General features: G+C 35.9%; 4 protein-coding genes across 6 annotated transcripts; 3 read left to right on the forward strand and 1 right to left on the reverse strand.

The window, feature by feature from the left end:
• The first annotated feature begins 1081 nt into the window (after positions 1–1081).
• LOC126830471 (uncharacterized) lies at positions 1082–2326 on the forward strand. The gene has a single exon (XM_050560859.1). The coding sequence runs from the start codon at positions 1082–1084 to the stop codon at positions 2129–2131; it is 1050 nt and encodes a 349-aa protein (XP_050416816.1). The 3' UTR covers positions 2132–2326.
• A 40461-nt stretch (positions 2327–42787) lies between these two features.
• On the reverse strand, positions 42788–55690 carry LOC126829609 (uncharacterized). 2 transcript variants are annotated; one of them, XM_050559557.2, is made up of 5 exons: positions 55542–55690; positions 48742–48918; positions 47732–47992; positions 46477–46724; positions 42788–45991 (listed from the first exon to the last, which is right to left on the reverse strand). In XM_050559557.2, the coding sequence occupies exons 2-5, from the start codon at positions 48840–48842 to the stop codon at positions 45312–45314; spliced, it is 1290 nt and encodes a 429-aa protein (XP_050415514.1). In that variant the 5' UTR covers positions 48843–48918; positions 55542–55690; the 3' UTR covers positions 42788–45311. The 2 variants fall into 2 exon arrangements, with proteins under 2 accessions (XP_050415514.1, XP_055958651.1); XM_056102676.1 differs by lacking the exon at positions 55542–55690 and adding an exon at positions 51923–52185.
• LOC126829608 (protein flp) lies at positions 46882–96854 on the forward strand. Of its 2 annotated transcripts, none has more exons than XM_050559556.2 (5): positions 46882–47063; positions 90900–91079; positions 92747–93004; positions 93624–93877; positions 94090–96854. In XM_050559556.2, the coding sequence occupies exons 3-5, from the start codon at positions 92760–92762 to the stop codon at positions 94809–94811; spliced, it is 1221 nt and encodes a 406-aa protein (XP_050415513.1). In that variant the 5' UTR covers positions 46882–47063; positions 90900–91079; positions 92747–92759; the 3' UTR covers positions 94812–96854. The 2 variants fall into 2 exon arrangements, with proteins under 2 accessions (XP_050415513.1, XP_050415512.1); XM_050559555.2 differs by lacking the exon at positions 46882–47063 and adding an exon at positions 65474–66350.
• A 348-nt stretch (positions 96855–97202) lies between these two features.
• Positions 97203–101581, forward strand: LOC126829611 (uncharacterized). The gene is made up of 4 exons (XM_050559559.2): positions 97203–97394; positions 98184–98353; positions 99758–99981; positions 101324–101581. Exons 1-4 carry the CDS (start codon positions 97304–97306, stop codon positions 101424–101426), a joined length of 588 nt encoding a protein of 195 aa, XP_050415516.1. The 5' UTR covers positions 97203–97303; the 3' UTR covers positions 101427–101581.
• Positions 101582–128215: the final 26634 nt, after the last annotated feature.

Consider the following 128215-nt stretch of genomic DNA (forward strand, 5'->3'; position numbering starts at 1 on the left):
TTTGTATATCCTGTCTCACAGACGGTCACTTGACAGAAATAATCGTCTTTATGTCTCTGCAATAAACCGTGTAAGTGTCTTGGACCCATTAATCTGTGCGTTTTATTAAAAACGTCTACTTTAACAAAAAGGTTTATTCACGAAAGTATTGATCGTAGGAGAGCTACATTCACAGATTTCCAATATGGCTTACATACTTTTACATCTGCACTCTTTCCTTTGATGGAAAAAATAATGACAGTGGATCTAAGTAACATGTAAGGCACCCGTCGCTTGGAGCAATTTGTGCTCTTTTTGTTATCGATTGGTTCCATACTATGGTGGACTTGTTGACGAGTAATGCACACCATATCTGCTTCGTTATCATACCAAAATGTTAACAAAATATATAACCAAGTTTCATTCACATGGATTAAATGAATTCCGGTGCATGGAAAATTAACTTTAACCCAACTACTGAACGGCAAAACATTCAAATCGAATTATCTGTATTCGTTCGTTATTGACTGTTGCATCAAAGAGAGAGAAAAACAATTGTCTTAATGGCTAAAAGAGGTGTATTCATCGTGACAAGGTGATTAAAAGTGCTATTCTGTTGTGTGTTTTGCTTTTATCAAATCATAAAGTGTTTGTTTGCCAGACAAAAATGACAGATATGAATCATCTGACACGTACATCAAAGTTTTAAACCCCCCATAAAAAAACGCAATTATATAAAGGATATTTCCAACGTAAACATCTTGCATTTACCGCGTTTGAAAAACAGATATAATTTGTCAGACAACGCACTTATATACGGTTGAAAACCAAGCTAGCGCTCGCAGCACTTCACTTCGTCAAGGCCTGGCCCAGTCGACTCGCTGCTACTTTGTGCCAAATAATTCCATTATACCTGGAGGGCTCTCAAGACTTCTGATGGCAAGTTATTGACACGTGAATGCTCGACAGATTTGCGGACACCATATAAACTGTTTCCGTCATCGACCGATCAGAGAGATATAAAAACACTGCATGCGTTTAGAAAACAGTCAGTGTTAGGAATGGCTGGAATTTGAGAGGCACGCTTTACATAATGTTGACAATGAATCTAATGACCAATACTTCGGAAATTGTCATTGATAGTTTTGATAGAATACATTTACATTGGATATTTTTGGTATTGGAAATAGTTATAGATGTGATTATAATAATTGGGGATGTTATTTTACTTATGTTATATTTTACTAGAAAGTTATTAGGACAATCTACTAATATACTAGTTTTCTCTGTGGCAGTTGGGGATCTGATATCAGGAATTGCTACCCTGCCATTAGACATCCTTCAAAAAACTTTAGGGGATTTATCACCTTACGTTTGTAAAGGTTTCTTCTACTTTTCAAATGTGGCAAAGACGGCTATATCATATACAATATTTTTACTTACTATGGAACGAATAGTTGCTGTGTTGAATCATAAATTTCGGCTGCTATCTCCAGGAAGATGTTTATTTTTCTGTAGTTTGACTTGGTTTTTTGCTGCGGCTTATAATATATGGGCTGTAGTTATTTATGATACAGCTTATGTGGAGATTAGTGAGCTGCCTAATCAAAAATTAGCCATGTGCTTTGTTGCTGAAAAATTCCTAGATTTATACGCAATATTCCTAGTGCTGGATTTCTTAATTATTTTTTTATTTCCTGTGTGTGCCACGGCAGCGCTTTTCATAGCTTTTGCCTTGACCAAGAACCCAGCTAATCAACCAGGAAGACTGTATAAACCATCGTTATCAATTCTGGTATTCGCGTTTGCTTTATTTATGTGCTTTGTGTGCTGTCACTTGCCTGCGGAAATCGCGGCCTTTTGTATCGACCATCGAACGGGATTATATCAGTTTACGGACCTCAGTGCCTATAAAATCCTTCACATATTCTCTTTCACACGTGGCTTTTGGGATCTTTTTATCTTCGGTACCTTTAGACATTACGTTTGTAAAAAAGAAAAGGTGTTGGCACAGATGAGAGAAGTCAAAGTACAGAATTCATTGGGAATACCAACAGTAGCGCCAGCGTCAACAAGCTTACTAGATAGCGACCAAGAAGTCTCCCAAAGGGCTTCCAGTGGAGAAAAATCGGTGATTATTCACGAGAATTGATGTATATTATTTTCAACTACAGTGATTGATATACATAGTCTATTAACAGTAAAGATTGCAGATGAAATGTTCTTATGATACCGGTACTGACTTTTGTTAAACTAATTCTGATTTTTGGGGTTTTATTTTTCGTTTTCATAAACTAGTTGAAATTTTTATACTGATTTTGGGATAATACACACATACGTATACAGTTATGGTGTGTGCTATTTCTAAACTAAAATATCTTACATATGATGTGAAAGTTTACACAATTTAAAAATTAGGATTGAATTGGTGAAATGAGATCGAAATTATATAATTGACGGGAAACTATTTATTGTTACAGCTAAAGCGAAATTGCATATCCTTGGCGGAATAACTGGTATAATTGATTTATTTTTGTTTTGTAAAATTAATCTTTTTTTCGAATTGCATTCTTAAATATATAGCACTATATCGAATTTGTACAATTGTTGTTGACTCGCATTTTCAAGTAGTTGTCGATACTCCAATTGGAATAATTATTTTACATGCAGATTTCATTATTAAAGGAACAAAATAGCTAATATTTGGGACCTAAAAATTGACACAAATGGGTCGCAACTCGTATAATAATGTAATATGAATGTATATAAACTGATTATTTACATTCAATCGTTTCCGTTTTTACTCTAATTTCAAATCAGTTATGTTCGGCGAAATACATCTGAAGCCGAAATCTAAAAGGCGTCCTAGTATGATATCTTGTAAAATTAAAATGTGCATCATTGTCCGTATAGGCCTATATTTGATTCCGGACAAGATTAGTGTTATTGTAAGAAGATATGATTTTGTCAATTTATATATCTATCTTTTTTTATAATATAGACATAGATAATCAATATTGTTTAATGTGGCGTGGTTGATTAATGATATCTGGTTTTAATGGATTGGACGCTACTTAGCGTTACGCTGCGGGTCTGAAGTCTGTTACTGTCCAACAGTTCCAGGTGTTGGGTAGTGGGGGTTAAAACTCGGGGAACAGAAGATAAATAACAATTAATGGTTTACTACATATTAGTCCCAAACCACCTAGTCCTATTGTTGTACGTGAAGTCGTATTAGTCACTTATTCTGGTATTAAAGACTGTATAGAGTACACGTTACATTGGTGACAATCGTCATAACACTCCTTATTTAATCAAATAAACGATATTTTGTGCATGTTCGACATAACTTATTTGCAAATTTGAGGCCAATTCCGCGAACAAACTAAAGATACAATTACCCAGGTATTCGTTGAAAAAAAATCTTTATTAGAGATGTTCCAAGTAGCTTTTATACAAAGTGTGAGACAAATCTTAACTGCCAAAGTGTAACGAAGGTAGATTTTTGTTAATTAAGAGATTCTATGGTTAATTTAACAAGATATTACAAAGCAGAAAATGTATTTAATTTCTTGGTGAGAGTGATAACGCCTCTTTTTAAAATAATGGGCCTACAAAATAATACCTTGCAAAACACGCTTTTAGAAGTGCTAAGCAAATTTGAGAACGGTATTCCCAGTATAGCCATTACTTAAAACATATTGGATGGTGATCACAACCATATTCTCTCACATTTGAAAGAAATTGGGTCTAATTGCATCATTGATCATGTGAAGATACACGTCCTGTTGAAACACTTGGAAGGGTAGTGATGTTCAATACAGCTAACAACTAAACAGATACACATTCACTGATTTAGTCCTTCGGTTTGACTTTCTGAACACAAAACTGCAAACCTATTAACATTAATAGCTATTGTCAAATTATTTGCTGTACAAAAAGTTAGTTATATCAACACATGTAATTAATAGTAAGTTTAGGAGGACCGCACTACATACAAAACAAAACCGAAAGACAAACTACACAGACATGGCAAGAAATAAACAACTAGTAAATCATGTGCATGGATCAAGCGTCCTAGGTTAGGTTCGTTTATTTATGTAATTAGTCTAATTAAAGTCCAGATGCGCCATTTTAGCGCTATAGGAATCATTTGCAATCTACGGTATTGTGAGAGATGGATTTCTAATCGGACTATCTGTCAAAAAATGGTTCAATCCCGTTCCGTATTTACAAAGATATATGGAATTGAAATTTCATCGATATATACTGCTTCACTATGTAATAAGCCCACCGCCATTTTGTTGTCCGCGACAATTTATTGGTAGGCCTGTGTTAAATCCGATTTAATAGAAAACGGGACATTATCTAGTGTTAGTATTATGATTTTGTTTTCTTAATTAAATATTAAAGAATACAGATCCATACTCTCTAGATACCCTCGTGTTTGTATTTCTGGGTGGCACAGTGAGTAAGACCTGGGGTCCCGTGTTCGATCCCCGTGTTCATATGGATTTTCTGGCGTGGTTACCCCCATGTGAGTGGTGCATAGTGGTTTGAATGGTACAAAAAAAAAACGAGTCTCCGTGTACACATTGGCGTGCACGTAAAACAACCGAGACAGTTGGAATTCGATATAAGAGTAGGTCATAAAGCCGCTATCCGGGCAAGGGCAAACATTTTCCCTGTATGGCGTATGCTCGTCTTCATTAGCCCAACCGGAACAGAACTGTAGGTCGTTAAAACCCCCATTTCATTTCATTTCATCGTACTCCTCCTTTAACGTAGATACCAGATCTATTAAAAATTATAATAATTATTTGGGTGTGTTTCTGATGTATTGGATATTTCTCATATATTTGTTTGTAAGGATAACAGTGATTGTTTTGTATCAGATTGCTTTACAAGTGGGCTAAATTGAGACACATAATCTTGATCCCCCCTCCCCATACCACTACGAGTAAAGATGGCACATAAACATATTACCCGTGTAACATCGAAACAAACGGGAAAAAAGAAACTCAAAAGGTGTTACTTTATTGTCAATGCACGGTTAACAAGATCTATTTACCTGCTGTTGTTATTGACGACCATTGTGTACAGGGCAGGGTCTGTTTGCTACTTGTCTAGGTATTTTGCAAAACATTCCTCTAGAATCCCAGCATTGATTTTGATTACTTGGTACTTATTAGAAAATAAATGAATAGGGAAAAATAACTATTGATGTAATATAATGAACCAAAGGACAGTAGGTACAAGTCTTATTACAAGAAACAAACAAATTAAATAGCATCAGCTATTTCCTGAGTAGTCATTTTATATGATCGAATATAATCATAACATTACATAGACTGTTTAACCTTTGATTACAGGTCGCAGCAAAATGTCATCAAGGCAATGAACAATAGCATAGTAATGAGAAGCGCTTGAATGACATTAATCGCTGTAATGTTTAAGAATTAAAAAGGTTCAGCTATTTTGCGTTAACACCGTAGCTTAATGATAAGTATGACCCAAAGTAATAAGTATTCCTGAATGTTAGCAGGGCGAAACCTAGGGTATGTTGTGTGGGCTAAATAATACTGAAATATCCCTGATCAGCCTTGGGAATACTCCCTTGGGGTGTAATCTGGAGTTATAGCACACATTGACATTTACGAAAATCTATGTGTGATTTAACGATTTGGATGCGTTCTTGTGTATTAAAAAAACCAGAACTTATATTTTTTTTTCTCTGGTAAGAATATTGCTTATCTAAAACGTCTTTTAAGCTGTAGTAATGGACGGAAAAGAATCAGTAATACTGCCTAACCTACATAGAATCTATACAGATTCAGATTGGCAGATAAGATATTGAACAAAAGCCTTTCTCATTCTTAACCATTTACACTATCGATTCAGCATGAAATGTTGTCTAAGATGAATTAACTACAATCGTTCTGTACGAGTAACTGACATCTGTTAGAAACGATTTCAGAAATTTCTTAGGAAAGGAGGCAAAAATTCATTGAGATCCAATCCACGACGAGCCGGGAAAGAGGAAAGGAACACTGACCAAAACCAATCCAAGGTCTATTTTTGGTGGTTCTGAATTTCTTAGTCATACCGGTGGTATTTGTGTACTTGGGTGATAAAGGCATAATATTTTGCTATTAAAAAGCTCTCTTAAAGGAGCTAAATCGCTAATATTTGGGACCTAGAAATTAACACAAATGGGTCACAACGCATATAATAATGTAATCTGAATGTATATAAACTGATTTACATTCAATCATTTCCGTCTTTACTCTAATTTCAAATCAGTTATGTTCGGCGAAATACGCCTGAAGTCTCAATCGAAAGTAAATCTCTAGCGTCTGGTTATTCTAGTCTACATAGCAGGTAAGAATTATGCGTCACCGTCTAGCCTCGTTCTTCAAGCCTGAAACGCATTATGGTACACGATTCGTGTACCAATGGTAATTTTTTTTATTTTGTCTTAAATATTGGATATCAGAAGCCCATCTTTTCCCGGTAATATCACAACATCAATGTTGATTTAAATTGACAAATAATTTGTGTTTTCATTGCCGAAGATTTTGGATGATATGGAGTTAGAGACTTAGATCCTTTAATACCTGGGATTATTTAACGTTGTGTACTATTTTTTTCTGTTTTAGAATTGCTTCGCGCACAAATATTCTAAATAAAACCAAACTATATCTATGATAGGCTGTAAGACAGGCAAATTGAGTGTTGAATGCTTTGGGCGTACCCGATCAATGTTAAGTACGTACAAATATGAACGAACTAATGCTGATTATTTTAATACTGAACACAAACTATACTAAGATTGTTACAGACTGGTCTTCTCATCGGCCAAAGAGTTTTTTGTTTAAATCTTCAAGTACCATTCTAACCACCTGGAAAGATGAAATGAAATACTCAAGTTGCATATTAAGCCCACATTAACTTGAATAAGTTAAGGGTCACAGAGCTGCAGCCACTGTTTGGGTAGTAACGTGGGCGTTCACCTATACAAGGGAAACTGCGGTAAAATCAGTAGTAATCTTGGAGGAAATAGTGTTTTTGAAACCACGCCACTTGTCATACCTTATAATCTAAAGCGCGCGCGTTAGACCACTCAAATACCCCCACCTTAAGGGTCACAGAGCTGCAGCCACTGTTTGGGTAGTAACGTGGGCGTTCACCTATACAAGGGAAACTGCGGTAAAATCAGTAGTAATCTCGGAGGAAATAGTGTTTTTGAAACCACGCCACTTGTCATACCTTATAATCTAAAGCGCGCGCGTTAGACCACTCAAATACCCCCACCTTATTTTTATCGTAATGAGTAAAACACAATTTAACCTGTTTCTGAATATAATATACTGTTCTACAAGATAATATTTAGGCCCTATATCCAGCAACGGGTGACCTTAGTAATGCTTGTTCTTTCGTTTTAATCCATAGTTCTGTTAAGTATTGCAATATTATTTGGTTATTTGAAAATAAATCAACCTGTCAAATCATTGACTAGATAATTAAAATAGATGGGTCTACTGTTCGGAAAAACACGTTGAATAGAGAGTTACTGGTGGCTAATGTGGTGTCTATATAATTTTCGAAGCCATAAATAATTACAAGGTTTTCACTTTGAACACAATCTAAACAAAAAATAATTGCAGCCTAATACGTGTCATAAGTACCCAGTTAACGGCTTTGGTCAGATATCGGCTATTTTGTTTTTCGATCGATTCTGTAGAGCGTTTAAGAAGAGTTTATTGCCTTCAGGGTTATTCTAAAATTACTACTAGCCTGTCTGCTTTTGACTATCAGAACCTAGAGCCAATGTCCAAGAAAATAATATTATTCACCTACACTACCGATCATTTGTCGGTGACTGTCCGGTTGTATATATGAGAACTTGTAGTTTATGGGGCTAACAACTCCAAGGAAACGGTTAATGTTTTATGCGAAGGGAAATTCGTCATCTTCGTTTAACATAATTTCTTAATACAACTGTCTGTGCACAAACACATTGAAATAAAAATATACTATCTCACTCTCTCTCAAGTGAATAGCCCGTGCCTATGGCTGGTGTGTTTTGATTTCTACAAAGACCGGAAGAACAACCTACGCCAAGCACCATCGTTCATAACCAATAGTCAATATGAGATCCAATTAACGAATTAGACAAAATCGAACAACAACTTAAAAAAATTAAAGTAGTGCAAGACTTGTAAAGAAATTTCAGATATACATATCACTTCAAAAATCAAATTGGGCAAAGGAGCGTATTGTACAAGAGCATAAACTTCACAAAACGCGACTTTTAATTATTTTACTTGACGAAAATGTGGTTGTATGTAGTAGTTATTAGCACACTTTCCGAGGTGTATCGGTGAATATCAGGACAGTTTTGGTCGAGGGGCCCAGCCGAGGCGGACAGTTTTGAGGGGCCCAGCCGAGGCGGCTCCCGACCAAAACTGTCCTGATATTCACCGATACACCGAGAAAAGGTGCTAATAAGTTACTTACATCACATTTCTATCGAGTATTGTGAAGCAAAATGTGAAAAATAGTATTTATTATCGAGTCGTTTCAACCGAAAAGTGACAAATACTTTCTGTTCTTTCATTATTTATCCCTTTCTGAGCCTCACGTTACATTTCATGGTAGAATGATTTCGCAGTTGAGAGACGACCTGAGTAGTATTCACACGTGCGTCTTGCTATGATACTCTGAGCATAAAACAATCACGTGTTTGTTTAGACCACATCGTCAAAACAATGTCTATGGCGTCGAGGACTGCGATATTATTAAATGTAGTGTAAAGGAAATGCGAAACGTGGGTCATTCCTGGTGAAAGTATGCATCGGCGGATGGTTCTTCCGTTGAAATTTATTTGTAATAAAGTTTATGACTTTCTAGGCGTTTTTTTTTTCATCCTGCTTATTTTCAATGCCTGTGAAGTGTCCAGCAAGAGAACTGCGCCTTCTATCATCACAATTAATTAAAATAATTATTCAATATTCTAATTTATATATTTTGCATATTAATATAAATCAAACCAAATTATGAAATAGATGCCAATTGGTATGTATAATAATTGATTTTTGTAATATGTTGTTATGTTAATTTAATGTCATTGTATATGTTTTTGAACTGCCATGTAGTTCCCCCCATTTTGTTTTGTTACTATGATTTTGACTAGTTGTTTCATGTACATTGGTTAGAACCTCGTAATCAATTGCGATCTGGGTCGGACTAAACGTCCGCTACTTATTGCTTGATAGATATCTAAAACGGTATAAAAGTATCCGTGTATCAGAAATGATCAGTACTCTTTCTGTACATTTCTGATACACGGATACTTTTAAGCATGTATTGCAAATAAACAGGACAGTTTTATCAAAGGTTGCCAGTGGCAACGAGTAGAAGTGGGATGTAAGGATAATTTGTTTATCAGCGACAACATGTCGTTTATATCTTTCTAATAGGAGTGAGTCCTTACAATCAACGAGTTATTATTGTTGACCTTTTCCAAGTCATGTAGGTCTTCAAAAGACGACAACGCCTTCCTTAAAAAGTAATACGATTATATGAGCCCAGTTCCATGTCTGCCCGCAGCAAGACACTTTCTACGTCTACTAGCAAATACCAATAGAATGACATTATCGTAGTGTTTTCTAATATCTTTAAAATGCCAACATAACAGTAATATCCATTCCATGATTTAAGCATGAATGAAAGTTGAGCAGCAAATCGAATCATAATCCAGGAAATATCGCAGGCTAGCGATGACATCAAGAGTTGATTATGGTCTGGATAAGTTAATTAATAATTAATTTAGATAACATTTCAGGGCTAACGAAAGACCTGCAATGTGCAGATTTAGCTCTTGCATAATGTATGTTTAACAAAAGCTTTTGATCAAATATTTAATGACGTTACAAGAAGACACTCTGATAAATCGTCGTCGGATATACTTACACCTGTTTGTTCACAAAACACTTGCTCTTTTTTGTTCGCGGGTTGAACGGTCAATGCTTTATATGGCAATATAGTTCAGAACTATCCAAATACTGTCGCGACAACTGCGATTATCTGTTCAATGTCACTACTTGTCATGGAGTTCTATATCTTTTAACGGGCGACAGGTTGAACGGCGGTTAAAACCAAATCACCATTCCATGATGCAGAGCCACAGTTATGTCTCGAAAAAAATCCTCTGTCGTGTTCACAAGCTTTTAAGACACGAAATATATCTCTATGCTTTACACCAAATTTGAAAATCAATAGTGCTCATCCTTCGCCTGAAAAACAAGGTACGCTATCACAGTCCTAATGATTCACAAAATCTTTTAAAATCTGTAACCTCTATCATGTGCACAATGTTTTCGGAAAGAGGGGCTGGGGGCATCCTCTCACGAAGCTATGCTTCACACCAAATTGGAATAAAATATTCGTTCAAAACTGTAGCCTCTATCACGTTCAAAAAGTGTCGTGCAATGGGGCTTAACTCTGGGACAGAAAGTCGCGGTACGCTAGATATTGATAGGATCATAACCCAATTCTTCACATGTAAGGCCAAAAAGTGGTTCTGTTTCCTGTAGCGGATGGAAAGTAGGGTCGGTAGGTAGGTTTGTGTTTGTTTTTTTAATTGGTAAATTAGATCTAGTAAATCTACCGTAGCATAGTAATCTGTGCAAAAATCTTCAATGTTTTGTTAGCTGGAGTCGGCGTCGGTATCTGTCGTGGAACAAGAAACACGAATAGATTGTTAGGTGGAGTTCTTGGATAATCTTTTAAAATGTATCAGAGGCTAGATTATGATTTAATTATTCTTTTTGGGGGAAAATGAACTTTTTAATGGTTTTATGTCATAAAAAATCATATGGACCTATCTCACCAATTATTCCTGCCCTGGTTACCCACGAAATAAATTTAAGGACCAAAGTTACTTTTAGTCTTTCTCCCCCCCCCCCAGGAATTTTTATGGCGGTCTTTATTGACTTTTTGGTGTACGAAAGTTAAAAGGTTGGTTAGGATGAAATATAGGGTAGAAAATTGCATGTCTTTTTGTCTCTATTTGAACAAGAGGTTGCCACACGTTGCTCCATGTGTGGTAGAAAGCGTTTTACCCAAAGAAAATTTGGGGAAAAGTTAAGGGTCGGTCTTAGAGACGAGAATTAACATAAAAGTCAATGGGGAAATCATTGGTGATCTGTGGTCATATCGTGCCGTCGTACGAAATAGGTGCGTAATAAATTTAACTTGTTTTAAATACCAATCGAGCAGATCCCATATCCACCTGCTTGAAATATACGTTCGCTTGTTTTGGTCCAACTGCGTGCCGTTATTTATTAGAGCGAAAGTTGTGAGGATTATAGCTTTTCGAAATGTGCAGGGGTAAATCTATACGAAACCTGTAGTCTCGATTTTCAAGTCAGTTAGCAGTCTCGCGTCAACAGTATGGCAGTTTTTAATAATCGTAAATTGTACCCGCCTATTATTCCCATCGGTAAACGCAGACTCAAAGAAAGACGACATTTATAATAATAAATATACTGAGCGCCATGGAAAACGCATCACTTTTTTTCCCAAATATTTTATTACTAGGTGGTTTTGTATGTATATTATGCAATACTATGAACTATTGTTTCACACAATGCTCCCAAACGCAAAAAATATCGGCCCGTGCGCACAAAAAAAAAAATTGCACGAGATGCACATGAAAAACCCAATATTCACGTGCAGCATTGTGTGTGAGCCCTTTAAAAGCATGTTTTCAACTTAATGTGTAGTACATGAACTGTGAACCGTCAATCTGTCGTAATTTGTTGTTGGACGTGTGAAGGAATCGAGCTAGAGATGCCGAGACTTACTGAAAATCAACGGAATGAAGCCATTGGAATGTCCAGGGCTGGCATGTCTGCACGTGCTATTGCCAGACACTTCAAATGTCATCAGTCCACTATTGTAAGGTTGGTGGAATGTGTTGAGTTACTGGATCAACACGTGACCGTCAACGTCCTGGTCCACAACGCGTTACAACCCAGGCTCAAGACCGCTACATCCGGGTCACTCATCTGCGTGACAGATTCCGCCCAGCGACTCGAACAGGTGCAGCTGTCGTCGGAAGACAAGGACCAGTAAGTGCCAACACCGTAAGACGTCTAAGAGAAGTAGGACTCCGTGCACGACGGCCTTATGTTGGAGCTATCCTCAGGGATCATCACCGTCAGCGGCGTTTGATATGGGGTCAAGGACCCCAGACATGGAGAAGAGTAGACTGGCAAAGTGTGCTCTTCAGTGATGAGAGTCGCTTTCATCTTTATCACGCTGATGGCCGTCAACGTGTGTGGAGACGTCTTGCAGACTGCTACGTCTTCGAAACGAATCGATGGGGTGGGGGAAGTGTAATGGTGTGGGGAGGCTTCACATTTCATCACCGGACCGCCCAACACATTTGCAGGGGTCGCGTGATGATGGCCCGTGGAGGACACACGCGCTACTGACATCTGTGTCGTACTTTTGGTTTTGACCCCTTTGACTTTGTACCCTTGATTACAGATTAAACATCTATAAGTGTACAAATTTGTTGTTATTGATGTGTTCCCATTTGAATATTGTTCACAATAAGAAGCAAAATAAATAAAATATGTTTACAGGATCATTTTGTTATACGAAAAACTAAGTGATGCGTTTTCCATGGCGCTCAGTATAATATAGGCATTTTCTCGAATCAGGTAGGCTTAGAGTGTTTTGAACGGTCGGTGAACAAAATTGTTCTTTTTATTTCTCTTGACTCCATAAAAAAAAGTAAGAGTCGGCAGAGTTACCGGAAACAGAACTTTTTTTTGGCCAAATTTGAAAAATATGTCAAGTGGGCGTATTAAGAGTACCCTGTTACGCCATGCAATTGCAATGGAAATTTGATTTTCAGAGTATTGAAATGGTCGGTGGGTTAGAAATTGTCCCATGTGCGAGGATCTAACAGTATATATAGGCTCCATAGCTACATGTATTAACAACAGTGGTATAAATAATCTACAAGTATTGAAGATACATTTCTTTGTTTCCGAACCATAACACAAATCAAAGAGTATCTGCGCCTACCGACGTGTATGTGTATTACCCTTATTATTTGCGGGGTTCGCTGCTAATACTCATTTTATACGGTTGTATTTCTACAGTACATTCCTTAAGTTCAATGAATAATTTAGGATTAACGATTTGAAAAGATATATTAGTTGCATTGATGACCCTTGGCAGGAACATTAATGTTGAAAAATAGTCGAGACCCAAGTATTTTACGGGATCGTTTTTCAAACTGCTTGAAACCACTTAAACATCTGTACTCGAAAATCAAGTTTAAATGTGTGTATCCCAGTGATCTGTCTCATATGTTGCATACTATCTAATTTGAATATCCCAGTTCTAATATCTTTTAAATTAAAGATTACAGATCATTCTTCTAATCCCTTATTCAACCTACTCGTCTCAGAACACAACAAATAGGTGTCTATTCTTCATTAATTGGAATTTAAGCATCATACAAAAAAAATATCCACTCAATCATGGTATCAGTGACGAATTTAGTTGAAGAGATGCCCTAGGCTATTCTTCTTTTGCAGAGACTCCCAATCCCCAACCTTCACGACTAAAAAAAGACGAAAGTGTTCTGAAAACACATTTAGTCACGAGCCTAGAATAAAATGCGTTTAATAAAGGCTTATGACGACAGCAAAATATTATACACTTTGGTCGGATGCCTCCTAGATCGTAAGGCCAAGCGTATAGGTAACACCGGCACTGCATGGTACCGTCTGGTAACCGGGACACCGATCGAATCGACTGGACAGCTTTTCTCCGAGAAATCCTATATCGCAGTCATCCAACGAACCCAAAATAGAAGAACCTATCTATTCCTTGCAAATATGATTATCAGGTTTCAACAACATTAACAACTTATTTTCTCCATATTGATATGGTAGGTACTAAATAATTTGAGACGAGTGGAAGATGTAGTCCTTGCAAGCATAATTTGGTAAATTACTTTATCACATTTGTAACGACCTGGAACGATACAATTGTATAATGAGCCTGTAGAGTACATTAAATGCACTAAAAATTATTAAACACATTTCGTTAACTTGTGTTTTGGCTGTTCAAATTTGAGTGTTTGCTTTTTTATCGATTTAGAGGATAAGGTTAGCGCTCAGAGCCTTGACTTCTAAGATTTACCCGGGCTAGTGTGGCCTGATCAGAAATATTCAGCCATAAAAGTAATAGAAATGATGTTGGAATACAACAATGATAAACTAATTGCACTGGCCGTCACCTAGATGTAAAACCAAGTTAAAGACCTTAGCTGATTTCAAAGTTGATACATTACGTTTAAAGAAAAGATGACACATTAATGGGTGATTTAAGCATTATTCGTGAACGCTGTTCGTGTTGGGCATGTTGCCACAAAGCATCTACCGATGAGTTTGTTTATATCTGCTTAACCTAATCAAAATTTTTCATCATCGATCTCAGTATTCTAAGCATTCTAGCTCAATAAAAGCCTAGTTATTCTGTCACAAAGGGTGTGAGGGATAGACCCATAGATTATATGCCCTCGGGGGACAATAAAATCATCTAAATATTATGCACAATCGACCCACAATAAAACATTATTTAATGCGAATAGAATTGTAGTCTTGATGCTCTTTTTATCACTGAATCATGATTGGAACCAATATAGCAGGACTTGCTCCAAAAGGCTATTCATTAAAATCCTGTCCCAAGCACCCTCAATCATGGGCATCGGATTGCAGTTGTATATCAAGAGAGTACAGCTTTTTCTTCTTGATCATATAAATATCCATGTTGATTTTACTGTGTGCAAGATCTTTTTCTCCACAACCCTACTAGACGAGCATATAATCCACTTGTCATTAAATCTCTTCCACCGAGATATTCTGACTCGATCGGATATGCAAAATTTGATAGGAGACAATAGATAACTTTACGTTCTGGAAATTCAAAGGCTGGTTATTGGTTCAGGTATACCTTAATAGAAAAACGTAGGGTTATTACAAATACCGCTGATGATTCTGTGCTTGCAAATAAATTTAGTAATTATCTTGCTATTCTAGATAAACACTCTTTGGAATCCACATTTCCTACATACGACGGCCAAGTTTTATCCAAATTTATCCCTCCTATGATGAAATCCTTAAGATCAAGATTGACTCTAAGCCGACTTCTTACTTGCCCACTAACTTGCTTCTGACCGCAGACTCACAGTAGTAACATATATAACTGTATGTCCGTCTTCATTGGTCCAGTCGGAGCAGAACAATAGGAGGTTAAACCCCATTTCATTTCATTTCGTGATTTGGGATTACATTGTGTCGCTCATTTAGGGAATACGATCTCTGTCCAGTTGGTGCAGGAAAGTAGTTTAACTGAATTCATTTCATTGGGTAAAAAGTAAAATTTCAATAAAATTGTTGTGTTGATTTGGTTTTTTGAAGTCGGTATATGGTAACATTTAACTGTTAGATCCACACTAAAACCTAACTGGGTTATAAGGCCAAATTCCCCCCCCCCCCCCAAAAAAAACACCCTGTCTTTACGTTTTGGAATTCCTTACGCCTAAAGCTAAAGTCTGCCGAAACATTAACTTCTTTTAAATCAAACCTAAAGACCTATCTTTTTAAACGTTATATTTAAATAGGACATTATCATGTGTGTTTTGTGTTGTAGTGTGTTTGGTGTGGTCAGTGCTTAGAGCATTTCCCTATTGTGATGTTGATTTTAGCGCATCATTTTTATCCTATTTTTTTTTATCGAAATTCGCACCCACGTCATCTAAGATATATGGTCCGGTTTTTATTTATTTAAAATATTTGCATCTTTGGTGTAAATGTTGCGACCATATAACGCCAAACAATTATAATTCTCTCTTCACTTTTAGCGTCAATCACAATACGAATTGTGACATAAAAAAAACGCATGTAAACTTGTACTGGTTGTCACCATTACAACATCGGAGAAACGAGCACACATTTAAGGGATAGGGTACGCAACCTTCAACGAGAATGAAAATGGGCCCTTATTTTAAATAGACACAGCTTTAGATGTGCACAACACCTACATATAAAATTTCCCAATTTATAAAATGAAACTCGATGACATAAGAAAAAGAATGGAAAACCATTTTTTCTAAAAATGAAAATACGTTCCTCAACTTTATAGTCTCTAAGTAACAATGGCCCTTTAAATATATTATTCTACCCCGAGATTATTTTCCGTTTATTGTTCCTAAATTATGCTTATATACAACAGATTAACACACGTATTCTCTGTTAGGTACCCATTTATTATGCAACCACAGACTATCGTTACTATAGACAATTAAAGCCACAGCATTACCATTGTAACGAAGTACTCTATAAACTGCATCAAATTGAACGGTCATTTAGGTGCTTAGAACTTTATGACCTCAGCTGATTTTTGATAATATATGATATTGGCTTTTCAACTCCATGTAATTAATCCCATATGTCATTTACAAACTATTATGATCTGTGCACACGCTCCGCATTACTTCATATATTTACTGATCTCTGTTATCACTAAAATAGTGTTACACCATGTAAATATGTATAAATTGTTATTTGCGGGGGGGGGGGATGATTAGCGCGTGTGCGTTGTATCGTAAGGTCTGTCATTGAGTTAACTGGCGTGGTTTCGATTTCCAGGTTGTACGTGACGAGGAGTAGGATCGCCTGTCCAACTATATGTTTGTTCCGAAATGACCTAATTTGTGTCGGGTGTACGTTAAACCCCATCTCTCCCTCTCTCATAAATTGTTGTATTGTATCCATCTCTGTACAAGGAAAATTATTTCTGACGAGCTCCCCAGATCAGCAAAAGAAGTACTTTAAAATGTTAAAGCAGTTTTGAAATCAGTTTGTGTCCGCATACATTTCATCTTTTCGCTGAAACAAAGAAGTGCAGCTTGACAGTTGTGCGAATAATTTTGGATTCGTATACTCTTCAAAAAAAAGTAGGGGATATTGAAATGCAAATACCTATGCAGGTTGTGATATGATAAATAGTCATGGACACTTGACATCCTTTGAGAGTATGTTTACAGATGAAGAACTTATCGCCCCAACAGGCTAGCTGCCTAGTCGTTCGGATGGGACGAAAAACCGAGGTCCCGTGTACACATTGGCGTGCACGTAAAAGATCCCTTGGCAGTTGGAATTCGATATAAGAGTAGATCGTAGCGGCGCTGCACGGGCAAAATTTCCCTCATAGCACACTGTATGGCGTATGCCCGTCTTCATTAGCCCGGGTTACAAGCAGAACAGTAGGACGTTAAACCCCATTTCATTATTATTATTTATCGCCCCAACAGAACTACTGAGCTGCATATGCGACACGCAATAGCGCCATACACGTGGGAGGGGTTCATTGTCAAATTTGCATAAGATTTACTGTATATCGTATCTTTGCTTTAGTGTGTTACGTTTAATTTGGAATGAGACGTCTTCAACATGATGAACGTCTACGTGCTATTGGCACGTCAACCAACAACACTGCAAGAATTGGCCGTGGTACTGCAAGAGGGGTGGGTCAGATTGCCCCAAATCGTGATTGGACGGTTGATTAGGAGCTTCCATGACGAATTGCTGAATGTCTGAGGATTGGTGGAGCAATTACTCATTATTAAGACAAAAATCAAAAACGTCCATTTTCACTTTTGACAGTGTATCCCTTTGCGAGTGAAATGGGGCCGTCAGATAAGCCGCCCATATGAACTGTTTATGTTCATGTGTAGGCAATTGGCCTGTTATTAACATACACCTGCTACCTCTAATAAAAACAACAGTGCATTTCTGCAGTTTTGTATTGTTTTTGAATATCCTCTACTTTTTTTTGAAGAATATATAGTTATAACATCTGAAGATGTTTGATAAAGAGCAAACAGCTAGCTTATGATTTGATGAATATCAGAATTATAAAAAAAAAATATAGTTTGTCTCATGGAACTTAACAAAAATATCCTTACATTTTAATATTTATTAGTGAAGTAATTAATTGGCCGGGCGTAGCGAGGCTACAAGTTTACAAGTAAATGTCGCATGGTTTAAAGCATGGTTGACACGAAAACTTCGGATCCAATGTAATAGTCTCCTTTATTTCAATCGTTGTAATGGCATGAAATATATTATGGCAGATATACATTTATGTTCAATCGAGGTTAATAAATGATAGAATATGTGATGTTCACGCAAAGGGTTAAAACCATTTTTTTAAAATATATTTGAACAACAGTTATTCGCCAGCTATTGAATTATGATAATAAAGTTCCTTGGTAGTGTATATATTATTGCTGAACAGACAGAGTCTCAATTAGAGTTCTGAGGAATACACCGGGATTGTCTTGAATAATTTTTCGGGAAAGTGACACCGCTTTCCATATTACATTGACATTTTGAATGTTTATTCAGTATTCCTGCTAATGCCACTCGACATAGAACCCATTAGTGTGATAGACGTGTACATTCATAAATGTATAATTAGACCTTCTTTGTCACCAGTCTATGATAGTCTGGGGACTAACCCAATTCAAACATTTTCTACTTTGAAATATACATCATTATGGTAATTCCTGCCAGACTTCCAAGATGCCATTTAAACTCACAAGTTTCCTCGGGGTCACTCGAACCTATAAAGGGCTCTGCGTCCCAGCCCAACAATAAAGATATAAAATGTGTGTGTCGCGAAATGACCTAACAGTGATGAGTGGGCTATTCACACTACTTATACCACTGTTACCTAGAAATTTCCTGGTCGCAGGATCATACACCCGGAAGTCCATATGTATGAAAGTAAAAGAACCCAGAATAGATGAAATTTGAAGAAGAGTAGCATTGCATTAATTACCATAGTAAATATATTATAACCGTATGTTAGTCTTGAATGATCGACGTAGTGTGTGGTGTATACAACTCCATTCTATTCTTTTCTAGAAAAAAAGACATAAGAGTGTTTCAGACGTCCTCTTTAGCTTTAACGTCAATGTCAACAAATGACACCAAGACCAGACAAATTCGGATTCGAACACTGTTATTTATTGCGTCCCCTTGGTTAAAAGAAGCGGCCGAGACATTATTTAGCAAGTAAAGCTCTCCATATTAAATTGCCTAATACCCCCGTCAGACCGGAGCGGCGTCCTTACTGCGCTGCTACGGCGCGTTAAGATCGCCATAAGCGTGGTGGAAACGCCAGATATATTGCATTGGTCTCCATGGTCGCCAATGACCGCCGTTTGTTTTGAGCATGTTCAAAACAAACGCCAAAGTTCTGCGATCTGACCTGGAAAGCTGTGAGAACGTGGGGGGATCGCGAAAGTCGCGAGACAAGCATGGTAATATCTCCATGGACATAGTACACTTGTGGCAAAGACGCTGCGAAAATTTAACACTTGCAACTGGCACTTCATGGCGTCTTCACCACGACCCTCGCGTGTCTGCCACAACCCCACCAAGCGTTCGGGGTCCTTAGGGCGTTGTGATGGCGATGTTACGATTATTTCATCACTGTTGCGCGATTGCACCACGTCCTCATGGCGATCTTGGTTCCTTTCGATATTCGCGCATATCGGACAATAACTTCCTTGATTATGGTTTGTTGACCCTCTAGAGGTCACAACTGTAAATCAATTTTAAAAATCCTTTAAACATATCATCATTACACCCTGAATATGGTTGAATTCTAAATTCGTAAAAATTGGACCGAATTTACCCAATAATTGAACGCAAATAGTGAAACACCAAGGTTGTGAAGCCTCTAGAGGTCACAATTTTTATCCGATTCTGATGAAACTTAAAATTAATGTTTGTATCCCAACTATCGTGGTTGCTTTGAATATTCGCGCACATCAGGCCATAGCTTCGTGGATTATGACCCCTAATTGTATAACAAGCCACAATGTTAGCATGTGGGCCCTCTAGAGGTCAGAATTTTTATCCGATTTTAAAAACCGTTTAAATATATCACCGTTGCATCGTAATGAAGGTTGAGTTTGAATTTCGGGAAAATCAAAACGAAACTGCCGACAAAATGGCCTCTCTTTGTACGCATATAGTGTGAAAGTATGTAATGCGAAGGTTGTGGACCCTTTACAGGCCAAAATATTTGTCCGATTTCGATGGAACTTAAAATGTATGTTTATATCCCAAAGATCTCAGTTCCTGTCGATATTCGCACATTTCAGACCACATTACTTACTGGATTATGACCCCTGATTGTACGAAAAATCATATTTTTTTTGTAGCTTGTTCTTTATCCATCTCTTGCAAAATATGGGCGTATCTTGCATGGCAACCGCTTTTTTTGTACGTTTTTCTCAAAGGCTCGACCATTCATCACATATAGCCAAAAAAAAATGTTCAACAGGCTCGATACCTTCACTTTAACTAGCTTTATTTACGAATTATTTGAGACGGCCCCTTTAATCTATTTAACTTAAATAGCAAACAGGGTTTTCAAAGTTCTATCTAATTACGGCCCAGACTAGTTTAATGAATTTAAGCATTGATTTAATATCACGTTTGCTCGTTGAGTACATATTTTACCACACTGATTGTGAGACCTAACGTCTTCAACAGCAGCTGCAAGAAACATGTAACATTCTTCTTTAAAGAAAATGAGACTATGTCTTGTTGGAGAAACATACATTATTACATACACATGGTTTAATTAACGATGATTAAAATAATTATCTGATGTTCAAGTGTTCTAGCAGCCGAGGAATGCTATGGCAGTTTCTACTTAAGACGCCTTAGCAGCTCACTATTTTCATATGGGGAATTTGAATAGTTAATATCAAGAGGGTTAACAATATTTGTCTCTTCTCGGGAGGTAATGCCATTGACCGATTGCAAAATACAAATTAGGACCTGCAAGACACAATTGTGCAGTCTTTCAAATTGTTGTCTGCTGTTGGCTCATAGTCGACGACCCATCGAGGTTGATAACTATTTCCAAACGCACATCCCGTCTTCATTGGCCCAGTCGGAGCAGAACAGTAGTAAGTTAAATCCCATTTCATTTCCAAACGCACATTTTTATAACGGAAATAGCTTAGTCTCTGATTAAGGTCACCAGATTGTATCGGTGAACACTTAATGCCTGCATACTCTAATAGTAATAGCAGTTGGTGAATTCTACAGCCTATAGATTATCTAGTGCCGGACAGCGGTCTTTTGGAATATTGCGATCTACTCGAATAAGCCGTAATTTTCCAGATGTGCACAGGAGATCATTTTCTCAAAAATGGTTCCGGTTGTATAATCCAACAAGAAAAGAGAATTACTAGAGGGTCCACAAGCTGTGTGGGTGATTTTCGTACAATCAGGGGTAATAGTCCAGGCATTCACCCTCCGATATGTACCAAAATCGAACCAATCCGAGATCTTTGGGATATAGACATTATGTTTTAAGTTTCATAAAAGTCGGGTAACAGGTCCTCCTGCACTTACTATTGAGTGTCTGCAAAAAGGAATATTTACGGACGTCCGACTTTCGGACAGTGGCAACGACATACCACGTCCACGTGACAATGAAGGTGTTTGAAAAGGCTTAATTACTTGGCTTCGGGTGAAACTTATTTTGCTGAAATTTATTTTGTTATATTTCTCAGACGAAATGGTAGAGTAATTGACTATCGTTTGTGTAGACATGCTGGAAGGAAGATTATCTTCCAACGACATTTACTGAAAATAATTTAGAACTTTTAGTTCATGTAGCCAACGCGTAACAACCAATAGTGTAAAGTTTATAGATTATCCCCAACTGGAAATGAACCATACTATTAAATTAAAAGATAATTTAAACTATTATCAGTGAGATTTCATATCAATTTATTCGCCACATCGTTGAATTAGTAATTAAAGAGGATAATCCACGCGTTTGTTATTCATATCATGGAGAAAACAATTTGAATCGACTATATGCGCCCCAGTTCATGAGTATTTACAGAATGTGTTCATGTCGTCATTAACATCACCAGATCTTTAAATATGCCGTTATGAAGGTGTTAACTCATCTTTCCTGATCTATAAAGCGTCTTAAAATCAAAATAGCGGGTGTTTTGCTTCGTTTCGTTTAAGTAATTTATTTTATTTATTGTTTTTTAAAATAAGCACAATAATATAGAACCGGTTATGAAATTCGTGTATACAAGTAACTTCTATTAAACCCCTAACATCAACTGTTTCAAGTTCCCCTTTACACTATTTTAACCGAAAGGAATTCAATCCCGACTCGTGTATAGCAATTTGTGATCCGGTCCATGTTTGCATTATTATAAATGGGTTTTATGTTCATGGGTGGGGGGGGGATTCGTTATGGTGGAGTACATAAAGTCACTTTAGTTCAAGCATTTGGGGATATAACATGGGAATCCTGAATATGATCTTTGGTGAGAAACCGAAAACGGTTTTGCAATACATGTTTGTCATTTGTCCTGTGCATGGTGAGTTAGTTTAAAATATTAACGTGGGCTTACTCCACATGCCTTACAATTTGTATATTCCTTCAAACTCTTTCCCAAATTGGAACTTTCTGTACTGAGATGATGTTGATACATCAATGATATAATGCTTTCAAATTACAAACTAAAACAGTTAACACCCGTGCCTGCGTCTTAACTGACTTATGTTCCCATTAGGACAGGAAATTAGGTTATTGTGGACAGGAACGCAGTAATTTAAACGTAAATCAATTAGTTCGTCTCAGCGTTACTTCCATCTGGGCAACGTCCTGTGTTATTATTTACACTTTAAAACATTGTTAAGTCTAATAATCGTCAAACTTTTCAGGAGTAAACTCTGTTTAACGTGCTAATAATCACACTAGTATAATATTAGTTCTGCGTGGTCTCGCCCTCACATTTATTAGCTAGATTTAAAAGAAGAAAACTGCGCATTGTTGAGGTTGTTAAAGCTTGGTTTGCTCAAACCTAAATGTTGGATTATTCTAGGGAATCAATGATTGTTTTCGAATCAACATGTTTGGTTCGCTTAGATCATTTATCCTATTCAGTATAGTTCCTAATTGAAACTGCCCATTTGTTATGACATTTCTGTCATAATGGTATCAATGATCATGCTTTGATATATATGTTACCAACATCTTATGTGATTCAGGCGATTTCCTAAGAACTAACCACAATCAACGTACTTTGCTCGTCATTTGCATTGATGGTTAGAGTTTCCTAGCCTAGAGCGCTCTAACGAGAACACCACTCTGTTTGCGTACTTATTGAACACAAATCGACATCTTAAAAAAATTCAAAAACTTAAACGGTTGAAGTTCATCTAAATACACAATCGATCTGTAATGCATTATATGATATTTTATTAATAAATATTGTTTAAACCAAATGTTGTGATATATATTACGACATATAATTACAGATTACTTAAGGAATAAGTAACAGTTTTTCACTATTCTCTCACGTCTTTCCGTTATCAGGAAAATAAAATTCATATTATATCAATCATGGGCATTCAAGGAAAAGTGGCGGATTTTATGAGTTATCTAAAAACCTTTTGGCAATTTTAATCATAATGCCAGATTCATAATAGATGGATTTCGTTTGTGTGTAATCTTTCATTTCATGATTGCTTTTAGGTGATAAAAATTTCGATTTCAATTATTTAATTTCTTGAAGCGTCAAGAGTTATTTTGTTGTGGCTCTTCGCAATAGCATTAGTTGTTCGTTCGGACCAGAATAATATCTCTGTTATAATCCATGATCTTACAAATGTTCAAGAAAAAGACTTTAAAACTGTTGAATGTTGGTGTTATCTACGGGTACAGATATTGCCTTTTAAAGCTTGTGAAGGCAGGCAACACGTTATTTTTTTTTGTCTTCTTGTTGGCGCCACGGCTTATAGTTGTTAATGGTTTTAACAGGCCCCACCACAGGAACTAGGTTGCCAAAAGTCGATATCAGCATACAATTATAATACAGTCGATAGCTTTATACAAAAGTCGATCGTATCCCGAAGGGAATAATTCTTTCTCTTTTCATCATCTTTGGCTAAACTGACAGACTGTCCTAATAGTTCTCGTTAAATCAATTCACACATATCTTAGACTTATTAGTGAATATTGTCCGAGAGGGTATTATTAATAATTAGTACTAGATGAGGTAAGACCATGTCACTATCTCCACGTGCATGGCGGAGTAAATCCACGCGAAACCCACAAAAGCCTACTTTGTTTCGGTTTTAAGAAAATTATAAATACCTGTAATCCTGCAGGGTACATTGGTCTTATTTTGTATAGCCTATTAGTTGCTATGTTGTCTCACCTAAAATTGAAAGCGGCATAACTCAATTAAGTGATAAATTAACACTCCCCCAGAAATTTTAGAAAAACAGGCTGCCGGAAATGCAGCCTGGCAGTATTTCAGGCACTGATCGTTGAGATAAAGTGTCAAACGACTGAACCTCGACGAAGTCCACTCACGAGCGCCAAAGTGGGGAATCCTTACGGAGGGTATGGGGACCTCCCCCAGAAAATTTGGAAAAATAGAGTGTCGGAAATGTTGTCTGACAGTATTTAGGCACCGATTGTCGAGATAAATAGAGCTGATCAGATACCGCCTGTCGCCTGATCACTAGTCTATCCGACCCCAGAGAGGAAAGTGTCAAATGAACGGACTTGCGAACCTCAGAGAAGCCCCCGAAAATTTGTAAAGTAGTCTGCCGGAAATGCAGTCTGGCAGTATTTCAGGTACTGATCGTCGAGATAAATGGAGCTTACCAGATACCGCCTGTCGCCAAATCACCAGTTTATCCGACCAGAGAGGAAAGTGTCAAACGGACAGAGTGAGTGAATCAAAGTAAATGAATATTTTCGCCACGATATTTTGTGAAATAGACTGCCGGGAATGCAGCCGGGCAGTATTTCAGTAATAGAGCCAAATCACCAGCTTATCCGAACAGGGAGGGAAATGTCAAACGAACGGAGTGAGTGTATCAAGTGAATGCATATTCTTGCCGCTTTGAACCTATATACCCAAAAACTTTGAGGATCGTAAAAAGCACTTATCAAGTTGTTCACGTGTTATTGTTTACAGTAGGTTTACAGCAGGATGGGCTTGGTAAGAAATCATTCAGACTCTACAACATGCAAGTCTCTGACTGAGTGGGGATGTAGATTTAATCACTGTAGAAGGTATTGAGTACTGAAACGTATCACAAGTATTATTTTCCAAAATTATTGGGGGGGGGGGGCACTGGTGGTCATGTTTTATGGTTCGTCAAATAGTTCTCCTATTTTGCGAAAGTAGTAGCTTATTAATGTCTCAACAATTATAATTATTTTGTGTGTAATGATTTCTTTATGCATTTACGTTCTCAAAGTATAATCCCGAAACTAACACAGTATCAACACAATTCTTAAATTTAAACGTTTGTTGAATAACCATTCACCATCAAAACGCACGACAGTTTAAAATAAATCAAGGAGAACCCAAGGGTAGTTGTCACAATTTGTTATTTTTTTTATGTTATTAATATTTTCTACGAAACAGAATAGGTTCAAATTTCAGACAAGTGGGTTTACTAATGTTGACATATGGAAAAAATGAAATTGGATGTGTTTTGTATACTTTACTCTCATCATTTAGATATCAACACACGATTGTTTTCTCTTTGTCATAGTTTAAGAGGTGAGGGTTTTGCTTAAACCGAAAACACTCCCTGTTTAAATAGAAATTTCAATCGCGTTTCTTGAAAATTATTACCAAAATAGATTCTGAAGAATGAAGTAATGCGAAAGAAAGGAGGTATGTGTGGGCGTTTGTGGTATGATGCAGGTCTTCCAATCAGAACCATAGTCACACTAGACCCTCCATAATTTGATTGATGTACATGTATAGACCAACCTACGGAAATTGGCATTATTAATTAGCGGATAGTCAACGAACGAATCTGTAAAATTATTCATCCGACGGTTCCCCGTCCATGGGCATGATTCGAGCGATATATGAATCAATTGCAAACTACAATAATGTAATAATTGAATCTCTGAAAGAAATATCAGCCAGAAAATAGTTCGATATCGTTCAGTTTTTAAGATAAAGCAAACTTCCGTTGATCTATGCTACATCTCATGTAAATGGTACAATTTACTTTTTCTATTTACCCTTCTAGCTTATTTTTCTTGACCGAATCAGTAGACAGGTATACATTTCTTCCAATTTTACGGTAGGCTGATCGCCATTTATTGTCGGGTGATATTATAACATGCCCGCCGCTATCTTAATTTGTTTGCGAAATCTGATTGATGGGCCTGTTTTTAATTCGATTGAATCTAAGCCGGGGGATAATTCGGAGTTGTTATTTTGATTTTGCTGTCTTTATTATAAAAGCTAACTAATCAATCCGAGTACATATTAGTGTGCTCAAGCCGTGATAAATTTGATACTTTTCGAAAATGCAATTTACACCTCGTTACTTTTAACATGAATGTAACATGATTAAGGATACCGATTTTAGTACAATTGTGTTGAAACGACCAGGCATCAATTTAAAACATGACGAAGAGAGCAAGACGATGTTAACCCCCGGGGGTTTACGCTTTTATCACTGGTGTCTTTGCATAAAGAATATGGCACAATGCCGACTCATTCTCTGCTAGGCATAATTAGCACCAATTCATTGAAGATAATTGCTGGGTGACATTCTACAATTTCCCTATTCTACTTGGATGTGGACGACGGTGGCGTTATCATTAGCCTCCAATATAACATATCTAAATTTACAAACAATGTGCCTATTAAAAATGTTTCTAAAGACCTAGACACACTCGAATGCGATCAGCTGCCGACAAATTCGTGCCCCCGTGTTTTGACATTTTTCATGAAAGCGCAGTGGCATTGCCTAAAATTTTGATATCCATAATACGGGGTAGCTGTGTTCCCAGTTTGAACATCACTGCGCTCTGTGTGCTCTCAGTGAGCTATTGATGCGCCCTAATCGTTTTCTAATTTTAAAGATCTAGGGAAATAATTAAACAAATCTAGCTTTTCCATGGTGTGTACAATTTATTTATACCCCACCCCCCCCCCCCCCCCCCACACACACACACAAAATTGGTCCTTTTAAAGATATAAGATTCAAGAGAAAGAAGAAACTTGTTCAAGTAGCACTTTAGAATGGTAATCACTTTAACAATATTTTATACAGCACATATAGCATGAAATGATTTCTAGATATCTTTATTCACGTTCCAGGACAATTATATTCAAGTACAATATTAGTAATGTTCTCTAGGAATATTAGTGCTTGTGATTCCATCCAAATTTGATGAGTTTATTGGTAATTTCATTCTGTAGACAGGTTAGATATATTGAACAAGAAGTTCTTAACACAATTTCCATCATGTAGCCTTTCGTTATTGGAGCTCTAAGTGACAATTATATCCCCATTTCTGTCTATTCTAAGTAATTTTCAAACACCCTGCCGTAATACGCTAATGGTTGTCTATTAGTAAGAAGTTAATTTAATTTTAAGTGTAAAAGATAGTGAATAATATATGACATATATCTGTTTACCCTCTTGTATGAACTTTTCACATTGAACACTCTTTCGACAATGGAATGGATGTTATACAAGATACGAATATATAAATTGGCACTTAAACATGTTTGTACCATATCTTTCTAAAAATAAATTTCACTAGTTCGATATCGTTCAGTTTTTAAGATAAAGCAAACTTCCGTTGATCTATGCTACATCTCATGTAAATGGTACAATTTACTTTTTCTATTTACTCTTCTAGCTTATTTTTCTTGACCGAATCAGTAGACAGGTATACATTTCTTCCAATTTTACGGTAGGCTGATGGCCTGTTTTTAATTCGATTGAATCTAAGCCGGGGGATAATTCGGAGTTGTTATTTTGATTTTGCTGTCTTTATTATAAAAGCTAACTAATCAATCCGAGTACATATTAGTGTGCTCAAGCCGTGATAAATTTGATACTTTTCGAAAATGCAATTTACACCTCGTTACTTTTAACTTTCCTTCAATAAAACTTTTGTTCTAATTATCAGATCTCTATTTTAATTACCGCCCCCCCCCCCCGTTACTTCCAATAAAACTTTTGTTCTAATTATCAGATGCCTAATACGTTATGTTTAATAACGATAACATCTTACATATATTCTTTGTACAAAGTGATCGGATTACGTAAACGTATATTGGACAAATTGCACTGAATTATGAATATAAATGGTTGATATCAATGGGGCTATCACTGGTAGAGCACGGTTATGGTATAAAGAATGTTAGCTTGCATATAGTGTAAGAATGCGTTATTTTGATTAACGAGACAAAACCTGTTTCTTTATTCGGGAAAGAAACAGAGTTACTATTTCTCTTAAATTTCATATCATCAGTGTTGTCCATTTGTCAAGTAAACTATGTTCTTTATTTAATTGACTTATAAAAACGTTGTCATGAGTGGAAATTTTGCCAGGACCGCGGCGCTACTGCCTACTCTTACTTCGATTTCCAACTGTCGGGGGTTATTTTACGTACACGCAAATATGTACACCTGGTCCAAAGTGCAGTTTTATGTGAATCCACTGCTCAGGCACCCTAACATAGGATATCTTTAGTTCGTTTTAGAAAACATATTTTAAAAAATGTATTTGGGTGACATTCTTTCCTTGAAATCTGCTTTTTTTGAGATTTAATACTGAATAGTGAAAATCTCGTTTTTCGTCATTTGCCAATATCGAAAAACAAGGCGAAAATGTAGTTTTTATTTGAATCCTCATTTATGATTTAATTAGTTCGTTTTAGAAAACTGATTGAATGAAATGTGTTTTGGGAACATTCTGGGTTTTTTTTAAGATTCAAGTTTGAATATCGAATAACGAGCTTCTTGTTTTTCGTCCTTCTTTGATTGTCATTTAGTAATTGAACATATATACACAGGGTACAATTTTATGGATACACAATTACTGGGTTTAATACTAAGTGACGTTTCGTCGAGGATACTCTCGTCTATAACCTGGTCGAAATGTCGCTTAGTATTAAACTCAGTAATTGTGTATCCATAAAATTGTACCCTGTGTTGTTTTTCGTTATTCGCCAATATCCAAAACCTAAGAAAGTGACGTTTTTATGTGAATCCACTGCTTAGACATCCTCATTTTGGGAACATTCTGTAAATATACATCGTTCAAATCTGCTTTTTATACGTCCACATTCATAATGTGAACGTATTATGCCGTCGCCCCTGTCTGTGTGTGTGTGTGTGTGTATGTATGTATGTGTGTGTGTGTGTGTGTGTGTGTGTGTGTGTGTGTGTCTGTGGTTCGCCTACAGGGCGCAATTCTTCATGGATTTTCTTCAAACTTGGTATACTTATTCCTTATACCCCAAGGAAGATCCCTATTGTTTTTGGTGCATGCCCGACCCCCCGGGGCAGAGCCACGCCCATTTCTAGTATTTGTTTGTTTGTCGTCTACAGGCCACATTTCTTAACTAATAATCTTGAAACTTTGCATACACATTCTTTGTACCCTAAGGAACATCCCTATCGTTTGGGGTGCATGCCCAACCCCCAGGGGCAGAGCCACGCCCATTTTCTTTTCGTGTGTCTTTGTGTCGCCTACAGGGCGCAATTCTTACTGGATTTTCTTCAAACTTGGTATACTTATTCCTTATACCCCAAGGAAGATCCCTATTGTTTTTGGTGCATGCCCGACCCCCAGGGGCAGAGCCACGCCCATTTCTAGTATTTGTTTGTTTGTCGTCTACAGGCCACATTTCTTAACTTATAATCTTGCATACACATTCTTTGTACCCTAAGGAACATCCCTATCGTTTGGGGTACATGCCCAACCCCCAGGGGCAGAGCCACGCCCATTTCCCATTTTCTTTTCGTGTGTCTTTGTGTCGCCTACAGGGCGCAATTCTTACTGGATTTTCTTCAAACTTGGTATACTTATTCCTTATACCCCAAGGAAGATCCCTATTGTTTTTGGTGCATGCCCGACCCCCAGGGGCAGAGCCACGCCCATTTCTAGTATTTGTTTGTTTGTCGTCTACAGGCCACATTTCTTAACTTATAATCTTGCATACACATTCTTTGTACCCTAAGGAACATCCCTATCGTTTGGGGTACATGCCCAACCCCCAGGGGCAGAGCCACACTTTATATACTTATTCTTTGTACCCTAAGGAACATTCCTATCATTTGGAACATCCTTATCATTTGGAGTAGGCCCTACATGCCCAACCCCCAGGGGCAGAGCCATGCCAATTTTCTTTTTGTGTGTCGCCTACAGGCCACAATTCTAAATCGATCATCTTGAAACTTAAAATACATATTCCTTATACCCTGAGGTTGGTCCCTTTTCTTTTGGGTGCATGCCCGATTTTGGGGAGATAACTCCATTTAACAATGTCAAACTCCATTTAACAATGTCAAACTGACGTGATATGCTTTAAATAGTTGTCACCCATGTAACATTCGGGTTTTTGTGAGTGGTTTCTGAGAGCCTTTGTTCAACGTTATGTTTATAAATTTGAAATAAGATATTGTTAATATCCTTAAATGACATTTAGAAGTAGAGGTTAATATTCATAACAACACAACTTTATAGATTTACTACTTCTTGGTTTATTACATGTAAAAATATGGCACGCTTCACGATGATCCCTATTGTTGTTTTTGTGTGGTGGCGGGGGGGGGGGGGATTGCCCGACCACCAGGGGAAGTCACATCCATTTTCTTTCTTTGTGTGTCCGTGTATTGCCTATAGGCCACAATTCTTAATGGATCGTCTTGGAACTTGGCATATGTATTCCTTATATCTGTTGATTTTTGTACATACCCCGATCGCCAGGGGCAGAGCCACACCCAATTTTTGTGTTTAGCGCACATAAGGAATATAATTATACCCTTAGGACGACAAGTATTGATTTTGATGCATGCCCCCCCTCCCCCTTCCGCTTTTTGGGCGGTGTCACACCTAAATTTTGTTAATATTTTGTCTGTAAATGATATACAGGTTACAATTATTAACAGATCCATCATAAGGTTGTACCTATTTATATTGGTCCGTGTCCAACCCCAAGGGGCAGATCCACGCCCAGTTTTTGTGTTTTTGTCTACACTCTGGAATTCTGAATGGATCATCTTGGAACTTGGCAAATTTATTACTTATACTGTAAGGGTAGGAACTATTTATTTTGGTGCATGTCCCGACCCCCAGGGGTGTGGTACCACGCCCACTTTTTGTTAATTTTTTTTCTGTAAATACACCACAGGTTGCAATAATTAACAGGTTTGTTCATTTCAATAACAGGGTGGTACCTATTTATATTGTTCCGTATCCAACCCCCAGGGGCAGAGCCACGTCCAATTTTTGTATTCATCGTCTACAGGCTGCAATTCTGAATGGATCATCTTGGAACTTTGGATATTTATTCCTTATACCGTAAAGACGGCTGCAACTATTTAGTCTGTCAATTTGGCAAAACAAACCCAACGCCTAGCCTTCTTTGCCTCTTGTAATATTACAGTCACAGCCATTTCATATTTCATTCTGTTCATTTTAAAAAGTACCATATAAATCAAAGCAGGAATGTGGACGTATATTGCAGCGTTAGTGATGCTCTTGTTTGAGATTCAAATCAATATAACTGATCTTTTGCATTGAAAAGTTATGAAGGTACAATTTGATTCATTGAAATGCAGCGCCACCTACCCCAACAACAGTGTCTTAGCTCTTGAACAGGATCTCATGATCTAAATTGTCAAAGGCGGCGCTCAGGTCAAAGATCAAGAGAGCAGCATGTTGTCTGTCTAGTGCCAAGCCAATATCATTCTCTGTAATGTGTCTGGCCATATAAGCTGATTGTAGTCGATCATGTAGACCAAATTGTATTAAATGGGAGCTAATTTGGTGGGCAATTGGCCTATATTTGTTTTTAAATAACTCCGGATTTCAGGAGTGGGGATACTAGCACACACTTTAGAACACCAGGGACAATACTTGAGGAAATACTGTTCTGTTCCGACTCGGCTAATGAAGACGGGCGTGCGCTAGGAGTGAAATTTTGCCCGGACACCTGTGCTACGGTCTACTCTTATATAGAATTCCAACTGCCAAAGGACATTTTACGTGCATGCCAATGTCTACACGGGATCTCGGTTTTTAGTCCAATCCGAAAGACTATACGCCTCCTTTGTCAGGCCCTCTATCCTGCACTATCGGCCAATGCAGGGATCGAACACGGGACCCCCAGGTCACTGAGACACCGTGCACCCCCCACCCCTTGCCTATGAAAAAGAATATTACTGTGTCAATTACAAGAACTTATGAAATACATGACAGAAATCGACATGTGGTTATTGTCTATATGATACCAGGAACGGACTAGAGGCCGAGGATCCTCGAACTTGGTCTCGCGAGGAGTTCCCACTCTATGGATTTCCGGTGGCGTTCTCTCCTAGAGTATAATCCTAGGGTTTCTAGCCTATGCACATATTTAAAAGCGACGGAAATTTATGACTAAAAGGGGACTCAAACTACGCAAGAACATTGACTAGTTTAGGGACTCCTGATTCTATCATACTCAAAATACTTATATAAGAGATTTTGGCTGCCATTTTGGATTTAGAAAATCTTTTTTTGAGATCTGAACTCAACCAAATGACATCGAAAACCATGTCAAAGACTTGCTACAAGTCATATTCCAACAAGAAAAAATGGCGATTTATTTAGAATGCGTCATTTTGGATTCCATTTTGAATTTATGCAATGTTGGGTTTTCAAAATTCACTTTTAAATTCAGTCATAGAAAATCATATAATGACATAGTAAAAGTCATATCTTACGAGATGTTGCTGGTTATATACGGGGACAATGCCAATTTAGTACCAAATTTGGCCTGTACCATGTGAAAAATACATTTTATGTCAATTGCTTTGGTCAAATTTGTTATTTTCGGAGCATTTCGCCTCTATAGCCACTTATATCTATTTATTGTCCCACCACTGAAACGCACTGGTTACGAGATATCGCTCTTCGAAACTTATTGGATTAGGATTATGTAAATTGTTTTTTTTTTTTGCAATCTGTTTGGGGCCACTCCACTTGCCCAGCCTATAAAAAAATAAGTCCTCCTCAAATTAACTAAAGCGTAATTTAGAACTACCTTGTCCTCATGCGTGTCGAATACAACACAATTGTAAGTGCAGGAGGACCGTACTACACGAAAACAAAACGGGAGCGACTAACCTGCGGACAAGACACAAACTGCACGAAAACCTGAATATCATTTAGGTTCGACCTCTCTTTTGGGCTAAGGGGGAATATCTCCGGAATGAGAGATCACAGAACGCTGGTTATCCATAGGATTCGTCCTCACATGACCCCACTGCTTCAAAGCAAATCTGAAAAATAATATTCTGCTAAATATTATAACCTCTATCGCGTTCACAAGGTTGCGCGCCAAATTCAAATCCATCCAAGATCGCTTGATCCTGAACATAGAAGGATCGTGTGGGGTCTGTTAAGGGTAAAAGACATTGACCATAGCCCAAGAAGTTGCGGTCTGTTGCGCAACCAAACCGAACCTGTCCAAGATCATTTGACCCTAAACATATATTACGTTAAGTTTCATCTAAATCGAACAAAAACATATTTTGCACAAACGTTGTACTTACCTTATATTTTACGCAAAAGGCTGGGACCATAACAAAAGAAGTCTTAGGAGCACCAAACCGAAATCTTACAGTATCGGTTGATCCTTAACATTTGTTAATTCTCTTCTGAATCAGACACAAATTGTCCACAAAAGTTGTATATATGTATTAGAAGAGAGGGACTGTTTTTACGGGAAGTTAAGCCCGGATTTTCACAAAAATCTACGAAGTTACGGTCTAATAGGTGCCATTCGAACCAATTCGAGATCTTTTGGATGTGAACATATCTTTAAAGTTTCATCAAAATCGGATACAAATTGTAGATATCCATATACAAATCTGAATGGACGCCCAGACAGACAGGAACGACGGCATAATACTTCCACATGAAAATGTGGGCGTATAAAAACGGTCAGCGCAACCAAATAAACATATATTCCCAAGAAGACCTTTCTGGCCGATATAGTAGTTAGCTATTTAACCTGGGACTAGGCATATCAATTTAGTTAGACCACTAAGGTAGTTGCGGAGGTCGAAAATCCCCACGCGCCGAGTTAGACGTCGACCCATCCCTAACCGAGAATTCCCGATGGATGAATGTTCCGTATGAAAATAACCCCATCAACCGGCCTGATTTCACCAATCAGTTTAACAACAGACAGTTCCAGCACAATTGTATAAAGACATTCGGGAAACCCAATTTGGACTCAGACTAGCAATTATTTGCCCATTGACTTCAATGTTAAATGACTGTAACACCACAGGCTGCAGCTTTTTGCTCAACATTCCGTTGGTTCCAATCTTTATAGGCACAAAGGGGACCACATTTGACAATCTCCTCATCATAATTTTGCAGGGGGTTGACCGTTTAGATTTTTTGCTACCCCCTATCCCTTCGCTGTAAAATCATCTGCATTACCCAAAACTGCTATGAAATTGCAAATTTGATCCCTTTTCTCCAATTCTAGACCAAAAAGTCAACCCAAAAATGCAGGAAGAGGGGAGAAAAAAATTAAGGGAAAAATTGTCTATTTATAACTCGCACTGTTACTAGTATTAGCCCATTTTATACTTGCTGAGTTATCTCCCACCAACCAACAACAAAATTTAGCCAAAGAATGAATTCTGTTTTAAAGCCATAACGATGATTATATCCTTGTGAACGTGACCATATTCATAATATTTTTAACAGTCACATCACGGGTGCTCGGGGATAAAAGTTGCTTTAAAGATTGTCTATGCGCTTTTAATAGCCAATAGATTAAGATTGACCTCGGTATATAATTTTGTTGATGTCAAAGCTTCGTTATATATGTATAATAATGGCTGATAAATTTCTAGTCTTTCAAAAGAATTAAAAACTAAACAAATCTTTTAATTTCTCGCCGGTATATTGCTGACGTTTCCTCATTAAATAATTTCATATTTGGGGAGTCATTAAGTAGATTTAAGTCTGTATTTCAAAAGCTTTGTGGTCTTCAGCAATTGTAATGTAGTACTGGTTTGAATAATTGTCATTTCTTTGACTATGTTGTAAGGCGGAAGGTGGGATGGTTATACTTTTTTCTGACAACGACGTTACCTAATAAATTCCATCGAATTCCAAATGCTAAGGTATTTTTTTACTGCAAGTGGTGCACAGTCATTTCCATAACATCCGAACGACTAGTACCATTTTCCAAGTCAGTAGCGCAGGCAACGCCCTTGAAATCTAGATGATTAGTTTGATTATTTAATATATACACATAGAAACGGGTATCGCAACAGTCCTATTTGATATGTATGCTATTTTACATTGTCGAAGGTACACTGAAAATAAACCTTGTGAAAACAAATATACACAAACTTGTGTTCTTTTCCAATACATTAACACAAACTTGTGTTCTGTGTATTACATTAACACCAACTTATGTATAATTCTAAAATCTTGTTTTTTGTTTTATATCTAACACATGTAATGTGTATGTTCAACAAATGTTTTGTGTTTTTAAACATAAACGTATCAATATTAGCCACAGTCGGCAAAATTAATTTCATATGGTAGAATGGGCCTAGAGACTTTTGGTGATGAGTAAAGATGTGCAAATGACCTCTAATTATAAATCATCTTTGTCGAGGTAGAAGTCATAGATGAACTAATCATTAACCCATTCTTTAATTACAGTCCACTGTTCGAATTATAATTAATTATAATTTGTATCATATGTCGTGGGCCGTATGAGTAATGGGTATGACCAACAGTTCATAATTAGATTATCGCGTTTTTCTATCTCTATTTCACGAGTACTGCAAGAATTTAGATATCTAAAAGATTATTCTGTTTATTTCCACATTTTGTCTAAGACAATAGATAAATATATTTCACTAATTAGTGTCTGACAAGTGGGTTTAATCTTCTTACTGACACATCAATATCGGCGTGATATCTCCCAAGGTGGATGCGGACATTATCTGTATTATACAACTAGATTACCTTTTTTTGGCTGTGATTTTTCTTTTAAATACCATGTATTTGTAATAATTAATTTAGCTTTTTTTGTATGGAATTTAATATTTCTTTTCGTGTAGACTGCCAACTACTATACAGAGTCCAGGTAAGTTATTAGTAATTGACTATATTATAATTATTATGCATGTACTATAATGTAGAGTGACCTGTTTTAACAGCATGTTGTCACGCGGATCAAAACTTCGTTTATGAGAAAATTGCTCTCACGGGCTCGCTCGTGCACTGTAGGCAGCAAACAGTCGCCCAAAATAGACATTCACGTGACAATATTCATTCACTTATTTATCAACGAAGCCATGTAAAAATAGTATTCTTTAAAAATAAGTAGTTACGAACTAGATTAAAATTTTGACTAAAACTCGGCGATTTAATTTCCAAGTTAGTTGATTGTAACGGGATTGACGTAAATATTGTAACGGTTCTCGGTTCAGAGTTAACTCATGTAGTTTTGCCCTTTTTCTATCTTTTAAATCCACTCTCGCGGCAGCATACCGACACTGCAAGACTGTGAAAGTTACTTTTATTTAACCGTAAAACTCTGTTGTTAGTTGGCGCTTTAGTTAGTTTAGAAGTTACATTGTTGCTAGCTCTAAATACGCAGACAGAATTTGAGACTGGAAATTAATTGAACGAAATTATTTTCCCTAGTCTCGATTAACCAGACGTGTATGATTAAAATAAAATTATGGTACTGGTCACAAGACTCGGATTCTAATCATTTTAGGGCGCTGCGAAATTTAAAATTTAATAGGAGGATGTGCCATTATGGCTATGCCATTATTTGTGTTTAGTATCCTTATGCTTTCGCGAGTAAAAACTGCATTTGCAATTTCTAACATGGTGGTTACAAAACGTTTCAGTTATTATAAATCCAGCAACTACTCATTTTTCTAGAACTGAAATGTAACTAAAAAGACGCGCATTGACGGTTTCATAATTATTAAAAATATGAAAACGCGACACGATGCGTAAATTGTGCGTCTTACTTTCAAGAACAATGGCTATAAAACAGAAATTCCCAGATTGATACATAATACGACACAACCAACCATAAGTGGTAATCTATAATTTATAACACAGTTTAGAGCGCAATGTGTAGGAGTCGCATTTTTGACTTCTAAGTAGATTCTTATACGGAATTCCGGATGCAATGCTAGACATCAGCTCAAGGTAACTGATAAATACAGACAACCCCTCGCTCTCTCTCTCTAACTAAGGGCCGCGCAGGCGTACAAATGTTAAATTCAATCGTTAATTGTACGTATGTAAAAAAAGAATTCCGACTGCGGAAAGTAAGAATTCGTTTTTCAGAGCGAAATTTGAAACTTTGATGTGACCAAGAAACAGAACTCTTTTTGATGAAACGTTACTTGGGCGATCAACTTTTCCACATATTAGAAAGTCCCATTCAAATGGTTAAATCACACAAATATCCAACTTAGCAATTGTTTAATTGGTAATGAATGATGATTTTAATGGTGAGTCTTATCACATTTGTTAAAATAAGCCCCAAATATAGCTCTTTTATAGGATTTTTGTTCTGTGCATGAACAACTCTATATAATGGTTTATTATGAATATCCAAACATTAAAAATAACCGGGCATCCATGGGCTCAAGTTAGTAGGTAAATATTCACACATATTTGGTTCGCCATCTTAGTTTTCTAATACAATATCAAATGACCTAGATAAAAACGTCTGTCTGTTTTGTGTAATACTGAACTTCTTTAGTACATCACGAGCTTAGTATAATTGTGACATTTTCTTCTAAAAAATAAATACACCGTAGTCGAGCAGATATACCTACCAATTCATTTTATTTCAATATTGTAATTTCATATACCTACCAATTCCTCTTATTTCAAATGTATAGTTTCGTAAGTTTTGGCACAAGTGATGTGTTGGTTTTCACACAAGTTTCAGCGCAAACTTGTGTTATTTGGTAAAATTTAACACAATGTCAAGTGTTTGTTTTAATTTGACATTCGACACATGTTTGACTTTGTTTCAGCACAAGTGTTTGTTGTTAAAAAGAGACACCTAACTGGTGTTGAAAATAACACAAGTTGTGTCAACAAAAGTGTTTTTAAATTTTATTCAAACTTGTTCATGAACTGCCTCGTGGGAACACTGAAACAGCAACGAACGAAAATCCTTTTAGTAGAGGATTTAATTTGACTCTGTGGAGTTCATATACAGAGGCGGAAATGGGTGAACCAAGTCCAACAGGTCAATATGAAATCCTACAGTTTCCTGTCTTTGTACCATTTTTAAATTGTCCATAGAGTCGCCAGGACAGTGAGAAAAGCACACCCTTCTGATCTATATTAAAATGTAATTATTGTTGTTTGTGTTCTTTATCCAGATCGTACCTAAATCGCATATTTAATTTTTGTCGATAATTTTCGAAAACCTGTTATTTCAATCATTCACGAATTTATTGTTTGGGTTAATGCCGTTTTGAGTTGACATTGCTTGTTGAAAAGGTTTATTGACGTATCACAAGAAAACAAATGCATGAATTGCAAACGAGGATGAATCGGCCTTTAGTATGATTTGGAGGCATTAAATTCCACCATCGCGATACCCACTATTAAAAGTCTTCCATTTTGGTTGACTTTTGTGTATGTAATCATATAACAGGGTTTGAATTGACATTTTTAGTCAGATTTTGGTAAGTATTCATGGTTTAGAGACGAAGGGATGACAAGAGTTAACAAGTTTACATGTTTATAGTATGTGTATCTCAAAATTCAATGGTCCCTCAAAAGACCTGGCCAGGTGTGCTGTGTCTGTGGCAGAAAGCGTTCACCCCAAGGACAATTTGGGAAACAATGCGAAAATGAAAATTACTAGTGGTCTGTTTCCGTTTAGTCATAAATGAAGTTACTTCCCTTATATGAGAATACACATTATCAGTTAAAGGACAATATTGTTATCAGTTATTATTATTATTGTTCGATTTATATAGCGCTTCATTACCCGTGAAGTGTTTCTAAGCGCATATCACAAACATATACTTCAAACACACAAAAACAATCAAAATCAGGAGAACATAATTAAACACAGCTGCCTGTTAGGCGCTATTATTCAAAGGTTTATATCTAACAAATCAACCGGCTAATCTCTATATTGAACTCAGTCGAGGTATTACCTGATGAACACCTACACCAAGTAGAGTTCAAAAATAAAAACGAAATTTAAAAGAATCAACTTCATTAACAAAAATTAAACAATCAAAAACTAAACTGATAAATCAAATTCAAACGAAACAAAGAAAATGAAAAGAGCAGTTCATTACCATTCTACATTAACAAAATAAAGGAAATCAACTTGTGAAAATTTGTTAAAAAAATAAGAGCAAAGTAACACTAATGTAAATACTTTTTTAACGAACATATCATAAATATAATTAATTTTACCTATAATATCTATTTCAGAAATCAGACTTTATTTTGCAAATAAAATAATCCAAAGAGTTGTGTACGACCATTATATTTAAACAGTATATTATGCTGTTATATATATATGATAAAGTGAAAGTGATGAGAGTTAGAATTAATGTTAACAATTTGATAATTACTATATTTAATTTGTTAAATGGGTAGCAATGCATATGCTAATGTAATAATATGAGTGTATATAATCTGATTAACATTCAATCGTTTCTGTTTATACTCTTGATTTCAAATCAATTATGTTCGGCGAAATATGCCAGAAGTCTCAATCGAATGGCCATCTCTAGGTCTCTAGCATCTGGTTATTCAAGTCTACACCGATAGTATTTATTGTGCATGCTCTCCAGATAAGAATATGAGGTCACCGTTTGACATGACTTGTAGAATATGTCTAGCCTAGTTCTTCGAGTCCCTTGTTACAACTTACAAATGGTGCTAAAACGCATTATGGTACACGAATGGTAAAATGTTTATTTTATCTTAAATATTGGATATCAGAAGCCCATCTTTTCCCTGTAAGATCACAACATCAATGTTGATTTTAACTGAAAAATAATTCGTGTTTTCAATGTCGAAGACTTTGGATGATATTGAGTTAGAGACTTAGCTACTTTAATTTGTATATGACAGGACACATACTGTGAGATAGTCGGAGCTTAAAGTACATGTATATGCCAGGGCAGTGAAAATGACTGAGTTAGTTTTTTTTAATTTGTTTTAGAAATATAGAATGAATCAAATGTAACTTTCACACTATTTCCCTCAAATGACACTCAGATACTTTAACTATTAGGTGTGCTAAAGAATTACTTTTTTCAACATGTAGGCCTATAGGCCTAAGATTATAAATCTGACATGACATGAAGCCTATAGGCCTACATGTTGAAAAAAGTGACTTAGACAACTAAAAAGCTTGATCCTGTATTGGTACATGCATGGTTTAAAGAAAAATGTGAACATCTCAGTAACCCAATTTGAAAGAAGAGTTGAAGATCTGTTGAATAACTCAACACTGACTTGACACTAACTAAATATCAAGTCAGCTTGACACTATGTCTGCTTTGCTCAGCCAATTATCATATTATGTGATAGAACTGGTTAAACATGTTCCAAAGATCATTGTTACGATAGATGCGTTATGAAGATATTAAGAAAGGCAAGTGACGAACGCAAAATGAAAACACGAGTTATCCTTCTATATAACTGACTGAAGTGACGAGTGATAATAGATACATGGAAGAATTTCTGCTCACTAATAATTCTTACGAAGACCAAAAGTTGTTATGTGAGGCCGTGAGAGGATATCTGACCCCCCGAGCGAAGCCGGTCTGTTCGGGGTTGGCGGCTACACTAGGTCTGCCCCGAGTCTGAAATTTGGGGTATAGGGGTAGCACGGACCTGGGAGTAACATAGGCCAGGTGGCGTTAGTCTACCACTTCCGGTTTCGGAGTTATGACCCCCGAGCGAAGCCGGGTATCCTGCTAGTACATCATAAAAGCATGCTAATGCACGTACTTTTTCTATTTTTCTCGTTTTCTCTTACCGAGTGACAGTCAATTATTTTGACTATAAGACATTCTACTGTACTACACAAGACACTCATGACAGGTCTGCTTAATACAATGCTAATACAATGTATTTCTATCCAAATAATAAATTGCATCTTATACATATCGAGGCATGAATACATGTATGAATCTTTAGTCTCTATGAGACATGATACTAACACAAAAATGCAGGAAATGCAATTATGCTATCAGCACCACCGATTGTTTTAATCAAAGACCATTTCACCTTAAGGTGACAGACATTTGCACGTCAGCATAATATATTTTACTAATCGTTGTGTATGTATGATTTTTCGCGTGCGCACTCTCAATTTTTTGAGGGGATTCCGCGTGAAAATTAGAGCTCTCAGGGGGGCCCGCTTATACGGGTGGACTTATTGTTTAATGGGGGCCTGGGAGGACACCGTCCTCCTAAACTCCCTGCCAGCACGCCCCTGTTTGGAATTATTAGTGAGCAGAGATTCGCACGTGTATCTGTTATCACTCGTCACTTGTGTGTAGATTAATGGTCGAATGTGAGACGTTAGGTAATATATTGATATTGCTGGAGTGCGTTAGCACGAGGGCTATATCTAGATATTACACAGTGCCTTGCACGAGACCATTAAACGACACAAAATACAGACATTATCCAACATGTGCACTCCAATGAAATACGTCACGCGGGTTCAGTCTTTCAACTTGTATAAATAATGTACACTTGACACATTGCCCGTACCATGATTTGAAATAATGGTACTCCAACATCAAAGTATGACGTCACATCTGCATTTTAAATATAAGGATAACTCGGGTTTTTCCTTTTGCGTTCGTCACTTCCCTTTCTTGAAATCTTCATAATGCATATATCGTAGCAATGACCTGTTATTTGGAACCTGTTTAACCAGTTCTATCACATATATAATAATGACTGATACCAATATTGTACTTTAAGCCATGGAAGCAAGGACAATGTCACGTGTTATTTCATGTAGCACACATCTAGGCTAATCGCGACATGTAAGTACATCGGTGGTGTCATGAATTGAGCTCGAGTTTATAGTCACGTACCACTGTTTCTTAGACGCCAAGGTTGCGCAAATAAGGCCGAGTCCCGGATGTGATCCAGATGTTTGTCGTGAAAGTTTGCCTGTGTCGGTTTCGAAGGACAGAGGATGTGGCAATGAACATTGTCCAGTCTTTCGGATGGGACAAAAAACAAACCCCCTTGTACATATTGGCTCTTAAGTAAAAGAACCTATCTATCCGGGCTACATTTCCCCCATAACAGACTGCATAGCGTATGTGTGAGCTTCATTAGCCCGGTTGATACAAAACTCTAGGACGTTAAACACCACTTCATTTTTCATGACTTCCTTCCACGAGCTTTCACTTCGGGGTCTACACACTGTATCGTGCATGACAGTATATCTACATCCGACAAGGTCAGGAAGGGCGTTTTCAGAAATTCGAGTTCGGCGTGAGGTATCGGGCATTACCCGAAAAATTTATAAAATCAAAAAGCTGACACAATATTTCTGCTCATTTATAGGTACATATAATAAGATTCGAGTTGAATGGGGCCAATACGGCAACGGTGCTTCGCACATTTGTGCGACGTTATCTCGCCGAATGTAGGACTAGGAGAAGAAACATATGGTGGGAGCCAACAGAGGTGAGGTGGGGATGGAGGGGGGGGGGGCGGTCACGCGTCTGGTTCATCATAGATTTTGCCATTGACATTAATGATAATGTTCGTATCTTTGTCCTGAGGTAACTTTGTCTCATGTTAGCGTTGTGTTGAACGCTTTTTGTGCCAAGACGTAAATCATGAGTAACACTCGTTTTTCGTTGTTCACCAATAACGAATTTTGAGCTAACTTCACACTGCCCATGAGCTTTACCGTGGGAATCTTATGATACACAAACTTTAAGTATAACTAGACAACTATAAGCGTCTAACCTAGCAGAAAATGTGTTTTAAAACATCTTTGAACCTGTTACATATATATGATGTACATTGCCCAGTCACACGGAAGGAAACAAATGATGTGCAACGTCCGTTCATCGTTTTGTTTTTTAAAATGATTTTACAAATGATAACTAATTATTTTTTTCAATACAACTGAGTCGCCAAGTCGGTCATGCACAATCAAAGGCGAGACAGTGTACATTTGAAATATATAAACAGGACACACTTCTTTGTCTCGACTAGAATTCTCTAGTTTTTATCAAGTATTGATACAATTTTAAAAGATAGGTTGTCAGGCAATAAAACATACGCTCACAACAGCTATGTCACCCGTAATGTTCACAAAGGTTGTATATTTATTGTTTGGTAGGTAATGTGGGCATTTAAAAGCCACTTAAAACAAACCAAGAGAAACAACCCATTATGTAATTATCAGAAATAATAATAATTTGATTGGCTTCTAGTTCTTTCGGACGCTAACATTTATTATATAAAACCTGTATCGGTAACGATGATAAATTTAGCTGTTCGAGTTATCTGAAATCATTAAAAAATGATAGTGTGCATCACATTAACACTATTAATTTCAAACTAGTCGGGAAATAACTAGCTGGTCCACATTATCTTTAAAAGTGATCAAGAGTAATAACTCCAAAATTACTTCTACATTTCATAAAAATAAAGGCACTTGAAAACTAAATTTATAAACTTGATCATCTAAAAGATTATTCGAAGTAACCAAGGGCAAACAATCTAGCAGTAATTATCGGAAATTACTGACAATAAATAGACTTCTTCGCCACCTGATCATAAATTTATAGACAAGCAGATGATCAATTTAACCTCTAGACATCCAAAAGATATTCAAAGTGGCCAAGGGCCTTAACTCTGGCGGTAATTATCATAATTCGCTGAAAATCGTCTCATTCGCATGACCATAAACAATGTGTATAAATTTAAAGCCAATTGGATGATTACTTTAACCTCTAGAGCGTCTACAAGCAATTGTTTACGCCGGACAGACGGGGTTGACAATATTATGTATGACCACATTTCAATGTGAACGTATAAAAATCATGAAGCATTATATACATGTAAACAACGAAAACAACAATGCTGAATAATAAATAATAATTGTATTTCATTGTATTTCTAGTTCAATTACTAAATCTGTTGATACAATCTGCAATGAAATGTTGTCAATTGGGTTTGAATATTACTTGAACTATAATATTACTTGCATATATTTTTATATTATGTCATCCAGTATTTGTCATAAGCCATTTTCACTCTTGTGGCAGAGAAAAACGGCAATCTAAAGAAGACAAAATGTTACTATAACAAGAACAGTAACTGGGCATTAAGTTTTAAATGTCCGAACCTACTAGACACACAATGCCAGGGATTCCTAAAATAATCTGAAAAACCCAGACTTATAGGGTGAATGCAAGGGTCAAACTCGAGTATGCCAATAACTCACCGTAACGCAATATAAAACATTGTCGGATTTCAATTTATAACAAACTAAACAATCCCATCAAATCTTTCTATATATATTGGTTACCGGGTATTAATAGATGAGTCTGAATTTCTTATGGGCTGCCATTTTGTACTAACTGCACAATTTCAGGAAGTTTCTTTTTCCAAAATTCGCTATTTTCTTCTATTTATGACAAACGGCTTAATTCCAGAATATTTTACAATTCCGGTGCCTTTCAAAGAAGAAAAATCGTCTGACGTGTTGAGTACTTACAAGGCTCAATAAGACGGACAAAAACTCAATGAAATCTCGATAATCGATTCTGAAATTTGTTCTGGAATGCCGTATCAGTAAAAGAAAATTCAATAGTCAACCTGCAGATATTACGAGGGCGTCTTTAACCATGGGAATATTTCGTAGAGCGCGACGTGCGTGTCTCATAACAAAGAACATTAGTTAATGTAGCATAATATTGAACTATGTCAATGTCGACTGTAGACTAAAATAGTACATTTATTGAGCCAGTTACCCCAGTAGTTTAATTAACGTCAAAAAAATAGAAATGTGGAAGATATTGGAAATTATTTGTAACCATCCTAATTTCATTGACAAACCGTCATCAGTTTTTGTCAAAAACGTTGTAAAACACGACAAAAAGAACTAGAAACACCCACGAAACGTCAGTCAAACTCGATGAAGAATTTATCACCTCGGTTGAAAATCGAATTCTTCGACTGAATTCATATCCTGATATGCTAAATTGTAATGTTACATTTTCAAATAAACCATCTTTAGTCATGGTCGTATTGTCGAAAAACAAACCAACTTGCCCTCCTCTAATTTCATAAAGATATTTTATGACTCCATCTGGACTAATAAAAAACATGTTATCATTTCCCTTCAACATATAGCCCTTAAACTTGTATCCCATACTGCACATTAAAATGTCTTCGTCTTTAAGATATACTATTGTCAATTCTCCTATAATAGGATGCCCATATATACCGGTATATCTTTCCGGATTGAGAATACCATGTCCACTTTTGTCCACCAACACGTCCGTATAATTGTAAGGAAAAGCCATCGGATGTGCACAGGCCGTAGACATATTAGTCGCTGGAGTTTCGTGAAGGGCAAAAACATCTAACATGTAATATGCTATCTGATGCAAAGCGATAATCCCCTCCTCTCCGCCGGGACCATTTGTGTTTCCATATAGAGCAAATTTAATACTTGGCATCAGTACTATCAGGGAACTATACCCATAGATGTCACCATTATGTGTTATTATCTCATATCCTGAAATTGTTAATATAGTATACACATCTATTAGCGCCATAAATATTTATACATGGATTATTTTAACTGATAGCATCATAACAAGCCGATATATAGTGATGCCGATGTACCTGCTTTAATCACCCCTCACCCCCCCCCCCCCTAAAAAAAAATTAGATTACTTGCTTATTTATCTTTGTATAAAGCATCTAACAAGCAATTTTACTTATCACTGATTTACCGAAGTTGAAAATGCTCAATTTCGAACCTATATTGATGTTAGGAAACTATACACCAACGGACATTTGCATAAAGTTTAAACATCATGTTTCAATTAGAAGCATCATTATGTGTTCCAAAAAGGCTGTCAGACAGGTGCTGCTTAACCTACGAAGGCCAAGCCATTCACCCGGTGAACATCTACACTAAGTTTGAACATTATACTTCGAACCAATTTAAAAGGTTCTGCTTTCTTTGAAAAATGCGAATATTATATAAAGTTTTACCTTTATAGTTAGATACGAACCACCCAAGAGCATAACCACAAGCATGATATTTAACTTCTAATTCGGGAGCTTTATATTTCTGGAAAACGTCACCGTAATCAGAAGCCGTTATTACTTTATTGAATGTGGTATGGTGGCAATATTCCGAGTCCGAGGGTTCATCAAATAAGCTTAACAGATGTGACAGCCAAATTTTCATATCTTTTGAGTTGGTAAATATACTGCCTGCTGGATCAGCTGGATACATTCTAAAGAGAATATTCACAGACTTTACATATTGTAAACACAGCATACAGGGTAATGCTAATATTATGTTTAAAATAGGGTTTGCTTACATGTGTGAATTATAAATGTAACTGATAAATGTGGCTGTGTTTAAAGGAATACGCAGCTACTGGAAATGGGACAGACTTTACTATATTTGTTAGCTTTAAAAACTCATTTGTAGCATTAATAATATTTAGTTTGAAACAACATGCAAGTCGCAACATGAGAGCATTTCCAGAAAGGGGTAGGTATTCTGATGTTGAGTTGCCTGTATTGTATCAATTGAAAGGATTCGGCTTGATCTTAGAATAAAAGAACAGGTAAGTGAACTGTTATTGAAATAATAATACACTGAGACGCAATGAAAACCCAACCACTGATTTGAGTAGAAGTGCTGGCGAGGCATAAAACAGCTGAAATGAGATTTTTGGCACGTTTCTTGAAAATCAACATCATAACAACTTTACGTGCTGAAACATAGTAACGGAATCGAATCATAATTGGTCGGCACTGACTAATTCATGTGACCGCCTCACATTAGTTGCAGTACGGGAGGTGGATAGCATGCGGTAATGCGTCGGTCTTTCCGTGGCGTCGTCACACGTTGCCGGACAGACCTTGGCCGATCTCTAATGGAACCTGTCTGATGGAAACGACCGGCTAGTGTGTTGAGATATGAACCTTCAGGGAACGGCTCTGGTACACATGCCCTCTTGTGCCAATCTTGATGTATCGTTGCGTCTTCCACAGAACTGCGGGCGTTGTACTGACCATATTTTATACCCCATGGCTGAACCATAACATCATGATTTTCAACATTTCTATTCTGTTACCCGATCGTGAAAATATTATTCTCACGTCTTAATTTGATGCTGTTACATTCAGAATTGCAAGAGTATCTCTCGAACAAGATTTCCAATCATCCTTTTATAAAAGTGGTGCTTTTTCATTGCAATATGTATATATGAATAAATAAAAAATAACGTACTTTGTTAAATTCTGTACATCATAAAGATTATCTTCATTCGAGTCATATATATAAGGTATCGCTGTATTTTTCGCCATTAACGAATCTTCATAAACTCCCGTAGACACCATATTATACTTGTCAAAAATTCTTGTTTGTATTAGATGCTCCCAAGTGTCATTGCCGATGACTTCAGCTACATGCCCAGCCAGCATATATAATAAATTATTGTAGCTGAACTGGTCCCTAAATAAATGTAACTCTTTAAGATGTTTAAGCTTCCTGAAATACAAAACTATGTATGGTGGTAAAGGTACAACAATTTGTAAGCTATGTGAACTGCACAAAGGTGTAGCATGTCTCGTGCATGATACCGATACATTAACGGGACTGTGATATGTCGCTACAAACCGAACCACAGACAGATATATAGCTAACCCAACACGGGTGTGATCTTAATGTGTTTTAAGAAAATTATATAACCTTTATATACGGTATAATACAACCAATCTGTTTAATACTAATTTGATTTCAATGTCTTAATAAGATGTTTTGGTTTAGTATTGAATTCTTTAATAGATAGCTATGCTTTCTGCAGAGGAGGGGTTGGGCTCAAAACAAACAGTTATTTTTATGGAAATAAAAGCTAAAATCCCGTCTTATGTATGTACTAAACAAAGAAATTCTGCAGATAAAAACAGCATCAGTAATGTAGTGCATATGTTTATACAAAGAACGGAAATGCGTTAATAAGTGCATTTAAGATAACTTTAACAGAATGTTCTATTTATTCAACTATTCGTAGTGCATAAAGGTTCACAATTTTTTTTAAAAAAATCTAAACCGGCTTAACAATGCCAAGGCTGCTTATATCAAGCTATTTCCAAACGAAACTATTTATTTCTTTTAACATGGAACCTTTTTTCAGGTTTTCTGTCCCAGTAACATATATTATTAAAATATAACTAAAGGCGCTATCAAACCTATCTATTATTACATTAATAAATACTTGCATACTTCAAATTACCTACCGACACAGCTGTTCTCGGGTAATGGTCGGATATCCCACATGAATTCCAAAGTCAATAGACTCTAAACCCGAACGATGAGTCAGTATATCTTTTAAAGTCATCTCAGATGTTCTGTAGTCGTCAGCTGATTGGAAATCTTGTAGGATATCTTTTAATTTTAAATCCCAATTACAAGATCTACAATATAAAACATCAATGAATACACAAGCAAAAGGCAAATATCGAGAAAAGTTGTAACAATATTAAATTATATTCGAATTAAACCAGGAATTCCATTCTTAATGGACATTGACTGCGAAATTCTAGCTTCTGGATATCCATCCTAAGACGCAACGATGAAATATAAATTTTAATAAAGTAATAATAAAAACAAGCGGTTGCCCACAATCATGGGCCATAATCCAGGATGTTACGGTCCGACATGCGAGAATATCAATGCGACAACATTTTGCGGATATAAACATATATTTTAAGTTTCATCAAAATCGGGTCCACAAGCTTAAGCGCGATTTTTTGTACAATCAGGGGTCATAATACAGGAAGTTACAGTTCGATATGCGCGATTATCGACGGAACCGATATCTTTGGTATATAAACATATATTTTAAGTTTCATCAAAATCGGGTGGGAATTGTGACCTTGGTTTTATATACTTTTACTATTTGCATAGAAGCGGCCATTTTGTCGGTCCGAATTTCACGAAATTCGAATTGAACCGCCATTAGATTGTAACAGTAATATGTGAACAGTTTTTAAAATCGGATAAAAATTGTGACTTCTAGAGGGTCCACAGGCTAAAAACGTGATTTTCCGTAAAATCAGGGGTAATAATCCAGGAAATTACGGCCCCATATGCGCGAATATCGAACGGAATCGAGATCTTTGGGATATAAACAAATATTTTAAGTTTCCTCAAAAACGGATATACTTTACACTATTTGCGTACAATCGGCTTAAAAAAATTTACCTGTAGAGGGTCCACAAGCTAAAAACGCGATTTTTCGTACAATCAGGGGCCATAATATAGGAAATTACAGTCTGTTATATGCGAGTATCGAAATAACCGATATCTTTGGAATATAAACATATATTTTCAGCTTCATCAAAACCGGATAAAAATTGTGACCTATAGAGGGTCCACAGCCTTGGTATTCCATACATTTACACTATTTGCGTACAAGGCGCGGTCATTTTGTTGGATATTTTGTGCGACCGATTTTCACGAAATTATGGTGCAACGGTGATATAGTCTAGCGGTTTTTTAAAGCCGATCAAAATTTTGACCTCTAGAGGGCCCACAAGCTGAAAACGTTAAGTTATGGGTCGATATGCGCGAATATCGAAAGAAATCGAGATCTTGGGGATATGAACATATATTTAAGTTTCATCACAATCGGATAAAAATTGTGACCTCTAGAATTTCCAAAAGCTAAAAACGCTATACTTCCATTTGTAGATCACGCTGCATCGTAAACACGATTGATGCGAAATTTTGGTAGACTGGGTTTCCAAAACGAAAATATTGATACTCCTTTTGATCACATTGTAGACCATGAGGCGTGCTAGTAGGACTCGATTGTAAATTGAGTAATAGTTTAATTAAAACAAAGTGCTGTGGCTCTGGTCCGAGTTTCAATCAATACCAGGTTTGGCACAGTACCGTACTTTATTTTCGTCAGTAAGGAAATATTTTCAAGTAAAAAATGTTAAGTGGGTATACACTTTATGCAATATGGGCGTGATATATACATCACAACATTTTGGTTTGTCAAAAAATGGAGACGGCATGATAACTAAAGGCTCACCTGTTATAAAATAGGATTCATATGAATTCAGAGAACCAAGGAGATACGTAACTTAGAGCATTTGTACTCGAGCCACGTGCGCAAGAAACCGGGCCTTTCAAATTTTACTTAAAGATGCACTATGTAAGAGCTAGATCTGCCTATTGCAGGACTTTATTTTGGCTTTGAATGTTATGTAAACTATTATTTAGACATTTATTCATATGACAGATCTATAATAAACTCTTTAGATCATCGGATGGGTGGAGATTTAAACGGATTGAGACAAGGTCGCCATTTAATGATTTAAATTTAAAAATGGGGGATCGAGGGTAAATCTCGAATTACAAGTACCGTTGATAATAAACACTCTATGACAGATCTTGTCAAAACTTCAGTAAGTGATGACTTGGCTCAGAATAAAGTAATTTGAATAAAATGTTCCATATATTCATTTTGTACTATATATTTTTGAACTATTATAGCTAGAACGGTCAGCTCTTTGTCTAAATCTTACATAACGCATCTTTAATAAATAACCGACATGTTTCTAATGTTAAAGAATGGGAAAGCCTGTTACTTATTAGTTTATGTTCTCATTAAATACAAAAAAAGAACTATTATTAATGATAGATGCACTACTACTTCATTAAATTTGCAAAACGGTTTAGAAGGTATTTATCAACATGTAAAATGTGTATGTTCGAAGACCCCCCCCCCCCCAATATCTTAATCTCATCAAATTTTTTCTGTATTTATTAGCCAAGTCGATGCGGAAAAGTGTGTCGTTAAATCGCATTTCATTTTATTTCATCCACATATTGGCCGAGTGTGGCCACAGCCACACGAGATTTGGAAATAAGAAGGGAGGAGATTCAGATATTTAGATATATGAGAGTAACAGTTAGAAAAACACATAACTAAATAGATATAATAGGAAATATATTTTGCCTAAACCTTTTGGCGATCAATGTTCGGCGTATTATCCTGGATCATTGGCACCATTTAGGTCTGTTGTTAGAATTGGTCTAACGTCGCCACTATTCTATCATCTGTTATGTAATTGATAGGCCTACTATTTAGTCAGTATTTACGTTGTACACCATTGCAGAGTCAGCAATAATGTAAGTAAACATTTGATTGTCCGCGTGCATGCACTTTTTCTAAAACCAGACATTAGTTTAATGTCATAAAACCAATTTAAATTTAGTAACGCAACTAACGTTACCATAGCAACATTATATTTACTTTGTAAAGTAATATCACTTTACTGTTCACGATATGGCTTTGAGCATGAAAGGCGGGTCATATATTAATTTCATAAGGAGAACTTGAATTACTTTTAATAAATTACATTCTTAAAAGCTGTTAAATTTATAATTTATATAATACGATACCCTATGTTGAGAGTTTTATCCACTAAAAGATCCGCTAACAATGCTGTAGTAAACGATTTTGTTAATGAACCAATACAGAACAATGTTTCATCATCAACCTTCCGACCCGTCTTCACATCGGATAATCCATATCCTTGAGACAATTCGGTTTTATCTAAAACAACGGTCAGTGTTAATCCAGGAACCTTCCGACATTCCATAACAGTTTTGATAAATTCTTCCATTTCAGGACTTAATCTTTTATGGCTATCAACATAGCTTAATATATTGATAGCCAAAATACAAAAACTTAACGTTCTAAGATAATATCCTCCTCGTCCATCCGCCATTTTGAAATACAAATGTAAAGCGCCTTTTATAATCTGCCAAAGATATTCTGGAAACACACTTCACAGTACAAGCCATACCAGACAGAACTACTTATGTCAGTACAGTGTAAATCTTTTTTTGAAATAAACCATATGCCCCATTTCAATCAACGGCTTTTTTGTTATTAATAGAAACCGCCCAAGGAAGGTACATTTACTTATTTTGAGAGAGTTCTTTGGAAATGGTAACGGTCCAAGCGTAAGTGAATTAAATCTATACTTAGACATCTTTACGGTTACACAGTAATAAAGAAAATAGCTGCACTCAACACTTTACTTATTGGATTAAATAAAAATAAAACACAAATATTTGATGGATTCCTTAAATAGATAAAACAATACGATAAGTATTGCTTTTTGGGATTTATTTATCAGTGTTCGGTTTGGACATTTAAAATTTTATTATCGTCTGTGGTTTCTAGAATAGTCACAAAGTGAAATCAGACAAAATCTAGAAAATATATTTCTTAAGTAGGACTATAACTCTATTTTCTATAATCATATTTGATATCAAGAACAAATTCAAGTGTTATCACACAATTGAATTAACGTAAGCACAGGGCATTTCTTATGAATACAGATGTAGTCAGTGTGAAGACGTGTTGGATATATCAACATAATAATAATATCAATATTACAGATTTCAAGTCTAATATATACATGTCATTGAGTCAACTGGCGTGGTTTCGATTTCCCGGTTGTACGTGACAAAGAGTAGGGTCGCCTGTCCAACCTCGTGGGTTTTCTCCGGGTCCTCCTGTTTCCTCCCACTGCTAAAGACCCCTACGCGCAAGCGAATTATTGAAATAAAATTTAATCATATGTTAGTCCCGAAATTACCTAGTTTGTGTCCAGTGGACGTTACCCCCCCCCCCCCCTCATCGTCAATAATCAACATTAGACAGTATAAGACATGTAATAGTAGTAGTAGTAGTAATAGTTTCACGTGAAGCGTTTTTCTTTGCAATTTTACATGTAACTGTATTTGGTCGTTCTCTTTTTGGACGTCTTCAGATTATACTAACGACTAAATTATTACTAGCAAGTGAAATAAATGTGGCGTCACTGGTGATCCATAACAGTAAATATAAAATTCGGACTGGCAAAATCCCGATTTAATTTTTTTTTTATCGGCCCACCTATATTATCTTTAATTTAAAACCAGGGTGTGCTACGAAACGTTTTGTGTGCAACGAGATTATCTAGGCAAGATGGGGATCACGTGGCTAAGTGGGTAAGACGCTGGCTCGCTAGCCTGGAGGTCGGGTGTTCGATCCCTACATCGGCCGAGAAAGTTCATCCAGATTTTCCAGCGTGGTTTCCCCTTGACAGTGATGCAGGACGGAGGGCCTGACAAGGGCAGCTGTCTAGTCGTTCTGGTGGGATGAAAAACCGAGGTCCCGTGTACACATTGCCGTGCACGTAAAAGATAACTTGGCAGTTGGAATTCGATATAAGAGTAGGCCGTAGTGCCGCTGCCCGGGCAAAATTTCCCTCATAGCACACTGTATGGCGTATGCCCGTCTTCATTAGCCCGGTTTAGGAGCAGAACAGTAGGGCGTTAAACTCCATTTCATTTCATTTTATTTCTAGGCAAGATAATAAAACACTTCCGCGTGTAAGACACGGAGATCTAAAACAAGATACCATGTTTGTTTTAACATACGATGGAATCAGCTCTTGCTTAAAAGATATATTGATAGAAACCTGTATAATTCTGATTCTGAGTTAACGAATCAGTCTTAATTCAATAGGATAAAATGAACAAATTTACTCATGTCATAAACAAACTAAGACTTGTTTGTTACCAAGTTTGTCTGTTCTTAAAAACTAATTTTCGTTTTGCAGTTTCAAATATATTCAACAAGTATCGCTGTCTTGATCTAACTTTCATATTTTTATTCTAACAAGTGAATTAAACCAAGACGTTGAAGTTGTTGGTTTCCAACGATTGGCATACTTTTCCTCCAGGGGTGGAATGTTATCAATTTGATTGTCGGAGTTAATAGTGTTAACAGATGTTTCTGCAAGATGAAGTAGAATACAACATTGCTTCCAGTGTTACAAGAGATACGTACTTGTACATCTGCTGAAATACCTATATTATATGATTTAGAATATAATGTAAAAGAATAGAAAAGTACAACCAAAAAGTAGTCCTTTGTTTAGTTTTTATATTTCGGTAACATATAAATTACGGAATATCTGAACTAAATCTGTTCAAGGTGCAAGTTAAGATGACCCATTATATCCCAATAGTCAAAGATTCCTTGTTCGGTGTCAGTGCGGGGGTCTGGTGCATTTGATTCACACAATGACTTCTAGTCAATGGCTCACTACCTACCATGGGTATGTCTCTGGGCTACGCCGATTCGTCAGTTTCTATTCAGGATTTGGGTGTTTTGTTGTTTTTTTCTTTTAAAATGAAAGATAAATTATAAAACCAGAATTTAATCTTTTGCCAAGCATGTGTTTGTTTAGTAAATAATGAATAAGTCTATAGAGATAAAAGTGTTAATTATTTTTAAAACACGCCCCCCCCCCCCCAAAAAAAAACACAAAAAAAAAACAACAAACCCCCCCAGTTTTTCTCGGCATTTTGTGAACACGTTTTTATCAGTATTATAATCGGAAGATTGACCGTCTTTATATTAGACTTACGGAACCCTGTATGTTGGCTGTGACAGTCATCCAGAGTACTGTCAATTTCTTACTTATTTTGTATCTTTTCAGGTAACACTTCGATACCTCAAGTCATTGCCTATTGTTAATTTTTCATTCCTTCGAAGAATCACATTTTGTTCATTTGAAGACTGATTAAGGATTATACAAAATTAAACGTGAATCACCTTAGCGTAAGTTTGCCAGTTTCGCAAAGAATTGCCTCCACGTTCGTGTTCATCTGCCAGCGACCCCCTAATCATCCATAAAATTTGCCAGAGGAAAATTGAGGAAGCCAAGAAAACAGCACACGACTGCCAAACGTCTGTTTACAGTTTCTGTCAAGTAATTTGAATCTGTATTAATTGAAAATGCTTCGGCATTCAAAAGGTCGTCTATAGAATGGAGTCAAACCAAGGTAGCCTCGTGACTGCAAACGAATCTCTGCGTGACGGTTGTTTTCAAGAAGAACATTTTAGGAAATTACGGGCTATATTTTGTTAGATCCGATATTTAACCGTACAGCTGTCAAAAACCTAATACTGATGTTGAGATAGTTCTAATAGAAAAAGAGAATAATAAATACCCACCTCGCTCACGCCGTTTTTCAGATATGCAAATGAAATGCCAGTTTGAAAGATTTAACATTTTTCGGTTACATTCGCGACTATTCACATTGGAAGAGCAGCTTCCTTTTCGCCATACCTTGCCACCTGTCAGAATTGGCACTGTCCACAGTTTATCAGCTAGCTCCGAGAAGTAGTTAAAACTATTGAGATATACTGATGTGGTTTTTTTGTTTAGCTACGATTGGATGGCTTTAGTTTCATCTGACAAACTTGATGCATGTACCATCTTTATAATAAGATTATTTTATACTATTTGGACTAATTAAACATACAAGGCCCAATGTAGTTGTTGTTTATTACAAATTTAACGTTCAATAATAAATGATATTATGGACAGGTTGATCCAATTAAAATTATTTTCATATGAAGGAGTAATAAAATAAAGGGTAAAAACACAAAAAAGTTCTCGTAAATAAAGTCACTATGAAAGTTAATTAAAGCAGGAGGTCAAGCTCATTGACGTTTGGTATTGTCAATCCGGCTCAATGTTGGGACAAAACTTACTTTTAACTGTCAATATTGACAGTTATGTTAATGAAGCGGTGTTTTTAATTGACTTGGAACGTCAATTCCCCTACTTACGATGTTCTCTTAGTCTAAGTCGCGCATTTTGATTGGCTGTTGTTTACGTCATGTATTTGCCCCGCCTTTATGTCGTGCGTAGCAAAAGCTTTTAACGCTTCTATTTAAAAGAGATGATTTGTACCCGTATCAGGCAGGATTATATGCTTAATTGTAGTTCGGTACGACAGGAATGTAATAAATAACAATCAATCGTTGTTTTGCTTTGTGAAATTCCGATGTGGATCACATCGGTATCTTCCAGAAATACCTATAAAGTAGCACATTTTAGCAAGAATAGCATTTGATGTTTCTACGAGATATAAAATCTTATAAACCACTTAAAGATACCTTCCCGCGTACAAACTGGATGAGTTGATGATATATTTGGACTAAAACACATTCAAACTAATTAATCTATCAAAATTTTGCTTCAAATCCTTCTCAAATCATTGTGGCATTGGAATGCACGTAAAAGATCCCTTGGCAGTTGGAATACGATATAAGAGTAGGCGATAGTCCCGCTCCCCGGGCAAAATTTCCCTCATAGCACACTTTATGGCGTATGCCCGTCTTCATTAGCCCAGTATAGGAGCAAAACAGTTGGAAGTTAAACCCCATTTCATTTCATTTCATTTCAAAACATTGTATTCGCGAGGGTATACCGCTGTTATAAAAACTATATTAAAAGAGGTCATGTTTGTGTCACGTGACTTGGCTGACACGGTACCTAGCAACGGGTGCGAAGCCGCGAGAGAATTCATTGCATACACCAGATGATGTTGTCTTTAATCACTGTCCATTTATCATAATTAAATATCGAAGCCTAATTAAATTCTCGGATTATCCACGGTCCACGTCTTTTTTTATCCCAGAAACTTGTGTACGCTTAAGCTCGCCATCAAGTTTATCAACTAGACATCCCTAATCGTCGGGTTGCCGGTTAAGGATACCCTTACAGTTTGTCTGGTATGCGCTCCGTGGGTAACGCTAAATATCGATTGGTTTATCCCCCACACCCCACGATCGCAATGCTTCCTAGCCTTCACCCCTCCCTCCCGGCCGATCACAATGCTTCCTAGCAAATTAAAGAAAGAAACCTGTTAAACAATTCCTATAGACATGAATTGATGGGATGTGTTGAATTTTCTCGCCTCGTAGACACTGTCACATCTGCCATGCGAACTTATTTTGAAATAATTGTCTTATAGAGTGATTCATCAACTATTCTGGGATTGATAAGATTCATGAATCGTAACCCATTCATATGGATAAATGTAATCCAGCAGTCTTTGAAAAAATAGGTCGTTACGCCGCTCTCCTGGCAAAATTTCCCTCATAGCACACTGTATGCCGTATGCTCGCCTACATTAGTCGGATGGATACAGAAAAGTAGAATGCTAAACCCCATTCCATTTACATTATATGCATATTAAATTAGCCACCTTTTGTTACAAATATGTATACGGGATTACACTATATTCGCCATATAGCTTGAAATCATGTTGTGCAAAATAGCCCTACATTATACATTCATAAACGTATATTATTTGATTAATAATAAATAATTGAATCATAGGCTGTCCATCTTATTAGTAGGTATCGACCATAGCTGTCAATGCATGTCTCTTATAATATAAAGACTGATAACATTGATTGTTTTATTTCAGAATGCTAAACTCCGATTTCCCTTCTCTTATCTGTCTTCAATCAGAAAAGCGTCTCGGCACATTCCGAATCTAACACAACGTTTAAAGCGACAATATAAAGTACTAGGACCTAAGGTTCCATAAAGCGGGTCTTGGGCGCACTGGAGGAAGAGGACATAGGGTTTAATTAACTGTGTACCCAAATGTTCACCGCCACCGAATCGCCATGTGTAATAAGACGTGGTTTAATTAATGTAAGATTGATTGGTTTCTGTATTTTTAGAATTCTTGTACAATGTAACTGCAATTTTCTAGGGGTGGGGGTTAATGATTCTATCAGCACACTTTTTAGGGCTCAGAATTATCTCAAACACGCCATATTTTTATTTTCCACAAGCGACATCTTTTTAAGCCATGATGGAGTATCAAACCGACATAACTCTATTCTAGTGTTTGGTGAGATCTGTCTATATTGGCTAGACAGCTGCAGTGGGCAGTCCTACCAAATAGTCACATCGGCCCGCTTAACGTACACAAATTATACTCTTTTTAAGTTGGACCGAAAACACCCCCACTCAAACCGCATCAACGTCGATTCAACCTTGATCTGCGCTCCGATGGGCCTTCACCTACGGTTAGATGTTATACATTAATACTGAGTTCATTGTTCGCCTTTAAAGCCTTTGGCATTAAGATAAGCAGCTGGTTGATATTAAAATTTCATGATCAACATGTTATAGAGTCGTATCATAATAACAATCTCTAGACTTCACAACATTTCCTATATGTTAATATTATAGTAACAGCTAACCTTGGACGATCTAAGATGTCCACTTATTGCAGCAACATAATATCCAATATCACTGAGACGAAGAACATTCAATTTTGCATCCACTTCTATAATTTTAAAAATAAATATATTTCACACCTTCATTTATAAATTCGTAGTGGTTTCACTTTTTTTCTGTTTAAAATAAGTTTTATTGCGTATACTACAAGGATTAAATAATAAATTCACTTTAGTACCGGGGAGCACAACACATTCTTTAGTTACATAGTTGGAAATTCCTACCTTTAACGCTTCATGATTGTTTGTAAATATAAATATTTTCGATTTGAATTATCTGACATGCAGTAACTAGCTTGGATATACACATTGCTGTCCAATCTTCTTTGAATATTTGAACTTCGGTCAACTTCAAGTAAATGTCGAGTGGCACAGTAAAAGGACACAGCAGGTGCTTGAACCAGTAGACGTTACGAATACTCTTTACTTGCGAATCTGTTGACTAGCTGGCTGCATCACAAGTGTAACGAAATAGGTCGAATATGGAAGCCTATCCTGTTGACTGGCATATCAAATCCGAAGTATAATACTATCCCTGCCACCGTCAATCGCCTAGGTACGACCAGCGTGCATACTGTTACAGCTCTCAAATCCTGGACTTATCATGAAGTTCCAACCCTAAAGTCCAATAGTTCTCAATTGTATTTTAAATAAAAATGGGTTTGATATGTAATCAAACGCAAAAATGTGACAACATATTATAATCAAACGCAAAAATGTGACAACATATTATAATCAAACGCAAAAATGTGACAACATATTATAATGGCCTATTTATAGGGTGCCTCACACAGCCAAAGCCCTAATAAATGTTCACAGTCAAATGCGAATCTCTAAAGTGATTGCGTGCATAGGTCTATGAAAATCGAAGCATATTTATCAAATGATAAAGCAATACAAATATCTAATTTTATCTAATCTGAATCACAGTCATAGTTAGATTGTCAGTAATCGAAATTACGTTCGATTATATTGCAATTTCCAATTTTGTGAATTGTATGCTCAGGAGCGGCATATTTTGGTTTAGTATAATTAGATTGTTGTTTATATGTGCATAAAGTTTCGTATAAAAATAGTATTGATAATCCAGTTCCGCAAATCAGCCGCGAGAAGGGCACGCAAGTCCAATAGCATTGAAAACCCCCGGGCACTATGCCGCCCGCCATGAACGAAAGCAGTCCATTTTAAAGGACAATGTTAGCTTCAGCCCATTTTAAAGGACAATGTTAGCTTCAGCCAATATTATATGTGATAGATCTGGCTAAATTTAACACTTCCCAAATATAATTCTAACACACAGATCTTTGCTACGGTTGATCCGTAACAAAGATATCAAGAATTAGAAAGTGACGCAAAAAAAAAAAAAAAAAAAAAAATGGAAAACATAAGTTAAAACAGATATACATTCAATTTTCAGCTCACTGATAAGTCCGTTGAAACTGAAAAGTTGTTATTGAGATACTGAGGGGGATATCTGTTCGAGACGAACTATATATTGCTTAATGGAGTTAGATAACTAATTTAAGGTATTTCATTGTTCAGTTGTATGATTCATTATAAAGTCATACTAAGTAAACTATGTTCGAATGTACAATATACAATATATTTAAGAATCTTCAGGAATTAAAAATGTATACTTATAAATGGAAATTTTTTATAATATTCTATAAATAAAATTGGTAAAAATTTGTCTAATCGTGATGCGACTAATGCTTGTGAAACAGTTAAAATTTTCAATGATTTTACTTATATATTTGTTTTTTTTAAAATAACAAGATGTGCAAGTATCACTTATTTTATGTTACGGGCTAAAGAGTGGGGATTATGACATGCTCACTAATACACTTTTGAATTTTATATTTGCCACAGTCATAAACAGCATACCATGTTTCGCATTAAGTTTGGGCAATGTGATATGCCGAACAAAATCGAACCTAAAGGTGAGACCTGGGTCACATCGAAGCTCAGATATTTTTTGAAAGGTTGTTGTTTGTTCATAATAGCATATTGGGAGAGCTATGTTACGTTAGATTTAGGTGGTTCAAGAGCTGAACCTGTTACACCAAATTAGGTTGGATACCTATAGTTCTTCATTTGTTTTGGAGGAAGCGACGGGTTTCTAATGAGAATTTTATGATGTTACAAGCAGTCAAGAGTAGTACCGGAAGTTGATCTTTTATTATCTGTGTTAGCGATGGTTCCATATATTTAATGATACGAGAGATTTTATCCTGGGACAATGTTTCAATTCGGTCCAGTACTCGAAATGTCAAGTCTCATGATCATGAATGAAATAATTGTTAGTAAAATTTTACAAAAAAAGAATTTTACTTTCAAAATATTGAAGGCGGGTAATATTTTGATCGCTATTCCCGCGGAAAATATATAGATGGGGTTATCAAGGCACTTATTGTATAGCATGGAAATTCGGGGGAACAGCAAATTCTCATTTAATTAACCAGTTTCATTCACTAAATATATTTGAGATTACTCGTTTAAGGTTGTATAGTTAAACTTACAGGATTATTTCTTTAAATTCTTCAAAACACGTTATTAACCGTGTTCTTCTTATCGATAGAGACCGGGTTTTTTATGTATATTTTTCCACGACCCAATTTTTAGGAGCATATTGGTATCAGTAAATTACATTAACCATAGTTCTAACATTTTTATAACCGAAAATCTGGCGAAATCATCTCACAACATATGCTTTAAACATTAGGCCATCATGTATTTCTAGTTCCAGTCTAGTAAATGGCTGTTTGCATCCATGAATCTTGATACACTTACTATAAACAAGTCATTAACGTGAAAAATAAAGATGTTTTATTACTATTTTAGATTCTAAATTTAAACAAATAAATCAAACGAAACAAAACATTTTTAATTAGGAATGGTATCGCGTATCTATCTTACTCAATAAAAACATAATAACAATTCATTAAAAACTGTCTTAGTTCTTAAAGTAGCACACACTTACTTTAAAGTATGCGTAGATGTATTTACGGATCTCATACAATCGATTCACGCAAAAATACATCCCACTACAAATATTTTCTCTGTGTAAACATGTCAGTCAAATACATCTGAGGCCCAAAGTCTGAAAACTGACTGTAAATGGTGCTTTCTAGTGAATAATGTCCTCTTGTTTCTAGCTGATGCACAAATATAGCGCATGGCAATATTACCAATTTATCCAAAGAAAATTAAATTAAAGACTAAAATGGCCCCACAAACTTACCCACCTACCCAAAGTAATCTAGGATATTAAATTATTTAGGGTCCCGAACATACAGTACTCGCAGGTTCCTTCTCAGAACATCCCTGGCGGAGAGATTATGTATAATCTGCCTAGTGCAAGAAACCACCACTAGTTATAATTAAAAACAGGTCACAATTCTAAGGAATACAATTACTGCTTATTACTGAGCAACGTTTCGACTAGGCTTCTCTATTCATTGTCAAGCAATGATAAATATGAAAATATAACAAGACAATATATAATCTAATTTTGTAATGTTTTCAATAATCATTTTTTAAAAAATCATAATTTATAATTGGCTATTATTTTGCTTTTCAGGGCTGCTGTTATTGAAATACAATGCACTTAATAGTTCAAATCCTGCTTTTCTAAATCACTATAGCATCCAGTGTAAATACTACTCACTAATTTAAATAGTCGGCCTTCAGGGGGCCATTGATGATTTATGCAGTCTCTGTTCTGTTGTTGTTTTTGTTTTTTATTACAGATATAACGTCCAATACAATGAATATGATATTATGGAAGTGTCTGGTCTAAGGGCTTTTCGTATTTAAGTGGAAGCACTTACACCAAAATGCACATATCAACATTTTGGGTTTATAATATCAATCAAATTTCATCTTTTTAATTTTTAGGGTGTTGTGATTGTTAAAATCTAATCAAATAATTGTAAATACTCCACAACAAGCAATCCATTAATGATTTGTGTTAATTCCAGGTAAAGTGGTCGCTGTAATCATTAATCAAATTCATTTTTCTTTCAGGGTGTGATTTGATCAAATCATTGTATATACTCCCGAACAAGTTATCCATTAAGCAATTTGTGTTAATTTCAGGTAATGCAGTATTGAATGTTGTTACTAGCATTAAACTTTTATAACCCCTAAGTTAGGTCTTCTTTAATTAATTAAAATGGTATCCATGGTTGGTCAGCGTTAACTAAGTATTTTTGTTTACATGTATATATTGCCTTGTTATAGTTTCATATTTTATCACTGCTTGATAATGTCTAGAGAAACCTAGTCGAAACGTCGCTCAGTAATAAGCAGTAATTGTATTCCATGACAAGTGAGCTGTTTATTCCAGTTCAATTACTAAACGCCATTGAAACAATTTATCTATAGTTAAGTGGAGCGATATATGAAGTAATGGCGACTATTTAACCTTCCTCGGTATCCCGAGTGGCATTGTCCTGTACCGTTCTACTCGTATAGAACGGAACGATACCACCGGGGACACCATTTGAGACGCGCCACAAATTGTTTTATTATAAATACTAACAAACTTGTTGGCTATAATGAATTGTTAAACAAATAAGTGTATCAGATGTCCAGCCCCGTAGTCAGCCGTAGCAATAAAACGCTTGTAGAGGTGTAGCTCATCCCAAACACCATTTACCGGCTACAATTACACCTATCCTGGTGATCATTACTCATAAATATCGATTACACCTTTGCAACCCACTAAACGCTGTAAAATTAACACTGTTCTAAGATTTATTGCAGTATAACACTGGTAGTGGTGTAGCGACACCATCATGGTGTATATCTCTTCCAAAGATCGATCTAGATCTTACAAAAAACAAAAAGAAAGTTACTAGTTCCACGGTGTTTCGGTATCTCTTTGTACGTTTAAGGTCTAAATATGGTGATTATGCTCCAATTTATACAGATGGTTCCAAAGATGGGGATCGGGTAGCTTCGGCTACTGTCACACCATCTGAGACCATTTCTGTTAAGACTTCCTCCTGCTGCTTCCATATTTACTGCTGAACTCAAGGCCATCTTTCAGGCTTTGGAGTTCATTAAATCCTCTTAATCTTTACAACACGTTATATTTACTGATTCTTTGTCCTCTTTACAAGCAATAAACAATAAACAGCTAGTACACGCGTTAGTAGCAGACATTTATCGTCTGTTACTATCACACGAGTTTAACGGTAAGGACATTGTCCTTTGCTGGCCCCACAGTCATGTTGATATTAAAGAGAATGATCAAGCAGACTTAGCTGCTTTAGATCTTCCCATATCACGATTGCTTTTACCTTTCACCGATTTTAAATTGTCCATTAACTTTTTTTATATATGAACGCTGGCAACGGTCTTGGGATCTTGCAGGCACAAACAAACTTCGTCACATTAAACCTCACTTAGGAGACTAGCCAAGCTCCTATAGAACCAACAGGAGAGATGAAGTTGTTTTGTGTATTGGTCATTCGTTTTTAACTCATATTTTCATCTTAAAGCGAGAGCCTCAACCAGAATGTGTTCACGGCCATATTCCTTTGACAGTTAAGCACAGTTTGATTGGGTGCAATCATCTCAAGTCCATAAGATTAAAATATTACCGTTGCCAGGTAGTACGTCAGTTATATTCCCAACCCGAGATATATAGTAAAGTTCTGACATTTTTAAAAAATACAAATTTTTATTCAAAATTTAAATTGTATATAGTCTATCATATATTATGTTTTAAATATTTATATATGTGAAGGATGTGATATATTTGTTTTTAATTATACTTTCTGTGACATTTGTTTTTAATTATACTTTCTGTGATGATGTTTTAATTTATCTCGTTAAATTCACCATGTTTCGCGCAATATATCTCTGTTGGAGCTGACGTGCCATAAAACTCTATTTCATTCATTTATTATCCAAAACACCCCACAATTACACCTATTCCGGTGTTCAGTAGTCTTGAATATCGGTTGCACTTGTTAGGAGTAGCTCTTTTAGTTGGTTACCCTTGCAGGAGTATTACATTTTACAAACGCTAGTTGTGGTGTAAAGTTTACACTTAATTAACACTGCTTATTGTTTTTAATAACAGCCATTTTAACAGTGTAAAAGGAAACCTCGATTTAAAACATTTTGTTACAAGAAATAGAGAGAACGGTTGTCGACTGTTAAAGGAGCTAAATCGCTAATATTTTGGACCTAGAAATTGGCACAAATGAGTAGCAACACATATAATAATGTAATATGAATTTATATAAACTGTTTTACATTCAATCGTGTTCGTTTTGCTGTGAATTGTCATCAGTTATGTTCGGCGAAATACGCCAGAAGTCTCAACCGCAGGTCAGTTTCTAGCGTCTGGTTATTCCAGTCAACACCGATATTATTTATTGCGCATGCACTCCAAATAAGAATATGATATCACCGTTTGACATGACTTGTGGAATATGTCTAGCCTCATTCTTTGAGCACCTTGTTATAAATGGCGCTGAAACGCATTATGGTCTTGTTATAAATGGCGCTGAAACGCATTATGGTACACGATTCGTGTACCAATGGTAAAATGTTTATTTTGTCTTAAATTGCAAAAAAAATCGTGTTTTCAATGTCGAAGATTTTGGATGATATTGAGTTACGGACGGACTTAGCTACTTTAAATGTTCACAACATAAATCAACTATGGAAAAGGGATGTGTATTGTTTTAACAGCAAAAAAAGTTTATATACGGGTTATTTTCAATTTGGTTTTCTTCATGTATTCATTTGTGTAACTGAAAAGAAACCTGGTGTTCTAGGAGCTACCTGGTATGTCAAATTAACTTTATCTATCAACTGTGAAAGCAAATCAAGCATTTGTAAACAAACAGATTCATGTCGATAAACAGATAGTAAGTGCTATAAACGTATACTAGCATTCCAAATGGAAGCGATAAGCAGGTGTGAGGCTTAATCCTTCGTTTACAACCACTTAAATTTATTTTCATTATCAACCACAACATCAATATAAGAAAGCCTTCTGGAAAAATAAAAGCGTTTTAAATAGTAAGAATAACACAACCGACACACTTGAAATATGTCACGTGGAATAGCAGTCGACTTATCGTGAATTTGATCAATATGGTCCAGAGGAATTGTCGTCTATTAACTAACGTCTGCACTCAAACTATTGTTTCGGATCGTAAAGGAACTTCACTGAACATTTTTTCTTTCGAAAATGGTTATTTGGACGTAATATGTATACTGGAAGACGCGTGTGAAATTCATTCCCAGTTATGGAAAAGGTATTGGCTATAATGACCGTGATAATGTTATATAATTTTTACATCTGTTAAATATGAATTTAAATATGTTGATAGCTCCTTCATACTCTGCATTCCACGTTCGGCCCCGAACTATAGTGTTAATAATATTGACAATGTTGCTGTACATAGTTAAAACAACAATGTCGGATTTCACTTATCAACCAAGAAGAGCGCCACCCAATCTACAGAAGTTTGAAAGAACGGTCAAAAATATTCTAAAGTGCCGAAATGTGCCTGCTGCATCAATCGCACTTGTGAGGGATAATATTGTCCTCCTGTCGAAGAATTACGGCTACGCTGATCCCGAAAGACAGATTCCCTCTAACAGGAATACAAAATTCTGTATAGGTTCCTTAACTAAGGCATTTACAGCTGTTATTCTTTCTAAAATTCTCAGTGAACATCCAAAGTAAGTGAATAATTTATCAGTTTTCAGTATTGTTATATTTTACTTGATTTTAAAAGTAAAGGATTTTTATACTAATGACAAATTAATTCATAATCATTTTCAAAGCTCCAGCTGTTACAGAAATATGCATATTTCAATTTTAAAAATATGCATATATCTGCAGGAAATCATTATCATACTGATGTATCCATATAATTTTGGATTTATACATTCCGCTTCACATTTTGATTTATACTTTCTGAAACGATTTAACATAGTTTAAAAACATATCAGCTTAAGCCTGTATCTGACAGACTTATTTACGTATGGCTGACCTTTTGGTATGTGCAGTCGTTCTGTTCTTAATGGTCAGTTGGCGCATTTGCAGAAACAATTATATAGTGGATGTCAGCATACACATGTTTAGGTTGTATATGTGAAATAAAAAAATGTGTGTTCTAGTTCCTGCGAATATTACACAATATGTAGTTGTTACAGGCCATTAACTTCCAAGTCAGAAATTTATATAAGGTTTTCTTGGACAAACTGGAAATGTTAGGATTCTTAGATAAATTAAACATTATATAAACATACAAAGAGAAGCCTCTGTAATATCACTTAAGGGAATGCAGAACTATTCAAAGCACTGTCACTTCTATAGAATGGCTTCTAGGAAAATCAAACACAGCGAAACAGCGATCTGGTAACAATAAATTGTATATAAATGTCACCAAACTTCGAACTCGGTGAACATTATCTTTGGTAATCACTGCAAACGTAGTAGTTATGTGTTATATTATTACAAAGATTTGATCTTAAATAAACAATTGGGTAATATAAGGTGCGTTCACACTGGGGGTTTAATGTGAATTGAATTCAGAATAAAGTCTTATTCCGGAGTTAGGTGTCATAACGAACTGAATGTGAAATAACGAGTCCGGTTATTTTTCCAAATTCAATCTGGAACATTCAGATCAACTGGTTTATCGGACACCGAATAACTTTGCACGCATGTTCACTTCTACTTCTCCCCATGATAAATTTCGTGCCAATAATTTCGAAGACGATATCTCACCTAAAACCTACCGGGATTATACTGTCCGGGTCAATATTCTGTAAATAAATAAATAATAATACAAACACACATCAGTTGGGGTATAGCCTGAATAGCCGTAGCCCCTCCTCACTGAAACATATACTGCGGTAACATAGCCAGTTAAAAATACAAAGATATATGGTGTGTTCAAATCACGGTTGATCATTTAAGGCCTAGACCTAAGGGGCAGGGCAGGCTAGTTCCGTTCCAGGAGTCTTTGTGTCTAGTAGAGTCTAGTCTCTAGCATGTATTGTATGTAGCTGGATGAAAATGACAACAACATGTATTGCTTTGCATTATGCATGTTTAGTGCTGAAAGGTTTTTAATTATGAAATATATCTTCGCCAGTACAGAGTCGAGAGTAAAGTACATGTACATACTTGTTTATGCCTAGCAAATGCGACCAGAAGAGTAATCACCGCTTTCACCTTTGATTCTGGTGCCAACGATGAAATCGTAACCGACACTTAATGGCAGAATGCAGGATCCTGCGTCGCTCAATGGCAAGACGAAAGATTCGGCGTCACTGATGTAGCCTCGGGAAATTTAACATTAGCAACAGAAATAATGACAAATAAGCAGCAGGATCACCATGATCACATAGGAGTCGGCCGTATAGTGCCGCTGTCAGGGCAAAATTTCCCTCATAGCACACTATATGGAATGCCCGTTTTCATTAGCCCAGTTCGGAGCAGTAGGACGTTAAACCTCATTTTATTTCATTTCAGTATAGGCCTACCGTATGTTTGAATGTTTTGACAAGATTTATTTAGCCTAAATTACAATGTTTTGAGAAGGATTTGAAGCAAAATTATGACAAATTAATTAGTTTGTATATGTGTTTAGTCCTATTATAATACCATAAATCACCCAGTTTGTACACAGGAATGTATCTTTAAATAGGCATAGGTACATGTACTATTGGATTGCTATGATAATATTAAACAAAGTCTCGGATACCGTACGTCCAATTAAATGGCATGGGTGCTAAATATTTAAGAAAAGATTTTTATTGACTCATCTTAAACAGGTAAACACAATATCAATATGCATTGCACATCGTCATAACATCACAACAATATTCATAAAATTTAGGTTACCGGTACAATAATTTACATACCTGTAATTAATTAAGAAATAGATAGATATGGTATATCAAGGTTGTGGACCCTCTAGAGACCACAGTTTTTATCCAATTTGGATGAAACTTTAAATATATGTTTTTATCATTAAGATCTTGGTTCCTTTTGATAATTATTAACATTAGTGCTACTTTGCTCTTATTTTTTGAAAAAATTTTCACAAGTTGATTTCCTTTATTTTGTTAATGTAGAATGGTAACGAACTGCTCTTTTCATTTTCTTTGTTTTATTTGTTTCGTTTGAATTTGATTTATCTGTTTAGTTTTTGATTGTTTAATTTTTGTTAGTGAAGTTGATTCTTTTAAACTTCGTTTTTATTTTTGAACTCTACTTGGTGTAGGTGTTCATCAGGTAATACCTCGACTGAGTTCAATATTGAGATTAGCCGGTTGATTTGTTGGATATAAACCTTTGAATAATAGCGCCTAACAGGCAGCTGTGTTTAATTATGTTCTCCTGATTTTGATTGTTTCTGTGTGTTTGAAGTATATGTTTGTGATATGCGCTTAGAAACACTTCACGTGTAATGAAGCGCTATATAAATCGAACAATAATAATAATAATAATCACGAATAGGAACGACGGGCGCATCCATCTTGGATATGAATGACCTTCACCTCTGCGAGGAGGCTATCTGTAGTTATTAGCATTCATTGCATGCGGCTCGGTTCAATTTGAATTCCACCCGAATAAGCCGTAATGTAAACGCACCACTTTTAATCCGAGACAAACCAATCCGAATAGAACATTCGTATCCGAATTGATATCTTTCGCGTCTTTACTGGGTATAGGTCGAAAGAAAATGTCTTTAAGAGACTTGTGAATAACAGCCATTCAGTGTGCTATGACGGAAGTGTTGCGAATTCAAACGTCGAGGGCTATTTTACACCCACCCGAATGACTGGTTCCCCCCACGCTGGAAAGTTCCGGGGCACTTTAGACCAAAAGCATGACCCCCTCCAGGTTACTCACAAAACCACAGTATTTCCCCCTGTGTGAAATAGATATGTATGGAAATTCAAAACAGGGACAGGCCTTCAGTTCATATAATTCATACACTATATTTCACTTATCAACTAAACAATTAGCAAAGTTTCATCATTTATTGATTTTGATAAAAGAAAAATGCAGCCTTTTGCAGTACAACCAAGGTTGAAATCTATTAAGTGGTTGAAGAAAAAGTCGACCAGTTCCAGATTTGCTTCTTTGTTGGAGTTTGTATCATAATAAATGTGAAACAATCGAGATTGCGAAGCGGAACCCAAGCGCATATTTCATGCATTGAGCTATATATGTACATATGTATTTGAAAAATTTCACTATATTGTGGAAAGGGTTGGACCACCTTTTGGGTTATGGACTGACACCTCTTGTGTGGCTACTTAATTGAATGACATCATGGCATAAGATAAAAATGTCGTTTAACCTTATAATATCTCTAAATTTATATTACGGTCGATTAAGAATTTGAAAAAGCCAATTAATCACACCTTCCTTACTTACAAAAGTAATCGTGCCGTCCAGTATCTATCTGTTCATGAAGCAAAGGCGATGAAATGTTTATCATCTGATCTAAATCTATACCAGTTGGTGTATAAAAACCATAAACACATACTGAAAATAGATTGAAGTGATATAAAGCTTTCATCTATTTTAGCTGATTCTAGTCGGTACGTGTTTTCTATTTTGTCTGGTTACAAGATTTGTCACAGTTTTATCTAACGATAATAATACACACCCACACCTGAAGCAGTCCAAGGTTTAAAACCCGATAACCTTCATTTTATTTTCATTCAATTCTGATAAAAATGATGACCGTACGGGGATGTTGGGTCAAGTTATACACTGTTACAGCATTGGGTGAGGTTAGAACAAAAAGTTGTTGCAAGTGCTAGAGTTTGTATTAGTAAAAGAGTTAACCTAGGCCCCCCAATCTGATGTTGGGGTTAGAAAAAAGATTACACGTTGGGGAATAACTTCGTTTTTTAAAATTGAAACTCATAGCCATTTGAAATAATTACTTTGTTACATCTACATTATTAGTGGATAATTATATGATTCCGGTGAGAAAAGCACTTTGTATACGCCCTCATTGTCATGTAGACGTATTATGCCGTCGCCCCTGTCCATTCGTTCACATTTTATGCGTGGACACTCTACAGGTCACAATTGTTATGCCTAAGATGTCGGATCATATCGATATTGGCATGTATAGGACTGTAACTTCGTGGATGTCGTCCCTGATTGTACGAAAAATCACGTTATGTGTGTGGACACAAATTTTTGTCCGATTTTGACGAAACTTTAAATATAGGTTTATATCCGAATGATATCGGATACGTTCGATATTGGCATGTATCGGAACGAACTTCATGGATATCGCGTCCCTGATCGTACGAAAAATCACGTTTTTAGAGTGTGGACACTCTAGAGGTCACAATTTTTATTTGATTTTAAAAACTGTTCAAATATATCACCGGTTACACCATAATTACAGTTGAATTAAACAATGTTTATTTTGATCATTGTTCATTTTCTATGCAATAGCCTTGACCAATAAGGACACTATTTAATTACCGAGCCTTTGTCAGCATGTGTATGACAGACTAAATAAATAATGGTAAATCTTGATTAGTTTTTAACTTTTTTCGGAATTTTTTTTTTTTTTTCAAATTTGATGTGAAGCATTAGAAAAATACGAGGATAAGCCTTATTGATTTTCCCTGTTCTGGCAAAATATGGGCGTATCTTGCATGACAGCCGTTTGTTTAATTCTTTATCTTTAAACTTAAAGGACAATATTGGCGTCAGTCATTGGTTAAACACGATCCAAATATAATTTGAAGAACGGAAGTTACGAAAGCAAAAGGAAAACACGAGTTATTCTTCTATATAACCGACTGAAATAACGAGCAAAAACAGATACACGGGCGAGATTTCACGGGGTTAATTCTTAAGAAATAAGTCAAGAAGTTATCGAAGCAGGATTTGATGCTGTAATTGTCTCCATTTTTGCTGAACAGTTTCTTTGAGTTTAAAAGTTAAAAACACAGTTACACTAGTGTACATTACGTCACAAATACTTACTACAACACTGCTTTTGACCTCACCACTGTATTCCTTACCGTAAATATCCTAAACTTCTCAACTCGTGTCTTGAATTGGGTTAATCAGATATGTTATTTCTATTAGTGATGATACACGATTAGATTTCCGTTCCAAAATATTACGGAATTTCGGGTTGTTTACTAATTTTAATTAAACTGTGAAAGTGAAACACAATGAAAGATACACCCCAACATCAGCTCTACCCGTGTATCCAATTCATAAGAGGCATCCACACATTACATTTTGTTTTATTTTTATTACTTAAATTGAGTCTAATGAAGCGTTCTGATAATTATAATGTTAAGACATGAATTAAAGAAAATATTAATATCCTGTCATTTTTGCATTACGGTGCCTCACACGGATTCGTATAGGGTTCTCTATACTTCACCATAAACATGTGGGGGGTTGGATGGCCGAGTATTTAGCACGCTCGCTGTATCATACGATCTGTCATTGAGTCAACTGGCGGGGTTTCGATTCTCCGGTTGTACGTGGCAAGGAGTAGGGTCGCCTGTCCAACCTCGTGGGTTTTCTCCGGGCCCTCCGGTTTCCTCCCATTGCTAAAGACCCTACGCGCAAGCGAATTATTGAAATAAAATTGAACCATGCGTTAGTCCCGAAATGACCTAGTTTGCGTCGAGTGGACGTTAAACCCCATCTCTCTCTCTCACTCTCTCTCTCTCCATAAACATGTCTAGCTAAATAATATCAGCATGCTGGCGTGTAAGCAGCGTAAACAAACAACCAGAATTGTATTATGTAATATATGTGTATTTTTTCCGTCTAAGTCTTTGTCCTGCTGGCGTTTCAGTTACAGAAATACACATTAAAGTTAAGAATATCATGCATCCAATTCTTATTGCTTAATGGCCGCATTGTAGTGTAATTTAGGCATCCGTGCATTCTGTAGCACGACCTATTACATGTACGTTATATTTTTAAAAATATATATATTTATTACACAAGGAGAGCCTAATAATAATCACTGACTTTTTTATATGGAAGACCTTTCTTGTCACAGTTCGCTTATGGTTATTTTTATCGGTGAAAATTAATGTTCAAATGAGCCCTTATAAATTTCCAACAGTAAAATCATATTTCGGGGTTTGGATTGTCATAGTGTAGGGACCTTTCTTCACATAAGGAAAGCATAACCTAACCCTAATGCCCAGAACCTATTTAGATCCTTTATTTAATATTATAGAAATGTTCAATGTAAATTCGAGTCGGTGCCGGTGCGCGATAGAGTAAACGACAGCAACTCTAATCATGGCCACATGTGAAGGAATGCTTTAAAAGTATGTTTTGTAATCGGAAGAGAATGCATTAAGGTAGACATACGCTCTCGGTGACTTTTGATGTTACTTAATGACCTCTGTGGAAATCAAAGCTAATTAACTTCCGACATTATTTATGTGTTACTGCTGTTGCTTCTAGATGTTTTCGCAGCTTTGTGAACCTAGTCAACTCATTCAGAAAATATAGCTCTTTCATAGTCTACAATATAGAATCGAAACTGCATTGCACAACCTTAGAAGGTTATGTGGATATATGAATAAATTGTATACAAAAATATACATAAAACAAACATATATATATATACATGTACAAAATCATACAGAGATACAAAACTTACAAAGACATGAACGAATGGTATATAATAGCTCCTAAACATATTAAAATTTCTACATTTTTATTTATCGTCAGTATTTTAAGTTGTTGGACATTATTCAATTCGCCAAAATTTGTTCATGAAATAAACTAATTTAAACAGTTCTTTTCTTTTTATACGCCCACATTTTCACGTGGACGTATTATGCCGTCGCCTCTGTCCGTCCGAACGTCCGTCAGTTCGTCCGTCCACAATTGTTTGTGGACTCTCTACAGGTCACAATTCTTATCCGATTTTGACGAAACTTGAAATATAGGGTTATCCACAAAAGATCTCGGCTGCTTTCGATATTGGCATGTATGGGATCGAAAATTCATGGATTATGGCCCCTGATTGTACGAAAAATCACATTTTTAGCTTATGGACCCTATAGAGGTCACAATTTTTATCCGATCTTGTTGAAACTTTAAATGTAAATTTATAACCCAAAGATCTCGGTTCCTTTCGATATTCGCGCATATCGGACCGTAACTTCCTGAATTATGGCCCCTGATTGTACGAAAAATCGCGTTTTTAGCTTGTGGACCCTATAGAAGTCATATTTTTTATCCGATTTGAAAAAACGTATTATTATATCACCGCTACACCCTAAGGGCGACTAAGTTCGAATTTCATGAAAATCGGCCCAAAACTGACAGACAAAATGGCCGCCCTTCGTTCTCAAATAGCGTAAAAATATAGTATATCAAGGTTGTGGACCCTATAGAGGTCACAATTTTTATCCGATTTTGTTGAAACTTGAAATGTAAGTTTATAACCCAAAGATCTCGGTTCCTCCGCCAGTACCAGCCAGGAATAAAATAGCTCTGGAGAAATTGTGCTGTACTTCAAAAATACTAACCAACAAAGTGCCATTCCTTCTTGTAATGTTAAGATAAGATTATTATACATGTTTATTTGGATTTTCGTGAAATTCTGTGGATTACCTTAATTTTAGAATTTTGGATTCAAAAATATAGTGACAATTCTTAAATAGAGCCGTGAATACTTAATACTATATGGATAATAAAATACGGTAAGCTATTGCTTCGTTTATATGGATATTACAATCTGCTAATTTATGTGAATAATATACAAAATATACTTAAAATATACGAAGATGGAAGTAAATTCATTTGAAAACCAATCCTCTCAAGTAAGTTCAAATTGTGAACCAACACCAATTGATGTCAATAACAATGAGTATTTCACACTTAGTGACTACACAGATAAATGCTGCAGTGTTACAGTACAATTTATTCAACACTCATATTTTAACATAATGGAAAAACTGTTGCATTTACACTATTCGAAAGACAGTTTTCCAAAATCTCATCATGGTTTTGTTCTAACTACTGAAATGGGTGGCAAAAAACTCAAGATTTATCTATACCCAACAACGGATATGGTACATATTCAAGGAGGGGCCTGCATAGCATGGATTACATCTGTTTTTCCAAATCTTCTGGATAAATTCGCAGGAGATGTGAACAGTATTGAAAATACCTCAAAGGAAGATATAGTAGATTTATTTGATGTTAATTCTGAATACAGCCATAGTACATCTAGAAATGTAATCATACCACTCCCTGTGGAAAATAGTTCACTTGATTTCATTCCTCCAATTTATTCTACACCTTATCAATCACAAAATGTACATGTAACGAACTCTGACCTAGACTGCCTGTTTGAGAAAATAAGAGATCTTGATAGCCAAGTGTTTCAACTTCAAGAGGCCCTCAACCATAAAATCAGTTGCGTTGACAGTGCAACTCAAACAGACCCGGTAATGCTAACCAGTCAGGAAATCAACACAGACACTATCAAAATCATATCAAATGAGACACCAGCAGTAAATCAACAACAAAATACTAGTGAAGACAAACCGGTTAGTACAAGAGATAATACTTCAGACAACAATGTATCCATTATAAATCTCCATTCCCACGATGATAAGAATGTTACAACAGAAACTACCACCCACACTACCCCATCAACATCAAAGATACGTGCCAGTACAGATACGCCACTAACAACTTGAACCTTAACTGAAGAGAGACAGGATGGACTAAAGGTCATTGACACCAGTAAACCCAAAGAACCACCGATTGTAATTGGAGATAAATTGTCAAATGAAACCCAATCCCAGAAAAACATTCTTCTTATCGGCAGTTCCATTTTACAAAGAGTTAAATTAAATGGGCTAAAATCAAATGTTAAAGTGCTGTCAATTAATGGTGCCAAGATTTTCAACATTGTCAAAAATCTACAGCGCATGGATCTCAGCATGTATGACAAAATTATCATTCAGGCTGGAGGGAATGACGTATCAGAGCTACGGTCCTTATCTGATATTACATATGACCTGAAAAGAACAGTGGACACTATTAGAAAGAAAAGGCCAAATGCACATATTTTCATCTGTGAGGCTACACCAAGACATGACCAGGCAGGACAAAATATCGATCATAACATTCAATTTTATAACAATGTCCTTCGTGAGTTTTGTGTTCAAAAGGCAGTAAATCTAATTCGAGGGTTTGATTCAATAAAATCTGACTACAGACATATTTGGAAAGACAATATTCACTTGTCTGACAGAGGTACATCTGCACTACTACATATTTATGAAGAATATGTAGACATTATCAAGGAAAGACTAGACATTAACAATAGTTTCATTAAACCCTGTTTCTTCTGTGGTATTTCGGGTCATACAAAAGACACGTGTAAAATTGGTACCAAGGTTACATGTTACCGGTGTAATATTGAGGGTCATAAAGCGAATTATTGTAAAGCATTTCATAGGCAATATTGTACAGATAGGTACTAGGATAAAGGCAATGTTTTTGAAGCCGGAAAATCTACGTATGATTCTGATTTAATTGATTATAATAATTTTATGCAATATATGACCAACACCACTAATATTTTTGATTATTCTATTGAACCATTGATTGATAACTTCCACTGTTTCACTAATGTAACTCTTTCAAGTAATAGCACAACTAATGATACTGAAACTTCCTTCGATAATCCTGTTGGTACTGATAATAATAGTCTGATTTTTGAAGATCATAAAAGTAATGATCCAACGATGCATAAAGGCGACCTCAGCAGTCAGTTTATTGACTCTGATGTAACCCTCGATTCATTACAATCCATCAATTATCCCTCTGTTTCCACTTTATTTTCAACCAAACGTAAAGGTTTTAAAATAGGTCATTTAAATATAAATAGACTTTTCGGTAAAATTGATGAAGTAAGGGATTTAATTTTGCAAGATAATGAAAATTTTAATGTCATGGGCTTTTCTGAAACGTTTTTACATTCTGAAATTGACGATAAATTTATTAATATCTTTGGTTATGATCTGATCAGAAAAGATCGACTGAGCAAAAGTGGCGGAGGCCTTATCTTATATGTAAATTCAGATCTAAAATATTCAAGAAAACTTGATTATGAACATCAAAATATCGAATCCATTTGGATTGAACTCCATCCAGAATATGAAAAATCATTTTTATTATGTCTTGTATATAGACCACCTTCTTCGTGTACAGGTTGGTTTGATGATTTTGAAACTAGTTTAAATTCCATAAATACTGGTCAATCTATTTATGTAATAGGAGATTTTAATATAGATTATTCAACTACTGTTCCAAAACGATGGGAAAACATAATCAATATGCAGGGATTACATCAATTAATTACTGCCCCTACACGCTGTTTTAAAAATTCTTCTACTGTCATTGACCATCTATATACAAACACACCGGATAATATTGTTGAAATTAAAGTTCCTCAATATGGTATTAGTGACCATTTTCCGATTATTTTTATCATTGGAAACTGCAAGAGAAAAATCACAAAACACAACCACTTGGAAATTCTATACAGAAATTACAAAAACTTTGTTGATTCTAATTTTATTAATGATCTTGCTAAAATTCCATTTGAACTAGTCGAGTCAATTGATGACCCAAATTCTGCCCTTGATACTTGGTATAACCTTTTTATAGGTGTTTTAGACTGCCATGCTCCGCAAAAGCGAAAAAGAGTAAAAAGATACTATCAACCGAAGTGGTTTAATGAGGAAATAAATAAAGCCCGAAAGTTCAGGGACTTCTTTAAAGCCTCCAAGAGGTGTGACGACTATAGAATATGGAGAAATAAAACCAAAAATCTCATTAATAAAGCCAAAAAAAACTTTATCAAGGACTCTATCGAAAATGAAGAGCAATCTAAAAACATATGGAGATATTTTAGTGACATACAAAATAAACCCAATAATTGCCCTTATCCCAATAGTATTAAATATGGAAAAACAACAGTTAATGATCTAAATGCTATTGCTAATGTGATGAATGATTACTTCACTAATTTAACTGATGACATTAAGCCCCCCTATACACCACTTTCTCAAGAGTGCAAACGAAAGATATCAGATTACGTAAATGATAAGATTCCCCCAAATAACAACTTTTCTATTAATTGTATTACTACCACAGAGGTATTAAAACATTTATTGAGTTTAAATAGTAACAAAGCCATTGGGTGTGATGGTATTGGACCCAAAATTTTAAAATTGTCTGCGTATACAATTTGTAGCAGTTTGACATATATCATTAATCTTTGTATTTCTCAAAACATGTTCCCCAGTGCCCTTAAACTGGCTAAAATTATTCCTATACATAAGAAGGGAGCTAAAGATGATCCGAACAATTATAGGCCAATCTCAATTCTCCCCACAATTTCAAAAAATATTCGAAAGGCACTTGAGCACTCAAATTCAAACTTATTTGGAAACCTTCAATGTTCTTTATGCTTACCAATCTGGATTTAGATCAAATCATTCATGTGCTACTGCACTGATCCGAATGACAGATAATTGGCTTGATGCTATCGATAATGGTGCGATGAGTGGTATAGTGTATCTTGATTTTAGCAAAGCATTTGATCTCATTGATCATAAGCTTATTATTGAAAAACTACATCTTTATCGATTTGATAATAATTCACAAATTTTGATTGAATCATATCTTGACTCACGGAAGCAAAAAGTATGTTTAGGATAAATTACCTCCTCAATTACTACAGTCAAATGCGGGGTTCCACAAGGTTCGATCCTGGGTCCTCTCCTATTCCTAATTTTTATAAATGATCTCCCACTCAATATTGAATCAAGTCAGATAGATTTGTTTGCTGATGACAGTACCCTGCATTGTTCACACAAAGATATTTTATCCATCGCCAAAAATCTCCAAAATGATCTCTATTTGGTTGCTGAATGGTGTGAAAACAATGGGATGGTAATCAATCCTTCGAAAACAAAATCAATGCTGATTTCAACAAAACACAAAAGAAATCAGAAAAACCTAACTTTATCACTCCATGGTGAGAAAATTGAGACGGTTACTACCGCAAAATTACTTGGAATTCAAATTGACCAAGACCTTAATTGGGAAGCACAGATAGCAGATATGTCTAAAAAACTTGCATCAAAAATATTTCTCCTAAATAAGATAAAAGATCATTTACCTTACGAGACAAGAATTTTGTTTTATAACAGTTACATACTACCAATATTTGATTATTGCTCTATTATTTGGGGAAATGCTACCAAAAGTAGATTAGACATTCTTTTAAAATTACAAAAGAGGGCAGCAAGAGCTATTCTTGATGCACCGATTGAAACTCCGTCCACCTCTTTATTTACTAAACTCGGTTGGCTTACCCTTACACAGAGGATTCTTTACAATAAAATTGTCTTATCATTCAAAATTATTACATTTAATACTCCACTTTATCTAAATTTCCATTTTATTGAAAAATCTCTTGTTTCCAAAACGGATATCTTGCTCCGTTCACAGACCAGTAAATCTCTTTTTCTTCAAAAATGCAAAACGGAATCCATGAAACGTACTTTTCATTATTCTGCATGTCTTTTATGGAACAATCTGCCTTTTGATATAAAGATGTGTAAAAATGTTGAAAATTTTAAGATTAAACTGAAAACTCATCTATTTTGCACACTGTAGGAACCATAATATTCAACTGATGACATACTTATTATTTTTAACTTGCAACTGCATTCTATTTTATTTTGTGTGTAATTATAGTGTTCTTCCTATATTCTACTTGTATAATGTATATGTTTTGTAGTTTGGGAGTGACTTATCAAACTTCCCACTTTAAAATGCTATTGCATTTCTAATGATTTTAAATTTATCCTGATATTACATGTATATATGTCTTTGTAGTTTAGGAGGGACCTATGGAAGATTAGTTTTTTGTTTGCAAACTAAATACGTTGCCTCATTAAATAAAGTTTTTATTATTATTATTATTATTATATCGGACTGTAACTTCCTGAATTATGGCCCCTGATTGTACGAAAAATCGCGTTTTGAGGTTTGTGGGCCCTATAGAGGTCATAATTTTTATCCGATTTAAAAAAACTTATGATTATATCACCGTTACACCCTAAGGATGTCCGAGTTCGAATTTCGTGAAAACCAGTCCAAAACTGACAGACAAAATGGCCGCCCTTCGTTCTCAAATAGCGTATATCAAGGTTGTGGACCCTATAGAGGTCACAATTTTAATCCTATTTTGATGAAACATGAAATGTAAGTTAATAACACAAAGATTTCAATTCCTTTCGATATTCACACATATCAGACCGTAACTTCCTGAATTATGGCCCCTGATTGTACGAAAAATCACGTGTTTTGGCTTGTGGACCCTATAGAGGTCATAAATTTATCCGATTTAAAAAAAAAAAAACGTTTTAGAATATCACCGTTACACCCTAAGGACGGCTGACTTCGAATTTCGTGAAAATCGGAACAAAACTGACAGACAAAATGGCCGCCCTTCGTTCTCAAATAGCGTAAAAATATGGTATATATCAAGGTTGTGGACACTATAGAGGTCCCATTTTTTATACGCCCACATTTTCGTGTGGATGTATTATGCCGTCGCCCCTGTCCGTTCGGATGTCCGTCCGTCCGTCCACAATTATTTGTGGACTCTACAGGTCACAATTCTTATCCGATTTTGACGAAACTTGAAATATAGGTTTATCGCCAAAAGATCTCGGCTGCTTTCGATATTGGTATGGCGTATCGGATCGAAACTTCATGGATTATAGCCCCTGATTGTACGAAAAATCACGTTTTTAGCTTGTGGACCTTATAGAGGTCACAATTTTGAACTGATTTTGATGAAACTTGACATGCATGTTTATAACCCAAAGATCTTAGTTCCTGTTGATATTTGCGCCCATCAGAACGTAACTTCCTGAATTATGATCCCTGATTATCCGAAAAATCGCCTTTTTTAGCTTGTGGTTTCTCTGGAGGTCACAATTATTATCCGATTTAAAAAACGTTTGATTATATCACCGTTACACCGTAAGGAAGGTTGGGTTCGAATTTCGTGAAAATCGAACCAAAATTGCCGGACAAAATGGCCGCCGTTTGTATGCAAATAGTGTAAAAAATATGGTATGTCAAGGTTGTGGACCCTATAGAGGTCACAATTTTAATTCGATTTTGATCAAACTTAAAATGCAAGTTTATAACCTAAAGATCTTGGTTCCTTTCGATATTTGCACATATCGGATCGTAACTTCCTGAATTATAGCCCTGATTATACGAAAAAATCGCTTTTTTATACGCCCACATTTTCATGTGGACGTATATTGTCGTCGCCCCTGTCCGTCCGTCCACAATTTGTTTGTGGACCCTCTACAGGTCACAATTCTTGTCCGATTTGGACGAAACTTGAAATATAGGTTTATCTCCAAAAGATCTCGGTTGATTTTGATATTGGCATGTATCGGATCGAAACTTCATGGATTATGGCCCCTGTTTGTACGAAAATCACGTTTTTAGCTTGTGGACCCTATAGAGGTCACAATTTTTATCCGATTTTGTTGAAAATTGACATGTAAGTTTATAACCCAACGATCTCAGTTCCTTTCGATATTCGTGCATATCGGACCGTAACTTCCTGAATTATGGCCCCTGAATGTACGAAAAATCGCGTTTTTAGCTTGTGGACCCTATAGAGGTCATAATTTGTATCTGATTTAAAAAAAACGTATTATTATATCACCGTTACACCCTAAGGGAGGTTGAGTTCGAATTTCGTGAAAATCGGACCAAAATTGCCGGACAAAATGGCCGCCGTTTGTACGCGAATAGTGTAAAAATATGGTAAATCCAGGTTGTGGACCCTGTATGGGTCACAATTTTTAACTCCCTGAATTATGGCCCCTGATTATACGAAAAATCGCGTTTTTAGCTTGTGGACCTTATATAGGTCATAATTTTTATCCGATTTAAAAACCCGTATTATTATATCACCGTTACACCCTAAGGCAGGTTGAGTTCGAATTTGGGAAAAATCGGACCAAAATTGCCGGACAAAATGGCCGCCGTTTGTACACGAATAGTGTAAAAATAGGGTAATCCAAGTAGGCCGCATTCCATGGGCACAAATTGTCGTTGCAAAAATATTTTCGTTCGTACAAATCCGGTCTAGAAGAAATTTTGTCAGTGTATAGTTCATATAGAGATATTCGTTTGTTGTAATGTTTCCCAAAAAATTCCATAGTTCTTCGGTGATATTCTTCGTTGAAATCCGGACTATTTATTGATAGTAAAATTCATAGTGCGCGAGGTCACTGGACAGAATTCAGCGTTGACGCCGCGTCACGTGATCGTTTTTTCCACAATCGACCAATCACGTTATTGTCTACATTCGCGTGTGTTGTTGGTAAACACAAAATGGCGTGCTTCACGAGGAACACATTGCAGTTATACATGTAGAAGCTACACTAAATGGCGACAAAGGCTCAATTAACTTGTATTGTTCACTTAGTGTTAATAAGGGAAGTGCAGAACCCTTTACAAACACAAGGTGGGATAACTGTCGTGAGGTAGCTATAGACTGGTTTCAATTGGATGGAAATGACCAATCCATTGCAGCATTTTTCGATACAAATGCCAATGGATATTTTATTACGAAGGATATTATATTGAAGATTCAGTCGGCAGTGGTTTTGGATTTCATCCAACGTTTTATAGATGTTTTATGAACAAAACAGTTAAATGATGCGAGAAAGAAAGAGAGTGACTCAGTGATAAGGCAGCGTCTACATTCAGTCCAACCGAAACTAAACTGTCACGACATACATACAGACTATTAGTATTACTGTGATGTGGTCATAATATATTTTACCAAACATTATTTAACAACTTACTATTAGTATATTAATCATTCGACAAAAATAGCAATTCACTCATAACATAATATTTTAAACACGGTTTCACCAAACCTTCAACAAGATATGACCACTTCTATTCCAACTAGTAGAAGTAATAAATAAATGTAATAAATAAAGGTGCATCTGATATATAGGCTACAGACCATAAGTCCAGAACAATTTGTGAATGAAAGAATTGAATATAACCATCCAAGTCATCCCAGAACATTGCATGCTGTGATTCAAAGGAAAGAGGGGAATTATACTAATTAATCAAAGTTTTTGATAATCCCTAATTAATGTCCAGTCGACACGGTTCCTTTTTATTTAAATAATTTGCTTGCATGTAAGGGTCTGTAGCAGAGGAAGGAAACTGGGGGACTCGGAGAAAACTCACAAGGTTGAACAAGTGACCCTAGTCCTTGTCACGTACAAGCAGAGAATTGAAATTAAGTCATTGACGCAATGACAGACCTTATGATTTCATGTGTACATGTTAAACCATTCGCCACCCACCCTCCATATTAAATAGATGTCTTTGTAAATTATGTATGTTATAGTTATACAGTGTATTAAGTATTAAATGTCTACAGTGTTTTTAAATTTATGTATTAAAGAAATGTATATGAAAATATTATCTATTAAGAAATATTGGTATTTATATTATGCAATATTTATATTAATAAATATCATTTGATACATAATATATCAAAATTCAAATGTTCTTTTTGGCCATTATGACCCTAATGTTTTGACCGTTATGTAGTTTTGACCAAAATGTTTGACCGTTATGACCAAATACTTGAGCCATTTTGGTTTAGGGCCTTTATGTCCATAACCCCTACTACTAGGCCTAGTACTTCAACAAATTTAAAAACTAAAAGTGTCTCATTCACCCCTACTCCTTCATTAATATCATCAAAGGAATCACATCATGGTGCAGTACTTGTTACTACTTCATCAGAGTTAAAGAAGTCAGTTTTATCAGAGAGCTGTATAATTTGCAAGAAAAAATCCAAGTATGTTCGAGCGGGGGCCATACAAAAGAGGGACAATTTAGTCCAGTGTGAAATAAAAACAGCATTTTTATTATTTTATTTAAAGCACCAATAACACTTTTGCTGTTTTGATAAGTCCAGTGAAACAAGTACCGGTAGCCTTAGTCTAACTACTAAATGAGTTAGTGTCTTACTCTTAGTGTAAATCCTCCATTAAATTGTATTTTATTTATCTTAGGTGATCAAAAATATTTTTCAAATCAAAGGTAATTTGTTTTGGATTTGATCGACTACATGTACAGTATCTGTTATAATTGTTTAAAAAAATCAGAATATTTATTAATCAGAAGCAAGATTCCAACATTGAAAGTGTGTTTGGCACTTTTAGCGATGATTACATGTAAACTATGTCGTAGGTGAGCCCCATATTAATGGGGGGGGGGGCATCTGCAGACAAAACCCATTTTGAATTCATATATCTATTGTAAGCTTATACATTGTAGATGCAAAATTTTATTTTGTCCATATGGGCTTTTCCCTGACAATTCTGAGCTAGTTCAAATTATTTAAGCATTTCTTCTTAATATTTCTGCAACTTTTTAAGTTTTCAACCTTTATTTCAAAATATGTTTTTTCATTCTTAATCTTAACTATACACTAGCCTATCCATGATCATTATCAAGACAGCAGGCTAGACAGGTTTTAAGTATTTTGTTATGTAAAATGAATGATTTTATTAGAATTACACTTATAGAAGCAGTGACCTTGTTGCATTCTCTGTAATCTCCCTTGATATTAAGGCATTTTTCTAGTGAAATAGACCGGTCCAATATCCTTAATCAGTGTCGAAAAAACCTGACTGACTGCCACATTTTATGTCAGTGTGATCAAAATACCTTTTATGGCTCTCATACACCACTTCTCTACACGGATGGGACGTTTTTGGGGTTCATTTGATCTCTGTTCGTCCCAACCGCGAGCGATTTGCAAGGTAAATCGTTCGCATGGCTTTGTTTACAAATGCTATGACCTGGCAGTTGACCCCAGAATTTTTGACCGCAACCCCGCAAGCGAGACCGCTGATTGGCCAAATTTTAAATAGATGCGCAAGATCCAACTCACATCTACGCAAATATGGCTCCGCACTATAAAGAAATAAGTCATCGATTTATAGCCTATTTCGAGCTTGAACTATTAAATTGGCAGATTTTATTAGAGAACTTTGTTGACATATTGATTGCACGATTATTGATAGTCCGATTTGTAGACCGGTTTAGTGGGAGCGAAGGTGACAAGATTTTCACCCCGAGAATACGGCCTAAAGGTTGTGGACCCTGTATGGGTCACAATTTTAATTCGATTTTGATGAAACTTGAAAAGAATGTTTATAACCTAAAGATCTCGGTTCCTTTCGATATTGTCGCATATCGGATCGTAACTTCCTGAATTATGGCTCCTGATTGTACGCAAAATCGCCTTTTTTTTTAGCTTGTGGTCCCTCTGGAGGTCACAATTATTATCCGATTTAAAAAAAAACCGTTTGATTATATCACCGTTACACCGTAATGAAGGTTGACTTCGAATTTCGTGAAAAAAGGACCAAAATTGCCGGACAAAATGGCCGCCGCTTGTATGCGAATAGTGTAAAAATATGGTATATGTCAAGGTTGTGGACCCTGTAGAGGTCGCAATTTTAATTCGATTTTGATGAAACTTGAAATGCATGTTTATAACCTAATGATCTTGGTTCCTTTCGATATTGTCGCATATCGGATCGTAACTTCATGAATATGGCCCCTGATTATACGAAAAATCGCCTCTTTTAGCTTGTGGTCCCTCTGAAGGTCACACTTATTATCTGATTTTAAAAATCGTTTGAATATATCACCGTAACACCATAATAAAGGATGAGTTCAAATTTCCTGAAAATCAAACCAAAACTGCCGGACAAAGTGGCCGCCGCTTGTACGCGAAAGGTGTAAAAATATGGTATATCACGGTTGTGGACCCTGTAAAGGTTACAATTTTAATCCGATTTTGATGAAACTTGAAATGCATGTTTATAACCCAAATCTCTTGGTTTATTTCGATATTTGCGCATATCGAATTGTAACTTCATAAATTATGGCCCTTGATTGTAGGAAAAATCACTTTCTTTTTAGCTTGTTCTCTATCCATCTCTCAAAAATGTGGGCGTATCCTGCCTGGCAGCCGCTGGTTTCGGTGTGTTTTAGCAGTTTGTTATAAAATGAATTTCATCCTCTAGCTCCTGGCATATAATACATATTTGCATATGTTCTTGGCTTATTTAAAGAAGTTTCATCTATGCCTTTATTACTGTTTTTTCTTTTCTTTTGTTTTGGACAATAAATTATTATAGCATATTTTAAGTCTATATTTGATTTTATATATTCGCAATTTTGAATAAAATATGAAAACCAGCTGTGTCTCCCTTCTGCGTGCATATTTTCGTTTTCATTTAACGCAAGTCCTGTTAAGTTTGAAGCAGGTAGTTTTTTTTAATTCTTTCATAGTTCTTTTAGTGCTAATCTTCTAATAAAGCTCTCAATTGGATTGCATCCATTTCTGCGCGTACAGCTATGTTGATACTTTTTCTGTTTGTTTCTAAGGCATTTTAATATTCAAGTTTTCTATAATAATTGTTGAATATACATAGGAAAGATGATGAAAATATTTGTCCTTTAAAATACATCTACTTTTAGCTTTCTGTTGCTTTTCGTCAAATATCCGAATTATATGTAGTGAATTTACAAGATACAGATATGGATTTGTTTTTGATAATTTGTTAATCATAATGCCTTACTTCCTTTCTGTGTTAATTACCTATGGCGGTAAAACAGGAGCCAGAGTCTGATACAACTGTTCTAAGATAATTGCAATCAATGAAGTTTTCTAAATTTTCCATAGTTTTTGTTTTATTTGTATTTATATAGTTTGTCTTCACTTATCAGAATAATTTTCTAAATTGTCTAGACATTTTGGTAGACCGTTTATAGTTTTTGAGATAGCAAACATTATACTGTTGAGTATAACCTAGTATTAATTAGAGCATTAACAAGTTTACTTAGGTGACTAGATATCGCAATAGCTCTATAATTATGTAGCACCATAAGTCTTCTGTCTGTCTGACCGGTCGCCACATCCTACATACGACCCATGCATCTTTTCTTACTACATATTTCTGTAGCCTTGTGATCGTCTAGAATTTGTCTCTAGTTTTCTTTACTTCTGCTTCACGTTGTGTATTTACTTCTTACAGTTTCTTAAGACGTTTGACTTAAATTCTTACTACATATTTCTGTAGCCTTGTGATCGTCTAGAATTTGTCTCTAGCTGTCTTTACTTCTGCTTCACGTTGTGTATTTACTTCTTACAATTTCTTAAGACGTTTGTCTTACCAGGAATAATAATGCATAGTTCGCTTCTACATTTTATATAGCATATAACTGAATACAGGTATACAAGCATAGCACAAATTACAATACTATATAGCTAAAACCACTTCTCCACCCTATCCAGCCTCTCGGCTGTCTAGGAACTCAGATGTACCCTCGATCTCTGGAATCTAATGCAAGTCTGACTTACAGGGTTCCCCGGTTTCTTTTAAAGGTAAATGAATATCATGCACAATAACTCGTGATCATGGCCCTGAACTTGTGTAATTAACAAAATGATTGGTTACTTTAAATCAAATGATGCAATTAGAATAATTCCACTCACGTGTAATTCTGGTGGTAAATGAGTGACATATGTTTTCGATAAAGAGCTCTTTTTTATATGTCAACTGTCAATTACAGACTAAGTTGATTTAGTGCACACTATATATGTGAATATGTTTGAAATTACTAACTTGCCAAAGATATTAATTAATGAAATATAAAGGCATCTTATTTCAAGAGCAAAAATTCTAGCAATATTATTACATTCGTCCCTTCCTTTAAGACTTTTTGCTCGGTATTGGGTAAAAGATCCCTTGAATCCTTTACAATAACCATACCAACATCTGCAGAATTATATAACTATTCATAAATGTAGCAGAAATCTAGAAAATCAACATATATCACCTCCCCCACTTGCAAGATTTATGCTAAATGCACAGGTAGGAGACTCTTAAAAACTTCTATGTGCTAAACCCTATAATTATTCATGCAACAGGCAAATATCAATGATACTATACTATATAACAAAGCTGTGAAAACACAAACACACATATAATCAAAAATCAAAAGTCAAAAGTTGCATGCAAAAGTTCGCCAAAGAGTTCATCACTGTAAAATCCTATGAAAATTCACTAAGCCTAAACACAGAAAACACAAATTGTCTTTTTAAAATCTTCAAGTGTCCTAATTTCAAAACACTATAACACATCACGTAATATTTATAACGTTCAGGTTTCACTTTACATTCTGTCTGAGGAAATCTCAATTTGGTAAACTGGTAAACCATTTCTTCTTCTTGGATGTGTATTGGTCTGTTTCAGCTACCATAGTGTCAAGTTGAAACTTTCTTTTTTTCTTCTAAGTATGATTGGTTTGTACAATTTTATCCGTCAATCAAACATGTCATTGCCATCAGACCAAGAACTAACTACTACTATTTTTTTAAAACTTTATTTTGATATTAATCTAACATTATTATTTCGAAAAAGTATTTGTAAATCTTACTCTTAATTAAAATTAAATTTTATTTAATTATTAATAAACTTTGATGTGTCCCTTTAATTATAAAACTTCAAACTAACTTTGACCTCATGACCTGAACTCGATCAGTAATTTTATAATTGCGTTTTAAATAAACTCGTACCTTAATATACTGACAATAGAGAATAATTTGTAAAGATAAAAAATGTTGTTTAACCCATCTTATTTCTCTATTCCTTGTCTATAAATTTTAAAACAATGTCGCAACGACGAAAGTGCTACAATTATTGGGATCTGATTTGTCACCTTTTCTATGGAGTGACGTAATATATGTTTTTCTCTGAGAATCGGGAATTTACGTGGAAAGTATTTCATTACATTATTTAGTTATAATGGAGGTAATAACATTTCCTCCACATTTTAACTTGTCGGAATCTATAAGATCTAGGCCTACTGCTTTACCACATTTTAGTTTATTTGATGAAATACAAATATTCATTAATTGTTTAAGATGATTTATGGTCTGATCGCTAACATAGTTATCAGAAAGATTATCAATATGTCTACAGTCATCAAAAAACAAAAGTATAATCCTTGAAATTCCCCACGGTCCCCCATTAACAGTGTGTCCCCAACATGAATGTTATATGGATAAATTCACTTCTCCATTCCCCATAAGTTGGGTTTCTTCTAGTTTTGCTGGATTATTGTCTTGTTTACTTCGTCAGTCATTTTTGTCTGATATAAATTTTACAGGGGCATGTTATTCTAACTGACTGTATTCTAGTTGTTTGAAACTATGATACAGTTCTCTTTCTAAGAGTTCAATTCTTTTTGTATTATCATTAACCATGTTGTTAGTATCTTATGTCGTGTTTACAGGATCTTTTGACTTTATTCTGTCCTTTATCACTTTGTGATATCCGTTTAGCGAGAGTTGGCAAACTGTCTGTCACCTTTGTTAGATCGTGCGTTAGTTTTGATATAAGTTCTTTTTTATTCAAAATGTTGTTACTTTGGCTGTGTGATCTTATCTTTGATATTCACCACTTCCAATTCTATGTAAAATATCCTTAATTGGTGTGATTTCATTTGGCGATGTATGTGCGTTAGGGTTTAGCTGTATAGGTCTGACAGTAGTATCAACTTTATCGGGTCTAGTATACATGCTGATCCCTTTCCTTCCGTACCCATAGAGGTCATTTTTCCACTTAATTTTTCAAATTTCGAAAAAAATTTGTGGGTTCACGTTTGGCATTTATTGCCCTGGTTCATTAGTTTTTGAGTACTGTAAAACAAATTGTGATAGTTAATAGTTTTTTTTTCTTTCTTGTAACTTAGCCTTACTATTGTTTTAAATAGATCGTCATGTGGTAGTTTTTCACTTATTATATCATCATTTACAACCAACGTTTATTATCTTTATTATGTGTCATCTACATTTCCGAGACATATCAAATATCTTAATAATAAGTTTTCTTCACATTAGTATTCCTAATTGATTTGACTGAAATGAGATTAAATTGTCTATGACTGTTATAGGTATGTACTTCGTGGTCTTTGGTTCCCTTCTTTGGCGCCATTTCCACTTATTGATCAAATAAACACAAATTTTCAGCGCGAATATCCTAAGAATATTCTATGTATTAATTATGCTTAATTAGTATTGAATCTGTAACATTTTGCAATTGTTAATATCCTTGGTACATTTATAAATGCTAATATCTACAAGAGCTTCTAGCAGCAAGTCTGACACTCGGGGGCCATTTAGTATGATTGTATTTCACCTTATTTCGAATATTAAATGAATTGTATAGCAAGTCCCGAAAACGGTAGTCCCAGGTGCTATAAATGAAAATTTTATTTAAGCCACATTTTTAGCAAAATACAAAAATAGCTTTGCGTGGCTTTTACTGTTTCTTATAATCAAGAAAAGCTGAAAAGTTTAGTCTATTAACTTCTTACATTTTCAACTCATTTCTTAAAGTATTCAGAATTGTTCAAATGAAGTTGCTCGACTACAATTGACTTTTTTGACATCCACTAGACCACCCGATTGATTTCAACCAAATTCAGTAGTCATTTTCTATAGCTGGTGCCTATCTCAGCTTGTTCGCGTTCAGCATGTCCCTTGGGAACATTAACAAAGAAGCACTGATTTGTATTAGGATTTGTGTGGTTCATTTCAAGGCAAGAAAACATACGCCCACCAACAGTTTCGACGTTCCCGCTGCGATTGGACCTTTAATTTTCTTTTTAAAGTAACATGTTCTGGGTCCGGGTCGATAATGGAAATAATGATCACGGTCCAAAAGTTTACATTATTCGGGGACAGAAATTCATTACATCTTCTTGGGGCCGTAAACGTTAAAACATTACGATTTTGTTTGAACGGACGTCAAAGCTTCGAGTGAGCTTCCTTATGAATAGTCAATGTCCTGTTTTGTCACTACCTATTAAGCGTGAACTAACGGATCGAAGTGGGAGATCATAATATTCTGGGTATAATCGTACATCAGTACATATTCCTTAACGAGAAAATCCCAACTGTCCATTTTCTAAGCAATCTCAAAGTTCGATCATTCAATTACAATGCGAGCGTTAAAATATTTATGTGTTTTTTATTCTTGTAGCGTGACGTGGGAAACTTCGGTTAAGTCGATACTAGGAGATGAATTTCGACTGAGCGATGATGTAAGAACTGATCTGGTTAACATTCAAGATTTGCTATCCCACCGAGTAGGCACACCAGCTTACTTTAACGCTCTGTTGGTTGGTTTCCCAGAAGATGTTACCAGAGAAAAACTTATCAGGTATGCAATACTCTTATCACTAATTTTCCTGATATGAACCCGATGACCAAAACACTTAAAAATTGGATCTATAGGAAGATTTAAGTTAAAGGTATTGTTTCAAACAGGCAGTTACAGTAATATATGTTTCCTTTGTATATAACGTCCAGCCCAACCCCTTAAACTCTATGAGCTCCCCGGACATTCCCAAACAATCACCATCCGTCCCCCTGACCTTTAATGATTCCATCAGCATGTGTAATTGCGGTGATTAGATATTTACTACGAGTAGAGATTTAGAGAAGAAGATAGTATCATTTGATACCAGACAAGAGATTTTACTTTGCGTCTTTGGAGTATCAGTAAACAGATCACGTATAATTAAGTATTTGACATAATCCTGAGAATATCTTGTCAGACTTACAAGAAAAGCCGATAATCCTAGCGGTTCTCTACTAGCTTATGATCAGCTGTCTCCTCAATATTAAGAAATGTGGACAGGATTTACACTGATTTCTTGTCAATGACCCAGTCATGCCTAATCATTTTACCTTTTACGTCAGTGAAATTAATGAGATGTGTTTCATTAGCTAGTTTCTAGACTGAAACAATAAAATCAGTAGTTTAAATGACATCTCAAGAAAGGTTGACTTTGCAGATAATTGTTTTTTGTCTTGTTTTCTAAACCGCTTGAATATATGTGCCCCTTTGTGTGTGTGTGTGTGTGTGTGTGTGAGAGAGAGAGAGAGAGAGAGAGCGAGAGAGAGAGATGAGAGAGAAATGGGGTCATTTCAGGTCTAATATATGGTTTAATTTTATTTCAATAATTCGCTTGCGCGTAGGGGTCTTTGGCAGCGGGAGGAAATCGGAGGACCCGGAGAAAACTCACGAGGTTGGACAGGCGACCCTACTCCTTGTCATGTACAACCGGGGATTCGAAACCACGCCAGTTGACTCAATGACAGGCCGTATGATACAGCCCGCACGTGCTAACCATTCGGCCATCCAACCCCCGTGCCTCTTTGTGCAAAAGACTCAATACAATTTCAATATGCACAAAACCCTGACAAACAATTTTCTCGACATCAGAAGGTCTGTCATTGAGTCAAGTGGCGTGGTTTTGATTCTCCCCCGGTACTTGACAAGGAGTGTGGTCGCCTGTCCAACCTCGTGGGTTTGCTCTGGCTTCTCCGGATTCCTCCCACTGCTAAAGTCCCCATCGGGTAAGCGAATTTTAAAAATAAAATTGAGTCATATGTTAGTCCCGTATTGACCTAGTTTGAATCGAGTGGAATGGACATTAAACCCAATTTCTCTCTCCACACGGTTGTTGTTTTATTTATTTATTTTTTTTTTTTTTGGGGGGGGGGGAGGATTGTCAGTTGTAAACCGCATTGTTTCATGGGATATGTTTATCTTTGGTTATTACAAATGGCGCTCAAAACCAATATGTCCATAGAATACGCGAGTCGCGTAGTGATTTAAAAATGTTCACTGTGTCATATATACTGGATATTAGGATTACATATTTTCACGTTAAGATAATATTGATTGAAATGGGCCAATATTGAATTCTAATAAGTGTTTTTAATTTCCAGTATTATAGATAATATTGCGTTAAAGGTTTAGTACCTCTAATAGCTTTACTTTTCCAGTTTTATATAATCTTTTTATTTCAATCTTTTCAGGCGCCTTCGTTTTATGCCCGCGGTTGCACCCTTTCGAAGCAAATTTATGTACAGCAACTATATGTACACATTAGCAGGTTATGTAGCTGAGACTTTAAGTGGGAAATCCTGGGAAACTTTGGTAAAGGAATATATGTTAACGCCACTTAAAATGACAACAAGTGGGTTCATCAATGAAAGAACAGATTTTAAAGATATAGCCTTACCATGTGCTGTTAAACATGGAAAATTGATTAATTTGGACCCAATACTGCTCCAGTATGTACATTTACATTTTTTAACAAGTAAATAAAAGAACTCCACTAAAGTTGAATCCATACAAATCAATCGAGGAGAAACATTTTTGATTATGATCAAATTACATAATGATCATTAAGATGTATTGACAAAAACAGTGGAAATACGCCAGACAATTCTAGATTTATTGATAGTATACTGTCGCTGATGCGTTACAAAAACTAAATGATAGAAAATTAAATATAATAGTTGTTTAATCAAAATATATGGCATTTTGCGATAATGTGTGCCAGAAGACGGTGACGAAGTTCGGTTTATTGATTCTATAGATAAAAGTAATGCAAAATTAAAAATCAAAGAAATACAAAGTCCCAAATTAATGTAAAAGTACGCGGACGTAAAGAAAAGAAAATATTTCAAATAAAATGAGTACCATGGCTGTGAAATAGTATCATAAATATATAATAAGCACACACAGTCTTGTGCATAAAAAGCTAAATCTTGGATAATACGCAACTTGATAACAGGTTATAGTCTAGTCAAGCTGTTCAAATTTACAGTACAACAAATACGACGGTTGGCTACATGAATTTCTCAAATAAATGCAAGATTTTATCAAGCGTTCTGTCTCTCTTTGAAGGTCTGTTCACCCTTGTGGTCCAGCTGGGTCTCTTTTCTCTACCTCAGATGATATGGCAAGATGGCTATTGATGTTGTTGAGTTCTGGTAGAGACATGTCCAATAAAGAAGTGTTTAAATCCGATGTTTTGGAACAGACATTTAAACCCGTGATGCCATTACCATTTCCTGACCAAGATCTTCACAGAACAAGATACCCAATAGCAGATGTTCAGATGTCATACGATCTTGGTTGGGTTACTTCATACTATAGAGGTAAGTGTCATATATTATTGACTGACTTATATTATAACTATAGAGGTAAGTGTCATATATTATTGATTGACTTATATTATAACTATAGAGGTAAGTGTCATATATTATTGATTGACTTATATTATAACATGTCGATAATAGAATAAAAAGTAAAAATTACAATATACATGTATAACCACTGGAAATATTTTTTCTATAAAAATTATTTTCAGGTTATAAGAAGATTTGGCATTCAGGTGGTATAACTACACACTCATCGAGATTATGGTTCTATCCAGAAAACAATGTAGGCGTATATGCTGCAGTAAACGGACCTCAAACACGAGAAAAGATATATGCTCTCCGTGCTTTAATGAGTTACGCTAGTGATATGTTACTTGGAGAAGAGCCCTGGCTTAACGATACAACAGTTTGTACATTCCCAGCACCCTGGGGTGTTCGTGCCGATATAAAGGAACCTAAAATTAGTAGAGACATTGCAGGTGAAATACGTCTCCGTCCTTCAACGGATTTAGTTGGTCGATATTTCCATCTTGGGTTTGGCGAAATACGGGTTTACTTTGGGAAACGTGGAGCACTTGTCCTCCATTTTGGGCGTTTTGGTACAATGGTACTTAACCAGGAGAAAGGTTTGTTATTCTCAGGAAAATATTTTGGCCCTCTTTGGTTTGTCACGGATTCTGATGATAGCTTCGAACCTGAAAAGGTAAGGTTTGTACGCAGTGGAGGTAAAACTACTGGTCTATACTTTCATGTTGATCCTGCATATAATGCCTCTTTCTTCAAAAAAGGGCGAATGCCAATTATTTGGCTGGAAAATAAAAATTCAAAAAATACGTCAGAAAGGCCTTGCATAAGCGGTTCTATATCTGCGTGGACAAATGTCTTTGAATTGATGTTCCTCTGTTTGGTGATAGGATGCAAATTGATTTGAGCATACAGAACAGGTTTGATATGGTTATCGTTGTGGTGATTACAATCATTATCTTTATCTTCAGCTGTGTCCTCAATGGAAGTGTTTGGTTTTTATTCTATGGATTAAATCTCATTTTGGGGACAAATTAAAAGAGTGAAACCTATCAAAGGAACGATGGCCCTGTTAACATTTTCATACAGTGGGCCAAGCTTGACAACCGGTTTAATAACATTAGTGCGGAGAATTTGGTTACTTTTGTATTATTTGAATGTGTTTATATTTGTTATATTGTCAGATTTATTTGAATACCGTAGCTTTTTATGTCGTTGAGGTTTTTGTTAAATTAGATGTTTGGATTGTTTGGTAATAATTTAAAACATTGTATTATTTCAAAAATAATTGTTTAAAACTTTAGCATTACATTATAATTTGTATATATACATATATTACTAGTTTATCTCATCAAGTTTTATTGTCGCCGCTTTATATAAATTCATCTATCTGTGTCTGACGAATTTTCGTGTATCAGCATCACGGACAATTGTAACAGTTAAATCATTTTATTAGATCGTCGGTATGTATCTGCAGATGACCGATAGAAGAGGGTGTTTCATCCGAGACGAAATACCTTTTAAAATCAAATAATTTCTTATTATTTTAGTAGTACATCTATGTTTGATGGGTTCGACCATTTCGTGAAATTAGCTAGATTTATTCGTTGTTTAAAAAATATGTAAAATTCAAGAAATTTTTATCTCTGCTATCCACTAATCTCTGCCACAAATAACGTGTACAATATATCTTATTCTGGTAACAGATCGTGTTAGTCTAAGCCGCTGATCGTCATTTTAATCCCTTGCAAATTACAAAATCGTGCAGGCCGTAAAGGAATATCACCAACAATGGTCTAAATGCGTTAAAGGACAATATTGGTGTCAGTCATTGCCACGTATGTGGCAGAACTGGTTTAACATATTCCAATTATAATCTTAACACAGAGATCATTGCTACGATAGATGCATAACGAAGATTTGGAGAACCGGAAGTGACGCAATAAATGGAAAACAAGAGTTATCCTTCTATATAACTGACTGAACTAACGAGCGATAACAGTTACACGGGCGGGTTTCTGCTCACTGATAATTCCGTTGAAGAAGAAAAAGTGTTTTATAATTGAATGTCACTAGATAAGATATGAGAAAACGAGAAAAATAGCAATAGCCCGCACTTTCCCTTGTTTTTATAAATTGTATACTTAATAAAAACATGGTAATACACGGACTGTTTCTATTTTATTTTTTCGTTTTCTCTTATCTAATGGCAGACAATTCTTTGTATAAATTGTCAGATATCCTCTCACATTCTCATATAACAACGTTAGGTCTTCGATGGAATTATCAGTGCGCAGAATTCCGGCCTTGTATCGTTATCACTCGTTACTTCAGTCGGATATATAGAAGGATAACTCTTGTTTTCCAGAAACAGATTTTACCAATATACCACAAAGTGACTTTCACAGTTTTTCGACGGATTTGAATATGGATTATAAAATTTGTGAGATACTTAGTACAATAGATTGATTTTTTATTTTATTTTATTATTATTTTTTTAAATTTGACTCCTAATGTTCTAAATGTTTTCAATGGAATAGATATAATTCTGTGTCCGCCTTTCCCGAATTTCTGGGGACGCTATGCTCCTCGTTTCTGTACACCACGTTTTGCAATCAGACAACACACTACCCACCATTGAATTTTGAGCGATTTCAAAATTTGTTCGCCACATTTTCTTATACCCGGTCTCTTTACTTGTGGTGCGTAATTAAGTTGCAGGTAGGTCGGATTATCACGCCTTAAATTATGTCCGTTACAGTTTAGATACAATAACTGAACACACCAAAAGGGTGATAACTCCAGTAATCTTTGCATTACTATATCAGAAATACTGTATCACTTAATATTTTTTACATATTACATCTTCATGTTCCTGTAAATCATATAATTTGAGTTACATGTATACTTATATTGTGTTAGGCCTAATAAACACTGTGCATACGTCTAATAGCCTTGCTTTGAAAGGATATCATGATATAAAATAAAGTCGAACAGGATTTTGTCTTTATATTGCAGTCAGTCGGTTATCTTACTAATTAAATATCTTTATCTGTAGTATTGTGTCGTGTCATGCATGTCAGGACTGTAAACAGCAATGTTGTTTACATTTTAAATCACCGAAAACCTAATACTTTCAAAAATATGTTTGTCATCTTGATTTCAAGTTGATTCAAAAACAAATACTGTCACCAACAGATTATTTCGAAGATAGGCCCAAAATGACAAACATAACATTAGGTAAACAAATGAGTACGCAACCTTTGCACATCCGCATATCACATGACTTAGAAGCTTTGATTCGGAAGACGACACTTGAAAGCGGATGTACGAATTAGGTATAATATAGACCATCGCCCTACAATATCTTGTTATCGTGTCTTGTTAGAAGCAGTCAAGATGAAGTATGAATTGTTTCTTCTAGTTTGTGTGATCACTATTACCAATGCTTGGTTTTTAAACACAGAGAGAATAGTGAATTCTGAAAGAGGTATGTCAAAATTAAATACAACTAATATTTATAGGGTTCGGGTGTACCTTTTTAGGGCAATATTGTTATGGACAGTGAATAATAATACTAATCCTGGACTAACTTACACAATTACTGAAAGATGTCCAAGATGTCCTCTAGTGAAGTGCGCTCGCCTGATTGACGAAAACTTAACTCAATGCATTTTATAGATTGTAATTAACGGCCAAATAAACATATTTTATTTTTCTAAAATCTCCCGTAAGAAATTATTTACAGAAATATAAATACATTGTTTAAAATTATAATCTTAACTTATATACTTTTTCGAGCGTTTATTCTGTACGACGTGTGCATAATATATCTCCGGTTTTATTGGATACATCAAAGTTTATTATAATGTATCGGAGGTCAAAACCTGAACTACAAATAACTGCTGTAGTTGACGATTAGAACCACTAGGTGTACATTTCCTACACTAAGGATTCTTTGTAAATACAAAATCAATTTTAATATTTAATAGAAATGTAATACATTTGTTCGGCGCAAGATTCAGATACGATCAAATTTACCGATGCAAGTATTGATGTTCGCTTCCAATGCATCCAAGCGTAATATTTAATTTATGTCAGCACAAAAAGCACCGAGATTTTATTAAGAGGCCACTCCCGTTAAGCGGTCAGTTGTGAAAATTCCCTTGGGTGGCTGCTTAATGCAGATTCTACAGTATATTAAACTCAAAGAAGGAATTCGGAATTATTATAACACCCTTATAACTAACAATAACTCAAACCTCTTTAATTTTAACAGAAATAGAAGGACAGTGTCAAACACATGGAAGTGAAGGCAGCTGTGAATTCTATAATTGTTTTGAGAGGAGATTTCCATGCAGAGCTAGAGGATATATGTTAAGATTTGGTTCACATTATTGTAGAAGATTTGAAGACGTAGATTCTTACAGGCACAGATTTACGCCAGAGGTTTAATCTTTTAATCATTTAGTGTTTTCTTTCTCTATTTCTAAATACCAATAGTGTAATAACATGTCAGTTGTTTAAAACAACTATTATACAACTATTCTTGAAGTATCTGTCTAAATGTTTGAACTATGTTAGATATTTTGAGTAGTTCGGCGCCATATAAACGAAGAATCTTTTCATCAACTTACTACTTGTCCATTGGTTATCCAGTGTCTTGATAGAATAGTTTACTTTAACTTCAAAATAATGGGTGTGTTAATTTGCAGTTGTTGTTTTTTTACTAATCGATATATTAAAGAAAAGGCTAACTTAACACGTATTTTACGCTCGTAGTTTGACAGAATAGAGCTAAACACCTTTTAATTAATATTGACTTTTTGTGGACAGTTCAATGCATTGTTCGTCAAATAAAATGTAAATGATTAGAAATAGAGTTCGAGAGAATTGTGTTAGTGACGAATACTTATATTAGTTAAATGCATTTTAATGGGTATACTAACTTATAGACAAAGGTCTTTCTTATGTTGTTGTTAGTTAGTTGTATTTTACGTCCGCTTCCACCGAGGTGATATCGCAGACAAGGTCTTTCTTATCTCACATTATTTGTTTTGTTCGACCTTTGAATCAGTTAATCGTCCATATTATGTAACTATTGAAACAAACATTTGGCATTACTTGAAATCTGTTAACTCAAGTAGCTTGACCCTTGAAGTTGTTTTATTAAGAGTTTATTAAATAAAACTAATGATTGGTGAAAAGACATTTGTTTTGTAAAACAGGACAATAATTTCTGCTAGATTTAAGACATTCGTTTGTTGGGGGGGGGGGGGTTGACAAGAAATATCTTCTGATTCCGCCGAGGGTTTACTCTTATATGTTACCTGGCTTATGCTTGAAAATTTAAAGTCTTGCAGATAGTTTGCCCTGTTAAATTATTTAAAATCGTCGAAGTGTATTAACCTTTACTGTTTGAAATATGAAATGTCGGTTGACTTATCTATCGTTTGCAGTCTCATAAAATCCATTTGGACCTAACAGAGATTCTGATATAGTTTATAATATAGTAGTATTTTAGTTTTTGAATTTCGCCTATTCTTATAGTTTTGTTTTAAATGAGCTTATTTGTATGTAGTCATTACTAAATCTTCAGTAGTTAACTTCGGTTTCGACATTTTGTTACATCGGTATTTCAAAAGTGGGTGTAACTGACTTGCTAACATTAAATTGTAAAGATAAACAGTGAATATATTCTTGGTATTATTATAGTAAATACACAGGCAGTGAATCGGGCTGCAAGGTATTTAAGGTTTGATTTTTCGAATATCTGTAAACCCACAAATTTTACATTTATTACGTTGCCTTTTCTATGGTTGAAATATAGTGTACTTTAAATTGTTTTAAAAGGGTCAAGAATTTCTCACTGTGTCACAACAATGTATGACTCGGAAACTATCTGAACGTTTCTATGGAAATGAGGAAGTAAATTGTCATGATCTAAGCCATGAAGCCTTTAACATCATGGGTGACTGTTATCTAGACAGTGGTTTCTGTGATATATTTTGGGACAACAAGGGAGCCTTCTCTAAAGTGTTCGAAGCTAGAGATCTCTTCGACTCTGCATCCTTCAAGTAAGTACTATACATGTATAATACACTAGCAATCCGACCGATCACACAAAGACGGGTAAATATTACGAGTTGGTGGGAGTCAGGAGTTTAATAGCACTTCGGCAGTTCTGCTTCGACTAGACTAATGAAGACGGACATACGCCGTACAGTGTACTATGAAGGAAATTTTATCCCCACAGCGACGCTACGGCCTAAACTTATATCGAATTCCAACTGCGAAGAGATCGTTGACGTGCACTCCAATGTGTACACGAGACCTCAATTTTTTGTCCCATCGCAACTACTACCAGTAAGAAAGAGAGAGAGAGAGAGAGAGAGAGAGAGAGAGAGAGAGATGGTTTTAACGCCCACTTGACACAAACTAGGTCATTTCGGGACTAACTTAAATTAGGGTTTAATTTTATTTCAATAATTCGCTTGCGCGTAGGGGTCGTTTGCAGTGGGAGGAAACCGGAGGACCTGGAGAAAACCCACGAGGTTGGACAAGATGTAAGTGAACCGGGGCGGTCTGATGGTTCTGAAAACAAATTTACAAAATCAGAAATTATTTTACAAAATCAGAAATTATTTTACAAAATCAGAAATTATTTTACAAAATTGAAAATAAAAAATAAAAAATAAAAATTAAAAATTACAAAATTAAAAATTATTGTACAAAATTGAAAATTATTGTACAAAATTGAAAATTATTGTACAAAATTGAAAATTATTGTTAAAAATTGAAATTTTTTGTACAAAATTGAATTTTTTTGTACAAAATTGAATTTTTTGTACAAAATTGAATTTTTTTTACAAAATTGAATTTTTTTTACAAAATTGAATTTTTTTGTACAAAATTGAAATTTTTGTACAAAATTGAAAATTATTGTACAAAATTGAAAATTATTGTACAAAATTGAAAATTAAAAACAGAAATTCGAAATTACTTTTTTCAAAATTAAAAATTGAAAATAAAAATAGGAAAAGAAATAAACAAAAATATTTCGTATTTGAGCTTCCGTATGATTCAGATTTGAAACAAATTTATTAAAGACTCTAGCCTGAACCATGTTCACAGTGTTTCGGAAAAGGGGCTTAACTTTGGAACAGAAAGTCGCGGTACTCTGAACATCAATAGGATTCATTCTCTCCCGACCCCAATGCTTCCCACTAAATCTGAAAACATCCGATAAAAATTATAGTCTCTATCGTGTTCACAAGGTTTTCTTAAACCTATATGGGACGGGACGCTGAATATCGATAAGACTCGTCCTCGTATGGCTACAGTGCAATGTGGCCGTATAAAAACTAAAAGTATATATACTTTAAAAATCCACACATTCCGTTATTTTCTGTATTTCAGAATCTGGAGAGAAATTGGTAAATTAAGTGCAAGATGTGGAGGTCAATCTGCTAGTAGTTTTTTCTCATATATCACACAAAAACTTATGAATCTCGGTAATTAACGTTTTGATATCCAGTGTGATAAAACCTCTAAATGTTTTCCTTTACCCTCTTTACAAAACTTTTTATTTTGTAAAAAAAAAAAATGTTATCATAAAAGGATCTATTATATCAAGAACAATCTTTAATTTTTCTAATAAAATACATCTTCAAATTGTGTGTCTTTTATACATAGTCTGATTAAAAACAAAATACCATATATTACGTACTAACATTGCTATTTAATGGAAATGACGAAACTTAGACCTAGTAGTATTACATGTAATAGTAGTATTACGAGGGCTAAATGGGGTTGTAGTGCGGCAGATAGTTTAGTAATTCGTCTATACCAGTGGTTGCCAACCGTTTTACATACGAGACCTCCCCCCCCCCCCCCCAATATACATTTGCTCTGTTCAGTCATATTTCCCATATTAGGGATGTTCGGATTTATTGTGTTTGTCACCATGTGTTACATAGATACTAATAAAGTCATTCTGATCATTCCTGTTGATATGATTGATATTCATTGACCGAATACCAACAATTTCTTGCTGCATGTTACCTGGCTGTCTTTTTTTCATGTACACCATGTTGGGAAACACTGATCTATACCGGCATAAGCATGGACATGGTGTTATCGCGGGATAACTCTGGACTCCTTATGTTGACGTACTGTGCCGTCGCCATTGTCCACCCGTCTGTCTCTCCACATTAATTGTCTGTGGCCATAATTTTTATCTGGTTTCCGTGAAACTTAAAACACATCTTTTGTATCCCAAAGATCTCGGATGGGTTCATACCGGAAATACCCGAATAGTTGCCTCTGATTGTACAAAAATCGCGTACATATGATATGGAACTCCTAAAGTTCAACATCTTTATTCGATTATGATTAACGTTCAAACGTGTTTATTACACAAAACTCGCGGTTTTAGTATGCTTTTGGTATGCAGAGACAGTCTCTCGACGAATTTATCAGATGTCGTCTTCGAGACTACGCCATTGCATTTCAGTATTCCGTGAAGTCAAATCGGAGTCCTTAAATCTGCTTATTTATAATTTCAATCTACATTAGTGATCGTGTAGTTAAAACGCAAGCATCTTAAAATTGTTCTGGCTATTGCATTGCATAATGGAGTTACTCCCCTTCCAACGTAAGTTCCACTGTGTGTACTAATACACGTTTAATTAGAAAGCAGTAGATATGGACCCAGTGTGGAATCTGTGAAATGAAATGAAATGGGGTTTAACGTCCTACTGTTCTGCTTTCGAACTGGGCTAATGGAGACGGGCGTACAGTGTGCTATGAGAGAAATTTTGCCCGGACAGCGGCACTAAGGCCTACTTTAATATCGAATTCCAACTGTCAAGGGATCTTTTACGTGCACGCCAATGTGTACACGGGACCTCGGTTTATCGTCCCATCCAAACGACTAGACAGCTGTCCTTGTCAGGCCCTCCGTCCTGCATCATTGACAAGATGTAACCACGCCGGAAAAACTGGATGAACTTTCTCGGCCAATGCAGGGATCGAACACCCGACCTCCACTAGCGAGCCAGCGCCTTGTCCACTAGCCACCATGATCCCCTGTTGAATCTGTAATAAACAAAGAGCAATTACTTCTTAAAACATGCTATCTGACTATGTCTTCATATTGAAATACAAGCATTCTTTTGTCAAATAAAGACATTCCTCATGGCGCCACTTTTCGCTTATGCCCGTTCATTGTCTGATGAATAGTTATTCAAATTACTAAACTTATGCTATTCCATGCAAATGATGCTCGTTTTAAATGTGGAAGTAATTATTTTAATGTTGACCGATACCCACTTTTGCAATTCACATCAAACATAATTAAATCGACAGATTTATTTTTGTTAGTCAACTCAAAGATGCCTTGTCAGGGGGGTTGGATGGCCGAATGATTAGCACGTGCGCGCTGTATCATACGGTCTGTCAAGGAGTCAACTGGCGGGGTTTCGATTCCTCCGTTGTACGTGACAAAGAGTAGGGTCGCCTGTCCAACCTCGTGGGTTTTATCTGGGCCCTCCGGTTTCCCCCCGCTGCTAAAGACTCCTACGCGCAAGCGAATTATTGAAATAAAATTGAACCATGGGTTAGTCCCGAAATGACCTAGTTTGTGTCGAGTGGACGTTAACCCTCATTTATCTCTCTCTCTCTCTCTCTCTCTCTCTCTCTCTCTCTCTTAAAGATGCCTTGTCAACTATATACCACTGTATGCAATTATAGAAATCTGTATTAGTAAAACATTGATGTGACCTGAATATACAGACATTTTATTTTCTTTAACTGAAGTCTACATAAAAATGCGTACCACTAATGGAATGCAATTCCGTTCAGAAATGGTGACGGGAAGTGTGACGTCGTGTTAAAACGTTTCCGCCACTTTTTTCCTCCAACGCATCACAGTTTTGATTGGAGTTTTATAATCATTAAATCATTTGTACAGATAATAACATTATCAATTTGTATGAGGTGTGCGTGTGTGTGTGTGTGTGGGGGGGGGGGGGTCACGTTGACTAGGTGAGTAAGGTTCTGGCTCGCTAGCCTGAAGGTATCGGGTTCGCTCCCGTTGTTCGCCGAGAAGGTTCCTCGGGATTTTCCGGCGTGACGGAGGGCCTGACAAGGTCCCGTGTACACATTGGCAGATGAAATTCGATATAAGAGTAGTCCGTAACGCAAAATTTCCCTCACCTGGATAAAACAGTAGGACGTTAAACCCCATTTCATTGTATGAGTGGGTGCATATGAGCCGAAGTGGGTGTACTGTCTAGAGTTTGTCTAAACGTGGTCTTGTTAGATTATTGAATTTTGATGCATTAAATTATGTAAGCATATCATCGTCCACCACTTATGTAGCATATTCGCAATGATAGCATTATACCGATCGAGTTAATTCAATAAATAACAAAAAACAGAACATACCAGAAAAATAATTTATTATATTAGTGATCTTATTTTCCCTGTTGGTGCAGTCAATGTCAATTTGGATAGAGAGCAAAAACAAGACATTGCGATAAAATACTGCACATTAATCATGTGGGCGAAGAGAAGTTGGCTTTACTCCACACAACAAGCAAAATAAAACCGATAAAACAAACCTGCGGACAAGACAAAATACACAGACACTGCAAGAAATAAAAATACAAATATCACTTCAAGTGTAATGATACGGGCTCCACTCAAAATAAAAAAAACAAAACAAATACGTCTTCTGAATGGCGATAGTCAGCCAGTTGACGTCATGGGTTAGAACGTCAAATAAGTGTCGATCCCTATGGCATTTCATTTAATCATCTCCAACAAGTGAATAGTATTGTGAAATCAAAGAAAATATCATCGAACTAATTAAATTGGTATATTCTTTAATAAATGTTCTACTCCTACGATTATTAAACCATTAATGTTGAAGCAAGTGCAGTGTAACTCTCCTCAGGTATCTAAAATATTTAAAAGGGAGATGGTGGGGGGGGGGGGGCTATTATATTAGAGCCCTCGTCTTCAATGTTTTATCACTTTTGGGACAAAATGAATTCTCTGGTTTATAAAATACTTTTTAAGCAAGGACAATATGGGATATTTTGAAGATGCATTATGTAAGCGCTCAATATGCCTGTTGAAAGTCTTTATTAGATTCACATATATGTACATAAAGCGTCATAATGTGGTAAACATTCAATTCTAGGTTGATAACAGATATCTTGTGGGATAACCCCAATTTCATGCCATTGTTACAAAACCCTGTTAACACTTTTGGGGTTACAATCGTCAAGAATAATAAAATAAACAGTGATGCTGAGGGGCAAGTTGACACTGATGAATGATAAGATGACCGGATGTTTCGTCGCCTGACAATTATTTCTTTCCGTAGTCATAAGAACTTAGAGATTATACTCCCCGATAAGAATAATATTTATACAATTTATACTCATGAGTATAAACCAAATAGTTATTAGAAAATAGTTAATCAGCATCGGTCGTTAACATCGTGATAAAAGGCTGCTTTATGAACTTGATGTAATTGTCGGGCATAGTTTTAATGCGCTTAACTAAAACTACAGCCTTTAAAGTTGTGTTCTTCCACTTCATTAAATAATCCTTTTGATCTCCCACCCAACTCTATTAGTGGCATCACGCGATAGGAAATTACACTTGGTCCACTGTGATACTTTCTTACACATAAATATGTAAATGAGCCTGATGTCTAACGCATAGTTTCTTGTATGACGGAATACAGTGATCACATGACAAATTAATCTGTGAGATCGCGTGTCATGAATCCCCAAACTACGTCATACATGGCTGCTTACTACGATCGAGTTGAAAACCGAAAGGAAATACAGTCATTACCATAGTTTCCTTTTAGTTTACTTGTTATTATTCGAACTATGCATCTTACTTGATAACAATGTGATTAGTAGGCCTATCTACAATAAAACTGGTGCGTAATTGTATCTGATTTAACTGTCAGACGCACTCTAAAATTTATATATGTGTTGAAACTGATTAGAAATTTATTGATTGCTGTAATAGATCGAAATTGGAAAATCTAAGACGTCCATGGGGTGTTTCCTACAGGTGCATGGACAACAGGGGCACTACAATCTTCCAAAATCAAACAAAATTCGGCCTTGATCTCCTATATCAATTCTCATCCTTCAAAATATATGTAACGTCATGTGACCATAAACTTTATGCGTATTCTTTTGTGATCGGTAACGTCCAAGTATAGGTAACAGCTTTATTAATTTTATGATTTTATAGCATGTCGTGCTATATTCATCTACTTCTCTGTCTATAATCTAATATTTTGTAATTTCCCGAGCTTGTCTAGTTTAGCTATGGAAATAATTACAAGAAAAAAACTCGATTCCGTGTATTCGTTTATACTGTATTATAAGGCCACATCGATTTCTATTTACGGGCGAATTCCAAACACTGAAATTGGTGCTTATTGGTCTCAGTTTTTTTCAATAAAAGTTTTTCAAAGAGTATAGGTAATAAGGGTGTCTAACAGAAGTCAAAAATACCACTTTTGATAATTCTGTTGGAGTGCCTTGGCGAAATTATAATTGAATTTGGTTCTACTGGTATCCGATAAAGAAGTGTTTGGGTTTCTTATAATGCCCTTTTCGTTTTAGTTTCCTCTTAATAACCTAATTTATACGATAAACACCACGGACAATGAAAGGAAGTCTCTTACAAAATGACAATTCATTAAACCTTGTCACCCGTTCAATACAAAAACGAAATTGCTTTATCGCAATTTGGGTTTTCTGAATAGAAGACTAGCTTGGAATTAAAAGTTGGAATTGCATGTCACAGACGAAAAACGTTTGTAACGCGATTCCTTATTATGATTTTCAATTTGGTTTCGAATTTAAAAGGAACTGAAAAGGACACTCGTTAACATTTGTAGAGGCAGAAATGAAATTAGCTTCATTATTATTTCATATTAAGAGATGAAAGTAGGTAGATCAGTATTCAGGAACTGTGATGAGTACACGGAATAAGTGCATGCTAGATTCTGCGTAAAAAATCTTTTTAGATGATGAGAGTTTTGAAATAGTTTAATACTGAACCAATGTGTATTATTATTTGTTGTTACAAGTGGTGAATTGATGTACGGTGATACGATGGTACTATACTGTCAAAGAAATAGCCGGATGATTTGATGATGGTATAAGAGTTAATCAATGAAGAATACCAATAAAAAATATTGACCTAATGTGTAAATTAGCTGCAGGGAATATGGTAAACCGATATGTTCCAAAAGAAAGAGAAATATATATATACAATACAATCAAAAACAATTTTATTTCACCACCGATTAAAATAACCCTAAATGTACTGTCATCGATCCAACAAAATAAATCAATTAACAGACTGTATAATGTGACGTACATTTATGGTTTTGGGCGTTCTGAAGAGAGTAACCAAACTTCCGGTCCAGTGACGGGGAAAATATAGACATTTTTTTAGCATTTTCAAATTTTTCTTCTAAAGATGACTGACCTCCAACGAATTGTGGGACACATGTTCAAATAAATATAACCACAGACCTATAGGGGTAGGGGGTGGATGGCTGAATGGTTAGCACGTGCGTGCTGTATCATAAAGTCTGTCATTGAGTCAACTGGCGTGGTTTCGAATCCCCGGTTGTACGTGACATGGAGTAGGGCCGGTCGCCTCTCCAACTTCGTGGGTTTTCTCCGGGTCCGGTTTCCTCCCGACGCGCAAGCGAATTATGGAAATAAAATGGAACCATATGTTAGTCCCGAAATGACCTAGTTTGTGTCGATTGGACGTTAAACCCCATTTCTCTCTCTCTCCTATAGGGGCAATTAGTGTGCATCTTACACCTCAGACTTGCACCCGTTTCAGTCTCGCTATGGCTATCATATTTATTCACTGAAATGACGGCTGTTGTGTCGTTGGAAGGTGAAACAGGTAAACCGGGCATTGAGCGCTATTAAATAGCACGAAAGAAGACCTAATTTGGATAACGGTGCGTGATTTGCATTTTTCGGTAATTATGAAATTTCGTACATCTTAATCAACGCTGATTATATAGCATTTAGCGTTAAACCTGATTTCAATCAATCATTGCATTGTTTCTCGCCAAATTGTAAGCTGGTGTGGGTTCGAAGAATTCTTTTAACAAATTTTAGGAAATGTCTTTCCAACAAACCGAAAACGTCTGATCAGCAAGACTCAAATACGACTACTACATTAAACTGAAACTGGTTATTTCTACAGTAACTTGCACGAGGTACAGTATATTTTTAGATGACCTGGGCGTCTAGGTCTAAAATCAAAGTTAAGCAAAATCGAAATTTCATATCCTTATTCTGGTGTTGAATTTGGAAAAAAAAAACATACATCTTGACAACCCAAACAATATAGCCTGAGAACCGTTTTAGTTGATAGAAGTCGCATTCGTGTATAAGAGCACATAAAAAGACAAAAACTTTGTGATAACACGTTTACCGATGTATTTATTACTGTAGTTTATTTCACAGATCACTGATATTTTATGGTTTATAAGAAAATGACTAGTACATCAATTTCACACAACGTGCGTCAACACAAGGCACTTTGATAGAATTTTATACATTTACTCTAATGAAAGTATCCTAGTTTGTACTTCATAGAGGCAAACCTAGATCGAAGGTAGGTGTTATTGAAAATCTATTAAGACAAAATGTTTGATACACGATGTATAACGCACATTCGTGCTCTTGAAACAAAATCCTTAGATCTAACGTTTTACGTGCAATTTCAATGAAGAAAATCAATAGCCGCTCATAAACTGAAAAATAGATGCAACACTGCGATGCTGTAGGGCAGATTGCCCGAAATTTGCGAAAACATGACCATTTGTTTCCTTGATATATGATCTGGTGTTTTCAGATAAAGGAATTTGCATCTTACTTATGACATAAATCAATATGGTACTAAGAAATCCATTCAAATCTTCACGTGGACAAGCGCGAGCCGCGAGCATATTCCAACACCCATTTAACCGTCCAATATGCCATCGATTTCTGCTATAGACAAGCAGTAACTCGACCAAGCAACGATAAAACCTCGTTATTTAAAGACAATTTTCAACGATTACAGATCGTTTCTATGCCGTATCATGGAAAATGAAATTGTTTGTATTATTGATAGCCACGACACTGGAAATAGAGCCATTTGACGAGACAAATAATGCCAAATTACAACCCACTATCTAGGATATTAAGTATCTCTAAAAAATTAATGGTCTGCGTGAGATTATCAAAAGCAAACTTGTTGAGGTTTTTACTGGGATTAGATTTGGCATGTTTGACTGATTATTACACTATGAACCAGTACTTTGCGAATTCACACAGACCGTACAAAAACAGCTGTATTTCTTTCTTTCAATGTTAGATTAATTAGCAATTATTTAATTTCATTATGTATAATAACATTGTTATTAACGCAGTCATGTTATGGTTTATCAGTACGGAACATCTTAATCCTCAGAGTAAAGTCTTATGGATTTCAGTGTTTGCCATAGGGATATTCAAAAACAACACAAAACTGCTTAATGCACTGCTGTTTTTATTAGAGGTAACCAGTGTATGTTTATAACAGGCCAATTGCCTGCACATGAACATAAACAGTTCATATGGGCGGCTTATCTGACGGTCCCATTTCACTCACGAAGAGATACACCGTCAAAAGTGTAAATGGACGTTTTTGATTTTTGTCTTAATAATGAGTAATTGCTCCACCAATCCTCAGACATTCAACAATTCGTCGTGACATGCTCCTAATCAACCGTCCAATCACGATTTGGGGGCAATCTGACCCACTCCTCTTGCAGTGCCACGGCCTATTCTTGCAGTGTTGTCGGTTGACGTTGACGTCGACGAACACGTCTCCCGATCAAATTAAACGTAACACACTAAAGCAAAGATACGCTAAACAGTAAACCATATGCAAGAATCGATAGAGAAGCAAACATGGATAGGATAAACCAGCACGGAATTAAATTATATAATATTCTAAAATTCATGTATACCACGGGTTGAAGTATAATGTAGTTGGGCTTCAAATATATTCAAATGTTTTTATCTTGAGATATATAGATCTTTCTTCTGTATTTCTTTATTTTCTGCCCAAATATTTAGCGATGGGAAACACTGTTATTGAATCTCTCTGATACGTGTATATAATAGTTCATTTGTACTACTAATAATAATCTTTTAAAACATAATTGTGTATTTTGTGCACTAAGATTGCCGCCATGTTTGATCTGATAAATTACGTATTTTTATACTCAACATGAATCGGGCGATCAGGAAATATTGCTCAAAGATCATTGTTCAATTTAAACTGCTTTTGAATACAAATGCAAAAAAAATAAAACGCGGCCCCAGGGCATTACAGACGTAATTGTACGAACAAACAACAATGTTTGAATGATGACGCTATGAGATTTCTTTGATGCTGTTACCTTTATGTTTTCCTCTGACATGACAATCAATATCCACGTGAACACATCAAAGATATCAATACATATCAAAATGATAACAAATTATTATCCGACTCTCATTAGTAGTAATATTGTATCATTGTTCTTTATTAGAATTGATTAGCAATATAAAGGAGAAATTGGTCTATATAGATCCCTCACTATTTCAGGTAAAGTTGTGACCTTTTAAATCACCGTTGTAATTGTTATTACCCATGAATATTTCTTTTTAATGTCAAGTCATGCATTGTTGGTTTTTAATTAACATGTCACACGAGTTACTTAGTTTTTATTATACACAACAAAGTTTTACCTGGGAGAATAAAGGAATTTACCTGGAAGAATAAAGGAATTTCAATATCTACAGAAATGATCTGCTCACCAATCTGTATGAACCGTGCGTTAAAGCAGTCTGGAACTGTAAGACAATAGTTTGTGTCAACCCAAATTGTATAATGGTTGGAACAATGTATTCAAATAGAGCATGTTCTAATGGTATGGTATACAAATACGAAAGGCTTCAATAAAGTTGCACCATGCATAGCTATTTTTAATATATATGACATTAAAAGAGTTATTTCAGTTTCGGATTTATCATCCCTGTGCCCCGACGGCGTGCTTCGCTACTTTGACACTCGCTGCTAAACGGCGCCAAGGAATCTAAACAAGACTTTCTTCGAGCTGTTGACCGGTCCCCTCTCCCCCAAAATTTGGAATTCGAGTGAGCACAGAATGGTGTTTTGGTTCCAAAGCCACACAAATACGGATATATTGGACTACTTTCTTGTTGCGTTACTCACGGGCCGGAATTGCAGGAGAATGCTTTTTCGGCCCTCTAATTTTCGGATGGTCGACCCCCGATGCTGTGCTTCGCACTTTCTGCGCTTGCGGGCGCCGGGCTTTGCAGGCTGGGACGGAATTTTTTTTCTGGTACTTCCATTTCTGTTCCCCTAAAGCTGATATGGCTCGTACGTCTACATGTTTTGGGTTTCCTTTCGTTGGTATTTTTTTTTTTTTTTTTTTTTTTTTTTGCTTTAACGCCTACTGAAAACAATTTGGTCATTCCAGGGCCAAGCTGTCATATCTTATAAGGAAAGCGGTGAACAAAGAGAGGCAGGCGACCATACTTAGGGTGCCCCACCATAAATAAATATTTCCAAATATTTCGACAATCACACTACAATATTTATAGATATACCAAGCCTTAAATCAGTTTCGCACATTGATAGTCACTAAATAAACGGCCATGTTGCACTTAATAAGCTGTGACCATTTAACCATCCATTAATAATAGACTGAAAAATGGTTACAAGTGTCGGCCATAACATCCGGACACGTTTGAGTGAAAAATAAGTTATTTTTAAAATTAGTCTTGCTTAACCAGTCTACCTACTAATCTACGTCTGATTGACAAGCTGGGATAATCAAGACTACTTTTTAACGAAACATAACAGAAAGCTGGAACAAGAAATTGAATTTAGAAACACACACGTTAGACAACTCAACAATTATTTTAAGAACCTTGTAAAAGTAAAAAGAAACTACTCCAAGTATCATGTTCTTGCCTAACCTGAGTGTTTCAGAGTTATTATTCGTACTAAACGAAAAGATGCCACTCCTAACGGTATAGTTAATGATAAACCAATTTTAAAAATAAAACGAACGTAATTTCTAAAACTGCTGTAATAACCAAATAGCTTAAATTACTGCTATTCAGAATCGCCAACAATATATTTTTTACGATATTTTACGGCTGTAATAGTTAATAGATAGGTAGAGAATTTCACGTGCAATGGCTATTTATAGACTCATAGACTCTAGTGCTGAGTGTAAATCGCATTGCGTGATTAGCCAGAATTCACTTCGAGACAAGGTACTGAAGCGTGCACATTCGCCGTGTCAAGTTCAACTTTTCTCGCACATATCATGTAGGATAGACGTAGTTGTTAGAATTTTCGCTCACCTTAACACCGCTGACCAGAACAACTATACATCACGCTTGATATATATCTTACGAATTTCAATTCGAGTGGATGTGGGGGGGATGGCTGTAGATATGTAGTTGTTTTTGACTATCATTTGATCAATCTTCTCATATATTTGCAGACAACATCCCAGTGGAATTTCTACCGTTAAATAAACACCAATCAACATGATAACACATTTGCTGTTAGACAGAAACATAGTTAATGATTCTTTATTACTACAAAACATTATAAACCACCTTACAGTTTATAGATACGTCAGGTAGAATTTATCGCTGCTGATATACGTATGACATTATCTAAAAAAATCCGTCTTTATATCAACACATTGAATTGATTTTTATACGCCCATATTTTCATGTGGAACTATATTGTCGTCGCCCCTGTCTGTCCGTCCGTCAACAATTTGTTTGTGGACACTCTACAGGTCACAATTTTTATTTGGTTTTGACGAAACTTAAAATATAGGTCTATCTCCCAAAGATCTCGATTACTTTCGATATTGGCATAATATATCGGACCATAACCTCATGGATTATGGCCTCTGATTGTACGAAAAATCACGTTTTTAGCTTGTGGACACTCTAGAGGTCACAATTTTCATCTGATTTCGATGAAACTTGAAATGAATATTTATAACCCAAAGATCTTGGTTCCCTTCGATATTTGCGCATATCGAGTCGTAACTTCCTGAATTATGGTCCTGATTGTACGAAAAATCACGTTTTTAGCTTGTGGACACTCTAGAGGTAACAATTTTCATCTGATTTCGATGAAACTTGAAATGAATATTTATAACCCAAAGATCTTGGTCACAATTTTTATCCGATTTTTAAAAAAAACGTTTGAATTTCGTGAAAATCGGACCAAAATGGGCACCCTTCGTACGCAAATAGTGTATGGTATATCAAGGTTGTGGACCCTCTAGAGGCCACTATTTTGATGCGATTTTGATCAAACTTGAAATACGTGTGTATAACCCAAAGATCTTGGTTCCTTTTGATATTCGCGCAAATCACATTGTAATTTCCTGAATTATGGCCCTTGATTGTACGAAAAATAGCGTTTTTAGCTTGTGGTCCCGCTAGAGTCACAATTTTTATCCAACTGAAAAAATACCGTTTGAATATTTCACCGTTACAACCTAATGGCGGCTTATTTCAAATTTATTGAAAATCAGATCAAAACTGCCGGACAAAATGGTCGCCTCTCGTATGCAAATATTGTAAATATGTGGTATATCAAGGTTGTGGACCCTCTAAAAGTCACAATTTAGATCCGATTTTGATGAAACTTGGAATGCATGTTTATAACCCAAAGATATTGGTTCCATTCGATATTCGCGCATATCGGGTCGTAACTTCATGAATTATGGCCCTTGATTGCACGAAAAATCACTTTTTGTTTTAGCTTGTTCTCCATCCATCTCTTGCAAAATGTGGGCTTATCATGCCTGGCAGCCGCTGGTTTCTAGTGTATACCATTCATTATTATATTGGTTCTAATACATTTCCCCTGTAAAAAAAGAAAAAAAAAACAAATCCTACACCATGACTCAAATTACCACTGAAACGGTTTCAGTTTTTTTTTTTCTCAATATTTCAATTATGCACAGTTTTTATTTTACAGGTTTAACAGAAAAATATAAGTACGTTTCATGAGCTTTTCTAATGAGTTCGCATTCCTAATTTTCAATAAAGATAATGTATTGGCTTAAGATTATAAGGTTATGTCAACAATTCAATTGATTGTGGTTTCGACCCCGTGTATGAGAGGCGATAAGGAGTTGGGTCGCTTGCCTAACCTTGTGGTTTTTTTCCCAAGTTCCATTTCTAAAGAAAACTGCGACAAGCAAATACATGAAGTTCATCCCGGAATTACCCAGCTTTGGTTGAGTGTCATTTCTCTGTTATTGATGTCAATTTCTGAAGACGAATTTAAAACTGAACTCGTCGATGGAAATATTTGGTTTATTTTTAGTTATTTCGTGATTATTTAATATCTTGTGGTTAATCTCCAGACACGTAAATCACGTTTATAAACTATGGACTAAGACGGATTTATTTCACCAATTTAGAAATAATAATCTCTTTTTAAGGTATATTTTGTTTGCAATATCTATGATTTTATGAACATCATCATAGATAAAAATACTAAAAGCCTAATGAAAAACAGATCTCTATCTTTCCAATATTCTACAATTTCCAATTATTGTTTGCAGTGACAACATTAATCTATGTTCTCTTTTTTTTTTCAAGTTAATATTGGTTTTTAATACTTCAAAGATGGAAACCTGTTTAAAAACGATTACATGTATTCTCGTTTTCATTAGAATATATCAAAGTTCTTTCACATTCTTGAAAGTTGGGGGGTGGGTAAATAAGGTCTTGTATATAAATAAAAAAATAAATAACGGAGATAAATATATTTCGTAAACCAAGACTAATATTATGCTGTTTACACTCTGTTAGAAATATTACTTAAGCTCATTGAATCGATCCCTAAATTCACAAAGAAAAAGCTGTTGCAATAGATGGATCTGCCTTATGGGACGTTGTTCTAAGATGTCATTTCATATTTTTTTTTACAAGGAACGACTGAATGTTGTGGAATACATTTGGGCATAGAGTGGGATTTCGGTTGCCAAAGCATATAAATAACCTATATTGGACCTCTTTTTAGATACTCTACTCGCGTGTCGGAATACCAGGAAAATACGTTTGTGGCTGTCGAGTTTTCAACAAGCGGCTGTCATGTAAGATAGACCCACATTTTGCAAGAGATAGATGGAGAACAGGGAAAATCAATAGGGATCATCCTCTCGCTGTCCCAATGCTTCACATTGAAATTCCAAAAAAATAAAATAAATAAAATAAAATCAGTTAAAAACTGAATATAGATGATATAACGCTAATATTGTAAGATCGCAATTTACAGCATTTTAATAGTCTTCATTATAAACACAAACTAAAATCGTGATTTTTCGTACAATCAGGGGCCATAATCCAAGAAGTTACAGTCAACTATGCACCAATATCGAAATGAGACCTTTGGGATATAAACATCTCTAGTGCCCTCTATAGGTCCGTCCACAAGCTAAAAACGAGATTTTGCATACAATCAGGGGCCATAACCCATGCCAATGATGAGAGGAAGAAAGATCTTCGGGATATATAAAAATACATTTTATGTTTCGTTAAAATGGGATAATGGGTCCACAAACAAATGTGCATGGACGGTTACATGGAGGGACAGGGGCGACAACATGAAACGTCAACTTGAAAATGTGGACACTGCCCATTAACAAAATACACGATTTGGGGTAGGGTCAACTTTTTATTAGAGCTTAAAATGTTTACCATCCGTTTCGGCACATTTTTACGAAATTTCTGTGAAAAGCGTTAAAGGCTATATCTTTTAACAGACGAACCTCCCTTTGCTGAAAACCTTACAAATGCGAAAAAGGTCACCGATTTTAACGGATTTAATTCAAATGTGGTGTGTAGCATTTGGGGTATCGATATTCACCAATCCGTGCCAATTCTTTCCAAAGTTACTCCCCTTTTTGGGACAATGAGAGGATGAGTTCTGTTGATAAGCATGTTCTCTGTCACATCACTAATCGAAATAACACATCAGATGAAAGACAGACCTCATTATGTACGGATCGCCCAAATTCAACCAATTCTGCTCTTGTTAGAAAAGAATCTCAACATGTGCTTAACATACAAAACTGTTACTTAGTTAGCTACTGTACATGGACAAAATGTCTGCCCGTTAAGTGCCTAGAATGAATGCTGAGAACCATGGTTCGTTAACGGTTTCTCGAAGACTATCTGAGAGCCCAACGTGGGTTCATCACTGTGACCCAGAGACAAAATTTTAATGTTAAAGTATGCATTGGAATCACTTGACGTCACCAACGTCCGAAATGTTCAAACGAACTGTCTCCGTTCTCTTGGACTTTCGAGTGCGCAATCATGATAGATTATCTAAAGTGCTTATTACGCAGATGAATTGCGCAAGTTGTGTACTCAAATCAAAGAAATGCGCCGAGGTAAACTTCGCACTGCAGAGGACTGTGGCCTTAAGATCAATTCTCTCTTATCCAGTCTATTTTCCAGATCTAGCTCCCGCTGACTTCTATGCCTTACCACAACTCAAATGTGTCCACAGGGGCTTCAGATTTGAGACGGATGACGAGGTCATCGCTACTGTGGGGAGTTTTATGGATGACGTGACAAGAGGCGTTTTCTGGCGGGTTAAATATACCAGAGAAATGGTGGAACAAGTGCATTGGTGTCACGTGGGATTGTGTTGAAAGACCGGAAACTTTTGGGAGACCCTTCGTAAAATAATTTTATCTAGATGACCTGGCGCCTGGTACGTTCGGGCATTTTTATGTGCGAACTCTTAGGGTTTTTTTTACTGGCATGCGCACAGGTACTATTTCTTTTTCTTTTAACAAGTACCCAAATCGGGGATTTCGTGCGGAGGTAGTTCGGAGGTAAACAGTCTGTGAAGTACAACACTTGCCACTGTACCTGTATATCGCTAATTATAAACCGAATGTGTGAAGACAGTTCATACATATCACTCAAAAATTTTTCAGTACAAACTCAGTTGATTCACGCTCGATTTGCTACTAAACAAACCCATCGGTTTATTTTCTCAACAGTGTGACCCGAAGTGACCGCGGATTTATTGACCTTGTATGAACTTATCCATAGCTATATCCTTACACCGAGAGAAATTATCTAGTCTCGGTGAAAAGAACCATGGTCATCTGGTAGAAAATTACTTTTGTATTTTTTGGAACGGAAAACAGTGTTTTTAGAAGCAAACTAACCTGCCGCACATGAGGAAGTCATTATACTAATAATAAAAGGCGAGACCTCTTTTTGCGGCGCAGGCTTATCACTGAGTAGTAAACCGTCCACAAACAATAATATAGGAAGCCTCGTGACGAGTGTAGTACTGTAAGTAGGCTACAGACTATAGGTCTTTCAGTTTACTCTGTTTTTGCGATAACCAATTATGTGAGAAATACCATACTGACATTCGGTTTTTAAAAGTTGTACGCGAACTAAATGCGTTTGTTAGATACTGACAGAGCAACCCCGAGTCGAACAATCGCCGCCCGAGCTGTCTTCGTCAGCTAGTTTCACAATATCGTGCAATAGGTGTATTAATGTGATTTTTAGGTTTAACCCCGCAAACAATGCCAAAATAGTGTTTTCACTGCTTACAGAAAACTGAAATTTAAAAAAAAAAATTTTTATGAGGGTGACCCTCCCACACACTCCCTATCGAGCTGCCGCTCGGTCTGCGCAGCCTCATGCCTGGCACATACTGTCAACATTGTATATTTTTCCGTTTCCGCCCCCCCCCCCCCCACAATATATATTTCACGGCTACGTTGCGACGGTACCAGCATACCCAGTTGTTGACACCCATTACATCACTCCTGTCTAACAAATCATAAAGCTGTGGTGTTACGGTGGCGGCATAGTATTTCACCGTAACACCACAGCCACTCTAACCATTCATACTACATCTAACTATCCCTTTACAGCACTTCACTCCCTACACATTTCCCCTCGTCCTACTTTCCCAAACGTCAACAACACATCTCATACATCCAGTTCGCTGATTAACCCTTGTACCACGCTACTGGATGACCTGGCGCCTGGTACGTTCGGGCATTTTTATGCGCGAACTCTTAGTTTTTTTTTTACTGGCACGCGCACAGGTACTATTTCTTTTTCTTTTAACAAGTACCCAAATCGGGGATTTCGTGCGGAGGTAGTTCGGAGGTTAACAGTCTGTGAAGTACAACATTTGCCACTGTACCTGTGTATCGCTAATTATAAACCGAATGTGTGAAGACAGTTCATACATATCACTCAAAAATTTTTCAGTACAAACTCAGTTGATTCACGCTCGATTTGCTACTAAACAAACCCATCGGTTTATTTTCTCAACAGTGTGACCCGAAGTGACCGCGGATTTATTGACCTTGTATGAACTTATCCATAGCTATATCCTTACACCGAGAGAAATTATGTAGTCTCGGTGAAAAGAACCATGGTCATCTGGTAGAAAATTACTTTTGTATTTTTTGGAACGGAAAACAGTGTTTTTAGAAGCAAACTAACCTGCCGCACATGAGGAAGTCATTATACTAATAATAAAAGGCGAGACCTCTTTTTGCGGCGCAGGCTTATCACTGAGTAGTAAACCGTCCACAAACAATAATATAGGAAGCCTTGTGACAGTGTAGTAAGTGGGCTATAGACTATAGGTTTGAGTCGAGATTACTGGCTTTCAGTTTACTCTGTTTTTGCGATAACCAATTATGTAAGAAATACCATACTGACATTCGGTTTTTAAAAGTTGTACGCGAACTAAATGCGTTTGTTAGATACTGACAGAGCAGCCCCGAGTCGAACAATCGCCGCCCGAGCTGTCTTCGTCAGCTAGTTTCACAATATCGTGCAATAGGTGTATTAATGTGATTTTTAGGTTTAACCCCGCAAACAATGCCAAAATAGTGTTTTCACTGCTTACAGAAAACTGAAATTTAAAAAAAAATTTTTTTATGAGGGTGACACTCCCTATCGAGCTGCCGCTCGGTCTGCGCAGCCTCATGCCTGGCACATACTGTCAACATTGTATATTTTTCCGTTTCCGCCCTTCCCCACCCCCCCCACACAATATATATTTCACGGCTACGTTGCGACGGTACCAGCATACCCAGTTGTTGACACCCATTACATCACTCCTGTCTAACAAATCATAAAGCTGTGGTGTTACGGTGGCGGCATAATATTTCACCGTAACACCACAGCCACTCTAACCATTCATAATACATCTAACTATCCCTTTACAGCACTCCCTACACATTTCCCCTCGTCCTACTTTCCCAAACGTCAACAACACATCTCATACATCCAGTTCGCTGATTAACCCTTGTACCACGTCTACTGGATGACCTGGCGCCTGGTACGTTCGGGCATTTTTATGCGCGAACTCTTAGGGTTTTTTTTACTGGCACGCGCACAGGTACTATTTCTTTTTCTTTTAACAAGTACCCAAATCGGGGATTTCGTGCGGAGGTAGTTCGGAGGTAAACAGTCTGTGAAGTACAACACTTGCCACTGTACCTGTGTATCGCTAATTATAAACCGAATGTGTGAAGACAGTTCATACATATCACTCAAAAAATTTTCAGTACAAACTCAGTTGATTCACGCTCGATTTGCTACTAAACAAACCCATCGGTTTATTTTCTCAACAGTGTGACCCGAAGTGACCGCGGATTTATTGACCTTGTATGAACTTATCCATAGCTATATCCTTACACCGAGAGAAATTATCTAGTCTCGGTGAAAAGAACCATGGTCATCTGGTAGAAAATTACTTTTGTATTTTTTGGAACGGAAAACAGTGTTTTTAGAAGCAAACTAACCTGCCGCACATGAGGAAGTCATTATACTAATAATAAAAGGCGAGACCTCTTTTTGCGGCGCAGGCTTATCACTGAGTAGTAAACCGTCCACAAACAATAATATAGGAAGCCTAGTGACAGTGTAGCAAGTGGGCTATAGACTATAGGTTTGAGTCGAGATTACTGGCTTTCAGTTTACTCTGTTTTTGCGATAACCAATTATGTGAGAAATACCATACTGACATTCGGTTTTTAAAAGTTGTACGCGAACTAAATGCGTTTGTTAGATACTGACAGAGCAGCCCCGAGTCGAACAATCGCCGCCCGAGCTGTCTTCGTCAGCTAGTTTCACAATATCGTGCAATAGGTGTATTAATGTGATTTTTAGGTTTAACCCCGCAAACAATGCCAAAATAGTGTTTTCACTGCTTACAGAAAACTGAAATTTAAAAAAAAATTTTTTTTATGAGGGTGACCCTCCCACACACTCCCTATCGAGCTGCCGCTCGGTCTGCGCAGCCTCATGCCTGGCACATACTGTCAACATTGTATATTTTTCCGTTTCCGCCCTTCCCCCCCACAATATATATTTCACGGCTACGTTGCGACGGTACCAGCATACCCAGTTGTTGACACCCATTACATCACTCCTGTCTAACAAATCATAAAGCTGTGGTGTTACGGTGGCGGCATAGTATTTCACCGTAACACCACAGCCACTCTAACCATTCATAATACATCTAACTATCCCTTTACAGCACTCCCTACACATTTCCCCTCGTCCTACTTTCCCAAACGTCAACAACACATCTCATACATCCAGTTCGCTGATTAACCCTTGTACCACGTCTACTGGATTGACAACGTGCATTTGAAATTAGAAAAGGAGATGAACAATTGGAATGCGATAGTTTTAACTATCGAGTTACCTTTTACCATAGGTGTGCATACATCTGATTCATTCCAATCGAAATAATTAAAGTAGGCTACATCATATTTTATTATGTCTACATTATGGTGATCGAGGAGAACAAGCGTCCACATGGGCTAGCAGTGCTGTTGAAGATCAAAGAAAGAACAATATTATTAGTAAACAGTATTGTAAACCACAACAAAATATGATCCTGCTTATAATAACAAAAATATTAGTAAAAAATATATGAATTCATTCACTTGTGGGTATTGTTTGTGTTCTTCGATATTTCAGCTGCAACTTTCTCATACAAGTATGTGTTAGTATTTTCTTTAAGAATGACGAACATTGAATTGGAAAACAAAGTGTGGGGGTCAGTTAAAGAGATACAGATTGCATGAGCCTTACAGGACCGACGTTCAACCATCTTTTCTTTCGCAAATCTTATAGATTCCTTTCTAAAGTACACCACGAGAGAAAAGTTTATTGCGGATAGTGCAATGGGCCAGATGATTAAAGAACTAATGAAGATGGTAGATGTACGGGGAAAAGTAAATAATGGTAGAAACTTATTACTGTAAGGAGAATAACACAAAACGCGAAGGGGGTGGCAAATGTAGTAAATTAATATTTTATCTGTAATGCACACAATATAGATATTACCTTTTTAGTTGGATTGATACAATGTTCTGTTCAATAATTGGATTTGGCTGCGCAATAGGTAAGTATACATGAAGGTAGTATATCGTATGTCAAGTATATATGGTACATAAACGTTAAGGGGTCAAACATGATATAAAAAAACCCACTTAGATTTACCTGGGGAAGTTGGTGCTGTCGCGACGCCGGACATCACTACTCATTTGAGGAGATAAGAAAAAAAAATAGAAAACACCCTTGCAGTACCATGTTTTATTGAGTATCGAATGAATAAAAACAATGGAATGTACAGACTTTTTCTATTTTCTTTTTGTTTTCTCTTATCTAGTGACAATCAATTCTTTTCATGATTTGTCAGATATCCTCTCACAGTCTCATATAAGAACTTTTGACCTTCGAAGGAATTATCAGTGAGCAGAAATTCGGCCGCGTATCTGTTATCGTTCGTTGCTTCAGTCAGTTATATAGAAGGATAACTCTTGTTTTCCTTTTTTGCTTCACTTCCGTTTTTTGAAATCTTAGTTACGGATCTATTGTTGCAATGATCTCTGTGTTAAAATTATATTTGGAACGTGTTTAACCAGTTCTATCACATATGTGATAATGCCTGACACCAATATTGTCCTTTAAGAAATAATGACGGTCTCATAGGGGTATACACACGCTAAATGTGTTATACTGATCTGTATGCGACATCACCCCCCCCCCTTGTTGAAGCAGACGCTAAATAAAGTTTTATTTCACACACACACACAGACGCCGATCAAAGTCCGACCTGCAGTGTATATTCTCCCATAAATAGAGCGCAATCGCAAACACTGAATACCTTTTAGTGCGCAAAACTCCGTGACTACAATATTGAGAAAGTTGAATCTCTAATAGGAACATCAGTCAAAATATGGTTCAATTCCATGCAGTATTTTCAAAGATATGATGAATTGAAAATTCCATCGATCTGTGCTGCTCCGTATGTAACAAGACGGTGGTCATCTTTACTTGCCGTAAACCAAATTAATGAGCTTGTTTTAGATCCGATTTGATTGCATATATAATTATGCTTAATCATGTATTACATTCCCAGATTAGATAATAAAAGATAGCCGCTCAAACAATGGAAATACACCCACACAGCAGCTATGTCTCGAAAAACTATAACCATGGAAATCCGCTTATCCGAAAGAAACATCTTTAGAACTTTATCGTGTTTACAGGAATATTATGGCACGTAATATTGGAATAGAAAGTCTTCAGCGCCATTTAAATTGTCTATTCCTTATACTTTGTATTATGTTTAAAGGTTCATCATCTCCAATCCAAATGCTTCACGTCAAATTTGAGAATCAGTAGGGTGCATCCTCCGACTGAAAAGCAATACGACTCGTCTCTCAGAGCCCTAATCCTCCAGACAAAATTTGGAAAAAAAACACTCAGTAACCTCTATCGCGTTCATAAGGTACATGTATACTTTAAAAAGGTGAGGGTCAAGCACCGAAAAGGAAGGTTGCTGAACGCTGAAAATCGATAGATAATGGACATATAAAAGACCAAATTTGTAAAAAAAAACCACTCAGTAACCTCTATCGCGTTCACAAGGTACATGTATACTTTAAAAAGGTGAGGGTCAAGCACCGATGAGGAAGGTTGCTGAACGCTGAAAATCGATAGATAATGGACATATAAAAGACCAAATTTGTAAAAAAAAAAACACTCAGTAACCTCTATCGCGTTCACAAGGTACATGTATACTTTAAAAAGGTGAGGGTCAAGCTCCGAAGAGGAAGGTTGCTGAACGCTGAAAATCGATAGATAATGGACATATAAAAGACCAAATTTGTAAAAAAAAACACTCAGTATCCTCTATCGCTTTCACAAGATTTACTGAAAAACGGGAAGTGGGGGAGCTCCGAAGTTGAAGGTCGCTGAACGCTGAAAATCGGTAGATAATGGACATATAAAAGTTGTGGATATAGCTGCAATAATAACGGAATAAAATAATATGGTCTTTCTAATATGATTTAGAACGGTTTATTTTTATTATATTTTTTATTTGATTAATGAGTCGACGGTATTGAGACTGCGTTGAAGCTTTAATGATCAGCTGAAAATCTAATTAAAAGGTAATTTAGATTTATAAAAAGTGCTGCTGATGTTTGTTAGATTTTTCTCCTTGATCCTAATTAGATCGTGGGGAAGATTTTTATTATAAAATGGCAAATTTGCTACTATTCGGTCATATTAATTTTATTTAAATTATGTATTTGATCTTTGGGCCATAAATCTTTTTAATATTGATACATACAGTCAATAAACAAAGGTACAAATTGTAACATTTAAGTGATAATTGATCTACATCTTCAAATATAATTCAAGATGAAGAGTTACACTCCCAAAAGCTTCAAAACGACCTACAGTACAACGCATATTTCGATTTATGTCACCGAAAACATGTGAACGCTCTCCATGTCACTTTAGTATAGCGCGGTGTTTTGGGTTGTTTTTTTTTGCATTTCAAATATTGCGTCTTTTTAAATGTTAATAGTAATAATACAAAGATTGAGTGGGGTTGATGGACTTGTGATTTATAGCCTTGTATTGATGAATTTAGGCATGTCAATAATACGGTTGTGGGTTCAATCCGAAGATTGTACTTAACTTCTGGCTCTCCAGTCTTCCCCTTCTAAACAGCCCTGTGCACAATCGATTGTTATTGTGTTATTTTTTATCGTGTTAAGGGGACATAAAGCCATATTTCATTAATTACTATTCCTTGCATAATATCTCGAAAGGAATTTTAAGTTTTTAAAAAAAGAAGAAATATTCGGTAACAAGAAATAGCAATCTATCATACAGAAAAGGCTGGAAGAGTTTCAGTTTTGTCAACTTAACGACCATGTACAGATTACGATTCGAGTCAGTGGATAGTGCTAATCAAGTAAGACCCGAGGAAATGTCTTGGAGTTATTATTGGTAAGAATTGAGTTAGACGGGCCTGTAAACAGTGCCAGTCATAGCTTAAATCCAATCAGCCACGTTCTTTGATCGCCGTTTATATGATATAGAGTTTTCTTGAGCACACAACTATAAAAATTTGCATTGCAAACTAACCCTTACCATTTTTATATTAAGAGGAATTGCTGAAAAGATTTCCCTAGGGCGCTATTCTTAAATGCTGGTAGATTTGTCGGCATGACCAACGCTCCTAGAATTTAACAAGCCCGGTTCAATGTTTGTCCAGCACTAGAATTCGATTAGCAGTTAATCCTAGGAACGCCGCTTTTTCTTCAATGAGAACCTTAGTGTGAACGACTTATACGTGATAGCATCATGGTCAGGGTGAAATATTCCCGAGTCACTGGGATTAAATTTTATTTGTCGATAGCTTATTTAGCATCGATCTTTTGGTGAGAAAGCGTATTATTTTTACTCGGTGTATTCGTTCTTTGCGTGCGAGGCTTATTTTTCCAGCCACGCTTAGTTGGTCTTTATTAAGTTTGGATCAATGCTGGCATTATGTCAGCTCTTACTTCACGAGTAGAGTTGCGTGGATGTCGAAAGCCTGTAACCAAAGTCAGCTATCAAGTTGATCTGTCAAATATTAGTCCTATCAATTCTTATCACCCTTCTACTTCTAATTCACTATAATCCCTAACATTCTCTTTGACAATGCAAAAAACATATCGTATAAATCCAATTTGATCTGTAAATTACTCTCGGTTGTTGTCTGTGCACGATAAGAATCTATTCCCTAACTTAAGTTATAATTGTATTTAACGCATCAACGCAAGGATGTTATTACTGTAGGTTTCTTGTCAATAAGTGAATTTCTGCAGTCGAGTTTCGTGAATTTACCTAAGTAAAGCGTCGGTTATTATCCTTGCTCTTAATAGGTACCTTTAATGCTCGCACGTCTTAACTGTTAGATGGCTTAAAATATATTCATGCGAGTAAAATTATCCTCTATCCCACTTCAGATGTAATTTAAAGGTTATTAGCGGAAACTAAATACGCCGTTTTAAATCAGTGGGCGTTTAGCGCCTTCGTATTATTACATGCGCTACAGCGCGTTCCGCGAATGTGTCTAAATTTAGTCACATTTCCGCACAATTCCTTGCGAGCGGCCATTGTGGTAGGCAAACGTGCTTTATTTATAAATACTTAAATAGCACCCACGTTCTTTGTTGGTCATTCTCCTAATTTGCTTTGTTGAAAGAAGGTATTTTTTCAGAAATCTATTTTACACTGGAAAAGTATTTTGAAACTTGAGATTATGTTAGTGCAGTTGCCAAACCCCATTTTAAGCCTTGACGTGGACATATAGTCCACCTAATGTTTTTTGGTGGATTACATATCATCAATATGTGTAGATTCAGAATCCGGATGATGCCACCCTAGCACACTTTGGGAAATTTAAATATTCAAGATGGCCGCCATGAGGGATTTTATGCTGATTTAGCCGCCATACTGGATGCTTCCAGCTTCTGGAAATGGCGTCAGTTAAAAACCAATTCGAATTATTAATTTTACTTCAGCAAAAACTTTTAAGAAAAGAATCGACAAAACAATTGATGAGCCAGTAGTTCCTCCTACCCCTTCATATAAAAATAAAAGTTTAATAAATAATTCAATGCCCTGAGCAGGGAAACTTGGGATCCCCTTTTGTAAAGCCGTTGAAGGGGGTGGGGAGGACCGGGTTGTTTGTCAGTTAGAGAAGGTTTTAACTCCAAGTTTATTCTAGAAACACTATTCGATGATCCTGTCAAAATTGTATGATGATACCATGGTATATACCCCAAAAGAAGCCATGCTGTCTCATTGCAAACAGACCAAATTACTGATGGAAATATCGAGTACCACACCCACAGACAAGCCGACAGTAAACTCTGCTACAGGTTCAAGACAGGGAGAGTAACTATACTTCACGTATAAAGATAGTGTTCTCCACTTTTTGCCAAAATCCATCCATAAGTTTAGTTAAATCGATCTGCTACCCAACAGAAGCCAATTATTTCTCTACAACAGCTACACAATTGTGATGTTCTCATAAACGCGAGGCTAGGAAAAGGTATCATTCCAAGTTGGAATTCCCAGTTCAACTGTTAGGAAATGACCATTTCCTGGACTTTCAACACCCACACATGGGAGCTTCCCCAGGTGGTATAGTGGAGTGTAGCTGTTGTGGGAAGAGTTGCTTAGAAGTCAAGTGCCCATTCGGAGATGGAAAAGATTCCTGTCTCAAGAAAGTAGACGGTTTATTGCAACTGAAACATGACCACCAATACTACTCCCAAATTCAGGCTCAACTTCTTGTTTGTAATTTGAACTATTACGACTTTGTGATCTTGACAGAGAGTGATGTATTCATTGAAAGAATTGTGCCAGATGTAGGGTAGGGTCAGACTAATAATCGTAGCAGCCATAACAACTATTATAATCTGTGTAACAATACTCTTCACAGATGTATTAAGAGAGAGTAAGCGTGTTTAACACCCACTTAACACAAATCGGGTCATTTTGGGACTAACATAATGGTAAACGCTCGTGGAAAGTTGTGAACTAGGAGAATACCTACAAGTCCGGCACTGAGAGAGAAACTAGGTCATATTTAGTCTTCAAAGGAATTATCAGTGAGCTGAAAATCGACCGTGTATTTTCTAATCGCTCTTTACTGCAGTCAGTTTGTTTCTTCAAATCTTCGTTACGCATCTACAATAGCAATGACCTCGGTGATAAAATTATATTTGGAATGTGTTTAACCAGTTCTATCACTAATGCAATAATGGCTGACACCAACATTGTCCTTTAAACATAATAAAATGTATCAAACTAAACAATCACGATTTCAGCTTCAATCCAGATGAATGGCGAGTGTTTTAACTTAGACAATATCTTATCGAATGTATGTTTACACGCATGATTTGTTCTGCATAGTTATGTCGTGTTATATACACGTTGATTTCCTTAATAGCTTTTCATACATTAGTGTTATATAATTATATTTCCAAGTGGGTACCCCGTTAAATTTACATTCTGAAAAACAAGTACTTTGATCAACTATGACATTGCGTAAACCGAAGGCAATGATGTCCGTACATTTCATCTAATTAATAATAGCAGGAATGCAAGTTGTGTATAGTGTACTCGTAGATCAACGTTAAACTTACTGTAAACTGGGTTCTTTTTTTCACAATAACTAACCACTTAAATTTCTACACTGTCAATATCCATTCATTTTAGCTATTGATCATCTGCATAATATATCAACACCCCCTTTATTCTTTGGTGTGAAACTATCCAAATGTTAACATGGATTCATTTTATAAAATTGATTAATATCTTTGGACTGATTATGTGTAATAGAGATATTTGTTCTAATAACGGATACTGACAGTGGTCGATTGAACGTTGAATTTTTGTTTCTTGTCTTTTGTTATGGTTAAATATAACGATCTTACACCGTGTACAGAAATGATAGTTCTAATATAATCAAATATTATAAATAAAGAATGTAAGTTAGATTGTTTTCATTTTCCATTCATGCCACCATCCATACAAGTGACACGCTTGCCAATTATTTAACCACGACACTTACTTAGCGTTCTATTCACAACAGTATTACCCCTGTCTACAGACCAAAGAACATTATAAATTAGAACAGGTTTCGCTTTAGTTTTTTATATTTTACGTTGATATTTTATTGCTTTAAATCTTCCTAGTGCCAAAAAACGGTAAATTTCACCTTTTGACCTCTAGGGTCACTAAGACTAAAGGTGAA

This window comes from Patella vulgata, chromosome 8 (assembly GCF_932274485.2).
Source record: "Patella vulgata chromosome 8, xgPatVulg1.2, whole genome shotgun sequence".
NCBI lineage: Eukaryota > Metazoa > Mollusca > Gastropoda > Patellidae > Patella > Patella vulgata.

Excerpts from the sequence above, each read along its gene's own strand:
- LOC126830471 (XM_050560859.1), top strand. The coding sequence starts at position 1,082 with ATGAATCTAATGACCAATACTTCGGAAATTGTCATTGATAGTTTTGAT.
- LOC126829609 (XM_056102676.1), bottom strand. The coding sequence starts at position 52,146 with ATGGAAGAATTTATCAAAACTGTTATGGAATGTCGGAAGGTTCCTGGA. Across the intron at positions 48,919-51,922 it reads GATAAAACTCTCAACATAGG|ATCTTGTAATTGGGATTTAA; the intron begins GTATCGTATTAT and ends TTTATATTGTAG. Across the intron at positions 47,993-48,741 it reads ACCCGAGAACAGCTGTGTCG|GAAGCTTAAACATCTTAAAG; the intron begins GTAGGTAATTTG and ends TTTGTATTTCAG.
- LOC126829608 (XM_050559555.2), top strand. The coding sequence starts at position 65,974 with ATGAATTTAAATATGTTGATAGCTCCTTCATACTCTGCATTCCACGTT. Across the intron at positions 66,351-90,899 it reads ATTCTCAGTGAACATCCAAA|CGTGACGTGGGAAACTTCGG; the intron begins GTAAGTGAATAA and ends TTATTCTTGTAG. Across the intron at positions 91,080-92,746 it reads ACCAGAGAAAAACTTATCAG|GCGCCTTCGTTTTATGCCCG; the intron begins GTATGCAATACT and ends CAATCTTTTCAG.
- LOC126829611 (XM_050559559.2), top strand. The coding sequence starts at position 97,304 with ATGAAGTATGAATTGTTTCTTCTAGTTTGTGTGATCACTATTACCAAT. Across the intron at positions 97,395-98,183 it reads AATAGTGAATTCTGAAAGAG|AAATAGAAGGACAGTGTCAA; the intron begins GTATGTCAAAAT and ends TAATTTTAACAG. Across the intron at positions 98,354-99,757 it reads GGCACAGATTTACGCCAGAG|GGTCAAGAATTTCTCACTGT; the intron begins GTTTAATCTTTT and ends TTGTTTTAAAAG.